The 144179-nt window shown below is 36.3% G+C and overlaps 2 protein-coding genes across 2 annotated transcripts in view; both read left to right on the top strand.

Moving 5' to 3' along the window:
* The first annotated feature begins 48537 nt into the window (after positions 1 to 48537).
* On the top strand, positions 48538 to 104836 carry ADAM28 (ADAM metallopeptidase domain 28). Its single transcript, XM_061199418.1, has 24 exons — positions 48538 to 48589; positions 55342 to 55445; positions 59344 to 59420; positions 61230 to 61308; positions 63155 to 63231; positions 64854 to 65046; positions 66799 to 66870; positions 67763 to 67834; positions 72530 to 72699; positions 75283 to 75367; positions 81701 to 81831; positions 84430 to 84607; positions 85576 to 85665; positions 88805 to 89000; positions 91696 to 91798; positions 93828 to 93987; positions 94689 to 94769; positions 95091 to 95169; positions 100850 to 100958; positions 101885 to 101963; positions 102742 to 102798; positions 103270 to 103332; positions 104206 to 104268; positions 104816 to 104836. Exons 1-24 carry the CDS (start codon positions 48538 to 48540, stop codon positions 104834 to 104836), a joined length of 2391 nt encoding a protein of 796 aa, XP_061055401.1.
* A 26664-nt stretch (positions 104837 to 131500) lies between these two features.
* The window catches only part of ADAMDEC1 (ADAM like decysin 1), a 20981-nt gene continuing 8302 nt past the window's right edge, over positions 131501 to 144179 (top strand). Inside the window, exons 1-7 of the mRNA XM_061199419.1 lie at positions 131501 to 131615; positions 131844 to 131962; positions 132526 to 132602; positions 140480 to 140558; positions 142056 to 142132; positions 143308 to 143494; positions 143684 to 143743. Of these exons, the coding sequence (XP_061055402.1) occupies positions 131528 to 131615; positions 131844 to 131962; positions 132526 to 132602; positions 140480 to 140558; positions 142056 to 142132; positions 143308 to 143494; positions 143684 to 143743 (687 nt within the window). The 5' untranslated portion in view covers positions 131501 to 131527. The remainder of the gene's footprint in view (positions 131616 to 131843; positions 131963 to 132525; positions 132603 to 140479; positions 140559 to 142055; positions 142133 to 143307; positions 143495 to 143683; positions 143744 to 144179) is intronic.

Here is a 144179-nt window from a genome sequence, read left to right on the forward strand (position 1 = left end):
TCTTGTCATTATTATTACTGTATAGAAACACAACTGATTTTTGTATACTGATTTTGTTTTCTGCAAGTTTACTGAATTTGTGTGTTAATTCTAACAGTTTTCTGGTGTCTTTATGGTTTTCTATATATATGATATCATGTCATCTGCAAATAATGACAGTTTTACTTCATCCTTTTTAGGATTAGGATGCCTCTTATTTCTTTTCCTTTCCTTGGCTAGGACTTCCAGTACTAAGTTGAGTAAAAGTGGTGAGAGTGGGTATCCTCGGCTTGTTCTGATCTTAGAGGGAAAACTTACACCTTTTCACCATAGAGCATAATTTAATTATGGGCTTGTCGTATATGGCCTTTATTATGTTGGTGTCCATTCTCTCATACCCACTTTGTTGAGAGTTTTTATCATGAATGAAAGTTGATCAACATAGTCTTATATTTTTCTTTGTACATTTGTTTTAAATCAGATAGGAGAAGAAAAGTGTTACAAACAAAAATACACTCATATAAAAGAGTAAATGGATTTCATTTTATTGCTGTTTTTTATTTCTTCAGTCAATCAAATCTTCTAGTATCCTTTAATTTCAGCCTGAAGTACTCTTTTAAGCACCTTGTAGTGCAGGTGTCTTAGCAAAAGATTCTCTCAATTTTTGTTGTCTACAAATGTTTTAATTTCACCATCTTATTTTGGAGGATAGTTTTGTTAGACATAGAATTCTTGGTTAACAGTCTATTTCTTTCAGTACTTTCAATAGATCTTTCCACTGTCTTCTGGCCTCAATAGTTTCTGATGATAAATATTCTGTTAATCTTATGAGGATTCCCTAGTATATGATGAATCAAAAGTGACCCTTGATGTTGTCAACATCCACTCTTTTTCTTGACTTTTGACAGTTTAACCATGATGTTTCTAGGTGTGAAACTCTATGAATTAATCCCAGTTAATATTTGTTGAGTTTCTCAGATGTTAGATAAATGATTTTCCTTAAGCTTGGGAAATTTTTTGGCCATTATTTCTTCAACGATTTTTTTCTACCCAATTCTTTCTCCTTTTCTTCTGGGACTCCAGTTGTGCATACTTTGGTATGATTTTTGGTCCCCACATGTCTTTGAGACTGTATTTTTCTTTATTATTATTTTTCAGGGAGAAGCCAGACAGGTCAAATAGTGACAATTTCCTGTTTGGTGTTTAATAAAAGTCTGTTATTAACAACAATAGCTAATACTTAAGTTTTATTGTATGTCATGAGAATCGATACCTGAACAATTTTGAGTCTTCCAATACATAAACATGGTTTATTTCTCAATTCATTTAGCTCCCTTTAATTTCTCTTAGCAATATTTTGTAATATTCAATGTATCAATTTTGTACATATTTAAAAAATTTTGTCCCAATTATTTCATGATTTTTGTTGCCATGGTTTATGGTATTTTTAAAATTTCACTTAAATTATTTGTTGATAATATGTAAATATACAATAATTTTTGTATATTCACCTGTTTGCTACACTCCTCTTTAGTTGTAATACTTTTACTGCAGATTATTGAAGATTTTCTACCTAAATTATTTTGTCTTCTATAAATAAAGACAATTTTACTTCTTCCTTTCCAAACTGTTAGCCTTTTATTTCTTGCCTTATTGCACTGGTTAAAACGTCTAGATAAATGTAGTGAGTAGATATTCTTGGTTTATTCCATATTTTAAGTATAATGTTATCCAGAAGTTTTTCGTAAATGTCCTTAATCATGGTTGAATTTTTTCAAATATTCTTTTTCTTCATCTATTGAGAAAATCACATGTGTTTTCTTCTTCATTCTGTTAATATGATAAATTACACTGATATTTGTGGTAAACCAACATTGCCTTCTTAGAATAAACTATGGTTAGTCATGATATATTATTCTTTTTATACGTAGCTGGATTAGATTGTTAATAGTTAAAAAAAATTATTTTTGTATTTGTGTTCTTGCGAGAGGTCACACTGAGCTTTCGTCTCCTGTGATATCTTTGTCTGACTTTAGATCAAAAGTATTCTGTTCTCATAAAGTGAATCTAGAAGTATTTGTCTCATCTATTTTCTGAAGGAGTTTGTGTAGGGTTGGTCTTATTTCTTCTTTGAACTTTTTTTTTAATTTAATAATAATGATAATGATGATGACTCTAGTTTTGACAATTAATGTATTTTTTTAAATTTATTTATTTTTGGCTGTGTTGGGCCTTCGTTTCTATGTGAGGGCTTTCTCTAGATGCGGCAAGCGGGGACACTCTTCATCACAATGCGTGGGCCTCTCACTGTCGTGGCCTCTCTTGTTGCGGAGCACAGGCTCCAGACGCGCAGGCTCAGCAGTTGTGGCTCACGGGCCTAGTTGCTCCACGGCATGTGGGATCTTCCCAGACCAGGGCTCAAACCCGTGTCCCCTGAATTGGCAGGCAGATTCTCAACCACTGCGCCACCAGGGAAGCCCTCTTTGAACGTTTTGATGGAATTCATCAGTGATATCATGTGAGTCACCTAAAATTCTGAGGATAGATACATGTATAGATTACAAATTCAATTTCTTTAGTAGTTATAGGACTACTGAAATTTTCTTTTTCTTCTTGTATCAATTTTGGTAATGTTTATCTTTCATGGAATTTGTCCATTTTATTTGAGTTTTCAGGTTTATTGGCATAAATTTTTTCTATAATACTCCCTAATTGGCCTCTTCATTTCTATGAGACCTATAGTACTGAAATCTATTTGATTCCTGATATTGGTCATTTGTACCTTCTCTCTTTTTTCTTGATCAGTTTATCTAGAAGTTTATCAATTTTATTGACCATTTCAGTAAAACAGCTTTTGGCTTCATGGATTACTTATTGTTTGTCCATTTTAAATTTTATTTATATCTACTTATTACTTTGTATGTTTCTACTTACTTGGGTTTAATCAACATTTATTTTTCTAGCTTCTTAAGATGGAGACCTAAGATCATTAATTTTATAATTATTATTTATTTTCTAATATAAAATTTAAATTTAACTGTTTCTAACACATTTTGATACACTATGCTCTCATTATCATATAGAAGGGCTTCAAAATAAAAGAAACAAAAAAACCCTGATATGAAAAGAGATAATAGAAAAATATGTAAGCTACAGCTGTTTTATTATTTGTGTTTGTATAATGCATTTTTTCCTATTTTTTTAACTTTAAACTTATTTGTTTCATTAAATTAAAAGTGAGTTTCTTAAAGACAGCATATAGTTGGGCTCACATTTTTATTCAGTCTGATAGTCTGAAAGTCTGACTTTTAATTGGAGTATTTAGTTTATTTAAATTAATGTTATTATTGATAAAGTTAGATTTAATGCACCATCTTGATATATAAACTGCCATTTTATTTTTGTCTTCAATTTTATTGTCTTTTTTTGATTAACTGGTATTAGTGCTCCATTTTATCTCCAATACTGTGTTGTTAACTAACTCATCTACTTTAAAATGTTAAGCATTTACAATATGTATTTTCAACTTTATTAAGTCTTCTTTCAAATAATGTTATTCTAATTCACATATAATTTGGGACCTCTGTAAAAATATACTTTCATTTCATCCCCACTGCTTTTGTATACAACCAATTTTTAAGCAATAAAAGTTTTTAAGGAATTTAATAATTAAGAACAAGTAAGTTACATTTCCCACATATTTCTGATGCTCTTCATTCCTTTGTTTGGACACCATTAGAAAATGAAATGCAAACCTCATTCTGAATTAATTTATTTGCGATGTATACATATGACAAGGAAGTAGGACCCTTAATAGATAAAACTCATAAGTTAATAACAAGATAAAGCAAATAAAAATGGTCAAAAGATTTGAATTGACACTTTATTAAAGACAGTCTTGAATGGCTAACATGCATGTTGAAAGATGCTCAACATCATTAGTCACCAGGAAAATATCAAGATGAGACTGTAATAGATATTATATAGCCTCTAGATAGCCTCTAGAATGGTTGTAGTCAAGAAGACTGAAAATACCAAGTGTAGGGGATCTTGTGGAAAACTGTCACTTAAACACTGCTGGTGGAAGTATAAAGTGGTAGTAATACTCGGGATACTTTTTGGATATTTCTCATAAAATTAAACATTTTGAGGATAATCATAAAATCCAGCGATTTTACTACTAGGTATTTATCCCAGATAAATAAAAATAGATGTCCATACTTGGTCGTGAACAGAAATGTTCACAGCGATTTTGTTAATAATAGCTTCAAACTGGAAAGTCAAATATATACCAACAGGTGAATGAATAAGCAAATTACAGTGCATACATGCGTTGGAATTCTACTTATCAACTAAAAGAAACAGTCCACCAATACAGGTATTAACATGGATGACTCAAAATATTTCACTAAATGAAAGAAGGCAGATGTATAATAATACATACTGTATGATTCCATTGATATGTTCTATATAAAGCAAAGCTTGATATTAACAGAAATCAGGTCACTAATTATCTGGATTGAGGAAGAGGGATCGCCAGCAAAGGGGCAGGGAGGGGCTTCCCTGGTGGCGCAGTGGTTGAGAATCTGCCTGCCAATGCAGGGGACAGGGGTTCGAGCCCTGGTCTGGGAAGATCCCACATGCCGCGGGGCAACTGGGCCCGTGAGCCACAACTACTGAGCCTGCGCGTCTGGAGCCTGTGCTCTGCAGCAAGAGAGGCCGCGATGGTGAGAGGCCCGCGCACCGCGATGAAGAGTGGCCCCCCTCTCGCCGCAACTAGAGAAAGCCCTCGCACAGAAACGAAGACCCAACACAGCCAAAATAATAAATAAATTAATTAATTAATTTAAAAAAAAAAAAGGGGCAGGGAGACTTCTTTGTATAAGGAAACATTCTATCTTGATTATGATGGCAGTTACATCAGTGTATACATTTTTCCAAACTCATTGATCAATTTAATTAAAGTAGTTGGATTTTATTGTAAGTTAGTTTTAACTCAATAATATTGACCTAAAAAACAAAGAATAGAAGTTTGTACTTTAAAGGACCACTGAGGGCTGGTCATTTTGGGAGGAGAGGATTTTAATAACTTTCACTATTTCTTCTTTGAAAATCAGTATGTTTTTAGTTCCTATGTTTTCTGTAGTCATTTGAGTATACTACATATTTTTAAAATATTTTCCATTTCATTCATATTTTCTAACTTATTTGCATAGAAAACAAAGTTGTCTTCTACGTATCTACATTTTTCTCTTTTTCTGTGGTTATTTTCCATCTTTTTAATTCTTACTTTAGGTAACTTTTCGTTCTGTGTTTTTTTTTTTTTACTAGATTTAGATGGTGATTTATTTTCTTACAGAACCATCTTTCTTTGTATTTATTAATTTTACTCTGTTTTCTAGTTGATTTTTGCTTTTATCTATCAGTTTTGCCTTTTGTTTTCCTGTAATGGATTGTTTTTCCTTTTCTACTTCGAATTTATATGCTTAATTTATTTATTTTCTTTATTTTTTCTTAATAATGCTATAATTTTTTCTGAGCTATACTTTAACTGCAGCCTACAGACTTTCCTATATACCATCATATCATTATTTTTGGAAAATGTGAAACTTTTGCTTTATTATATAATTGACCCACAAGTTATTTAAGGTAAATTAATTTTTATTTACAAGCAATAAGAGCTCTTTGTTTTCTGGTTTTCTTGGTAGTTTCCAGTCTATTGCTTGAATCCCTTTTCCCCCTAGGATGTTTTTGAAGAGATTTTGCCATCTACTCCTTTGAAGAGGCTGGAGCAGTTCTGGGAAACTTGTTGAGAATATCAATGACATTGCCAGTAATATTTATTTTAGGGTCCTCTTCATTCTCATTCACACTTTTTCAGAGAAAAAGCAAAGCATGTGAAACTAGACTTTTAAAAAGTTAGAGTCAGGGACTTCCCTGGTGGCACAGTGGATAAGACTCCACGCTCCCAGTGCAGGGGGCCCGGGTTTGATCCCTGGTCAGGGAACTAGATCCCACATGCATGCCGCAACTAAGATGCCACAACTAAGGAGCTCACGTGCTGCAACTAAGGAGCCTGCCTGCCGCAGCTAAGACCCAGTGCAAGTAAATAAATACATAAATGAATAAATGGGGGAATAAGAAATAAGAAAGATAATAATCTAAAAAAAAGGATAGACTCAAATAGGGATTACTAAATGTACTGAAATTGGTTCTAAAGTCAATTAATTTAAAAAAAAATTTCAAGATATTAGCTAAGGCAATGGAAGAATATCTTTAGAATAAGTAAAGGAGATAACTTTCAATGGTGAATACTTTGAAAGCAATAACATTCATATGGATCTGCAAACTCTGCATTGTTTTAAAAAAATATATTCTCATTGTATCAGTACAGTCTTATTCAAAATATAACAAATTTGGAGTTAGCTACCTGAGTTGGCATCCTGCCTTAATCAGTCACTAATTGTGTGATCTTGAGCAAGTTCTATAACTTCACTGAGACTCAGTTTTGTCATAGTTAAGCATATATAATAATAATAATGTCTCATAAAGTCATGATGTGAGGGTTATAAATGTAGTTTATTCAAAGCACAAAACCTGCCACAATGAAGACATCCTTCAAATGGTAGTTATTTCTGTTTGTGCTGTTATCAAAAGAACCGAAGTAAGAGCGGAAGTATAAGAATTCTCATCTCACTCACTATATTGTACTATTTTCAATTTTGTGAATCAATAGTATGCAAGCGTTTTAAGAAATAGGATTTATGCATCTTCCACAGAACCCAGATATATGACTAATGTGGAAGAGTTATCCAATAAATTTATTCATTCTGCCTTATCTTATCGAGCATTTATTATGCTCATAGAAACATAAAACTGAAAAATAAGTTGGGAGTGCTTAGATCCATCTTGTCTTGGTGTGTCACAGAAAGATTTAACCACGAGGTGGCAGCAACATATAGGGAAAGACACTGACTTTCTCTTGTAGAAGTTAGCTGGTCTGTGTCAGCATAACCAGCGCGTCAGCTTCCCAGCTGCTGGTAATGGCCTGAGTTACCTTCTAATTGTCACCATGAATCCATTCCATAGCTGATGCTAATGAAGGAAAGCCATACGTTCTCTCCTTGACCATCCCAACAGGATTCTCAGAGTGATATTTGGGGATTTCTTTTTGTTTCAAGTGAAAAAAATTACTAAATGAACAATATACTTTAAAAGTGCTCCCATTGCACTTGGTACTATCTCTACTTCAGCTCAAATCAGCTTGTCCTCTCTCTATTTCTGTAGCTGTGTCACGAGCCCCCGGTGAGGATATTTTTTTTTTACCTTTAGCATATTTAAATTTATATATTATTATCATTCTTCAAATTTAGTTATAATATTCTCTAGGGGCATTTGTTTTAACCAATTAGAACACAGATTGTAGAACTAGCTGTGATTTTTCTAAATTTTATACTTTTTTAGTTTGGAATAATTTCAGGTTTATAAGAAAGTTATAAAAATAGTACAAAGAATCCCCAACTATTCTCCCCATGAGGATATTTAACCTCTCTCTGTAACCTTGATGGCTAGTACCATTCCCCACAGTTGAGAAAGAAAATGATTCAATAATAATTTCTCCGGAAATAATCTTACTTCTGAAATGTATTGTGTAGGATGGTTTTAAGCAAATACCAGAGTCCAGATGAAACTTTCTGTATCTAGCCACCGTCCAGAGAAATCCAACATCTGATAGTTGCCTTTGTTTGTCCAAGGTTTTGAACCAAGTTGTTTCTTATTACCATTTCAAAACTCTATTCGTACCTGCCTGCTTGCATTTTATTCACAATCCTCAAAGGATTTTCATGTATTTACTCTTTACTGCAATCTTTATGAGTAGATGAAACAGGCATTACTGTGTCAACTTTACAGATTTTACAGATCATTAAAGTGACAATTAGAGAGATTAACTACATGGGAACGAAATCAGTGTAGGAATTTATACTGAAGAGTTTGACTCCCACTTTACCGTTCTTTCTTCTCTACCTTGCTGCTTTTTCCTCAGTAGAAACATCATGATGCTGTCCTGCAAATACATCTTAATAAGAGGTAAGAATGAATTAGGCTCTAAGGCTTTGAACAGCATTTAATCTGCAGGCTAGACATTTGAAGACAATCTCTCTTACTCTATAGTTTTCAGTAAAATGGCTCAAATTGTCCTGGCAAGAACTATCCCTTATAAATAACCTTTGAGGGCTTAGAGATATAAAAAATTTCTCTTCATCCGACATTCACACATACCCTTTGTAACAGTCAGGGCCCTTTGATCACAAGTGACAGAAAATCCAGCCTGCCCTGCTTTACACACCAAAGGGATTATATTGATTTCTGACTAAAAGTACAAATGTGGGTCTGACTTCAGAAGAAACTTAATCTGGACACTCCAATCATGTTTTTAAGATTCTATTTTCTCTCTCTCTTTATCCTGCCTTCTGCAGTGTCAACGTCTTCCTCAGGCTCTGTGTGTCCTTTTTCCCATCCCAATCTCCTTGTCCCCAAACAGCTCCATGAGCAAAATGACTGCTGTGGTTCCAGACCCCAGACTATACCATCTAAAGATGGAGAGAGATCCTCTTCCGGAAGATCCCAAGCAAATCCTGGGATTTATCTTTTCTCTTTGGCCTGAATAGAATATTATGACTATTCCTCAAACCATACAGAGCAGGAGATAGGATTCGCTGATTGACTTTAACTAACCAGGGTCCATTCCCATAGCTGGAATGGAGCTAATCTTCCCAAGTCCCAGGCCAGAGAATGGAGGCAGCCTCGATTCTCCAAAGTCTTTGGGCAGAAGAAGAGGGAGATGGATATTGGGTGGCAATCAGCAAATTATACTTCCTTCACTGTGCCCCTGTTTTTAGGCTTCTTCAATATATTATTTCATCAATTATTACTTCCTCATATTTCCTCACAGTTACTTCCTCTCTTTGAATTGGAATACTTGGGGTGAGATTTATAATTGAGATTTTTCTGTAGTATCAAGACCTTTTATCAGGAGTCATATCTTGCTGTTGGCTAAACGCCAAGATATTTAGCCATATTTAGATGGTTAGCTAAATTTTGCTGGATACAAAATTTACTAACCATCTAACTTAAACACATCACAAATTCTGAGTCAACAATAAAAATACTTAATTCTTGAGGGATTGAGATAGCAGAGGTTAAAGCACCTAGCAGAAAATTGGTTCCCTTTTTTCTCATGAATGACTTGAATGGCTCAACTAGACACTGACCCCTCATCTACCTGAGTTCTAATAGGGCTTGGCACTAAAATGTATGTTCCAGAAAGCCCTCCATCCACTTCATCCAGGTGTCCCCAATAATTTTGTCAACTTGGTATGGTCGTATCCTTGGGTTATATCCTTCTCCACAGGAACATTGTGTAACTGGAGGAATGAAACCATCACCAACCATCTCTCCCCCAGACAGACCAGAAAGGAGGACAGTCTCTGGTTAAGAATTCACTTGACTTCTAACAAGTGATAATTTTAGTAGTTTCAATGTGCTAAGAGAATGTCCATTAAGAGACTTTTTGGTCTGTACTAGGTTTATCTCCCGTTATCTTCAAGCCTGAGGAGGGAAATTTTGAAAACTAGAGTATGAAGAAAAATAATTAAAATTGCTATTCATAGCAAGGTAAGGTCATAAACCTAGAGCAATAGTTCTCAACGGGGACAGTTTTGTCCCTCAGGGAACAATCGGCAATGTTTGAAGATATTTTGGGGGGTCACAAGTGGAGAAAGTTGGTGGTATTGGCATCCGGTGTTTAGAGACCAGAGCAGCTGCTAAACATTCTATCAGTACAATGCACAGGGCAGCTCCTGACAACAAAGAATTATTCACCTCTGCTCAAAAGTATCATTGTAGAATATGGGACAGAAAAAATAATTTTTTCCCTTCTTAGTGGATTATATCCTACAATCTGTGAGATTCGATGTGTGTCCTTCAGGAGGTATGTGTTTGTGTGTGTGTGTGTGTGTGTGTGTGTGTGTGTAGTTTGTGTGTTTGACTGAACAGTTACTTACTGAATAACCAGGACAATAAAGACGTATGTCTAGCTGGGGCTAGATTGGACTCGATTTGGATGTCACTGCCTTCCTTGTAGAAAAAGTTGAAGATCTAAACCAATACTTTCCTGTGCTTTGCCATTCAAGAATTTCCAAATATAATTGAGACTAGGAAAAATGTACTTCTTGAGAGAGGGACAGGTACTGCGGGACAATGGTGAGCCCCAAGTGAAGGTGGAGAGTCACATAGCAGAATTTAGAAGAGACAATTTCACAGAAAAGCACGAACGGAAGAACTATGGATGGGGGCGGGGCATACATCCCGGGTTCTCAGCAGAGTTCTAATTTACCCCTATTGTCCAGATAGCTATTAATAAAGCCCCCTTTTGTCCTAATCATGGAGCAAGCTTAGCCCCCAGAATGAACGCATAGAGCCCACACAGGGAAGGATTATATTTCTTGAGTGCTTTGCCATTAGACTAACATAAAAGTACAATTTTAAGTGTTTATCCTTCTCTTATGTTGTAATTCATTTTTTAAGTTTTCCTAACCCTTCAATACAATCTGATCTAAAGTTGTGTCTGGAAAATAAAGAAACAGGCCTGTCCGTCTCACCCTCATTAGCAACCAGCAGCCAAGTACAGAGTTCAGTGACCAGAGAGGTCGTCAGAGGCAGATCTGGGAGGAGAGGCCAGTGGCGAGAAGCAACCTGGGCAAATCAGAAGGATTTAGTTCTTTTGAATTAAAAATTTTTTGACTGGGGACTTGAAAAGCTGATTTAGTTATCAAAAGTTTTTTTGGACCTTAATCACATTCTCTGCACACTGCTTGGCTCCATTTTATTTATTTATTTATTCATTCATTCACTCATTCACTCATTTATGCATTTATTATGTATTCCTCATTTCCTGTAAAACTCCTATTTATCCTGCCTGAGTATTGGATGCTACGCCTCTCCCCTCAGGCGGATCTGACTGCTTTGTTCTTGCTTGTCAACCAGACATTTCATCCACTCTTTATATAGTTCTTGGAATTAAATTTGTTCCATGACATGACTTTTAGGTCATGGAACAAATTTAATAACTTTCACGGTTATTCATCTACTCATGGTTCAACATACTCACATTACTGTTCGTGTTTCTCCTTGAGACATAGGAAAAAAATAAAAGCAGAGCCCTGGCCTTGTGTGGCTGGTATAAGAGAGAAAGTAACAATTACATTTCTCGATTGGTCCAAGGTCTGAAAAGTGGAGCTGAAAATGGAGGTCCTCCAGGCATTACAAGAAAGGAAACCAAAAATATGGAAGCCCAGAGAACAAATCTGGGGTGGAAAAGCTTAAGGCAGTATGCTCTCATACCTGGCAGGTCATCACATTACCTGTAAAATTTATAACACATAGATGGCATGCCCACCACAGATATGCTCAAAGAAAATCATCCAGATTGGGATCCAAGGATCTGTACTTTTGGAAAGCATCCCAAAAGTGATTCTGAAGAGCGATCAAGTTTAAGAAATTGGGTTCTGGGGATTTAAGGTGAAGAGCTGCCTTGCAGCTGTGACTGCACTTAGGGATCCTGCCATATCTGGGGACAGGCTTACAGAGTTTCTGAGATGCAACACGTATTGCTGGTCCCTGAGTCCTGCTTGGGCCCAGCCTAATTTGCATCATATACCCTCCCGTACTCCAGTCTGGGGGGGCCAGGTCCTCACTGCCTGTGTTCCTGGCTTTAGGTAGAGCACTGACCTAATATATAGATCCCATCAATTTGTATTGGGCCTTACTCTCTTTCCCTTGGCTTATTTATACTCATGGCACAAAAAGAGATGAGAATAATTTTTTTTAATTAGCCACAATCCCGTATATATATATTATTTTCCGTAAAATCTGTGCCACAAGGAAGGAGTGGTTTCCAAGCCTGGGAAGCCTCTTAGAGCTGGTGTGTGCCATTTTGTTACTGAGCTGCCTCTTCTGAGTGGCTTGGCTTATCTCACTGCTTGCTGCCGGAGATTTTTAAGCTACAAAATATTAATTGCATGATTTTCAGGGAATTGGCATAATTCTGTACAATGGGACCTCCTGTTTAAAAAAGACCTTGCCCCCAATCCATATATAATATGTCTCCTAATCTTGCACTCGTGATTTCTTTTAAAAATTTGAACATATTTATTTGTTTTTCTGTTTACCACACTTTCTTGTTTTTTTTTCTTAACTACCCTGTTATTAAGAACACCTTCCCATTATTAAAAAAAAAAACAAAACAGTGATTATAGTAATGTATGACTTAAAAGTACAGTATTCCCACAGGACCTTCTGATTTAGGTATATTTAATATTCTTAATTTGCGACACTGTTGTATATTAAGTGTAATGTGTACATATGTTTAAATATAAAAACACAGAGGCTCATAATTTGAAAGCATAAAAATAAAAACTAACCTGGTAAAAAGCAGGCTTGGAGTGTGTATCATTGAATGGATTCTGAGATGACATCCCTATACTAATTATATAAGTCAATGAACAAAAAGATTAGCTTACCCTCAGCATTTCAGGGTCATATCTTTGGGGTTTGGTATAAAAAATTAAAACTACATGAGGTTAAAATGAAACTCAGGGGATTCCAATAGTATTTTATACTTGGTGAATTAGTGCCTTTATAAAAGAGGCCCCAGAGAGCTTGTGAGGCCCCTTCCACCATGTGATGATACACGAAGTCTACAACCTGGAAGAGGGCCCTCACCCTACCATGCTGGTACCCTGATCTCAGACTTCCAGCCTCTAGAACTTTAAGGAATATTTTTTGTTATTTATAAGCAACTCAATCTGCTATTTTGTTATAGTAGCCAGAATGGAGTAAGACACTTAATATAGTGGTCAGTGCCTGGTCCCTATTGAATTTACGATATCATGTCCTTGCTTCACTACCATCCTTAGGTACTCATCATCCATGGCCAAAAATTAAAATTATCTAGTTTTATATCTCCAATAACTTTTATGATCTGGCTATAATCAATCCTTCAAGCCTCATTTTCACCTAGTTTTCTCTAAGAACCCTCTGTTTCACCCAGACTACACAGCTTCCTCATTCCTAGGGAAAATACCTTTGTTCAGGATTTCCCACTCTTCAGAAAGGGCAACCAAACTTTTTTCCATATATCTGAGTCCTACTTGTAATCTAACACCTAGTTTACATTGGACCCAAACCGAAAAGCCTTTCTTGACCTCCCAAGACCAAAGTGTTCTTTCCCAGAATTTCTGTATCATTGAAGGCCCATTTCATTCTTCTGGCCCTTAACATAAGCTGTCTGCACTGTCAGTGAACTTTAAAGCTATGTTTGTATCTTGTTGTCTCAGTTATGTTGAAAGTCCCTAAGGATAGAAATTTGGAGGTTTCTTCTTTGTAATCTTTCATAGCATAAAATAGTGCCTTTCATACCACACTCAAATATGTATTTAATTTTTGGTACACCCAACAGAAGTAGATATAGAGTAAGTATTACACAACTGAATATCTAACTGTTTATAACAGTAAGGTATTTTTTAATATATGAAAAAAGTTAGTATTCGTTCCAGTCACTTATTTTTTTATTTTCATATTATCTTTGGATAACATGTGAGTTTCTTTTCCAGTTGTTTTCAACAGTCCCTAATTTTAAATGTTCAAGCACAATTTTTAAAGATGTTAAATGGTAATTCTGGCTAAAAATAGTTCTTATTGAATGGCTCTGATTTGGGACTAAACTTTGAAAAGAAGACAATCAATGTTTTTCCTAGAGCTTCTTATTAAAAGCACAATAAACATTCCCAGAATTGTGGAGAAGTTATAGCACAGTTAAGTTTGTTTGTCCTGGAGCCAAAAATTCAAAGGAACATATGTTTGTCAAGTTAGTGGAGTGTGAGAAGATGGGTTTAAATAATCACAGGATAAATCTGTTGCTAAGCTGTTCAAGGATTTGAAAGTTTTAGATGAATGTGATTGAGATCAGGGGACTGAGGGAATGAGCAGAGCCTGTAATTGTGGTCATTTAGTCTATATTTCTTTACACTTACCATGATTGTGTGCTCCTTTCCCACAGCAAACAGATGTTTGCTCTGCACTATTCCATTACTCAGTTGGAAAATCAAAAGCTGCACATTTCCAGGATTGTTCAGTTACACACTGTATTAGGGCCAACCATCCTAACTCATTCTGCCTTCAGAGTTAATCATGTCCGTACGACAATTACATACATCGCTAACTTAATACCCTGACAATAACTGAGGTGGTATTTTCCAACTGCTTGTATTATAACTCACCTAAATATCCTGAGAGGACCAGACAGAAGTAAAGGGACTTGACTTTCCCATTCAAGACTTCAGAGAGTAATTTGGCATTTATTTGTTTCACTCTCAGAATTCAACTCTTTAAAAAAAGAAAAACCCATGTGGTTTTAATTAAAAACAGAGTACAGACTTATACTAGATAATTTGGAGGCAATAAACAAAGAAAAAAAAGAAAAGAAAATTTTCTCATATTTCCATCCATCTGTCATGACCCACTATTAGTATTTTGTAGTATTACTGTTTTTTCTTGGAATATATAACATATTTTTAATAAAATCTGAATCGCACAATACTATTTTATCATTTTCTTTTAAATTTAACAATACAATGTGCATGTTATACCATGTTATACATTACTTATCTTCTATAATGTCATTTAAATATATTTGTAGTATTCCATTATCTCCCTATTCTATATTTTAACTAATATTTTAGTAAGGAATGTTTATGCTTCCATTTGTAACTATCATAAATACTTCTGCAGTAAATATCTGTGCTTATTTTTTGTTACAGTCGTTGCAATTGTCTATTATATTCGTGTTGTATCAGATGAGTTCTTTGTTCCTCTTTATATGTTTTCTGTGCAAGCACTTTTCTTCTGAATCCAGGACAATTTCTCAAGCTTGTTTTCTAATTCCCTTTCTTATCCAATCTAATATATTCTCCCTCCTCTACACTTCAGTAGAGATTATATTTTTCGTCCTAGAATTTTCCTTATTTGAGCTTTTTCCCCCCTCATAAAGGCCTGGCCTAATTTCAAGATGTAATATTTTATCAGATAACTTGATGAACAAAGATTAAATATTTACAAACATTTCTTCCGTTTCACAATGTATGTGTTTCCCTGAGGGCTATTTGTTAATGTCTCAGCTCAACTCCTTTCTTTGAATAGCTGTTCTTTCATGTGCAGCTAATCCTCCCCTACACGATGATCCCATGTAATAAGCCATAAAAAGACACATGGTCTGAAAAAACTTTTTTTTTTTTAATTTATTTTATTTATTGATTTTTGGCTGCATTGGGTCTTCGTTGCGGTGCACGGGCTTCTCACTGAGGTGGCTTCTCTTGTTGTGGAGCACAGGCTCTAGGCACGCGGGCTTCAGTAGTTGTAGCGCACAGGCTTAGTTGCTCCGTGGCATGTGGGATCTTCCTGGACCAGGGCTCGAACCCGTGTCCCCTGCATTGGCAGGCGGATTCTTAACCACTGAGCCACCAGGGAAGCCCTGAAAAAACATTTTAATGCAACTTTTGGGTGACAAAAAACATGCTAAGAAGTATACCCTAAATGTTAGAATTTCTGGAGTATCTGGAAGGTATGTTCTCTACGATGGCGGCTGTCTGTCAAATAGTATTCTGATATTAATGGTTTCCTTCAAAAATGGACAGGATCAAAATTTATTTATAGATGAAATCACTGAAATTAATAAAAGGAAGACTAATTGTTAGTGCATGTTACTATTTATGTCAGCAAATTTTGTGCAGTCTTTTATTAACATGGCTTTACAGAAAGAAAGCAAGAAATCCATTTTATCACGTTAGGAGAATTTTTTCTAGTTTCAGGTCTATCTTGTTGTAATCTCAAGACAGTGCTATTTTTAAAATTCTAACTTTAGGTGTAAGGTAAAAAAATCTCTATTAATGGCTGTTTCTCATTAGCTACAAATTTCTGAGTTGTTTTATGTTTTGGAGGAAAGGGGTCAGGAGTGTGTGTGTGTGTGTGTGTGTGTGTGTGCATGCTTGCACAAGCTTAGGAGGGAGTAAGGGGGAGAGAGAGAGAAATAGAGAAATGAGGGGATTGTTAAGAGAAGCTCTAATAGAGAGGATCACTAAGAGACATTTTATACTGAAATCATCAAGAATAGTACCACCTAAAAAAAGTGAATGAATGACAACGAACACTCATCAAATTATAACCTTTGTGGGAGGGCAGGTTTGATGCTGGCAACTGGAGACGCCTGTCATGCTGAGACGCTAGATGGCTGATATAAGTTTATGGCTTAACAATGACAAAATTCTTTTCAACTTCTGTTAAAACTGAGTTGAGAAAAACTAACAGTATCTCTCTATCTTACAGTGGTATTGTGTTATAATGTTGTGAGTTGCTGGGGCAAGGAATAAGATAGTGACTTTATTTGGAAAGCCAGTAAACCGAGAAGATGGTGGATGAGTGTCCCCCAAAACCATCCTGCCTGGATTTGGGTGCTAGTTTCTTTTATAGAACAAAGAGGGGGTGATGAGACGGTAAAGTAAAAAGAGGATAAGTTGTAGCAAATATTTCCTGGTTCCTGACAGACTTTGGTGGGAATGTGTTCATTTCTTCTTTCCTCCAGCCATTGACAGGTGGGCCTGGTCAGGATGTTTCCTGTGGACTTGAAGAAAGGTGTTTTAGCTTAACATTTAGGCTTGGGAGGCAGAATTGCCAGTGATGGATTATTATGTATACTTTATGCTATGGGCAACATTCCTTCAGTGATTAACTTGTGGTTAGCAAAAGGCATAGAATACAAAAGTTAAAGTAAAAGAAACAGACCCAATATGGAGTCAGATTTGTTCTTCCCTATTACAATAATAAGAAATATATATCTTGATTCTTGTCCTTGACTCCTGGCCAGACCTCCTAAAACCCTTGTAATTTCCTAAATAATAAGAGCAAAAGGAGCATTTTTAGTTACATTCCTTTTTTGTCCCTAGTTCCTGAAAATGGCTTTGGAGCTATAAATGTGAAATTTGCATCTTTTCTTATTCATAACAGGCCCATTTCAACCTTTATTATGTTAATAAAGTGACTTTTGGAAAGCCTCTCAGGATGGGGTTGCTGGTTGCCAGGAGAAACAACCACATGATTAAAGAGGGTTAATCACCAATGACCAAAGAAATGGGCAGATGACCTGAATAGACATTTTTCAAGAGAAGACATATAAATGGCCAATGGGTGCATGAAAAAGTGTTCAACGTCACCAATCATCAAGGAAATGGAAATCGAAACCACAGTGAGATATCACTTCACACCTGTTAAGATGGGTATTATCAAAAAGACAAGAGATAAGTACTAGCAAGGGTATGAAAAAAATGGAAACCTTGTGCACTGTTGGTGGGAATGTAAACTGGTGCAGCCACTATGGAAGACAGTATGGAGGTTCTTCAAAAAATTAAAAATGAACTACCATATTATCCAGGAATCTCATTTCTGGGAATATATCCAAAGTAAATGAAATAATTATCTTGAAGAGATAGCTGTACTCCCATGTTCATTGCTGCATTATCCATAATAGCCAAGTTGTGGATGTAAGCTAAGTGATCATCAATGGATAAATGGAAAAAGAAAATTATATATATAATTTAATATATGTATGTATTATATATATCTCCAATGGAATATTATTCAGCCTTAAAAAAGAAGGAAATCTTGTCATTTGTGACAACTTGGAAGAAGCTAGAGCACATTATGCTTAGTGAAATAAGCCAGACTGAGAAAGACAGATACTACACGGCATCCCTTACAGGTGGAATCTAAACCCCCCAAAAGTGAAACTCATTGCAATAGAGAGTAGAAAAGTGGTTGTCAGGGCTTGAGGGTGGGGGAAGTAGGGAGAGGTTAGTAGAATGCTACAAACTTTCAGTTATAAGATGAATAAGGTCTGAGGGTCTAATGTATAACTTGGTGACTACAGTTGATAACACTGTATTGCATAATTGAAATTTGCTAAAACAGTAGAATTTAAATGTTCTCACCAAAAATAATAATTATAATAATAATAAGGTAAATATGTGGGGTAATGGATAGGTTAATCAACTCAGTGAGGGAAATCCTTTCATAATATATACAAATATCAAGTTGTATACCTTAAATATCTTACCATTTTATTTGTCAATTACACCTCAATAAAGCTGGGAGGAAAAAACCACTAATGTCCAATGATGTAATCAACGATGCCCATGTAATGAAGCCTTTATAAAAACCCCAACTAACGGGATTCGGAAAGCTTCTGGGTTGGTGAACACATCAAAATCATGGGGGCGGGGTGACACATTCAGAGAGAATATGGGAGCCCTGGGCTCCTTCCCCCCATGCCTTGCCCCATTCATCTCTTCCATTTGGCTGTTCCTAAGTTGTATCCTTTAAAATAGATAGGTAATAATAAGTGAAGGTCTTTCCTGAGTTCTGTGAGCCATTCCAAGAATTTTTTTGAACCTGAAGAGTTGTTTAACCCTTTTCTATTTATAGCTGGTTGGTCAAAAGTATTTGAGGCCTGGACTCGTGATTGGCATCTGAATTTGGAGCAATCTTGTGGGACTGAGCCCTAACCTGTGGGATTTGAAGCTAACTCCAGGTAGATACTGTCAGAATCGAATTGAATTGTAGGGCAACCAGCCGGTGTCAGAAAATTGGTCAGTGTCAGGAAAAAATCCACATGTGTGTGTTAGAAGTATTGAGTGACGGAGAAACTTTTTTTTCCCCTTTCCTTACGTATGTCTACCAAAATGAGATGTTAAAAAAGTTTTTTCAATTATTGAAAACACAGAGTACATTGTCTTTTCTCAGCAACAGAGAGAATCACCAAATAAAAGTCATTTTATCAGCCAACTCTGAGTCATGTATTTATTTATCACTTAGTGACCAGTTATTTGACATACTTTGCAGTAAAGAGTAGAAATTGAGTTGAATACACAGGTTGAGTTTCTGTGATACGGCCTATGGTAAATTAAACTTTAAGGATTGGAATAATCAAAGAAGACACTTTGTTAAATTAAGTATTGATGATATATGACAAACTGGAGTTTAGAAAATGTTCACCAAAGTGCCTGAAAAATGGTTTAATTTCCTATTCAAGAGTCAATAATTTGTCCTTAGACCCAAAACACCGGTGCCAATCATTACACTGGTCTCAAAGACAGAAAGATGGTAATCAACACAAGTTTTATATTAAGTATTTTGTTCTTGTTTTGGTAGTATCTTAACATGTGCTTAATTTGTAGACTGTCTTTAGCTTTCCACGGTGCAGTAAAGTCTATCTTTTCCTCTACTATCTGTGTGACAGGGAAATAATATATTATTTTCTTTTTCTTTTTTTTTTTTTTTCTTTTTTTTTGGTTGTGTCGGGCCTTCGTTTCTGTGGGAGGGCTTTCTCTAGTTGCGGCGAGCGGGGGCCACTCTTCATTGCGGTGCGCGGGCCTCTCACTGTCGCGGCCTCTCTTGTTGCGGAGCACAGGCTCCAGATGCGCAGGCTCAGTAATTGTGGCTCACGGGCCCAATTGCTCCGCGGCATGTGGGATCTTCCCAGACCAGGGCTCGAACCCGTGTCCCCTGCATTGGCAGGCAGACTCTCAACCACTGCGTCACCAGGGAAGCCCGAAATAATATATTATTATCCTCTGTTTACTAAGAAGAAATGACACTAGAGACTGGAAGTGATTTGTTGAAATCCCCCAGCAAGTCAGTGGTAATTCCTGGGTCAAAATACTGGTAGCTTGACTTCTCAGCTGCTGCTTGCTTCCCCTCCACCCATCCCTTCCACACATACCAGCAGAATCACAGCACAAGCTCGCCCTTGTGCTCAGTTCTCTTACTGCTCCTTATGACTTTGTACACTTTAAGCACATTTCTCACAGTTCAGTTTAAAGGCTATATTTGAATCTTTTGATTGGTGCTGTTTAACACATAAATACTGTACAGAGGACACATTTAAGATTTTCTCCTAATGTATGATTATATCTCATAAAGTTTCTACATTTTAATACTATTCTCTTCTTAATTTGATTTTTCTTCATTTTTCCTTTTTTATGTCATGAATTATATTCTGAACAGAAAAAGGGGAGAGGGGCCAGGCACAGGCAGAGAAAAACTTGCATTTATACCATATGTTAGGAATAAGTTGTAATAAAAGGAAGGTTTGTTTTTGTTTGTTTGTTTGCTTGTTTTTGCGTGACGTGATTTTCTAAATACATATTTGGTTTTTGGTAGAAGTTTAATTTTGTTTTTGATCTTAAGCTGGTGACAGCTGACAGAGTAATAGTTATAACATGAAAGATCAACAAGTGAACTCTCTTCTTAGTTACCTGTATTAACCAGTAACTTGCTGTGTCATTTGTTTATTATCCTTTTGCACAGGTCTATGTATTCTAGCCAAGGTCAAGGTATATACAGTTAAATGTTGTCATATCTGACATGTTGACTATAACTTGACTTTGATGAGAGACAACCATTCACCTTGAGGCTGAGCCTCACAAAGGATTGCTTCTTTTGCAATAAAAATTAGGTTTTAAAAAGGCACAAATGCATTAATCCTTCTTAGGTCCAATGATTCATATACATTGTAAATCAACAAATACGCATTCATTATCTACACTGTGATAATCTCTGGGGCATAACGTAAGCTCTTCAAGAGTGTTCAGTCTAATATACTACTACTACTATCACTGCTATGATGGCTTCTGCCAAGCACTATGTGCCAGACACTATTCTAAGAGTTTGACATACATTAACGTGTTGAATTTTCACAATAACCTAGTGAGACAGATAACATATTACATCTAAGGGGAAACTGAGGCAAAGAGAAGTTATATCACTCTAACTAGTATGTGGTGGAGCTGAAATAAGACACATACATGGAAAGATCATTGATGTTAAAAAAAAAAAAGAATTGCACTAACTGCCAAATGAGTGTTAGAGGCCGTAAGTATCATACAATAGTTGTTCATTAAAGCAAGAAATCAGTGTGGGCTGTGTATGGTCAGGGAATGTGTCTTGGTAAGTACAGGATCTTGACAGATAAAACAATCTCTTTCAAGTATACTGTGAGCTTACTGGAGCATAGTTGATTGAGATAATGTCAAGCTCCATGATTTTTACCTAACCATATATTTGCAGTGAGAGTTCAAAGATGGGGGCAGAGATGGCACTTGGTCACTGCCTGTACTTCCTAACTATTCTTCTTTTTTATAGGCAATCCTCTGTTTTGTGGGTTTAGTGATTTCAAAGAAAACAAACCATTTAAAGCAGAAATCAAGGTGAAATAGATTAGGTTTGAACATGAGAAAATGGTTTGTAAGACTCTACTGAGTTTTGTTTCCCTTCATTCTCTTCAAGGCTCTAAATAAATCTGAAATAGCTTTAGCCATGTCTTTTATGATTACTTGAGATTTTTCCTCAAAGTGACTAAGTCGACTTGGGAATATACACAGTAGGTGCCAAATAAATACTTGTTGTCTAGTAGACTAAACTGTAATATTAGCTCTTGATGTTGTAGACATATGTTGTTGATTGGATAGTGTTAGAGAAGGCAATACTTGAATCTTCCTAAATCTTTCTCCTCAAGGTGCTAGTAAACTTTTCTTGTTAAGACAGCTTATTATTTTTTTCTTTTATTGTAATATAATTGACATGTAGCGTAATATTAGTTTCAGACACACAACAAAATGATTCAATATATGCATATATTGGGAAGTGATCATCACAATAAGTTTAGTTACCATCTATCACCACACATTGTTACAATTTTTTTCTTGTGATGAGAAATTTTAAGATCTACTCTCTTAGCAATTTTCAGATATACAATACAGTATTATAGTCGCCATGCTGCGTATTATTTATTTTTTAACTGAAAGTTTATACCTTTTGATCCCCTTCGCTCATTTCACCCACCCCTGATCCCAGCCTCTGGCAACCAACAATCTGTTCTCTCTACCTATGAGTTTGGCTTTTCTTGATACATTTTTACATATAAGTGAGATCATACGGGTTTTGTCTTTCTCTGTCTGACTTATTTCACTTAGCATAATGCCACAAGAGCCATCCAAGTTGTAGCAAATGTCAAGCCTTCCTTCTTTTTTTAAGGCTGAATAATATTCCATTGTGTGTGTGTGTGTGTGTGTGTGTATCACATTTTCTTGATCTAGTCACCCTTGGATGGACACTTAGGCTGTTTCCATGTCTTGACTATTGTAAATAATGCTGCCATGAACATGGAGGTACAGATATCTTTTCAAGTTAGTGTTTTCTTTTCCTTTGGATAAATACCCAGAAATGGAATTGCTGGATCATATGGTAGTTCTTTTTTTTTTTTTTTTTGAGGACCCCCCCCCCCCCCATACTGTTTTCCATAGTGGCTGCACCAATTTACATTCCTTCCAACAGTGCACAAAGGTTTCCTTTTGTCCACATCCTCACCAACACCTGTTTTTTTCTTGTCTTTTTGCTATGGCCATTCTAACAGCTGTGAAATGCATATCATTGATATATGACATATATCACTGTGGTTCTGATATATCATTGTGATTCTGATTTGCATTTCCCTAGTGATTAGTGATGTTGAGCACATTTTCATGCACTGGTTGGCCCTCTGTATGTCTTCCTTGGAAAGATGCCTATTCAGATCCTCTGCCTATTTTTTAATAAGGTTGTTTGTTTTACTATTGAGTTGTATAAATTTTTACATGTTTTGGATATTAACCCCTTATAAACTTATGATTTGCAAATGATTTCTTCCATTCAGTAGGTTGCTTTTTCTTTTTTTTTTTTAATGGTTTCCTTTGTTGTGTTGATGCTTTTTAGCTTGATGTGGTCTCACTTGTTTATTTTTGCTTTTGTTGTCTTTGCTTTGGTGTGAAATCTAAAAAAATTCATTGCCAAGACCTATGTCAAGGAGCTTACTGCCTATGTTTTCTTCTAGGAGTTTTATGGTCTCAGGTCTTAACAAGTCTTTAACAGCTTGTTCTTTGTCTACGTTAAATCTGACATTTTAAAATTTCAATTTTCAATTTCCAGTGGATGTGTTTCTTAGACAAACTTAAAGAATAGACTTTTACTTTATTTCAAGATACATCAAAAATTAGTCACTTCCTATTATAAAACTCTTCAGCAATACTTAGGAAAGGAGTCACAATAATAAAATAGGGAAATGAGAACAATTTATTCATGGAGGAGTGAATTTTTACAAAGGGAAGTAATGAGCTAAGACAACCATCCAACCTCTTTACCCAGATATTTTAACGAAGCATATTTATGGACCAAAAGCCTGAGATTAGTGGTTCTTAAGCCTGGCTGAGCATTACAGTCATCTGGGGAGCTTTTAACAAACACCAAAGTCTGGGTCTCACCCCTGGAGTATCTGATTTAATTGGCTTTGGTGATGTCTGGGCATTGGTGCTTCTTAATAGCTCTCCAGGTGATTCTAATGTATAGCCAGTGTTGAGAACCACTGGTCTAGAAACTGTCTCTACTGCCCCTATGAAATATACAGATAATATAATCAGAAGTACGTTTCATTGGTTTTTCTACTCTACCTGTTGAACTTAATCATCTTAAACTCCTTTCAGTTTCAGGAAATATTGTAGTTAGACATTATACACACACAGGCACAACAGAACACCCGACTGGCTCAGATCTTTAGAGCAACAAAGAGGTTCAGACTTTATCATGGTCTTTAAATGCTATTGCTCAAAATCTTCAAGTGGCAATACCTGTCACAGTAATAATCACTGGTCTTTAATAAAAATAGAATTTCACAGTTTGTGCCTCTAAGATTAAACATTGAATAAAGCTCTTAACTCTAGTAGTATAGACATGAATTGACAAATTCTTTGGAAGAGGCTGTCCAGCGATCTTTTATTCATTTCCTCTTGGAGGTGAAAGTGATGACATGTGGAGAGTGAAAGTAGGGATGTGGATGGGGGTGCAGTCCTCATCAAAATTTTCTTCCACATTGAGAAACTGCTATAATTCAAAGTAGTTGGGTTGAATGTAGTCAAAGACCCCTGGGAATATGCCCATAAGCTTCACAATTGAAGAGCAAATAGATAGGTAGGAATAGAGTGGCAGGATTCAGCATGATGAGGAAGGAGGTAGGGTCTCCTTACTAGAAACATGCAAATATTTTTTTTAATAACCATTTATTATTTACTTTTATTAGATTATACTAGTAATTTAACATACTTTCAGAGATTAGTTGGAAGTCAGTGCTGGACAAGAATGAAACATTGACTAGGTAGCAGAGTTGAGGCGAAACATTTTCCATCAATATACTGGAAGCCTATATCCAAGTGTTTTCACATAGATTTCTCTTCCTCAAAGATTAACATGAGTGGACTTCCCAGTCCCCTACTCCCCAGATTCTGTTATTGCAACCTAAGCTTGCATCTTTTCCTTCTGTACTATCTGAATCCTTCTCGGCCATTGGCAGGGTGCCTATTGGAGATGCCATTAAAATTCCGGCTCATAATACTTATGTGACATTTGTCAACCTCAGTGTGTAAAATGGAAATGATATGACTTGTCCTATGATTTTTATTAGAGCAAAAATTAGATTAACGTATGGGAAAGTATACTGTAAACTTTTGCTACTCAACCTTAACCAAAGCTCAACCTAGGAAAATTCACGTTGCTTACTTTCTTTGTTTTTTACTGCCAAAGATCAATGTGGGAAGTATTGCAAATATGCTGATCCTATTAACATATTCAATGTCAGTCTGTACCTCACTGCCGTCCTATAATTCTTTTCTTTAACTTTTGTGGCCTCTCTGTTGCATTATCTAAAATGGTTGTTTCATACTTTTTTCACTTGCCTCAAATCTCTACTTCTGCCTCATTTCAGCTCCTGTGAGTAGATGGCCTTGGCTCTATTATCAAGAATGATTGGGTCCATCCAATGGGAGGTCCCTTTAATGTTTTTGCATTTTATCTGGATGTATTTTCCTGGATTGTCATCTTTCCTACCTCTCTTTGCTCCTGCCCAAAATCTCTCCTAAAGATTAGCTTGACTGAAGCCCATCTTCTCCTGCTCCTATGAAGCCTAAGTCACTATCCTCTCTCTGCTCAGCCACTTCCCTCACTCCCTACTCATTGACTTGTTGCCTTCAGACATGTTCAGGTCTCACTACCTCCATATAAACTCTCCTTCGTCCTGGTTCTATTTTATATTACCATGACATCTCCCTCTTTCCTGGATCCCAAGTCTCTTAAGTGAGTAGTCTTTCCTCATCCCCCTTTCAATATTTAACTTCTCATTCTTTCTCACACCCTATTTCCTGTGACTTTTCAGTTGTCCTTCCCATCTTTGTGGCACTAGCATCTTCTTTGGTCTCTGTGACAATGGCTCTCCTCATTTTCGTCTTACATCTCACACTCTTTCACTGACTCCCTTTTCTTTCTTGTCTTCCAAGTAGTTTTACACTAAATCCATTCCACAGCCATCTTTTCATTTTAGAATTTCTCCCTTAAGATTATTAACCATTGTCACAAATTCTAATATGTACATAACTCTCAAATTTGGTCAATGCCAGTCTTTTTGAGTTCTATTCTTGTATTTCCAATTGTTTGATGGTTACCCCCACCAAACTCATATTTAAAATTGAATTCATTGTATTTCCCTCAAGCACATTTTCTCCAGTCTCCTTATTTCTATTAATGACATTAACAACTGTATAATATTGGTGTTTCAATCTCACTCAACCACCGACTCAATCATATTTAGTCTAAATGTCTAAACGTATTAGATTCATATTTAAAATCATGTAAGCAGTCTAGTCCATGCAGTGAAAAAAACCTCTTAAATACACACACACATTTTCCCTCTTTATCATTTATTTTTGTGAATAACATGTAAATATTATGAGTATGACATTGGTTACTAAGGATAATCTGATTTGATGGCATTGTATTTATTGGAAGAAAGGAATGTATTTATAGTAATTGGACATGCAACTATTGTCCAGGAACTAACTAAATCAAATACATATTGTAGCATGAATGTCTTTTACAGTAACAAATGCATTCTGCCTTTAGTGTATTTTAAAATTTGTCTTATTTTATATCTTAGGTTGAAATGTTAAGTGATAGCAGAAATTGTATTCCATTCATCTCTATTTTATCTGTGGTCCCTAGAACTTGCTCTTGTAAAATAGGTAATCAGTAAACATTCACTAAATTTACAGAGGCATTCACAAAGTTCTTGAGGTATAATGCAAAAAGCCACCCCAAATGTGGAATGGCTAGTGGAACAATTGCTGACAACAGAGTAGAAAGGTTGCAAAGAGCAATCTTTACTTATTTATGTATTTTTTCCTAGGCCCAGACATTACTGTGGCATCTTCAGTAAGAAACAAGGACATTAATACAAGAAATGCATACATTTCTACCCATATTAACACTTTGTGTTTTTTAATTTTTATATTATTTATTTACTTATTTTTAAACTTCTTTATTGGAGTATAATTGGTTTACAATGGTGTGTTAGTTTCTGCTTTATAACAAAGTGAATCAGTTATACATATACATATGTTCCCATATCTCTTCCCTCTTGCATCTCCCTCCCTCCCACCCTCCCTATCCCACCCCTCTAGGTGGTCACAAAGCACCGAGCTGGTCTCCCCATGCTATGCGGCTGCTTCCCACTAGCTATCTATTTTACATTTGGTAGTGTATATATGTCCATGCCACTCTCTCACTTTGTCCCAGCTTACCCTTCCCCCTCCCCTCAAGGCCATTCTCTAGTAGGTCTGCACTCTGTGTTTTTTATATACCATCTTTTTCTTTGTGATTGGCAAGCCCTACATATTTAGATTAATGTTCATTCTGGGTGTCCTTCTAGAAATATCATGAGATTAGCTCACTTATGAAACTTGAGCAATTGTACTACATGATTATTACTTGTAATAATGATAATGAGTTAATAAAGAGAAACATGGATTCAACAATTCTCAAGACCAACAGAGCTCTATGGAACCATTTGAAGTCCAATTGGAGGCAGTGCTTAAAGAGACAGTGAGCAAAATTTAGACATTTTATAAAAGCAGGCTGAGCCAAGAATTATGAAAACATAAACCTTAGGGAAACTAACTTCCAACTTTATAAATTTCCTCTTTAAGTTTCAAAGTTATTTGTTTAAAAAAATTATAAAATTCCAGTACTTTCCATTTTATTTTGGAACTGGATTGTCTCAGAATCAAGCCACTGTTCTTATCTGACTTTTGGTTGGTTTCATACTGCCTTTTTATTAGTTTGGCTGGTGTTGGTTCTAAGCACCATGCCTAAAATTGTGGGCATGTCAACAGAATCCAGTTTTTTATTTTCGTTGCCAGCATGTTATATATACCCTCATAGAATACTTAGTGGGTAAGTGGAATAGTCTCCATTCTTTGTGGCAATGGGAATTATTTTCAAATGAGTCATTTGCTGTAAATGAATGTGCTGGTGTGGGCTACCGTTTATACCAGCAGTGTGTAAAGTTAGAAACATATTCTAAGAAACCTTAGAATATGAAGACATGATTTAAATCTTGGAAAGTTTTTAAATTGATAGTTTGATATTTGATTTCTTAGACTCACACATGATGTATGGAATATTTACCAGGGAAGAAATAAGGGGAAAAAAAGGAAAAGAAAGGAAAAAAAAAGCCCCACAAATACCTTTTCTTTGACTTTTATTTTTTCTTTTAGCCTACACAGATAAAACAAAGTTCAGAATTTACTGCCAAACACTTATTCATGAGTGTAAGTCAAATTAAATGAAGACAAGTTAATAACAGCACTTTGTAAAATGATAAATAGCTAAATAAAAGGAAGGCATTATTATATTGCAAATCATTTAAAGCAATATTGGACGATATGGAGTTTAGGAAAGATTTGAATTTATGATGGATTGTAAGCTCCTCAATGCCAGGAAAGAAGTTCTGTTTCATCTTTGTATCTCTTCAGAAAAGCGGTATATTTTAAGTGAAGATATAGATGTGGATGTATTAATATATAATTTTATATTTATATATAAAATATATTAACATATAATTTGCATATATTATATATAAATCTTATATATATATGAAATTTTCAAAGAAGTAGTGCAACCTTAACAAATTTTTTTTTTAATTACCTTAAGAGTCACCAGTATAAGTTTCTATTGTTTTATGGAAACATAAAGAGTTAAAATCAGAAAAGTAAGAGAAAGCAGGGGCCAGAATTCTCCAGTGTGACACACTAGAAATATTCCTACAAAACAGAAATGTCTATGGATTGATGTGTCGTATCTCAAAATATGGCCCTACAAATATAATAGGATGAAGAAAACATCTTGCTGACTCATCTATTTTCAATAGATGCTCTAATGCAGTATTGTAAATGGGAGGTATTCCTGTCCCAAAATAACACACCCAAACCTGTTAAATAAATTCAACTTCATATGTCTGTTTCTTTATAGGAAATTTTAAAGCCAGTTGTTAACACACTTTGGAGACTTAATAAAGGTTCACCAAAAACACAGAATAGACTTCCTCCCCTGTTCATTAATCCTACCAAACCCTCCAAATCCAGGTCTCACCTTCTCCTGGACACATCCACACTGCAGAAAGGAAAATTAAAAATCATCTTATCTGGCTGTTATTTCACAGGTGAGAGGATTGAGCTGTCGAGAGGTTATGTGAGTGGCCTAAAGTCACACAGTTGTTCTGAGGCCAGAACCCAGATCTTCAAGTCCAAGTCTACTTCACTTTCGCCACTTCCTCGCCATCCCTAGTGAATTTCTCAGGCTTTGAAGATGACCAATAAATGCAATTTAGGGAGGTAGTGTTCTAGGAAATGGGTGAAATGTTCCGGGACCACCTCCCTAGTAGGGTCTTCCTGACAAAGAAAATAGGTGTAAGAGGCTTCTTAGAGGTGAAACCTCACTCTTTAGTTTGAGGGGGTGATGTTGGCAGTTACAACAGAGTGGGAACAACCTCCTTGCCAACATTATTATAGCTTACCTTTGATATCAGGAATGAGTGTACGTTCTAGAACACTGGTTTTGAAAACAAATCAATAAATGGACTTCACAGGCTCAGTACTTCTCATGAAAATCTATGCAGAATTTTGTTAATTTTTTTTTTTTTTGCATTTATTGGCCAAGTCCAAAGATTTCCTCAAATTATCTAAGGGTTTTATGAACCAAAGAAGACATAAAAATCACAGATCTAGACTGTCAAAGGAAGTAAATCCTGCTCTAAAACTGCAAAGTTGATGCTTTTATGTTTAGTATTTCCAGCCTCTCCTTTCTGTAATATTTTGTCTTCATTAACAATATTCTGTTCCAGTCATTCCCTCCTATATCAATACTCTGTTCTGATGGACTTTTTCTCCCTCTTCAAAGCTTGTCTTCAAGAGAAAAAATATTCAAAACTCTTTCCTCCCCACTGAGATGGATGTGACCCATAAAGCTGTCATTCTTCTACTCTCTTCTGTTTAGTTGAGCTGGAGGTTTGAAGGTGTCCAGCCACTTCCTGCTTTGGTAATGAGAGGATGTCCTCAACATTCCTTGGCTATTTGCCATCCTCTCTTTCAGACCAACTTTAATGATTCCAGATGGGATATCATTCTTTTCCTGTGTTTATCAACTTCATGTTCTAGAGAACATGCAGTTTTTTTCGTGAAATGATTACCACAATCATACTAATTAACATATCCATCACCTCCCATAGTTATCATTTAGTGTGTGTGTGTGTGTGAGAGAGAGAGAGAGAGACCTACTATTTTGGCAAATCTAAAGTATACATCATTATTAACTCTGTTCACCATGTTTAACATGAGGGCTCCAGAATGTATTCATTTTATAACTGACAGTTTGTCCCCTTTGATCAGTATCTCCCCTTTTCCCTTACACCCCCATTCTCTGGTTACTATCATTCTACTCTCTGCTATTCTGCGTTTGACTTTTTTTTTTTTTAAGATTCCACATATACCTGAGAAAAGGACTGCTGGACTAGCCTGAAGAGAAGGGATCTGCTTTGGGAATTATAGGAAGTAAGGCTGAGCACCTACGGGAAGATAAGTTATGTAGGGTCTTCTATTCCATGGTGAATTTGAACAGTGTTATCTTTACAGATTTAGGTACAGAACATGGCCTCTTTGCGGGGACTTTTGGAAAAAAAGGATGCTCAAGAAAGTGACTTGGCTGCAAGAGGGACTCTAGAGGTGCAGATGGGTAAAGGGGACAGAATACGATTTGGTAAAGAATTCAGGTGGCCAGTGAGTCAGGTATTCAGAGCAAAATAGTAGGGAATTTAGGCAAAGGTTAGTTTTCAGATCTCAGCGGGAAGGTAAGGAAGTAGTTATTTGTGAAAATTCTTCCTGGATGGCAAGATTCTTCATACTGACTTAGGTCTAGGGCAGCGCTCAAGTCTTGAGGTGGGACTAAGACAGGTGTCGGGTTATCTCTCTGTACAAATACACACGTGCACGTTCGCACATACATTATCCCAAATCAAAGACACAGGACAGCAGGCTAGGCCACCATTTGGTTAGGCTGGAGAAGGAGTTATATCAGTTGTACAACTTGTATCCAGAACTCTTTTCTGGAAATACAAAGCTCTGGGTTAGCAAAAGGGACTCAGAGGATAAAGTAGCAACCCAACCGGTACGACTCGACCACCCCTACCCCCTTTTTTGGTAGAAATAATTCTTAATATCAAAAAAATTCCAGTGTATCACAGAGAGTGTTGAAAAAAAAACTAGAAAAGCTCTCTGTTTCTACTTGATGTTTTAGACTGTTGCTGAAACATCTCACTAGGGGCTAAATTTATGCTTTTAGGTGCATTGCTATCTTTCTAATTTTGCCAAAAAAGATTCTGTGCAACTGAATAAAAGCTTTTGCTCCAAGCCATCCAATGTCCTTTCTGGACCAGTAAAGATCTTCATTTCAAGAATGGGCTAGACAATGAAAAAGAATGAAATAATGCCATTTGCAGTAACATGGATGGACCTAGAGATTCTCATACTAAGTGAAGTAAGTCAGACAGGGAAAGACAATTATCATATGATATCACTTATATGTGGAATGTAAAAAAAATGATATAAATGAACTTATTTACAAAACAGAAACAGATTCACAGACTTAGGAAATAAACTTATGGTTACCAAAGGGGAAAGGTGTGGGGGAAGGATAAATTAGGAGGTTGTGATGAACATGCACACACTACTACATATAAAATAGAAATCAGCAAGGACCTATGTAGAGCACAGGGAACTCTACTCAATATTCTGTAATAACCTATATGGGAAAAGAATCTGAAAAAGAATAGACATATGTGTATGTATAACTGAATCACTTTGCTGGACACTTGAAACTAACACAACATTGTAAATCAACTATACTCCAATAAAATTTTAAAAAAGATGTGCTAGACAGAACTCAGGGGTGACACCCCAGTTTATTAGGCTGGAATGGAATAAAACTCAGGTTTCTGGGTAGCTTGAGCTCAGATTACCTACCCGATACCTCCTGAGTGCCTCATTCTGATCTACAAGATGTTTGCTCAAAATGCCATCTGAAGTTTCCCTGAAGTAAACACTGACAGGCCGAAACGAAGCTAGAGTGACAATAAGAGCATAGAACCATGGTTAATATGCACGTAGGGCTTTTGGAGAAGACCTGAGTGCTACACCATTTACGCTGGGATCAAGCATTAATGAGACGTGATAAAGAGAAGCAGAAAGTAATCATGACTCACTTTGTCATCTGGTACAAACCACACCCTCTGGTGTGCAAACATGTCCCTCTCTCCCATCCAGAAATGGTGGGAACAGATGGCTTTGGAAAAACTTGTTTTGTAAGATGAGCCTCTGAAGGGTCTAGTGTGTTTTTTACATGACCCTTATCTCCAAACACAAGGCCCTCAAATCCTGTATTTTTTCTCACACTGTGTGTGTAGGGGGCTGGGGGAGGGAATGCAAATTCTCTCAGTCCATGCAAATAAATCTCTTGCCCTGGCCCTGGTCCATTTCTGCCTAAATGAACTCATAAGAAATACTATAATTGGAGCCAAGGTTTGCAGCAAAAAAAAAAAAAGAACCTTTTTTTGACTGAGAGAGAGAACTGACTTTATTTCCTCCTGGGACTTTTTAAAAAGATAACTTAGCCTTGTTGACTCCAGCTTTCTTATCAGGAAAATAAGTAGGTTTGGCTAGAAGGCCCCCCTAACTAGTTATTCTGTAACTCAGATCCCTGATACATTCAGCAGCATTTCTGTTGGGGTTAATAATGGTGCATTGTGCAAAGCAAGCTTGATTTTCACAGCTCAGTCTTTCCTTTGCTTGGTTCTGTCTTCTCCCTCTCCTCCAAATTATCTTCTCGCCACACACATTATCAGTTCACTTTACGTCACATAGCATCACCAGCCTTCCTGTTCCTTCTACCTTTCATTAGTTCTAAATTCTAAATGTCCTCTCTTCATTTCCTCAATGGTTCCTCTCTCTCAGCCTTCAATCTTGTACCCACGTCATGAGCAATCATTACAACTGTTCCCTTTATGTCTTCAGCCTGCTTCTTCCTCTCTAAGTCTTGTTTATTCTTTTTTTTTTAATTGGGGTATAGTTGCTTTACAATATTGTGTTAGTTTATACTGTGCAGCAAAGTGAATCAGCTATACATATACATTTATCCCTTCTTTTTTGGATTTCCTTCTCATTTAGGTCACCACAGAGCATTGAGTTTCCCTGTGCTATACAGTAGGTCTTCATTAGTTATCTATTTTATACATAGTATCAATAGTGTATATATGTCAATCCCAATCTCCCAATTCACCCCAACCCCCCCTTTCCCCCTTTGTATCCATACATTTGTTCTCTACATCTGTGTCTCTATCTCTGTTTGTAAATAAGATTGTCTATACCAACTTTTTCAAATTCCACACATATGTGTTAATATACGATATTTGTTTTTCTCTTTCTGACTTACTTCACCCCGTATGACAGTCTCTAGGTCCATTCTTGTCTCTACAAATGACCCAATTTTGTTCCTAAGCCTAGTTTATTCTTATAAGAAGTTTTCTTGCCTGGACAGAAAGAATCAATAAAACATGACCAATGAAAATATTGCCTCTCTCCTGCCATCTTCTCCCATACGTAGTGTGTTATTTAATCATTGATTTTATGATATTCAGGTCACTGGTTCTTGATGATAAATTCTCAGAGAAGAAAAACGTTCTCTACTTGAGCAGTGGGCATGGGAGAACCCAATTCTCACGCTTATTTTGTTACTTGCTTTGTGATCTTTGGCAAAGGAATGCTGTATGATGTATGCAAATTCATGTTAGTATCTGTCGCATGATCTCAGAGTGTCATCATAGTGTAAATGAGTTGCTTTCTTCCCTTGCTCTATTTTATTTCAAAAATGCTCTGATTAGGAGCTTATGTGAGCCTCTTGCAGGTAGTTTCTTTAGTGTCTGCTCTGTGTGTGTGTGTGTGTGTGTGTGTGTGTGTGTGTATGAGAGGGAGAGGGAGAGGGAGAGAGAGAGGGAATGTGAGAATATAAAGAAGGTAATGAGTAATCACTTATGGAGTGAATGAATGAAACTGGTTAAAAGATATGAAAATCAATGGGGTGTCATTTTCTATTACTAATTAGAACAGAGAAACACATTCACCTACTAATTTATTTATACTTAAGTAAGAAAAGCCAAAGTTTTGAAAAATTCAATGAGATTTTTTTTGTAGCTCCCACTTTTCAGATTTATTTCAGAATTTTCCAAACCCCACATCTTCTTAGAAAGTGTATTTAAGGTTTTTAAATGTAAGTAAAATAAATCGTGCTTTCAGGAAAATGTCACCATGATAAGAATTAGTTGATTTCAAATTTTCAGATGACTATGCCTATTAATTCTCAGTTGATAGGGACTTTGGGAGCACACTACACTCAATAGCGTGAGATCTGCCAACAACAGGTATATTTTTGTTTCCAGTGAAAGGTGTTGCCTATTTTGGCAAGAGTGGAACTAATTTATAAATCACTAATTTACGCTGGTGTTGTGTGTATACACACACACACACACTTACACACATGTATATTTATATATGCATACACTCTCCCAGCAAACAGCCCAGCTATCCAAGACTGCATTCCAGTTTGCCAGTATCAGTAAAATTGGCTACAGTACCAAAAGATGTTCTAATAAAATTGCGTGTCTATCCCCAAATGGTGAGAATATTCACAGGCTTCTGCACGAGTATTTTCTGTAACGTTGTGACCATGAAACGTTGGAAGCAGTCCCAGCAAAAGTGCATTAGTTAAATTGTTGTGCATCCACCCAGCAGAGCACTGGGCAGCAATACAAATGCTTCAGAACTGTACCTATTAAGTTAAAAGATCTTCACAATACATTTTTAAATGTAAAGGAAAGCTATAGAACTTAATATCATGGTCTCATTTTGGAAAAAGTAACACACATATAGATGTGTTGAAAATTTTCTAAATGAATATACCCTGGTGAGAACTTGTCTCTGGTGTGGAGAAGTTAGAGCCTTTAAAAGCCTTTTTCTCTTTTTTTGCTTGTTGGTACTTTCTGTTCTTCTATACTCAACATGAGTTAATATGATAATAAGGAAAAACACTTTCAGGATGGCTATTTGGCCATATATGTTAAAGCCCAAGAATCATCATGCCCTCAGCATAAGAAAAATTTTACACTTTGGAATAAGACCCAAGAAAATGATTAGAATGTATACAACGTATCCAAAATATTGGACTAATTTCCCCTTCCTTCAGCAGTGATATCCTTGGCAATATTAAGCACTATCATTTTAAAAACCTGTGCCAATTTGATGGGTGAAGAATATGTTTATTTATATTTATATTTTATATATTAATCTTTAATTAATGTGGAATTAGTATATCAGACAGGAATTCTAAGTCGATGTTTTTCTTTTCTATATAGTTAATTAGTTAGATTTATTAATTAGTAAACCTACTAATTAATGCCATTTATTGAGGACCATAAGCTGGTATGAAAATTTAACCTTATTATACACTAAATTTATAGATATATTATGGTCCATTTCTGTACTATCTAGTCGATCTCATTTATCTGTCTGTTACTCTGCCTGGACAAGACTTTTAAATAGTGTAGCTTCATGATTTAACTCTGGTGAAAATTTGCCCCTCCTTGTCCTCACTTTAATGAAGGGGTGTTTACTAAAATGAATAGAGAATTATTAATCAAGGAACTCAAGAGCATGAATAGGACTGTTTGGGGCCCCCTGACAAAGTTTTGACAGGTAAACCTGTGATGTATTTCTCCAGGTATCTGGGTCAGTGATATCATTACGACTTGTTTGCACGCATAGACAGTGTTCACCTGCAGATCAGTATTTCTCCTAATCAGCTTTTCTACTATAAATGTTCTTACTCCTTGCCACCCAGCTTCTTTCCTAGGAACAAGAAATAACAATGTAGAAACTTCAGAAAACTCCTTGTGTTCTGTGGGTCATGTTTCATTCTGTTCATCCTGACCCCATTCACAAGGTTGTTCCTGATAAATACCTTTCCTATATATAGTAAGACATGTGCTAAGGTTTGCACCTAACAACTCTGGTAAGTCAAGCAAACTTGGCAGTGATTCATTAGAGAATTGCATACTGGAGACATCTGAGATTGCTTCTGCAAGTCTCTGTGATCTATGAAGATAGTTCAAGACAATATTTGTACATGATGCTCTCATCTCCCATTCTGCATTCTTCTTATTCTTCCAAGTATGTTCTCCTAGAGCTGTATCTTTTTCTTTTTTTAATTTAATTTTTATTTTATATTGGAGTACAGTTGATTTACAATATTATGTTAGTTTCAGGTGTACAGCAAAGTGATTCAGTTATATATATATATATATATATATCCATTCCTTTTCAGATTCTTTTCCTATATAGGTTATTACAGAGTATTGAGTAGAGTTCCCTGTGCTATATATTAGGCCCTTGTTGACTATCGAACGGTACCTTTCTCTTTCAAGTCCTGCCATTCGTGGTCATCTTCCAGATGAAAACGACTTTGGTCAATTTTTTTCTATATTCTTGTCTCGAAATTTCTCTGTGCTTCTTGTGCCACCTTGTCACCACACCACTGCTGTCTTTTCAGGCTTTCCATTGTGCCTTCCAGAATGACTGTGGCATTGTTTACAAAACCTGTGTTACTTTTGACATCGCTTCACTTCATTCATCTCTAGCAAGGATAATGTACATCTGTAGCTTTTTAGTAGACAGTCCTCATTCTATTACCTCCTAGGTATGCAGGAAGCAGTGTTCAGTTTTCCTAAGTTTCCCAGCTATTGGTATCTTTCCTCTTCTACATGTGTGCAAATCTTTTTGCCTTTGAAGCTGGGCAGCACTCTATATTTGGTTAGCCTCCGAGCTACTTCTGCGTATTCATCTACAAGTTAGCACACTTTTCACAAATTTTCCTCTTTCAAACCCTAGTTTGTACCGTCATCGAAGTGAGTACAATGTTCATGTAATCTGATAAAAAAAGCCGAGCTTATCGCTCAGTTCCTTGACATTCTGTTGCATTTATCTTCCCCTTATGTCATTCTCAGAAATAGCTTCATCCTCAACCTGTTCATCACTCTAAAATTCTCCAGTCTTGGAACATTAAAAAAAGTTTTTGATTTCTAATCTATTATATAAAATTAATAATGTTCACTTTAGAAAAATTTTAAGAGAATTTAAGTATATAAAGAACATACAACTCACCAGTAAGCCCAGGATATTGATAATTTGTAAGTTATATATCAATCTACCTCTATATCTATCTATCTATCTATCTATCTATCTATCTATCTATCCATCCATCTATCCATCCATCCATCCACCCATTTACTGTCTATAATATGCATGTTATCTAGCTAGCTAGCTATTTACCTATAATTCTCCCTCTCAAAACCCTCAGCCACACACTAACACACACGTACTAATATATAGGTATACATATATCACTTTTTCTATGTCTGCATGAAGTGGCAATTGAAACTCATTCTGGCCCAAACTGCTAGGCATAAACACGTGCCCTGGAACTACGGCTGTGTAGATGAATTCTCAAAGTTGTAATGTTGAGATCCAAGCAGATTTGAGCAAGAAACACACAGTTTCAGCCTTATTGACTCTCAGAGTCTAAACAGAACACCTCTTTAACTGCCTATTGCGCTTGAATAATCATGAATAGTGTGACCAACAGCAGTGCAGCAACTATCCTGCAAGACACCCAAGTTCCATCATGTTCTGTGTATCTCCAGGGGACTTGTAGTGTCTGGAGCAGAAAGATTAACTCCCTAGGCTCACATGGCCATCTGACACAGGTGTTCTTTCGCATGTTTTTTTCATTACAGGTAGCTCTCTTTGCACATGTAAATGTGTTTCCTTCTCATGGCTTTCTTCACCTGTTATACAGAGATTTAAAATATATGTACTTTGCAGGGGGCAACATATGACTCCTAAATTGTTTTATATACCTTTTAAAAAATTATTTTAACAAGCATGCTTTTTTTTTTTTTTGGAAACTTGAGAGCAATACTTCATTGCCTCATTTCTGCATATATTTTTATAGACTTCAAGTTGGTTATTTTATCTATATTCAGTTTGAATGGAAAGATATCATTCTAGTTCTAGTGTTTCCTAATATACACGCTGGTGGGATTGCAACAACAGATTTATGAATCCTAATGTCCAACTTGCTCCCCCAGTCCCTCACCTAGCCCCTACCCCTTACTTTTAACGCATGATTTTGCTCTTACTTTATGGAGAAAGTACTTTTCATAGTGTGTATACTTCTTCACCAACCTTCAGTAATACTTTTTAGATGTTCCTTTATCTTAACAATTTATAATCCAGAACCTTAGTTTAATCCATTTATAAACCGTCACATAAATGATCAATTAATATTTGACAAAGGAGCCAAGAATACTCAATGGAGAAAAGACAGCCTCTGCAATAAATGGTTTTGAGAAAACTGGATAATAACACACAGAAGAATGCAGTTGGACCCCTATCTTATACCATATACACAAAATAACTCAAAATGGATTACAGACTTAAACCTGAAATCACAAAACTCCTAGAATAAGACATAGGAAAAAATATTCTTGACAATGGTTCTGGCAATGATTGTTTGGATTTGATGCCAAAAGCAAAAGCAACAAAAACAAAAATAAACAAGTAAGACTACATCAAACTAAAAAAATAAAAAATAATAAAACAACAAAAAAACCAAAACTGCACAACAGGTAAACAATTGACAAAATGAAAGGGCAACCTACAGAATGAGAGAAAATATTTGCAAATTATATATCTGGTAAGGGGTTAATAACCAAAGTATATAGGAACTTATACAACTCAATAACAAAAAAATACAATCCAATTTAAAAATGGGCAAAGACCTGAAAAAACATTTTTCCAAAGAAGACATACAGATGGTCAACAGGTACATGAAATGATGTTCAACATAACTAATCATCAGGGAAATGCAGAACAAAACTACAATGAGATATCACCTCACGCCTGTTAGAATGGCCATCATCAAAAAAACAATCAATAGAAAGTGCTGGTGAGAATGTGGAGAAAAGGCAACCCTTGTGCACTATTGGTGAGAATGTTAATTGGTCCAGCAACTAAAGAAAACAGTATGATGATCCCTCAAGAAATTAAAAATAGAGCTACCATATGATCCAGAAATCCGACTTGTAGGTATTTATCAAAAACAATTGAAATCAAGATCTCGAAGAGATGTCTGTACTCCCCTGTTCAGTGCAGCATTATTCACAATAGCCAAGATATGGAAACAATGTAATGTCCATTGATGGATGAGTGGATTAAAAAATTTATATATGCATAAAATGGAATATTATTCAAGCTTAAAAAAGACGAAAATCCTACCATTTATGATAACATAAATGGACCAGGGGAAGGTTATGCTAAATGAAATAATCTAGACATGGAAAGACAAATACAGAATGATCTCATTTATATGTGGAATCTAAAATCATCAAATTCATAGAAGCAGAGAGTAGAATGGTGGTTACCAGGGGCTGGGGGGGAAGGGAAATGGGGAGTTTATGGTTAAAGGGTACAAAGTTTCAGTTTTGTGTGGTAAATAAGTTCTAGAAATCTACTGTACAGAACAGTGCCTAGATCTAACAATACTGTATTGTATACTTAAAATTTACTAAGAGGGTAGATCTTAAGTGTTTTTACCACACAAAATAATAATAATAGTAGTAATAAACAATAATTTACAAAGGAGGTGGGAGGAAACTTTAGGAGGACTTAGATATATCTATGGCCTTGATAGTGGTGACGGCTTCACAGGTGTATACTTATCCCCAGACACATCAACTTGTATACTTTGAATACGTACAGCCTTTTACATGTCAATTATACCTCAATAAAGTGGTTTTAAAAAAAGTCTGCTTATTTAAATGTTAATCTCATCAAAAAACCTTCGTAGAAAGATCCAGAATAATATTTGAACAAATATCTGGGTATCATGGCTCAGCCAAGTTGCCACATAATATTAACCATCACATATTTATAAGTTAAATTCTAAATCTTAATTTCTTCAAACTCTTCTCAGTTCCTTGGCATTCAGTTGCATTTATCTTTTCTCTTCTTAAGCCACTCTCAGAAATGGTTTTATTCTTTTTTTTTTTTTTAAGGAAAGTTTTATTCTTTTTTTTTTTTTTTTAATTTTATTTATTTTTGGCTACGTTGGGTCTTCGTTGCTGCATGCAGGCTTTCTCTAGTTGCGGCGAGTGGGGGGCTACTCTTCGTTGCGGTGCACGGGCTTCTCACTGCAGTGGCTTCTCTTGTTGTGGAGCATGGGCTCTAGGCTCATGGGCTTCAGTAGTTGTGGCACATGGGCTCCATAGTTGTGGCTCGCGGGCTCTAGAGTGCAGGCTCAGTAGTTGTGGCACACGGGCTTAGTTGCTCTGCGGCATGTGGGACCAGGGCTCGAACCTGTGACCCCTGCATTGGCAGGCAGATTCTTAACCGCTGCGCCATCAGGGAAGTCCATGGCTCTATTCTTGACCTATTAAGAAGATCTGCTCAACACAAAATTAATTTATGAATAATTGGATGGTTTTCATTCATACATATAGTGCATAAATGATCACACATTAATAAGAGCATGGGTTAGCAGCTTTGCTTGGTTAAGTCCAGAGAGAAATCAGAAAGGATCACCCAGTCCTATATTCTTATTCTATCAAGCTTACAGAGCACTTCTTATCAACCCAGAAGCATGTGACACAGAAGTAGTGTTTGTAGAATGACTAAGTTACAAATAAATAAATTTGTTGAATGTGACTCCTGGAACAATGTTCTTCTATACAGTTTGTATAAAAGTAAGGACAATGCCTTCAGCCTCATGGTTTTTGTTGGTCCTGGTTTTCATGATCCCACCAGGTCAAAAGATGAACAATTGGGTCTGAGAACCTACTCAAAAAACATTTACTCAGAACTTGCAATCAGCATCTTGCTTTCACTTCCTGGTGTGAAAGTTCAGGTGTTTAAAGTTCATTTTAATTAACCTGTCACAGCTTTGGGCATTATTACTCATGTGGGTATCCCTTCCTTTGTACAGTGGGCCCAAGATTTCTAATCCTGAGTTGATCCTCTTTGTCTGGCAAAGGATCTCTTGGAGGGCCCTCTTTGGTATGCAAATGTAGGGCTAGCAGGAACACATTTTTCTAGGATTAGAGAATTAGTGTATAACCAGTTCTTTTTTTTTCTTTTTTCAATGATGAAATAGCTGCAATGTGGAGTACATCTCTGTGGAGGGAGTGACAATTTAAATAAAAAGCCCTGGGCTTTCTGGAAGGAAAGAGTCAAATCCCAATCTATATGCCCAGTGTATGATTAATTTTCTATGTTAACTTGGCTAGACCACAGTACTAGGATATTTGGTCAAACAATATCCTGTTCCTGTTAAGATATTTTTGCAGATGACATTAACATTTAAATCAGTAGACTTCAGCAAAGGAGATTACCCACCTTAATATGTATAGGCCTCATCCAATTAGTTGAAGGCTTTAATAGAAAAAAGAATGACCTCCCCTGAGAAAGAGGGCATTCTGCCAGTAGCCTGCCTTCAGACTTGAGCTACAATCCTAACTCTTCTGGGTTTCCAGCCTGCTAGCATACCCTGCAGATTTTGGACTCGCCAGCCTCCACAATTGTGTGAGGCAACTCAGGGAATACCTCAGGATATGAGGACCAAAGACAGAGACCTCTGAATTAAATAGCATGTGGGAAAAGGGAATTTAAGCTGGAGAACGGGCTTTAGACAAGGTCTTAAGTTTGATTGAGAAGAGTTGATTTGAAGCAATATGCAGCTGCCACTTCCTTTAAATCTAGCTATCCTTCCATGAACAAGCAATGTGAACAATAGCTAACCAAGTCAATGTGAACTAAGAACCTTAGTGCCTTATTTGGAGCACCATCACTATCCAGGGAGGGTTCAGAGCCTGTAAAAATACTTCTATATTATGGACCAGTTTTTCCATCCAGTGACAAAACAGTTGCAATAATAGACCAACCAGAATCCAGTTCTCTGTCTCTGCTTAATATCTTGAAAAGGCATGACGTACTTTCAACTATGTAAATCTGTAAGAGTTTTGAATGATTTGGGGAATGGAAGGGTGTATACAGAGAAGTATAATGGGTTTCCTGTTAAGTGTGTAATGGGGGCTCAAGTAGGTTACTAAAAACTTTTCTAAAGTTAAAATATATATCAGAATTTTATGTTAATAGATAAAAGAATTTTTGCTCCCATTTTTTAATGTTTAATTTAAATTCATCCATTTAAAAAACATTAACAAATATTTATTGGGCACTTTGTCTAAAACATGCACAGTTCTAAGTGTTAGAGCTAACTTAATGAACCTTTACTTGCTTCATGGAATTTACATTCAAGGGGATGAGAGAAAGTCTTTAAAAATGAATAAATAAACACACAAACACATAATGTAGAATGTTGGTGTGTAATAAGTGCAATGGAGAAAAATAAAACAGAAAGGGTATGAGTTGTGCTAGAGAAAAGAAAAATGGAAATTTCTGATTAAGTTACATCTCATTGAGAAGGCAATCTTTGACCAAATACTTGAACTAATCATTCAGGTACATATCTGAGGGAAGAGTATTTCAGGCAGAAGGAAGAGTCAAAGCAAATGCTGAGGCAAGCCTGTGCCTGATTATTCAAGGAATATGGAGTAATCCAGTGTGGCTTGATTAGAGTGAGCAAGAAGATGAGCTCAGACCAGAAGGGACTGAGGGGTGAGTGCCGAGGGTCAGAGTACAGGTCCTGTACAGCCTTGAAAGTCATTGTAATGGATGGAGCTGAGTTTAATTAGGATGGTGAAGATTTTTCCGTCAGTCTGGATTTTCATGTGTAGGAAGACCATGAGGGGACGACCATAAGAAAACTTTCTCAACCTTTGATTGTAAATAAGAGGAATGAAATTTCCCTATGGGAGTTTAAATGTGAAATCAATACATAATGAATCAAAACAGATATAAGCAGAATGCCTCCCTGGTCCCTTTGGAAAGGATTACTGTTTGATTAGGGGACCTTATCCATAAAAATAGAGTAAGGAGGGGAATTTGTAGTTAGGCCAATCCAGGCCCTCTTTTTTTTTTTTGCCATATCAAAGCACACATATTATTGGATCTTAATTTTAGTTTTTATACCAGATGAAGGGTAGGGGAGAGTGTAGGTCAGCAATGGAGCACAGAAAAACTAGAAGAATCACAGATATAAAGATGGACAATGTTTATTCTCATTCCACCTGGAAGACAGAGTGTTCTGACAGCTCTATCTGCTTGCTAAGTACATCAGATTATGCAGATGATGCATCAGTTTGATTGGACTCAATAAATCTCTGTGATTAGCTACTGATTTTTAATTTAGATACTGTATGATGAGAGGAAAGGTCACTTCATGTTACAAAGAGCCTAATGCAATGTATCAAGTCTTAAATAATAGCTAGGAATTCAGGGTGATTCAGTGTGAGAGGAGTTATTGGCTGATTATAACAGTAAAACTTAAGCAAGAAAGTAAAATCTTATGTAAATATAGTACCTGAAAGGAGATAACAAAAACCTCTTGGCTTTCGTATGTAAAAATGTATTTACAGAGCTTAAAAGCCAATAGCTTTCTTTCTTTGTGTTACACTATCTACTTACCACAGGGGGGAACATAATAAGTTAGAAGAGGAAATCTTAAGGCTTTACCTTTGTTCTGGTTTTAAAAGACTAACAGCGCTTTTCTCTCTTTTCTTCTAAGACTCAGCTGCTCATGGCTTGTAGATCAGGGGCTCTACTTGTTTTTTGAGTGATCCTCCTTCAAATCATTAAATCAGTGTGCAAACATATATTCATTAGCTACTATTTTCTAAGCACTATGTTGGGGTCTTGAGGGTGCAATGATGACTAATATGTATCCTCAAGGAGAGCTCAGTTTAGGGGAGAATAGGTCTGTCTATAGTTTTGGAAAATATTTTGATTTTTGTGTTTACTTTATGTAATTTTTAAATTATAAAAATAATAGCAACCACTATTTAAAAATTAAGAAATACAGAAAGAAAAGAGGTAAAAACACTCATCTTGCCAGCACATACAGAAACACCTCCCTAAATATTTGGGAATTTTTTTGCTTTTTTTTTTTACTCCAAATAGGTTTTTGAAATTTTTATGTAGTTGTGATCATTTTGTATATAAATTTGTGGCTTCAGTTTTGTTCCAATATTATAATGTTAAGATTTCCCATAATATTAAATTTCATTGTAAGTGGTTTAATATTTCATTGAGTAGGTATGTAGTTGACTATATGCCCATCTTTTTATTTTTGGATATTTAGTCTTAGTTTTATTCCTTATAGATAATGTGATTAACATCTTGATGCATAAAACCCATTTTATATTTCAGACAATTTTCTTAGAGTGATTCTCAGTGGTTGAATTACTTGTTTAAAATAGAAAAAATTTTAAAATCTTGAATTTGATGACCAGTCTGTCTTCCTTTAAACTCTAAGTTTGTATTTTTGTTTGTTCTGTTATAGAGATGTGATCCAATAAATTTTCAACATGTGTATAGTATGTGTATAGAGCAGGCAGAAGGAATGTATTCAGCCGTGTTAACGCCTGAGTTCCTTATGCTCTACAACATATCCTTTAATAGCATCTCTGGAAGCTATTTAATTTACTCAGTGCCAGCTCTGTGTAGTTCACTTCTGGGCACAGGGAAAAACAAAGGTGGTGCCTCAGTATTCACTGACCCTGTAGTGTGTCTTTGGGTTGAAGGAACGGTACCTCTCTGTTCCAGAAGCAATTTGTAAGAGCATAGCAGTGTAGTAATGTTTTAATTAAATAAAAACATATTGAAGAAAGATCCTACACCCAGTGGTCCTAAGATTTGTCACACATGCTCAGAAAAGATCAATACTGGGACTTCTTTGGGGGTCCAGTGGTTAAGACTCCACACTTCTGCTGCAGGGGGTGCAGGTTCGATCCCTGGTCAGGGAACTAAGATCCCGCAAGCCGAGCGGCCAAAAAAAAAAAAAGAAAAGATCAATATCAAGTCTTTGATAATTCAATGACACTTCCTTCTCTAGGTTCTAGGTTGTGGTGAAGATGATTCATGTTACTAGAAAGCAACTGGCCCATTCTAATCACACAGTAAGCATTTGCTCCTTTCTCTCTTCCTGCTAAGAAGACTTTGCATCCCCTTGGTCTGAGTGGCATCAGGTAGGTGGTGACTGAATCATCCTTTTCTCCCAGTTCCAATACTAACATCATTTGGTCTTTTTTCTATGTGATGTTCTTTGAACTAATCAGAATGGAAAGCAGAAAGAATAGTGAGAATTCTGGGCTGAAAAGAGATTTTTGTGAAGTTCTTTTGAGGAAAAATACAGTCTTCCATGTGTGCTATTCCTCTTCGCCCTTAGTGAATAGGGACAGAGCTATAATGGTCCTGGGAGGTGAAACAGTGACAGTAAGATCTTCCTGGAGCTTCAGTGAGAACCCATCTTGGGCAGAGTTCAAGACTTGATCTCTCATTCATATGATTTGATGATTCTAAATAATTACTATTGAAGAAATTTTGAAAGCCTTGAATGACATAAACATACAGAGAACACAGCAGAACGATTATATTTATTAAATCAGATACAATCTATGAGTCTTAGTAACCTACCCATAATTGGGTCCTTTTTTTCCCATGATCCCACTCCCAGTTTTAGGTGCACCTACTCCTAAGAGGTAAAGATAAAGTGTTTTAAACCTTGAACACCTCCCCTACCCATTTATCTATATCTGTTTCTCCAGAAGTTTCTTTTTTGAGGTGTGCAGCAGGGAGGAAAATAAGAAGAGAGGGTATCCTATTGTGGTACAGATACTCTGCTCCAAGAAACACTTCCCAAAGCATCAATGAAAAGGCAGAGCTCAAGACCAGATCCTCCCGGATACATTGATCCTCATTGTCTGTCTCCTGCTTGGTGCTGTGGGGGTCCTTTCACTATCAATCTTTCCCAGCCAGCATCCCTAAAGGATTTTCTTTTTCTGATAATCATCTCCCAGTGAACTGTGGCCCTGAAGGATGGAGCAGGATCTGAGTAACTCCAACGCTACCAAAAAACAATCCTTCATAAGCTACACACTGCTGGAGTCCCTGCAAAAACTCCCTTAATACATGTGGACCTCAGTTTCTGCATATGTAACTTAGAGTTGTTGATACCTACATCGAAAAATTTTAATAGGAACTAGCGACACCACATACAATGCACTTCAAATGGCATCATGCATATATTAAAGGGAAGGGGCTTTACAAGTGTCTTATACATTACAAAGCATAGGAACTACACAATCTGGAACACCAGTTCAAAGTGGTAATGTTCTTACCTGTATCCAGATCAGATTTCATTCCTATTTTTAATCAAATGGTTCAAATGGATCATCTTGTTAGAATCCTCTTTTTAGGTGACATTTAACTAAGAGAAATTTGTGTAGAATAGAGGATAAAGTAAACATTTTACAAACGCTTTTCAAATGTATATTATCATCTGATCCTTATAAAGTCCAGTGAAGTAGAATGCTGGAAGTTATTTGCTACATGACTTTGGAACTTAACTTTGCCCATAATCAAGATTTAAGAGAAAGTTATATTCCCAGTGTAATAAAGCAAGTGGCAGAGTAAGAACTTGAACCTGTATTTTCCCACTCAAGATCCTGTGCTGATATCACAACAACATCTTCCCATTCCCCCAGGCACTCTTTGCTCCAAAAACACCAAAACATTACCAGCCATAAACTAATGTGTTACGAGGCATCCTCCTCACTTCTTCTCACAGTTGGTTCTTCATTGATCTCATTGTTCTTGCCTACAGGAAGCCTTCCCTGCCCTGCTAGGATTTTGGCATAGAGGTCACCTCTGACCTCTGACCTCTATGCCTAAATCTATCATAGCACTAAACACAAGGTACTGTGATATACGGATAGTACTCACTTTGCACAACTTCATGGTAACCGTTCTTGCCTATCTGCCTCACCAGACTGTAAGCATCTCAAAGAAAATGATTGTGTTTTCAGTCATGACCTCAGTGTCCTACGCATAAGATACTAATGAATGTGTACAGAATTAATGGAGAAAAACCATGTAATCATTTAAAAGCAGATGTATTCTTTCTGTTCCCTGAAAAAAAAAACCAGTAGAACTTGGATGGAAGAGACAAGACACCTGTGAGATTCCCAATCCTGATGGCTGAAATGTTCAATAACTAGATTAAAAAAATTCCCTTATGCTTGTTGGCCAATATGTGTATTATCATTTAGAGATATCCCTTTTCATTGCAATCACTAGTATAAGAATGTGCTTCAGAATCCATAAAATGATGCATAATTTTAGTGGACCAGGAATGGGTTTTGTAATAATACTTCAGGGTTTTTTAGTAGGAATTGTATATTTATTTCTCAACAGAAATATAACTGGGTGTATAAATCAACTCCATAAGTAGGAAGCATTAGAGTCTGTGAGTAGGAGATCAGACAACACCAGGTCCAAATTCCACTCCTACCACTTAACTAACTAGGTAACTTTGGGCAAGTTGCTTACTCTTTGTATTCTATAAAATGAGGAAAACAGTCTTAATCTTCTGAATTTTTTATCTTTTTAAACCCCAATTTTTTTCATATACAAAGTATGGGTAAGATGATATTTATCACACAGGAGTATCATAAGAATCAATATGATAATAAGTATAAAGGACCTGGAACTTAGTAAGCAGCTCTAATTAATATTAGCTATTTAATTAGCTATACTGTGTGATATCTGGGCATGCCAACTTAGACTCACTACCACCTGTGACAACTCCTGAAATTTTCCTGGAAATTACATTTTTTGAGGCTTAGAGGCTTGCCCCAACCCCCTTCTCTTGGTTGTTATTGATGATACGAATACCCTTGGGGAGCTAAAAAACCTTGAGCTTATAGAGTCCTACATTCTTATTTCATGATAGTTCAAGCTCCCTGAGATCACCATTGTGGAAGAACAGGCTAAGGATACAAAATAATTGGAAAAGAGAATTTTATATAATAATGGGATTGGATCAGAAATTGCTTCACTGAACCACATGTATGTGTGAGAGGATAACCTTCTCAATACATTTTTGCCAACATAGCAAATACATATATAAATACATATACATGTATTTATTTATTTTGCTTTTTATTTTTAAAATTTTTATTTATTCATTTTTTTATTGAAGTATAGTTGATTTACAGTGTTGTGTTAGTTTTAGGGGTCTGCAAAGTGATTCAGCTACATATATATATATATACTTTTATATATACATGTATATATGTGTATATATGTATATACTTTTATATATACATGTATATATGTGTATATATATATATACACAAATATATATACTTTTTCAGATTCTTTTCCTTTATAGGTCATTACAAAATACTGAGTATAGTTCCCTGTGCTATACAGTAGGTCCTTGCTGGTTATCTATTTTATATATAGTAGTGTGTACATACACATATATTTATTATACACATAATAAACACACACATTTATCAAGCTACATTGAAGCCACTATTGCAGTGGCTTATTGGAATATAGTATTTTATTGGAAATGTACTACTTCTGAGTGGGGAATATGGGGAAGAAAGAAAGAGAAACAATAGCGTAGGATCAAGGGATCTTAGAGCCAGACTGTGGCCAGAACTTCCGCCTGCTGTGCCATTGTCACAGGACCATAGCTCTGAGGTTGTGCAACACCTTTAGTAAACACTTCCTGAAGCAGAGACAAGAATGAGCCCTGAGGTTTCATTCTGTCTCACTTGAGAGGAAGGTTCAGACCCAGCAGCGCACGTCTGCTTGAGACAGAAGGACAGACACCAGGCTCCTGGGATCCCCCAGCATGTGGCGAGGGCTCCTTTTGACAACCACTTTCCTCCTTTCTCCACTTCCGGGTAGGTGTTTAACTCCTTTTCAGGTTCTGTTAAATACCCAGGGAACTGACTGCTTTTCATCTTCTCCCAGTATTTTTTTTTAACCAATTTTACTACCCAGTTGAGCCGGTTTAATTTGTTGTTTTGGGGGGCTCTGACTGATTTAAACACTCAGTGTAAAGGAGAGGCAAGCAGACTTCTTGAATCAATATTTACACGTCTGATTTGAGAACACTTAGAAATCAAAGGGGAAATTTCATTCAGCATCATTTAAACAATGAATGTGATCTTTGCATCAAAGAATGGAATGCACCAAAATCAACCTTGTCAGTTTTTAGAGCAGTTAAGATGAGGCAGATTTGACTGGTTATTGCGGTACAGAAGGCTTCAGAAAGTATCTGTTATTATTGGGGCCAGTTTGATTCGTCCTATTCCTTTCAATCACATTTTTATATTTAGTCCTTTCATTATTGGTGATGATAAATTAGAAATAAGTAGTGGACCCATTTCATGTTTATAAAGCACTGTGATATTACTTGATCAAAACAATGTTGCCGTTGAACTTATGTTGATCATTCACTTCCATTTTGCTGGTTAGAGCAAACATTTGTCGACCAAAAAAAAAAAAAAAGCACAATGTGAGAGTTGTGAGTGAAGTTTTATTTGGGGCAAAATGAGGACTATAGCCTGGGAGACAACCTCTCAGATAACTCTGAGGAACTGTTCAGAAGAAGTAGGGTAGGGAGATCAGTATTATGTGTTTTGTTGAAGGGGGATCCATGGAATCAAGCATACATTTTGGCAGGAGGTTTCTGCTAGTCACAGTGAGTGGATGTCTCCATTAATAATTTTAGAGCTTTTCTAGATATGAGAAAATGCAAGAAATTGGGTTCATAACATCTTCTCCTAAAAGTATCTAATTATCTGAAGGTCTGTTCTGCCAGTTTTTCCCAGAGTACAGAGTGTCTCATTTCTGATCTTTGCTGGCCCTGAACTCCTGTTTCAGGCTGTGTGTTGAAGGTCAACTACTGCAGTGGCTAGTGACTTCATTCTTGAAGTACCATATGGCGAGCAGCAATTTTTAGTTTAAGAATTCAAAAGTAGAGTAATATTACTTCCTAATAATCAATTATATCTAGCATGTCTCTCCATCGCTGATGAATTCTCCAATTAGATTTTGGTTAAATTAGATTGGCTAACACATTTCCTTTGTTTATTTCTACTTCGAGAGCTTATTGAAGTCAGCACGTTAGCTTCAGTGCGTGAGACTCCTTCCCTGGTAAACCTTTTCCTGGGCTTTAGAATGTTTGCCGGGACCTAGAAATGGGAACAAATTATCAACAAGAAGGATGGGGTTAGGTAGGGAAATATTCTCCTACCCCTTTTGCCCACTCAGTACTTTGTCACTAAAAGCGACTTTCCTTTTACGCTGGTTTCTGATTTGTTTTTCAGACCTGGGAAAGTTTTACTTAATATCTTTTGGTATAGAACTGTGCTAGGAATTTAAATTATTGACTTAAAATTCCTATTTTTTGAGTCAAAGTTAATAGAAATCTTCTTTCCCTACATTCTCCAAAAGTAGGATCACTGAACACTCTCTGGGACACTTTGCTTAGTTGAAACATATGAATTGTTTGTGTACTAGCCATACACAACAGCATAAAGATCAAGCTGGATCTGTTAACAGAATAACATAGCTACCAGTGGGGTCGACCCACATTATAGCCTTTTCGGTGAATTTGGGCATACCAACTGGTTCTGTTCTCCTGTCTTTGCATTCACATCATTTGCCCCAAGAGACAAAACAGTTTTAGAGGTTGTCTCAAAGTGTGACATCTCTGAATACTTGGTGAGAAGGGGACAGAGGTTCTGAAGTGGCTTTTGAGAGGACGGGGGGACGAACAGAAAGCTGCCTTTCTGTTGAACTTAAGTCCAACTTATCTTCCATCTGGAACAGAAAGCTGCCCCCTCTCTTTTATTTTCCATCGTGTATTTTCAAGAATGTCTCCATGAATCCGTCTGCCAATTCAGGGGACACGGGTTCGAGCCCTGGTCTGGTAGATCCCACATGCCGCAGAGCAACTAAGCCTGTGAGCCACAACTACTGAGCCCACGTGCCACAACTACTGAAGCCCACGCGCTTAGAGCCCATGCTCTGCAACAAGAGAAGCCACGGCAATAAGAAGGCCACGCACCACAACGAAGACTAGCCCCTGCTCACCACAACTAGAGAAAGCCCGCATGCAGCAACCAAGACCCAACACAGCCAAAAAAACAAAGGAATGTCTACATGATCACTGAAATAACCCCGAAATGAAATACCCACTGAAATGTAAGACGTAAAGCAATTTCCATTTTCCCATCTCCTCCTTATTTTGTTTCTCTGACCCCATCATCCAGAGAATAAGTATGTGCCCCTCCAACCATGACTTCTGCCCAGTTCTTACATACAGGAAATTAAAAAATGAGGTCAAATCAGGCCAACTGTTTGTAATGAGCTTTACAATCCCCTGAGAAAAATAACTTATAAGATTTCATTGTAGGAAAGGGAAAAAAATTTAAAGAATGTGACAGGTGCTTGGGGGTGAAGAAGTAAGGAGAAATTTCTTTACTTCAGCAGAATATCCAGGCGGTACAGTACTTTTTGAAATTATTTTATTTCAAATTGCTATTTCTTCCTGTCTTCATAACCCCAAAGAGTATATGTAATTTGATCTTTAGAGCCAAAGTGATAGACGTAATTAGGATGTGTTTTTTCCCTTAGTGTTTGTACTCACTTTTACTGCATGAAGTTTAAAATCACCAGATAGTTTGATGGGGTACAGAGAATCCCAGAACTTAAGTCCATGTCATTGCATAAACCCTGATTCAGGGCTTAACATCATGTGTTTAGCTTGAAAAGACATTGCTTTCAACAGTTTTGAACAGATTTGAGGAAAAATGGAAATATCAGTATTACGTACAAAGGAGCTAAACTCTAAAATGGCTCCAAACACATTAAAAAATAAAGTAGCCATCCAGACTAATGTCTGGTATATTAATCTTGTCAACAAGATTTAACTTTTCTAAAGACAGAGGGAGGAAGGCAGAGAGAGAAAGAGAGATAGAGGAAGGAAGAAAGAGAAAGAAAGAAAGAGAACGGTTGGAAGGAAGGATGAAGGGAGGGAGGAAGGAAGGAGAGAAGTTTCCAGATTAAAAGAGAGTAAAGAGACATGAAAACTAGATAAAATACCTGACCCTAGAGTGGACCCTGCACTGGAATGGGGAAAATGCTATAAAGGATATTATTTGGTCAATTGACAAAACTGGAATACAGATGGTAGATTAGATAAAAGTACTGGCTCCGTGTTAAATTTCTTAAATTTGAGAGCTGTGCTATGATTGTGTAAGAGAATATTCTTATACTTAGGAAATACTCAAGTTTGTAGGGGTAAAGGACCATGACGTATGTAGTGTAACTCATCCTCAAATGGTTAGAAAAAATTGTGTGTATATGTATGTATATTTATATACATATGTATGTGTATATACACATATGTATATATGTGAGAGACTGAGAATATTCAAAATCTCAGTGACAACAAACTCAAAATTTCGGTGGCTTACAAGAATACTTTATTTGTCACTCATGAACATGTTGGCAAAAGGGTAAATCTGTGAATTAGGTAAATCTGGGTGAAGGATATAAAGGCGTTATTTGTACTATTCCTATTCTTGCAATTCTTGTATACATTTGAAATTATTGCCAAATAAAAAGTGTTTAAAAGTACTGCCCCCCCAAAGATTTAACTTTTCTAAAACTAATAAACAGTGAAAATAATTATCTAACCCAAAGCCAAATAACAGTTTTCTTTTTCTTGATCTGGTTTTGCTAGTCAAAACTAATCCATCCTGTGAGTTCTGTGGGAGAGAGAAAAGCAAGTATTAAAATGAATTAGTAGAAACATATTGTGTTTCATCTCAGATTTGTGTAATCCCTGGATGACAGTAAGTTGTGTTTGTTCCACAGGCCTCAAAATAATTAGTCTGCTGTTATTCAGCTGGGAGGAGACTGCACCATCACACTTTAGGATGAATGAGCCAAACAACACTTAGGTCTATTGCCTCTCTTTAACTGCTGTATAGTTTGTTGTATCTCAAATCTCATTCTTTCAGGGCCTTCTTGGTTTCAGAAAAAGAAGGGTCATTAAGGGAAATTCTATCTGTTATCTTTAGAGAATGTACCCTGTTGCAAGAATGTGAAAAGCTGGAAATCTGTTCACTTCAAACTGAAGAAAGTGAGAGGTTGCTGGAGGCCTTTTCAAAAATATTCTGGTTTAGTTTATTCATTGATTTGTTTTGGTTGCCATTTGGAAGTGCTTGGCCATCAAAGAGTTGGAAAGAAATTTCTCCACTGATTTACATGTTTAGACTCCATATTTCATAGTCAATTGGGAAACATTAGCATTTAGGTACTAACTAGAGGCATGGAGATCAATGTGTATATCAGAGAAAACTTGTGTTGGTTGGATTGGCCTGTCCCCTTCTCACCACTTCTGATGGGGAACATGTGAGTGTTATCCCTTTCTGCTTTTATAAAAAGAATTAGTTGGGTAGTTATTATTTTATGAACTGAGGGCAGCTTGGACTAATATTTCCCATCAGAATAATGTGTGTTTCATGCAGCATTTTAAGAAGAGTTACTCTGGTTGCAGTGTTGGTGAATATATGGCTTCATGAGCTCCATATTAATGGGACTAATTGCATTGATTGAGCACAGTCCTACAGACAGCATGTGGGTGCCTTATGGTGTACTTAGAGAGCAACAGGAGACTGTACGGAATTGTGTTGCTACCATCAGTTAATTTCTGGCAAGAGTAATTTTCTTACTCTTGGCATCCTATTATTTTGAAATAATTATGATAATTAGGACAATTTTCACTCGATGGAAAGAAAATGACTGATTTACTGTTCCTTTAGGCTTTTGAACCTCGTTTATTGTTTTAAAACTAACGTTATTATTTTTCTCTACCAAAAATTAATTAAATAGAAATAAAAGATGCCCAGTGATTAGCTCTATAACAGCAAGAAGTAAGTGACTGAGGGAACTTGTGATGTAATTCTTGAAGTGTGACTGTGTAATGCGACATTTTATCACAAGGTTCTGATTAGAACATTATTGAAATGATCGTCACCTATTCAAAGAGATCACTGGAGATTCTGTATTTATTTGCATAAAATTGTAGACTACTTGAATTGTTCTTCAAGATCATTTAATCTGCCCCCTCTTTTCACAATTAAAAAACCCAAACTAAACCCAGAGTTAATGTAGTCTAGTGTTGATGCCATGGCTTTAAGTGTTTTTGAATTATTTTTAACAGTAAATCTTGAGCCAGTGAAAGAAACGCCATTTCATCACTTTAACACTCCATTTTTGACCCAGTGAGCTTTTAGCAAATTAAATCACTTTTTCTATTCTTCAAAGTTAGATGCAAATGGCTCTTGAATGGTCAGATGAATGAAAGCCATCCTAAAATGATAAAAGAAAATCGATATCACTAGGAATTTTGAAAAGTTTCTACTTTAGTTTCGGAAGAAACTTTGAAAAAATAAGCATTTATTCTCTGGGGCATCACTGGGATAAGTGTACATTCATGCAAGGTGACTAATGAAAAATACTGTTTTATTTGCTAAAAGATCAACCCCAGTCACATATATTTATATTACCATAGAATTTAGGTTTGCCTATTTTAATGAGCTAGAATTACTCTCTAGTCATTTAAAGCCTTTCCAGTTCCAGTTAGGACACCGCTGGGTTGGGGCCATACTGTGGATCCCTGTTCCCCTGTACCTACATTCTCTGTGGATCTGCAGCCCCTTAACCTCTAAAGAGCTGGTCTGTTGACATTTCCTCAGGCACTTCTTTATACAGAGCAGGGACTGGACCATGTGGGCAAATAAAAAAGCAAATAGAAAATTCAGCGTCAGCTTTGGGAAAACTGAATTTCTCTAAAAAAAATAACTTCTAGAAACAGCATTGAAATGAGAATTCAAGATGCCAATAGTAGGTTGAATCTTTCCAATTCTCTTTCAATATAACTGCAGGTTCAGAAGTTTTCCTTCCAGGCCAGTCCTAGTGTTCTAATTGTCTGCTTCTCCAAGTTTCATACTTTTCATGTTTTGTATTCAAAAAATGAAGGTATGTCTGTACTGCAAAAGTCAGCCCACTCTATGGTGCTGATTTTAGAGCCTTTTCTTACTGATTTTGTTTCTTTCATTAGTGTAAAATATTGCTGTTGGAAAACCCAAGAAAAATATATTAGAATCTGAAATGACATCCATTAGTTATTTCATTTTTATGACACTGTGTAGCTTCAGAGTGCTTCAACTTGATTATTCTGACACTGATTAGCTTCTTAGAGGATTAGTTTGGCTTCTGTTCTCCTGTCCTGGCTTTTGCCTGTACCGTTTGCTACCTTCCCCTAGGGGACACAAAGTGGTAAAGAGAAGCGGGAAAATTCCAAAGAAATATGTTCACTAAGCTGAGAAACACCGGTAAACTTTCAATGGGAAAACATCTGAAGATATAGATTAAAGATCTGAGAGGAAGAGTGGGTTTCTGATTTTGTTGATCTTTTCTGGTGTCTGCACTTTTATAACTCTCTCACATAACTCAGTTAAAGCCCCTGCGTGTGGCATCATTCATCAGAAATACAATCAAGGTGACCACTACCGAACAGCCTATGTTAGTTCTGCTTAGTTGAATCTTCTCTAACTTTTTTTTTTTTGCTCAGTAAATTCTATAAAAGAACTCCCTGGAGTGAAAAACTATGAAGTGGTTTATCCCAGAAGACTTCATCCACTACATAAAAGAGAGGTCAAGGATCCAGGTCAACAGGTACAGCCTTTGACTTAATAAAGAATTTTGAATACACGCACACACACACACACACACACACACACACATATATATATATTTATATACACACACACATATGCATATATATAACTATATTTAATATGTAGATATATATACATATTTTTGTATATATACATACACACATTTGTGTATGTTTTTTAACCTATCTTATCTTTCTTAATCTTCACGATAACCCAACATTCTATTATTAGCTTTATTTTGATTTTAGAGTTCTGGCAGTTGAAATAAACTAACTGTCCAAGGTCACACAGAGGGTAAACTTTAAATATTTATGGTAATTTATAACTTATTCTGTTACTTCTAAAGAATTTGATGCAACTTCTTTTATCTATCTCTTTATATATCTCTATCTATCTATCATCTATACATACACACATACAAACAAAACCGTGAACACTAAAATTGAAGTAAAAAATAAAATAGTGTGGGTGAATAAATGCATATATGTGTAGTAAATTAGGATTAATTACTGTAATTGAACATAAAATTTACCTCTGTTTTTTCAAAAGAGTCGGCTATTAAAGTTTGTAGAATTCTTACCACTTGACAAAACACACATTCTCAATCAAAAGAGGAAAGCTAAAACATGATGATTCATTCCACAGCAATTTTCTAATTACCTACACCTGGAAGTCTTCTGCTGGGAACCAGGAAAATACAAATAAATGAGACATAAATGACAACTTTTACATCTACCTATTGTAAAATGAAACTCACTGGAAGCTCATATTCCCCAACTGGACAAAGTTCCTCACAAATTATTTTTTCTAAAGCAAACACATGTATAGCAACAGAACCCAGAGTAGACTCTGTTTCCCAAAATAATTGTCTCTCAACAAAATGTTTCTGCTAAATTTATATAGGACCCATATGCATTGGATTCCCTGTCAATATGGCTTTCTTCAAATGCTTTCTGGCAGTCTCTTAAAAATACCAGCTACATTTTTCACTGAATATTTTGAGGTGAAAGCCAAGTTCCTAGAAATTAACTTTGTGGTTTCTGTGTTGAGACTCTTGGTCTTCCTTGTGCAAATAATTGATTAGCAATTACTTGAAACATTTAGAATTTAGAGTGCATGGGACAGAGGGGATCTCTGTATCTACATAGATCTCAGTCTGGATTGATCACTTCTCAAGGCAGTGAAGAGGAGGGCTCTTATACTTATTATTATACCACTGTGCCCTCTGCTGGACCAGAGAACTAAGGCACCAACATTACCTGTCAGGTATGCCAAGAGCATGGCCCATCTTTCTGACTTCATCACATCTGGCCACATTACTTAAGATTTGAGCTAGAATGAAGTAATCCTCTGAAAAATTTTCTGGAGGAGGCACTAACAGCCAAGGCAGAATCTTAAAGATTTGATTCATGATTGTATTCTTGATTGTATTTTACATACATGGCATAAAGAGACCTGAATAAGTGTTTGTTGAATAAGTGAGCAAATGAGTAAGTAAACAAATAGACAAATGAATGAGTGTAAGTGGAATACATTTCCTATAAACCTGCATAGATGTATAGTCAACACATTCTCAGTCAAGGTCCCTGATGTTGAAACTTACATTCCAAAGGTGGTCACTATTCTTCCCAGGATTCAGTCTTCAGATCACATGCTTCCTTAGAGGCCAAAATCATCTTGCTGTTGGTCCATGCCTTAAAACAGAATATCTGGCATCACAATGCTTCCCCTATTGGGAACAATGTCAGGCCTTAGCTAGGTCCACCAGGGCTTTCAGAGGCCTCAGATTACTGTATGTTATCACAATAGTTGGGCTACAGGGTTTCCTTTGTGTACTCACAGGCATCATGTTGACTTTACAGTTCTGTTTCCATCTCAGAACCATACAGGAATCTAACCGTCCCAATCCACCCACTAGACCTTACCCATGGTGTTTCCTGGAGGAAATTTTTATTTATATGTCCCTGTGCCCAGCTAATCTTACTCAGTGGGCTCCAAATCATTTCCTTCTAGTGGAAGCTCTCCAAATCAAGGTGCCTATTTCCTCTCCCAACCCATAGCTCAGAACCTAGATAGAATACAAATAAGACACACTTCTTATTAGCAGGCATTGTTCTCCACCATGAGCTTCTACTTGAGAAGTACAGTTATAACATTACCCAGTGCACCCTCTTTCGTATAGTCTCTGGTTTTCTTCTTTGCTGTTTTCTTTCATCCATACCCTCTATGATAGTATTGGCTAAAACTCCCATTACCCAATTATCTTTTCTGAAACAACCTCCAAATAATATTTTATCTGAAAATCTACTAAAATCCATTGCTGACAGAAAACAGATATCTGGAAGGCTCTTCTGTATGGAAGGTCATATCTGGTATCCTCCTAATATTTTCATTTTATCTGGCCTTTCTTAAGCCTGAACAAGAAGTGGTGACAACAATTCTCCATGACGTTTGTTTTCAACCCTCAGGCTTTTTTCCAGCTCTTGTTATTCATGAAAGTGAACTGAATTATAGCAGCTTCCCCTCATCTAGACCCACAATGTAGGATATTTATAGTCTGAGATTTTTGACACCAGAGAAGACTTCAATAACTGAAAACTTAAAGGAAATTTTAGCTGAAATAACTGACCTTGGAGATGGCAAATCCCTGCACAATATTCTGACCAGATGGCTCTAACTTTCTTTTTTTTATCAACAATTTTATTTTATTTTAAAAAATTTTTATTGGAGTATAGTTGCTTTATAATATTGTGTTAGTTTATACTGTGCAGCAAAATGAATCAGCTATATGTATACATATATCCCCTCTTATTTGAATTTCCTTCTCACTTGGCTCAAATTTCTATTGTCCCTGGATGAGCTCAGGTCCTTTTCTCTCCTTCAGGAGAGGGAGGAGACAAGAAAGCTTGACCTTAGGTGTAACACAGCAGCGGAAGCATCACTGAGTCCATAATAACTGGTGCTCTGTCACGTTTGTTCTGCCATATTGGATCTCTTTAATAACGACAATGTCCTGGTACTTCCCAGTGAATTGGTAGATATTACGTGTCACCATGGCTAATAACCCTGTTTTATAGAACAAAGTCAGAATTCAGTACCTGATAACATCTTCTTTAAAATTCTTCTGTATAGACCTCTCTATCTCCTCCTGTATATATAAATCTAAACTTAAAATAGTTCTCCTTTTTCACACAGTTTACTAGAAGTGACATTTTTTTCTCTTTCTGAACACCCGAGACTATGTTTTCTTCCTGATGACTTCTTCCTGCCTTGGGGTACAGATTCCTGTTATTTTGTCCATATTCTGCCCTCCATGTAGCCTTGAGAAGACCTCTAGACCAAAAATCATCAGTTGAGAGGCTTGCAGGTCTTTGGGTCTGTGTGCATAGCAGTACTTCCCCACCCTGTGTCACCTGGCTAATTCATATCTCAGATTACATGTTCCTTCCTCAAGAAAGCCTTTCCCTGCCCTTAAGATGTTAGACATCCCACCCTGCTTCCAGATTCACATCCCTTATCATATAACTCATGTTTATTGCCTGTCTTTCCACAATATTATAAGCTTTCTGACAGTCAGCACCAATTTTTCCTGCTCAGAGGCCAGTTTCCAGAACTTAACAGTGCCTGGCATATAACCCGCACTCACATCGTCTTTGTAGAATGTGAGGCTGGCTGGCTGGATAGATGGGTTTGTATAAAGGTCTCAGATAATTTGTCTATTCAGTTGGCAGTTGTTTGACTTGTTAAAAGAGGCAGAAGCAGACATTTGGAACTATAGAGACCACTGTTAAAGAAAAGCAGGCATTGCTTTCTAATGATGAGACAGATGGACATAGCCAAATGAATCTGTGTGTGTATGTTTTTAATCACCAGTAAGTGTTTGTGCATTTTTGCAGGAAAAATTTGAAACTGAATTGAAGTATGAAATGACAGTTAATGGAAAAATCGCAGTGCTTTACTTGAAGAAAAACAAGTAAGAGTCTTTACTTCTGATACTATCCTCACCAACAGCCAGTTAGCATGTGGCAAGTGTGATAATTGAGTCTGTTACTACTTATGACTCCCACAAACCTTGGTTAATCATCTTTTACTCTCAACTGACCCAAGGGCTTCCACGAGTATTTGTTCGTACTGAAGTAGTAGAGACACTGAGTAAGGTAACAGTTTACTAGTGTTCTGCTAGTTGAAGTCATAAAACACAATGAATGAGGTGCGAGCAGACGTATATTTTATCAACTTCTATGAAGCAGCACATAGATTTTTAAGTCTCCCCCATGCATCACTGCATTTTGTTATTTTAACACTGAAAGATTAGATATTAAAAAAATTTGCAACTATTTTCATCAGAAAAACAAGACATACATAAGTTAAATAAACTCTAGGGCCAAAAAACAAGTCAGTGGTAAAAACTGAATCAGGGTCCCCTGATTGCAACGCCAATGCTGTTTCTACCCAGCCAACCACTAACCCTCCATTTTCTTATACATTACATTTTCCTGTATTCCTTCATTCTCTTCATTCAGTTCATTGAAATTCAACATTCTTTTTCAAATTTCACTACCTCAGCTCTCACCCAGATCTTGATCACTAGACTATATCCAAAGTGGTTTTTCCCTAATTCTATGCATTCAAGCTTTTTTAATCCCTAAATTGTTCAATATAGGGCAACGAGATTTTTTTTTCCCCTCAAATAGACTATCACCTTTTGCAAAAAGTCACAACTGTCGAGAGTTTGGAAACAGTGTGGTACAATGGAAATAGTACAGGCTTTGAATTCAGGCAAATCTGGATAGGATTCTTTGCCACTTGAACTGTTTAATCTCATCTGAAAAATAAGGAGAGTAATATTTATCTGGTAGGATTGTTGAAATGATTAAATGATATGTGTAATAGGTCTATCCCAGCGGCCAGGATAGAGATGGTATAGAATACATATTAGTTACTTCCTTTTCTCCTTGCCCTGCCTCTTTTAAAAATATATTCAGGGGCTTCCCTGGTGGCGCAGTGGTTGAGAATCTGCCTGCCGATGCAGGGGACACGGGTTCGAGCCCTGGTCCGGGAAGATCCCACATGCCGCGGAGCAACCGGGCCCCTGAGCCACAATTACTGAGCCTGCGCGTCTGGAGCCTGTGCTCCGCAACAAGAGAGGCCGCGATAGTGAGAGGCCCGCGCACCGCGATGAAGAGTGGTCCCCACTTGCCACAACTAGAGAAAGCCCTCGCACAGAAACGAAGACCCAACACAACCATAAATAAATTAAAAATAAATAAATAAAAAATTAAAATATATATATATATATTCAGACTCCTATTTGCTGGTGGATAATTGAAAGAACTTTAAGAAGCTCAGTGAGAATGCTGAAAGAGCCCAAACTACCAAGTGCAAATCAATTTTCAATACACTTTCCACTGCTGCAACTGTTAACAGTTACTGGTAACTGACAAGGACTGGGTGAAAAAGGCAGTCATCCTTAGCTGTGGGGAAGAACATTGCTCTTTTCAGTCATTTTTATCAACTTTGCCCTACTCAGTTCTATTTCTTCCTCAAATCTCTCCTCAGACAAACGTACAGAGTCTGATGAGGAAACAGACATTGTTCCACACTACTCAGGAATGTCCCTGCCCTTCCCGCTCTCTCCAGTTTAAACATCCCTTTCACCCTTGGATTTGTCCTGAGGGGCTAAGAGGTAAAACTTTTCTCCACACCCAGGGAAAGCTCTCGCTTTGATCACTGGACTTTGCAATTAGCATGAGTAAACATGACATTTTCCCCCCACCCCCAGGGGTCTCCTTGCACCAGGCTACACGGAAACATATTATAATTCCACTGGAAAGGAGGTCACCACGAGCCCACAGATCATGGTAAGACAGAGTATCCTAAATTCATTGCTAATTGACATGTGACCCACACACTCAAGGCAGTGTCATTGCTAATTAGTGAAAGTGAAATGGTGTTATAGCAACGATGTTTTTTTCAGCAGTAGTAATTTCTTTTTTTTAATTTTTATTTTATATCGGAGTATAGTTGATTTACAATATTGTGTCAGTTTCAGGTGTACAGCAAAGTGATTCAGTTATACATATACATATATCTGTTCTTTTCCAGATTCTTTTCCCATATAGCTTATTATGGAATACTGAGTAGAGTTCCCTGTGCTATACAGTAGGTCCTTGTTGATTGATTATCTATTTTATATATAGCAGTGTATATAAGATGTGGTACCTATATACTATGGAATATTACTCAGTCATAAAAAAGAATGAAAAAATCCCATTTGCAGCAACATGGATGGACCTAGATTATCATACTAAGTGAAGTAAGTCAGACAGAGAAAGATAAATACCATAAGATATCACTTACATGTGGAATCTAAAAAAAAATGATACAAATGAACTTATTTACAAAACAGAAACAGTAGTAATTTCTTAATAGATCCTCTAACATTTTTACAGTTTGACAAGAACAAATGTATTCCTTGACCACCATGGTAACCCTTTCCAGCCTTTAAGGACTCCTTATAGGAGAGTGGGCAGAAAGAGCTTCTTATTTTCATTTGAAAAGTAAAGAATTAAATGTATCTGGTGTTCTTACTCAGTGCCAATCACCTCTCAGGATCATGTAGTCTCTCAAACTCAAGACTATTTCCTCAGTGGTAGAATTGTAGAATTCTATGTTTTCCCTAAATAATTTCCACTCTGGACTCTTATTCAGAGAAGAAGACAGGATGAAGTGGTATGACGAGTGTTTTATCCTTGCCATCTATTCCGAGGAAGTTTTTCAAACATTTTCTTCCATAGCAATGCACAGAGGTTTATGTGGGCCAATACCTCACCTGTTCGAAAGTAGAAAGGTGAATTTGACTGAAGTTCATCCATGTGAAAAAGTGCTAAGATTGAGCATTTTGCTTCGAGTGGATACAGGGATGTTAAACTAATCTAGTTAGTCTGGTGGCACTCTTTGGATAAATCAAGAAATAACAACACAAACTGAATAATCCATTCATTGGAAAGAGCTCATCAGTGTTAGGAAAATTTAATGAGCAATTAGCCAAGGGAAAGAATGAATGTCTGGTGTTTTGGGGGCTCAGGTTTTAAACTTATACCTGTGAGTTGGTTTTTTCCCAGACTGTATTCATCCCTGTTATCCTTCTTCTGCAACAACAAAATTTACAACAGTGTTTAGTTAATGCCCCCTAAGCATTTGGTATCATTAGCTAAATAGTAAAGATTTTAACCACAAAAGGCTGCTTTAAAAAAAATTTTTTTTAGGGAGATTTCCCTGGTCGTCCAGTGGTAAAGAATCCACCTTCCAATGCAGGGGATGAGGGTTTGATCCCTGGTCGGGGGACTAAGATCCCACATGCCGTGTGGCAACTAATCCTGCATGCCACAACTACTGAGCTCGCATGCCTCAACTAGAGAGCCCACACACCACAACTAGAGAGAAGCCAGCACACCGCAACGAAAGATCCTGCATGCCTCAACGATGATCCTGCGTGCTGCAACTAAGACCCGATGCAGCCAAAAAGGAAAGAAAGAAAATAAATTTAAAAAAAATTTTTTTACATCTCGAATTGACTGTTGTTCAGCATAAAATGATTTGAAAACATTACAGATCTTGTTTCAAGATTTCAAATTCAAAATTAGTAGCGGGTCTAAAATACATGCACACTTTTCCTTTGTCAAACCCCTTTTCCCTTTTCTCTAGGATGACTGTTATTACCAAGGACACATCATTAATGAAAAAGTTTCTGATGCTAGTATCAGCACATGTAGGGGTCTAAGGTAAGGCTTCATAATGGTTTGTATGTACCTGTGATGATGGGTGTGTGTGTGTGTGTTAATTACCTAAAGAATCTCAAATATAATAAATTATACTATAGTTGAGTATGAATTCTAAGGGTTCAAAAATTTTGAAATTTGAAGGAAACATGGCTTTTCTTGGTAGTAGTTTGTAAATTACCCCTCTGAATTGCTTGCAGAGTTGTTTTTGTTTGTTTGCTTGTTTTCAAAATATAGGTTTTCGAGTCCCAGTTTTAGAGTCAGAACCTTTAGGGAATGGGAGCACCTCTCTTCACTCAAAACTCTCTCTAGTGTGCCCAATCCATGTCTATGACATCCATTTCTTTCGGGATGTTAATGACTTGTCATGTATTTGTCTACAGTAAGATATCTCTTCTGATGCCCAGACTTCATTATCTCACTTCCTCTTCCATATCTCCATATCTCTCCGTATCTGGATATCTTAAGGAAATCTCAATCTTAATATACTCCAAATCAAACTAATGATATTCTCCCTAATGTGGTGTTTTCCCAGTGTTTGCTAACTCAATAAAAGATAGAGTCAACCAACCACCTAATCCAGAAACCTAGGTTCCTTGATGACTTCTTGCCTTTCAAATACGCATTTTCAATCCATTTAACAAACCCTATTGATTATATGTTCTAAATATTCCCTGAGATTATTCACTACATTCTCTCTCTACTGCCACATCCTAGTCCAAACTGCCATGATCCTTTAGGCAGTCTATTGCAATAAATCACCTAACTTATTTCCCCAATCCACTCTTCTACTTCCATGTATGCTTAGTTCAGTCTCCCTGCTATATATTCTCAGACTTTTTCTTCCTAGCAACTATCTGCCATAATTGCATGTATTACGTATACATCATATAATTGTATATATTTGTGGATCAAATGTGATTATTCGATCCACATCCATCTTCCTCATTTGAATATAAGCTCCATGAGATGAGAGACCACGACTCTTTTCCTTTTACCTTATGCCCTTGCTCCAATGTCTAATGAATAATGGTGCTCCCTAATTCATGGTTAAATGAATCTTAGCTCAGGGCTTCAGCAGACAGAATCGAGAAGAAATTGATAATATTCATTGATTATGTGCCTTACGTATCATCTCCTTCAATCTTTACAACTATCCTATTAGGTAGGTATTATTATTCCCATTTTAGAGGTGGAGAACTGAGGCTATGTGAGTTTAAGTCATTTTCCCATGGTATCACGGATAATAAGTGATAGACCCAGAAGTTTAACCCTATTTATAAGACTTCAAAGTCTCTTTTATTGTCGGTGTATCTTTAGAGCAGACCAGGCATGAGAATCGGAAGGACACTTGACTGAGAGTCAGGAATTTTCCATTCTAGCACCAGTTCTGACACAGGTTAGCTATATGACTGCAGTAGTTACTTCTCGCCAACTAGTCCAATTTCCTCATAGAGAAAATAAGTTTAGGTAATCTCTAAGGGTCTCTTCGTCTATAATGTTATACTATATTTTACTGCCATGAGCTTGGAATGCTTTGGCATTGGTCATTTTTTGAAGTCGACAAGTCTTTAGTGCTCAGAACTGGAATATTTTTAGGAAGCTTAGATTCTTGTGTTTTTCAGGGGTTACTTCAGTCAGGGAGATCAAAAGTACTTCATTGAACCTTTAAGCCCCACAAATCAGGATGAACAGGAACATGCACTCTTCAAGCACGATCCTGATGAACAGAAGACTAACAGCAACTGTGGGATGGATGACATGTTATGGGTACCTGAAATTCATCAGAATGCAGTCCCATCGGCCACCAGACTTGTTGTATGCCTACTTTTATTTTTTATTTGCAGTGCTCTCATGTATCTCATCCTGGCTGCTCTGGGTTCCAGTCTTAGTAGTTCCAACTGACTGAAACTTTACAGTCATTGTTGAAACTAGTAGGTTACAGAGACATTAAAACCTTACTGTACATTGATGATTTATTTAATGAGTGTGTAAGGATCAACTATTATTAACAACATGTTGTGTGCAAGGGTTAAAAAGATGCATAGATATAATGCTGGCCTCCTAGAAGCAGACAACTATCACGATGCTACAACATACAACAAAGGTGTAAAGTATTATTACTGCTTTGAGATAAAATACCCTGCTGTCTCCATGAATGAATTTATTCAATAAATCTTTCTTAAAGTACTGCCATAGGTGCTGGGGATATAGCAGTGAGCAAAATAAATATCAGATCTTCCCACAGGAACTTAGAATATTCTTTCATACCTGGAATTCAACTTCTGGTCACAGAAGGAAAATGAATATTGCTTGTGTTTGAAACTATAAAATACATACACAAAAACTTTGTCATTATTACCTTCATTTTCTTTAGGATACACTTCACATCCAATCATCTCTTCTATTGATACATGTTCTCAGAATGCATAAGCACTGGACAGAATAGGTTTGAATAAAATAGAATCTCTGCTGGGTTCAATTTGCTATGGGTTTAAATTCTACCAGCGGTATGATATCTAAGGGTCCAGGAGAATCACTCAGAGCTATATGTTCCTATGAATGTTGATCTCCTGGTTTAGCTTGGTCCAGGCCTCTAGTCTTTCTGTCTCAATTCCTTGGTAACTGTGTGCAAATAACCTCGCTCTCATGACATCTTATTGTTTGGTTTTGCTACTCCTTCTCCGTTCCTCTCACTGTTATCCCACCTCTGATGGACCACTAAATATTAGAGGCCTCATGTAACTCAATACTAGGTCCCATTCTTTACTTTATCTACACATTCTTCCTAGGTAATCTCATCCAGTGCTATGTCTTATTTAAATAGGAACTCTGCACTAATTACCATCAAATGTATATCTCCAGCCTTTGCCTTTAGAGGCCAGACCGTTACAAGTAGCTACCTATTTCATGCATCTAACCCTTGTCTGAATTTCTCGTCTGGCCTCTTATCAATTTCTATTATTAAAGAGTTCAAGAACCCAGGTCAGTAAAAAATCTACTGTGAAACATGGTTTTTGTTTTTGTTTCGTTTTGTGGAGAGAAAGAAACTGAAAATAGGGAGGCTTGGAATGTGGGAAGGAGATCAAGCACTAGCTGAGAAGAAAAGGACAGACTGGGTGCCGTGGTGGCTCTGGGCTTTGCACCATTGGTAAAGGAGGGTGTATTCACTGGGAAAGGAATAAAAGGCAAGCAAAACAAAACAAAACCCTAGGAAGATGCTGAAGTTAACGTGCCTCTATTTCACAGCAGGCTAGTGGAGAAAGTCTACCGTTCAAAAAATATGAAGACTTTGGTTTTATTTTTAGCACTCAGTTGTGTAATCCTTTACACTCTTTGGTAAAAATGAAGGGGCCAGACTAGAATATCACCAATGTCTCTTCTACCTCTGACATTCTGAGCGTTGTCTATAGATGATTCTGGATGGTTAGTTAGAGTCAAAATGGTAATATTGTCTTCCTTCATTCCCAGACCAACCAACTCTTACAAAATTACACATTTAAAATTTAAGAATGACTCTTGCAGAGAAAGATGTTGTCTTAGTAATCTTCTTTTTTATGTTTATTATAGAAATCCAAAGACCAGAAGGCTTGGGAACAAAATAAATACATAGAATATTTTTTGGTCCTGGATAGTGGTGAGGTAATTATATCAGATAAATGTGTCTTTTAAAATGCTATACTACATAAATTTATTATGCAAGATATTAAATAATGGATAAGTTTTTAAAAATAATGAGTATGAGCTATTCTTTTTTACAAATTGTTTTGAACCTAGGAAATATGACATATAATTAGACTGATACGATCTTACCTTTTAAGGAATGTACATCTAATTTGATATGCATAAACTGATTTTTTTGCACTATAATGCTCCTTTCTCATTGTCTTAAGAGCCCCAAACTTATTTTCCAATTAAATTCCTTTGTCACTTTGTCTTCTGTTAAGTAGCTAAATCATTGGTAAATTAAAGTTTATGCTCATCAGGGAGTGGTAAATAAAAAAAAAACAAAACTAATGGATAGAATTTTCTGCAAAAGATGATTTTTTGGTAATATTCATGGTTAATCTTCTTTTATAAGAATGCATTTTATATATTGATTGTTCTAAACCTGAAGTCCACATGTGTGCTCTCAAAAGGAAAAATTTTGTGTTATGATAAGTTAGTTCAGACCCTAAAATTTTGACCTCTCTTATTATACTAAATTCACTTACTGCTCATATTTTTTGAAATAAGTAAACTATTCCTTGCACTAGTGCTCCACAGCTTAGGAAACCATGGTATTTAACTGAAAATATGTCTGCAATAGCTCCTTAGAGCTTTACACTGAGCTAGTACTTCAGGGGACAAAACATCATCTCTTCTCCCAAACTGCTTTAATTTAGGTAGAGAAATAAGGAAGTGCTTTGTTTTTAATGTTTAAATGTTAATTTTATAACTGATCATTAATTATAATAAGTAAAATAAAGTGAAATTGCTTTTTCTTACCTTCCAATTATATTCATTTCTGTCAATGTCTATATTTTGTCTGTAGTTTAAAAAGTACAATCAAGATCAAGAGGAAATAAGAAAGAGGGTGTTTGAGATGGTCAATTACATCAACATGGTATGATGTATTTTATTAAGTGTAATTTTAACAATTTGCTAGGTGGTGTCATTGGGTGTTTCTATGAATGCTCATGAAGCAGGGAAGAAAAGCCAATAGTCCTAAGACTAATACTGCTTACTGGCTCTTGAAGGGTGACCACAACTTTGGCAACTTAATTGAATATTAATATTACATGATAGAGAAGTATCTCACATACTCACCACACTATTCTCAGGTCCATGAAGGTATAGGAGGTGGTTTTGTTTCATGGTTTTTGTTTTTCTAAAACCCAGTAAGAAAATGCTGACATACAAATCCCAATAGAAAACCAATCTAAGGAAGAAAACGGAAAACCAACCAACCAACCAACCAAAAAACAAAATAAGCCAAGCTCTGGTACAGTAGCAGCTTTCAATACCTAATCTCATTTAATCCTTGAACAACACTAACATATTATTAAACGTAATTTATAGCTAAGAAATTAGTTTCTAAGATACAAAATAACTTGCCTAAAATCACAAAGTTAGGAAATAGTAGAGAGACGATTTGAACTTAGATTGGTTAGATTTCCAAGCTTATTTCCATTGTACAACAGTTGATTCAGTTCTTTAAACATGATTTTATTATCTAATTTCTAAAAACTTTTAAAAAATGATTTTTATATCCCTTCTATTTAAATCTTGTTAGTTTCCTATTAGTTGAACATATGGTTACCTACTTAGTTGAAATGGCTGAGTCACTTGTGGTCCTGCAAATCTTCTGAGGATAGAAATAAAACAAAGGTGGATACAATGACCAAGGTCATATCTCATCTTCTCACCACAACGAGTATGCTGACTCCTCTTAAGGAGCCCCAAGAACTGACCATATTTATTGAGCACCTACTTTGTGTCAGGTACTCTTCTAGATAACGGAAATAAAATGGGGGACAAAACTGGCAAATATCCCTTTTTTCAAGGAGTTATCCTTCCCTTCAGGAAGTTAGCATCCTTGTTCAAGGAGGCAAACAAACAAGTCAAATAAAGGGTATGTAAAAAAATAAAATTAAAAAAATAAAATTAAAAAAAGAAGGGTATGTAAGATGGTGATAAGTGCTATAAAGAAAAATAAAGCAGAGTTTTTAAAAAGAGAGAGAGAAAGGGAGAGAGAGAGAGAGGAGAAAGATTGAGATATCTTGGGTGCTGTGTTAGACAGGGAAGTCATTTCTAGTAGGGTAACATTTGAGTAGAGACTTGAAGGAAGGGAGAGAAGTCTGACCCTAGGCAGAGCAAAGGACCGGAGGGCAGAACCTAGATTGCCTTGTTTGAGGAATAAGGGGAAGGCCATTGTGGCTGGTTGTAATAAGCCAGGGCTAGGGTGGGAGATGACATCTAAAGGTAGCAGTGGCCAGAACCTGAAGGCCCTGTGGGTCTGCATAAGGACTTTGTTATTCTTTTTTTTTTTTTAATTGAAGTATAGTTGATTTACAATGTTATGTTAATTTCTGCTGTACAGCAAAGTGATTCAGTTATCCACATATATATATATACATTATTTTTCATATTCTTTTCCATTACGGTTTATCACAGGATACTGAGTATAGTTCCCTGTGCTAAAAGTAGGACCTTGTTGTTTATCCATCCTATATATAATAGTTTTCATCTGTTGATCTCAAACTCCAAATCCTTCTCTCTCCCACCCCCCTCTCCCTTGGCAACCACAAGTCTGTTCTCTATGTGTGTGAGTCTGTTTCAGTTTTGTGGATAGGTTCATTTGTGTCATATTTTAGATTCACATATAAGTGATATCAGATGGTATTTAGCACTTCGTTATTCTTAATGAATGAGGAAGACATTGGAAAGCCTGAGCTGAGGTGTGACATGTTCAGATCTGTGTTCTTAAAAGATTACGTTGGCCATTCTGTTGAAAATAAACTGAAGGAAAGCAAGGGCAGAAACAAGACCAGGTAGGGGAATCGTGTCATAATTCAGGGCAAGAGAAGATGGTGGCTTGAGAAAAGACAGTGATGGGGGACCTATTGAGAAGATCTGATGTCTGGATAGAGTCAACTGGGTTTATGAGGTGGGTGGAAGATGAGAAGCATAAGAAAAAGAGTGGAGTCAGGTGACATCAAGGGTTTTGACCTAAGCAACTTCAAGAATGGGGAACAATGGTGGGGGATAATGGAAATCTATCAGAGGAAAGATTAGGATTTCCATTTTGGGCACATCAACTCATCAACTTTGAGATATCTCTTTGTATAAAAATTTCTAGGTGGAAATGCTGGAGATACAAGATTGAAGTTCAGGGCAAGAGATGGCAGGTCCAGGTCCATAGATATAAATCTATGTCTTTAGCACACATAGATGGCATAAGACACAGGTTAGCAAACTGTAGCCTGTGGACCAACTCTGGCCTGTTGCCTTTTTATAAAATAAAGTTTTATTCAAACACAGTCATGTCCATTTGTTTACATTGTTTATGGTTGCTTTCCTGCTACAATGTCAAAGGTGGTGAGTAATTGCAACCAAGACCACATGGCCTCAAAGCCTTAAATATTTTCTACCTAGACCTTTGCAGAAAATGTTTGTAAAATCACCAAGGGAATGGGTGTAGATAAGTAGGAAAAGGACACAAAGATGTATACTTGAAGTACTTCTCTAAGGAGGAGTAAGAGGGGAGGAGGTGAGATTGGAGGTGAGACCAAGGAGTAGACAGCGAGATAGGAGGAAATCCAGGAGAGATTGTTATTCTGGAAGCTACTTGAAACAAAAATCTATCAAAGGAAGACATGATCAATGATGTGAGATGCTTCTGAGGACCAGGGACTGGCCACTGGATTTAACAAAGTAGAAGTTATTGGTCTCGTGGATGAAGCAAGTTTCTGTGGAGTGTAAAGCCATGATTCCAGGGAGTCCAGGAGACAATGAGAGAAGTGGAATTAGAAACAGCAAATACAGAAGTTTTGTTATAAATGGGAGCAGAGAAATGGGGCGTAAGTCATTGAAGGAAGAATCATAAGGAGAAATTCCGGTCTCGCCATGATGAGGCATCCTTTTTATGCTGATGAGAACCATTGCACGAAAGGCTAAACACTGACAATGCAAAAAAGATGGAATAATTGTTGGAGGAATCTCTTTGATCCGGGGAGAGATGGCAGGTCCAGTGCATGCATGGAGAAGTTGGCCTTGGGCTCAGAGTTCATTCATATAGTGAGGAAGGGGAAGCACAGGTTGTTTGAACAGGTGTAGACCAGTCGGTGGTCTGGGTGGGAGCTTGTGGAAATTCTCTTCTGGTTGCATCTATGCTCTTCGATGAATTTGGCAGCAGGGACATCTGCTCAAAGTGAGGATTTAAAAGAAAGTGCCAGAATTTTTGAGAAAGAAGAGCAAGCATGAAAAAATGTATAGAAGGTTGTGAGAGTGAATGGGTTTTGGAAATGCAGCAGGTTTGCTGGAGGGTGGTTCAGACCACTTGAGGTTAGTGCTCATGGCTTCTAAGTGAAAGCAGCCAACATCATTTGTTTTCCCCTGTCTGTGTTCCGGGCTTGATGGAGGAGAGACAGAAGGGAGAGTTTGTTTTAACTGGGATTGGAGTTTTGTCAGGTGAGTAAAATAAAGAAGAGAGGAATAAGGAAGTTGGGAAAAAAATCAAAGGCAAGATTTTAATCTGATTAGATTTTTACTTTGCTTTTGATGATAATTGCATTCCTCAACACTTTTCTTCTTTTCTCGTTTTTTTAAAAAAAATATCTCCTCAGGTTTCTCAGCAGAAAGTTGCCCCAGGAGAAAGCCTGTAACTGTGTAGTTTTTTCCCCCAGCTTTATTGAGATATAATTGGCATATTACATTGGGCAAATGTAAGGTGTTCATTGTGTTGATCTGATATACTTATATATTGCAAAATGATTAGGTTCGCTCACCTAATAGGTTGGCTAACACCTCTATCACGTCACAGGATTCCACCATTTCTTTTTTATGATGAGAACATTAAAGATCTACTCTCTTAGCAATTTTGAAGCATAGAATACAGTATTATTAACTTTAATCACCATGTTGTACATTAGATCCCCAGAACTTATTCATCTTATAACTGGAAGCTTGTACTCTTTGACCAACACTGTGCAGTTTTATAAACTATAGTAGTAATTTAAGTTTTTATCTTTAGAGTAAGTGTATTGTCTCATAAGCTTAACTAGTTATTTCTAAAGGTTATTCTATATGCATTGTAGATTATTTGGTTCAGTCCAGTTTCAAGTATTAGAGGTCCCTTACTTTATTGTAACTCACATATGCAGGACTTTTTCATGTAGCCTGTTCCTTTTCTGATGTCCAAATCAGCACCGAGTCAAGCTTGCTAATTCTGAAAAATTATGACTCTGAGGAAGTTACATAGCATTTGAGGAAATATATTTATAGTAAAGTCATAGTCATGAACTACTAGCAGGAAATTATAATATTTTTTGAGGTTGCAAGCAGGAAAAGTTTTAGACCCTTTGTCCCAAAAAAGGGAGTTTATAGACCTGAAATATCTAAGGGTGTCTGTCTTGCCTACAAATGGGGATGCTAGTGTCTGCCAAAAGAGATGGTAACTTCCATTTCACAAGTATGTTTGGAAAGAAGGTTTTTACAGTGCTGTTGTAAATAAGTTTCAAAATCTAAAGTACATTGAAAATATTAAAAGATAATAACACCATTATGTGTTGTTACTTTGCCATTTATTCTCTTTCAACAGCTTTATAAAAAGCTCAATACTCATGTTGCCTTAATTGGGATGGAAATCTGGAATGACAAGGATAAGATAAAGATATCCCCCAATGCAAGCCTCACCTTGGAAAATTTTGCCAAATGGAGGGGGGGTGTCCTCCTAAGAAGAAAGCGTCATGATGTTGCTCAGTTAATCACGTATGTATAGATTTTTCCCTTTGTATGTTCTGTGGTATTTGCCATAGACATTTTTCAAAGCCTTGGCAAAGCAAATGGTATCTCAGGTTACAGGTTTACACATAGAGCGTTAAAGTTTAAAAAGTATTCATTTGGATCGTATGTTGCACGTACTCTTACTTTTGTTCCCACTATTTCTTTTTCCTTTTTTCTTTTTTTTTAAGAGAGAGGCTAGTAAGTGAGCAATGATTCATAACAAGCGTGTTTGTTTTGATTGTGTATAACAGAAAGGAAAGGCAGGTTTAGATAATGGCAAGAAGGATTTAGATTCCATGTTTTAAAAGAATGGATTAGCTTTATGCACCAGTCAGGACAAACTTCTAGGACAGAAGGAAAATTGAACATGATATTCTAATCCCATACTTCTACCATCCTGCCAAAATGACTAATTAGTGACTAATTTAAAAAATAGGGGAAATAAATCCAACAGCTATACATGACACAAGACTGCTAAGCATATGCCTCAAGACAGTCTGCTGGATGGTTTGCAGCTGGAATCAGATTGCAACAAAGAGTGACTTAAAATTACTTGAGTTTCACTACCTAAGAAAACAGTGGGTGTCATGGGAAATAAGTGGACTAGGTCCTGTCAGAATTAATTGATATTCTGTGCTGGGTATCTATGACCGCATGATGCATCAGCCCGCAACTTCCAGACTTAAAATAAGTCTTCTTCATTTATATGTCTAGTGCCTTGCCTGGGGTGCTGGCTGGTCATCTCTTTGCATATACAGCTTTTCATGTGGCTAACTTGGACTTCCTCCAATATGGCAGTCTCAGGTTTCTGGACATCTTAACAAGGCGACTAGCTTTCCCCAGAAGAAGCATTCTAAGAGGCCCAGGAGAAAACTTCAAGGCTTGTTATGACTCAGTCTTAGAAATCACACATCACTTCTGGTGTATTCTGTTGGTCAAGAATAAGTCATAGACCTATCCAGTTTTAGGGAAGGTGCTACACAGGATATGAATACCAAAAGGCTGGCTCATTGAGTTATCTTTGAAGGTTAGCTGCCACAGTTCCTTAATTTGGAAAGATGAGTTCCAGACTCAGGGGCCCACCACAAGACATAGCTCATTTTGGGGAGCGGTTTGGTGATTTTCCAGGGTCTTGAAGGTAGTGAGTAGTAAGGGAATTCAACTCTTACCAGACTGGTCCCAGGACAAAGCTAAAATTGTAGTTGAATCCAGTATTGTGAAGTAATAGGGTAGAGAAATATAAATTATAGACAAGATGACAGATGTATAGATAAAAAATAGTAATCCAGTATCAAGAGTAGATTTCCTGAATAGACCAGAATAAACAGAATAAAAGAACTAAAAAGATAAGGATGGAAGGAAATAATTGTCCTTTCATGTGTAAATTGAAAGCCTTACCATTTACCTGACAAATTAACAAAATATACCTATACCTGGGCATAACCAGGTATGAATCTTAGAGTCCAAATATACTCTATCCACTGAAAAGAGAAACCAAAATAGTTAATCCCATAATGGAGGAAGATTTTATTTTTTTATAAATGAGCTAGTAGTAAGAATTAAATCCACAAAAATGTAGACTTAAGTATAAATAATTTTACAATATAATTTTAAAAGAGAATATAAATGCCATAAATCTTTAAAATATCATATATGATACAAAATATCATTTCAGAATAACAGATATTGAAAACTCCATAGGGAATGGAAAGTGGCAGGAAGTTCTCTAATTTCCTCATTTTTCATGGCAAAATGTGTACTTGCCATTCTTTATGTTGATAAGTGGGAAAATATAGGTTCAACTTTTTATGTAAATGCACTTACTAAGGGAATTTTAAAAATGATGCATACTTGCAAATTTCTAGATGCAAACCAGGGTCAGATTCTTAACAGACAATAATAACAGAATAATAATAACAAAAAAAGCACATGGATTTATTAAAAGTTGAAAGAAAAAATGAAACAAAACCAAAATAGAAATTAAAATTACTAAAGACCAAATATATCATCTATGTAAATAAATGCAAGTGGTTCAAATGTCTCTCCAATAGGACAAATATTGCAAATGCATAAATGCTTCAATAACACAAATACTTATAGAATGAGCCCAAACTTAAATCAAGCTACAGCTAAAACAGTGCTAAAATAAAAGTAAACATATATAAAAATACATGAGGGGAATATAAATTAAAGCGAAACATGTTTCATCTTAATTTATGTATTTATATAAATTTATACATACATATGTATATATAAAGCAAAACATTTGTTAGAAAAAAAATCCCCCTTTATTTCCTGACAAAAGATGAATTCCACAATGAAAAATATAAGAATCATGAGTAAGAGATATAAAATATTAAAGTGATTACTCCCAGATGCTTGGATTTAGGTGGTATGAAAGCCATCATATTTTAAAAAATGCCTTCTGCAAACTCAAACGCTGAAGGAAATATTGAGTGATGATTTGCGATGTGAGTTTCTCTGTTAATTAGTTAGGGTTCTGGATGAATTGTCTATAGGAAGTATACTTAGAGTCATAAGCTTTATCAATTTCTCTCTTTTTCGCAGGGCAAGTGAATTTTCTGGAACAACTGTGGGCCTTGCTTTCACGTCTACAATGTGCTCTCCGTATCATTCTGTTGGCATTGTTCAGGTTTGTTTAAACTGTTGGTTCTACAGCTCAAGCCTGTCAAATGCTGTTCTGCTGCATCTATTGAGAAGGTCATGTAGTTTTTCTCCTTTGGTCCTTTGGCATGGTAAAAAACAGTGACTGAATTTCAAATGTTGAATCAATCTTGCATATCCAGTATAACCCCAACATGGTCATAATGTATTATTTGTATATATTGCTGGAGTCAAAATGATAACATATGTTGAGGATTTTTGCATCTATATTCATGAGGGATATTAGTCTGTAGTTATCTTATCCTGTAATGTGTTTTTCAGGTTTTGTTATTAGAGCAAATATCAGGGTAAAGCTGGCCACATAAAATGATGTGCTCCCAACTCTTCGATTTTCTGGAATATTTGAGTAAAATTAGTATTATTCCTTCCTGAAATGTTTGGTATAATTCACCAGTAAAACCATATGGGTCTGGCATTTTTTTGTGGAAAATTTTTAAACTACATTTTCAATTTCTTCAATAGATATTGGACTTCTCAGGTTATTTATCTCTTCTTGAGTGAGCCTTGGTAGTTTGTGTCTTCAAGGAAAGTTGTCCATTTCATTTAAGTTGGCATATATTTGTCGATGATATTCCTTTACTATCCTTTTAATATCTGTAGGATTTGTAGTGATTTTCCCTCTATCATTCATGATATTAGTAATTTTGGGGGGTTTTTTCCCCATGATCAGTCTGGCCAAAGGTATATCAATTTAATTGATCTCAAGGAAACAGTTTTTGCTTTACTGAGGCTTTCCTAGTTTCAATTTCATTGATTTCCGCTCTTGTCTTGATTATTGATTTTTTTCTGCATTCTCTGCATTTAATTTGTTACTCTTTTTCTAGTTACTTAAGGAAGAATTTTAGATTGTGAATTTAAGGGTTTTCTTCTTTTCATATATAATCATTTAGGAGTTAGCAGTTAGGAGTTAGGGCTTCAACATATGAATTAGTGGGCAGGACACAATTTAGTTCATAAGAGTCTGGGAATATACTTTGTAGAATTTTGATATTTTAAATTTTTTTGAGGTTTGTTCTTGGTCATTACCCCATATGAACTTCAAAAAGAATGTGTCCTGCTGTTGTTGGAGTGTTCTGTAATTGTCAATTATGTCAAGTTGACTTATAGTGTTGTTCAGTTCTTTTGAATCGTTTATGGAGAGAGTGTTTAAGTATCCAAGCAGAACTGTAGATGGGTCTGTTTCTTCTTTCAATTCTATAAGTTTCACTTCATGTATTTTGAAGCTCTGTTGTAAAGTGAATACACAGAGTTGTCATGTCTTGTTGGAGAACTGATCCATTTATCATATTATGTCCCTCTATTTCCCTGAAATATTCCTATTCTGAAGTCTACTTTGTTCAAATTCAGTATAATCACTCCAATACTTTGTGGCTATAGTGTACTTGATACAACCTCTTCCTTACTTTTATTTTTAGCATCTGTATTTCTTTACATTTAAAGAAGGTTTCTACTAGACAGTATATACTTGGATTTTATTTTTTATCTAATCTGACAATCTCTGCCTTTTATTTGGTATGTTTAAATAATTTATATGTAATATCATTATTGATATTGTTGGATTAAAATCTTTCATTTTGCTAGATGTTTCCTATGCCATCTCTTCTATTTTTTTCTGCCTTTTTAGGATTGAGTATGTAAAAAAAAATTCATTTATCTCCATTATTAGCTTTTTATTGATTTGTTTCTTTTTAATGGTTACCCTGGGGTTTATTATACATCTCTGCTTGTATGTTTTACCTTGAAATGGTATTAACTGGTTCACATATAGTATAAGGACTTTACAAGGGAGCACCTCTAATTACGCCCTTCCATCCTTTGTGCTATTTTTATCAAATGTTTAACTTCACATATACTATAAATACAATATACATTGTTACTAATTTTTCTTTAAAAGTCATCTTGCCGTGCAATTTAAAATGAGAAAAAATTAGTTTTCCATTTATCTTATCTTTACTGGTGCTTATTTTGGTTACATTACCAACATTCTTCATTTCTTTGCAGAGAGAAAATTTCTATCTGGCATAATATATTTTTTCTTCCATAAGAATTTTTTAAAAATATTTCTTATAATACAAGTCTCCTGTCCATGAATTCTTTGCATTTTTTTAAGAAGATGACCTTATCTCTCTTTCATTTTCGTATATATATTTCACTGGGCTTACAATGCTGGGTGGATAGTGTTTTTCTTTCAGCACTTTTAGTGATTTCACTGTCTGCTGGAGTTCCTAACGAGAAACCTGCTGTAAACTTTATCTTTGTTCCTCTCTAATGTGTGTGGGTTTTTTTTTTTTTCTGATTTTAAGATTTTTCCTTTGTCCTTAATTTCTTCAATTTGATTATAATTATAATTATGTTATAACTAAGGGGTTTTTGTGGGGAGAGGTAATTTATCCTACTTAGTGTTCCTTTGTCCTGGGGCTTGGTATTTGTGATTAATTTTGGAAAATTTTAGGCCATTATGTCTTCAAATATTTCTTCTACTCCATTCTCATCCTTTTTACTTTCTGGGATTTCAATTACATATAAGTAATTGAACATATATGTACGATCATTCTATATTACCCCACAAAACTTGTATCTCCATTGTTTGTTTCATTTTGTTTGGTTTTTCCTTTGTATCATTTTTTTCACTTCGTGTTACCATTTGGGTAATTTCTGTTGAAATATTAAATCCACTGATTCTTTCCTCAGCTATTCCGGATCTACTGTTAAGCCTATGGAAGGCATTATTCATCTCTGTTAATGTCTTTTTCAATTCTAGTATTTCCATTTGATTCTCTCTTATGGTGTCCAACTCTCTGCTGAAATTTTCCATCCAGTCTTATATGATATTCATCTTTTCCACTGGAGCTTTTAACATATTAATCATAGTTATTTTAAAGTGCCTCTCCGATAGCACTAATAATCTGAGTCTGGTTCTGTTGATTGGCAGGGTATTGTTTTTTCTTTTTGTTTTTTGGATGCCTTATTATTTTTTGTTGAAAGTTAGGCATCTCGTGAAAGGCAATAGTCTGAGGTAAATAATTTTTTTTTTTTTTTTGGCCTGGAAATGATCACTTCTTTCCTTCTTCTAGGACTTCAGTGTGAGGATTTGACTCAATCTAGCAGGAGTTGAGCTGGGTTCGGGATTTTTTGGTTGGTATGGCCATCCTCAGTACATCACAGATGTTACATTCCTTTCACATTATTTTGTGTTTAGAATGAAGCATGGTTTGCCAGATTTTTTCTCACTGTGTGTTCCACATTCGTCTTTAGGGCTTTACTGCACCTCCCAGGGAGTCTCTTTAAGCTGTTATCCGTCTCCCGTCAATAGGTTGTTGTTACTTGTTACTGGATGATTGTTGGGCTTTTGGTGGGAGGAGGGCATTCCTTTCTGTTCTCATTAAGCTGCGTCTTAGGCAAGTCCTGCATCTCTTAGTTTCTGGCGTGGGTCCTTCTAGTGATCCTGTCCCACTGCCAGATGGTAGAGACGGCTAGTGATGTAAACCCAGCAGGCATTCCTGCCCCTTCTGCCCCTCCCCTCCAGTGGTAGAGGTTTTCTGGTTTGGGGGTTTTTTTTTTCCCCTTTCTTTTTCTTTTTCACAGTTGCATTGAGACTTCACCAGTGCCTTAAGGGTGACAAGATTTGTTGCCCTTCTCTCAGAAGTTTAAGACTTTAGTTAGGGCTAGGACTAGAGTAAGCCAAGTGAGGCACTTAGCTCACCCTGGTGCTGGTCATGTTTGCTCCATTACAAGGATAAGGGAGAAGGATCATGAAGGGGTTTCATGCCTTTGCTACTGCTGTTCTGCTCCCCCAGGTCAATACCATGATGGAGGATTTCCCAGAACTCTCACTTAGTGACGTCATGTGGAGAAAAATCTGTGAATAGGTGGGAATTCCTCTTATGTCTGAATTCCTCACATTTTGCATATTCTCTTGCTATTCCACAATCAACATTTATCAGTTTTTTGGGGTTTTTTTTTGATGTTTTCACCACACTTTTTTTTTTAAATAGATCTTTACTGGAGTATAACTGCTTCACAATACTGCACTAGCCTCTGTCACACAACAAAGTGAATCAGCCACATGCACACATACATCCCCATATCCCCTCCCTCTTGAGTCTCCCTCCCACACTCCCTATCCCACCCCTCTAGGTCATCGCAAAGCACCGAGCTCATCTCCCTGTGCTATGCGGCTGCTTCCCACTAGGTGACAATTTTACATTTGGTAGTGTATATATGTCCATGCTACTCTCACTTCGCATCAGTTTTTAATGTTTTGTATGAGTTATTACTGGCATCTGGTAGTGTCTGCCCCAGGTAAACAGAAGTTCATGTCCATCTCTCCCACTAGGTGCCAGCCTGTCTTTCTTTAGATTTCAGCCTTGTTGCCTTGTGACCTCAGCTCTAGGATTGGTTCTAGAAAATTGTGAATCTGACTACAATAAATTTGGGTGTGATGCTCTGTCCAGCTTTCTATTATCTGGTGATGGGAAACAGGGGTCAGGGAATTCTCATCTGACTTTGTCTAATTTCAGTTTTCAGCAGGCCCTGGGTCTCAGCAGTTAGGCTTTCTCAGTGATCCTCCATCCTTTCAATGGCAGCAAAACTCTGCTTTCTGACTTTTGCAGATCATTCCTGGAAAAGAGTTTCCTGGCCCTCCTGCGATGGCAGAAAACCTCAATTGATATCAATATAGGATCCTAGGCTCAGGATTTTTGTCTGCCCCTCTCTCTTAGGAGCAGAGGTTTTTGTAGTTTTGCGTGGGGTGTGCGTGTGTGTGTGTGTGTGTGTGTGTGTGTTAAACTCGTGCCCTATCTGTAATAGGTCTTCAGTTCTGCTATAGGTTGTTGCTACTTCTCCCGTCAGTGAATATGTATATATCTCTCCAATATATCTTATGAGTCTGGGTTTATGATAGGCTTCCTATCACAAACAGAGGAAGTACAATATGTATTTTAAAACTTGAAAGTGCCTACCATAAAATTGGAAGAGAAACTAGCCTACTTAAAGCAATAGTTAATAATATATGATAGTAACATCCATAAGATGTTATGGAAAAAACCTGAACAAACTTTTTGGCCAACCCAATAGACTTAAAACTGCAGTAGGAATCCAGAGGAGAGGACTGTTGATGAAGAGTAATGTGGTCAGGAAAAGTTGCATTAAGATGAACCTCAAAGCATGGATTGGATTTAAGGGGAAGAGAGGATGGAGGTAATTCCAGTAGAAAAAACCATTTAAGTGATGAAAATAATTATTTAAAGGAAGGTACCCTAAATTTGAAGGAACCTCAAATAAGGCAATCTGGAAAGTGTCTATTTAAACACATTTCTTTTTTTCTTAAATTGGTTGGTTTGTTTTTGTCCCCACTGAAGACACTCCATCTTAATAGATAGTAAGGTTACCAGGTTCATCTCAACAATATTGTGAGTGGTAGGTATTAACTTCCTGTCTCACGTAAGTGTTCCTTGTTTGCCAGCCTTGTACTGTGCCTGATGGACTTCTCTATTTTGTTCTTTGAATGAAGTACATAAGGGAATCAGTTTTCTGTGGGTGGGCTTTATTGGCAGATTCCTGTATCCCTACTGGGAAATTACAACCAGCAATGATTCTTTAGTGTTGTTTTATTGCTTCTGGATAACTTGGAGGTCCTGGTCCAACACCTTTAATCAGAAACAATCTGGTAATGAAGTTGGCTACTAGCTGAACTTCATGCAATAAGGCAAGTCTGGAGTTGACTGATGTCTAGTCTTGGCAGTAGTAGATTTGAAAAAGATACCAGTGGTTCTAAAGTTCTAGGTTCATGAGCACTTCTAGATCCCTATGAACTAAATACATTAAAGACCTCCAATTATTGATAAATTGGAAAGAATTTGAAAAACAATCCGAATGTGAGGGGGGAGGTAAATCAGTTTTAAAAAATTCTAACTTCTTATTATTGTTGAAAAAAAGGTTGTCATTATCCGTCATGGCAGGAAATAACAAAAATTTTCATTATAGGGACCCATTGACAAGAACAGAGAGTAGGCTGTATGCCTTGTGATGGGGATTCAGTACCAAAGGGGTGTGTGTGTGTGGGGGGGGGAGAGACAGCAAGAGATACAGAGACAGAGAGACAAAAAGGCAGAGAAAGTCAGGGTGAGAGGCAGGAGAGAAGGGAAGAGAAGGAGAGAGGAGAAGAGATGGGTAAGGTGAGGAGACTGAAGCTAAAATCAGACTCTCTACTCCACTTGACTACAGTGAAAATACTTATTATGTCCTGAGTGATAAGTCAATTTGCAAACCAGAGGATCTGTCTCCCTATTCTCATCCTCAGGACCACAGTCACAACATGCTTAGCGTTGCAGGGACCATGGCCCATGAAATGGGCCATAACTTTGGAATGTTTCATGACACCTATGCTTGCAAGTGCCCTTCTACAGTATGTGTGATGGACAGAGCACTAAGGTGAGCCTTTCTGGGAAGATGCTATTTATCCATGTTTTGGGTTCACTCTGGGCTGTCATCTTCAGTGACATGTTCAAACTTTCAAATTATTAAGTAACAGTATCAGGACAAAATCATGGATGTGTATCTATACCAAACTACCTTGTACCTCATCTATGTGTAATGTTTTTCATTAACTGAGACATAGTTTAAACATACTGTCTCTTTGCTGTTGGGGTGATGTGTCACTTTATCCTCATCTTAGCTACACAAGATCTGGGTTCAGAAAATCATTAGCATTTATCACATTTTCAGTGAATTCAGGTTGGGTGGTGGTAATGGAGAAGTTTTAGAAGAAAAATGTAATTAAAGAAGAATGAAATTAGAACACTTCCTAACACCATACACAAAAGTAAACTCAAAATGGATTAAAGACCTAAAGGTAAGGCTGGATACTATAAAACTCTTAGAGGAAAACATAGGCAGAACACTCTTTGACATAAACCACAGCAAGATCTTTTTCAATCCACCTCCTAGAGTAATGAAAATAAAAACAAAAATAAACAAATGGGACCTAATTAAACTTAAAAGTTTTTGCACAGCGAAGGAAACCATAAACAAAACAAAAATACAACCCTCAGAATGGGAGAATATATTTGCAAACGAAGCAACCAACAAGGGATTAATCTCCAAAAATATACAAACAGCTCATGCAGCTCAATATCAAAAAAACAAACAAACCAATCAAAAAATGAGAAGATCTAATTAGACATTTTTCCAAAGAAGACACACAGATGACTAAAAAGCACATGAAAAGATGCTAAACATCATTAATTATTAGAGAAATGCAAATCAAAACTACAATGAGGTATCAACTCACATGGGTCAGAATGGCCATCATCACAAAATCTACAAACAATAAATGCTGGAGAGGGTGTGGAGAAAAGGGAACCCGCGTACACTGTTGGTGGGAATGTAAATTGGTACAGCCACTACGGAGAACAGTATGGAGGTTCCTTAAAACACTAAAAATAGAGTTACCATACAATCCCACTCCTGGGCATATATCCAGAGAAAACCATAATTCCAAAAGATACATGCACCCCAATGTTTATTGCAGCATTATTTATGATAGCCAGGACATGGAAGCAACCTAAATGTCCATCAACAGAGGAATGGATAAAGAAGATGTGGTACATATATACAAAGGAATATTACTCAGCCATAAGAAAGAATGAAATAATGCCATTTGCAGCAACATGGATGGACCTAGAGATTGTCATACAGAGTGAACTAAGTCAGACAGAGAAAGACAAATATATGATACCACTTATATGTGGAATCTAAAAAAAGGGTACAAATGAACTTAGCTACAAAACAGAAATAGAGTTACAGATGTAGAAAACAAGCTAATGGTTACCAGGGGGTAAAGGGGGGGCAGATAAATTGGGACACTGGGATTGACATATACACACTACTAGATATAAAATAGATAACTAATAAGGACCTACTGTATTACGCAAGGAACTCTACTAAATACTCTGTAATGGCCTATATGGGAAAATAATCTAAAAAGAGTGGATTTATGTATATGTATAACTGATTCACTTTGCTGTATACGCGAAACGAACACAACATTGTAAAGCAACTATACTCTAATAAAAATTTTTTTAAAAAAAGAAGAATGTTCTCACAGGAAGATGACGAGAGTCTTTGAAAAGAGATTACACATTCCTGACACACCTTAGGCAAAACTGCCCTGGAATTTTGTTTTTAAGAACCCCACAATCCCTTTTATGTGTTCATTTCCTCTCCCAGCTCATTCAAGCTAGGGTTAGTCTCCCATGCCCTTCCACAAAATAGCATATGGCTGCAGGCCAGTTACATATCTTATGCTATCTCCCACAGATATTACTGCATTTTAAAATTTTTTTAAAATTTTATTTAAGTATAGTTGATTTACAATGTTGTATTAATTTCTTCTGTACAGCAAAGTGACTCAGATAGATAGACATATATATTCTTTTTCATATTCTTTTCCATTATGGTTTGTCACAGGATATTGAATATAGTTCCCTGTGCTATACAGTATGACCTTGCTGTTTATCCATCCTATGTATAATAGTTTGCCTCTGCTAATCCCAAACTCCCATTCCTTCCCTCCCCCCTACTCCCCTTGGCTACTGCTTTTTTAACCTCATTGTTATTTGTGGAATGAAAAGAGGCTGTCAATAGAAATCCCTCTGAAGGAAAACGAATTCTTAAACATGTAAATAAATATAATTTTAGTGCCTTTAGGACTTCAAAACCAAAATGACCGAAGGCTGAATGAGATTATCTGGATAAATTAGAAGGGTTTTTAGTTTATTAAACAGCAGCCTGGATGCTCTATTTTGAGATGTGACCATACTTGCCTTGCTCATTAAGCCGGAGGTGTTTATACCTGCCCGGGTGGGCTAATTCAGGCGCAAAAATAAGAGCTCATGATTTAGCAGTTGGTGAGTGTATTCCCTTTGATCTTTTGGGTCACGTTTTGAGCATATCACACCCAATGTCTGATATGTCTCCCTATCTGCTCAGCGTGACTGTATTCCATTTTCTTCTTCCTTACCTTTACAGCTTCTACATACCTACGGACTTCAGTTCCTGCAGCCGTGTCAGCTACGAAAAATTCTTGGAAGATAAATTATCCAATTGCCTCCTTAACGTTCCGCTGCCTACAGATATCATATCCACCCCGATCTGTGGGAACCAGTTGATAGAAATGGGAGAAGACTGTGACTGTGGGACCCCCGAGGTACCACCAAGTTCTTTCTAAAATGATCTACTTTGTTTTTCAATTGCTGAGAGATAAACTATCAAAGAATGTGCGGTTCACTAAAAAAAATCACACTTCTTGTCATTTTGTAAATGTTTGTTTGTAGACATTTGTCAGGCCAACTTTGGGACTCAGGACTTGTTACCATTCGAAGTGCCTGGCTTGGTCCCATGCTCTTGACAGGGCAGCCAGGATTCTGAATGGGACCTTTGCCCCCATCTTATTAACACCTAATGCGAGTACCAGGCCAAGCTCTCAGGGGGTCAGCTTTTCAGTAACTTCAAAATAGGATTACACATTTATCTCTTCTGTGAGAAAAAGGAATCTTTCCCAGATGATGTTTGTTTGAATAAGGGCAAGAGTTTTAACCCTAAAAATTGGTAACTGAAAATATCTCACTCTGAGGTTCCCAAAGTAGGAGTTTCTCCAAAGCCTTGTGTGGATGCCTGATTTCTCAGAAGCAAGGTGGGGAGAACAAGACAAAGTATACTGCTTTACAGAGAGCTGAATTAAATGTCAAACTTGAATAAAGAACTATATTTTTAGATTTTCAGTACATGCTCTAGAGATTAAGTTTACTGCTAGATAGATACAAAATTGATGAGCTGAACTAATTATGTTCTATAACTATTCAGAGGAATTTGATTTTCAAAAACTGTCCCTTTCTTTTGTTTTCTCTCATATTTCACCAAAAATAGACCATGTTCAGTATTACTATGGGAGATTGGGGGAACTAGAAAAGATATTCAAATAAAAAAACAATATAAGTAGAATTCAGATAAACTCAGTATTTCTAATGTTAAACTTTGTGTTTTTAATTTCCCCCCAAATCATTTTCAGACTGTATCAAAGAAAGGTCTGTGTGATGAATAAATTGTATTATGAATTGTGCCGAAATGAGACCAAAAGGTAATCTTGCATTTGCATTTGTTTCTGGTATTTCTTAGGAATGTACCAACATTTGCTGTGATGCAAAAACATGTAAAATCAAAGCAAATTTTCAATGTGCAGTAGGGAAATGCTGTGAAAAATGCCTGGTAAGATTATTATTTTATTCTATCTTAATAATTATGATTACTCTTTGTTTTTTCTGTATTAAAATCTTAGGGATTATGTTAAATGAAATAGGCAAAGTAATATTTTTCTGTCTATAAAATAATGTTACCTACCATCTATCAAGTCCTCACTGAGTACTTTGCGAAGATGGGCTCTTTAATCTTCCAACAGCCCTTTGAAGTGTATATTATTATTTAATTTTGTTTTCGAGGGGACAGAGTCTCAGAACAGATAATGTACAAAATAATACAGCCACTAAATGGCAAAATCCAAGTATGATCAGTTCCAAAGCCAATGCTTTGTTACTCCCACCTGCTATTTCTTCTGATGCCGTGTGACCCTCTTGGACCAAATCCAGTAATTGCTTGCATATCCCTTTTGTCGACAAAAAATTAATCAGTCGATCTAAGAAAGAAATGGAAAATTTTATTCTAGCCAAATTGAGGATTATAACCGGGGAAGAGCATCTCAGAAAGCTCCGAAAACTGTTGAGCCAGTTAGAAGTCAAAGCACAGTTGTGTAAGTTTTTTGAGACAGAGGGCTGTATGTTAAATGGCATATGATTGATAATTTACACAATCCATATCTAAGCGTCACCATGGCCCCTTACAAGATCAAGAAGGAATGTTATCTTTTAAGGCGTTATCTTGTTGGTGCTGGGAGTATGTTGGTCTTTATGGTTGAGCAGGTATTTCTGCTGATGGGGAGGTCTGGTCAATGCCTAATGCAGATACGCAGTGCACGGTGTGGGGAGAGAGGAGGCCAGAGGGCAGAGACAATTTCTTATGTTTAAATTTTCCGTGTCTTGCCATAAAATATGAATTTTATTTCACACTTTAATATGGTGTAGTGGAAAAGCTTTTAATTTTAATAATATAGGGGCTCCTCTATCTTCAACCTTTGAAGTCACTTCCGGGTGAAATTCTTTTTTTTTTTTAATTATTCGCACCTTTAATTATTATTTATTTATTTATTTATTTATTTATTTGGCTGTGTTGGGTCTTCGTTTCTGTGCGAGGGCTTTCTCCAGCTGCGGCGAGCGGGGGCCACTCTTCATCGCGGTGCGCGGGCCTCTCACTATTGCGGCCTGTCTTGTTGCGGAGCACAGGCTCCAGACGCGCAGGCTCAGTAGTTGTGGCTCACGGGCCCAGTTGCTCCGCGGCATGTGGGATCTTCCCAAACCAGGGCTCGAACCCGTGTCCCCTGCATTAGCAGGCACATTCTCAACCACTGTGCCACCAGGGAAGCCGCCGGGTGAAATTCTTAGAAAAAAGACATAAGATGAGGACGCCGTGTCATTTTCTCTGTGGGGCTTTTTTGACTTTCTCTTCCAGCTAGAGTTCAGCATGTTACATTCTACTGTTGCAGAGAATTCTCTGTTATGATTATTTGTTTATGTGTCTTCTTAGTTAGACTGATTCTTAATGTCTGGAGTCTGATTCATGCTCACCTAACACAGAATTGCGTTCATTTTAAAAGCCCAATAACCATCTGTAAAAGGAATGTGCAGATGGCATGCCAGGTTATAGGCAGTGTTTGAGATAGGTTTTTGTTTGTTTGTTTCTTTTTTCTTTTTTTTTTTTTTTTTAATGTTGGAGGAAGAGGAAAGAAATAAAGGAGGCCAAAATGAAGAAAATTTGAGAACTTAAGCAGTATTCAACAAGTGTTTATTAAGTCTTGTTTGTTAGAGATTATGGGTGATAAAGAAAACTAGTATTTGACTTCAAAAAACTTGCTATTTCTTTAGGGTGATGATATACGTAACTAAAACAGACGAAAATATAATACGTGATTAAATGCTCAGGTAGATATTATAATGACAGATGGCCATTATATGGGTAATAGTTTCCACATATATTTTCACTTAATGTTCATAATGACCTTATAAAGTTAGTATTGGATCGGGAAATGGATTTTCAGAGAGATTAAATCCATTTGCTAAGGGTACACATCTAGCCACTGGCAGAGCCAAGATTCAAACCTGTATCTTTCAAATCCAAATTCAGGGCTCTTTTCCTACCACATGTAGAAAAGAGGAACAGTGATTTGCATTGAAGAGGTCAGAGGAGACTTCATGGAAAATGAGGCTTTCAATTAGTCTGGAAAGTAGTGAGTAGATTTTAGATAAATAGAAAGAAAAAATTCCAAGTGAGCAGGCAAGGAGAAAGAAGAAAGAAAAGAAGATATAAGCATGGTTTGTGTGACATCTGGTAAGAAAGCTAGTCTGACTGGAGTAGGGGGGGCTTGAATTTGGAGGGTCTCATATGCTCTGATGAAAATTTGGATTTTTAAAAAAATATTTATTTATTTATTTGGCTGTGCCGGATCTTAGTTTTGGCACATTCTTTCACCAGCGTAAAGATATGGAAAGCCTTTTGATGATATGAGAGCATGCCTTCCCACTTCAACTAGAGAAGGTATGCTTCCAATATCCACAGAGGCCTCTTCAGATTTGTACGAATGGCAGAATTTCTTTTCCTAAGGTTTCTCTGAGCTCATAAGAGCAAGACTCGCAATAATAGATTGCAATGGAATTAACACATGAAATGAATATTTGGTTGTTTCCTCCTTCTGACAAATCATTCCATAGAAACACGTGAGTTGAAAAGAAATATCTGACCATACAATAAAAGGAATTAAGGATTAGGAAACTCTATGCCTGGGAAAGTCTCAGAGCATGCTGATCTGGGCTTGTAAACTTATCTTCCTTACTATGGAAGATTTACTTCACCAATAAATCTCTGAAGCTGCAGATTTAAATCTCCTTGAAAAGCTTGTCAAAGATGCATTCAACAAAGGGAGAAATAACTTCCTTCTTTCCATCTAAGATATTGCTCAGTTTTCTTCTGTATTTTTTCATTGTTATTTCTATAAAGTTTGCTCTACAAATTCAGAAATATTGATTGCTTAAAGACTCAGGGCTTGGCCAAAGTCAATAGAAGTGACATTATAGGAGATGGTTTTAGCTTATACAATGAAAACGTGAACTAAAATAGAATGATGCCTCTAACTACGTTGCCAAAAAAAGGCCACAGGGAAAATATTATTTGAATCAATTTGAGATATTAGGGTTAAGTCAGGTGGAAAAAAAGCCTTCTCTCCAATTTTATTTCCCTACAGTTTAAAAAGGCTGGTGAGGTGTGCCGACCAGCAAAAGATGAGTGTGACCTGCTCGAAATGTGTGATGGCAAATCTGGTCTTTGCCCCGATGATCGATTCCAAGTCAATGGCTTCCCTTGCCAAAATGGGAAGGGTTACTGCTTGATGGGGATGTGCCCCACCCTGGAGGAGCAGTGCACCGAGCTATGGGGACCAGGTAGGAGGACAAACGCCAGTGATGCTGGCACTGCCTTTGTACATACAAAGGAAAATCGTATCACTCCAAGTGACAGTGTTTAATCATGGCCAAAGTAGCATTCTGTCCCTTTCTTCCATCTTAGAAACTGTGCCACTGCTCAAAATCCTGGGTAAGTGGAGAATTTTGGTGTTGCTAGATTTAGCAAATAAAAATAAGGACAGTCCAGTTAAATTTGAATTTCAGATTAACATTTTTTTTTTTAAGTGTCAGTATGTCTCATGCAATATTTGAGTTAGACTTATGCTGAAAAAAAGTCTTTGTTTATCTGGAATTTAAATTTAACTGGATGTCCTGTACTTTACCTGGCAACTCTAACCAAAATCCTTCCCAGTTAAGCAGACCCTTGGAATTGTGTGTGTGTGTGTGTGTGTGTGTGTGTGTGTGTGTGTGTGTAGGGGTGGAATGCAAAGGAGCAGTGAGGAAAACTGAAAGTTCTTAAAATGTTTATTTTGTCCATAATACCAGAATTTTAGAGGTCATATTCTCTGATTACACCATAAAAAAGAAATTAAAAATAAAAGCATAACTTAAGAATCTTCAAAAACTTTAAACCCAAATTTAAATTATGCTAAATAACTTGATTAGAAGAGCAATTTTTAAAATATCAATTCTTTGGACTTCCTGGATATGATGTATATTATGTACATATATTTAATTTTCATACCATTTTCTGCTACATTTCCAGATTCCTACTTAAATGGCTGAAGGACTATTTTTAATAGGGAAAATACATATTCCTAAAAATATTTGAAGAAGGTTATCATATGCTGGAAACTTTCCATAATTCCTGAAAATATACATAAGACAAGATGAAAGAAAGCAACAAAAATCACTGATTGACAATACACCCAGAAAAAAAGAAACCTGGGAAATAAATGAACAGGAACCTAGAAAAACCCCTGAATGAAAGCCTCTGTATCAGACTAGGGTGAGCTGAGACACAATTTGAGGAGAAAGCGTGATACCATTGGTGCATCAGGAAGTGCTCTGATGGTCTGGAATTTGGTTCTGGCTCTCCTCCAGTTGATAGGTAATGCAGATGGGTGTGCTAAGTTACAGGTGCAAGCAAAGATGGCTTTGCTGGTTAAAGACCTTGTACTTCCTTGGCTAACTTCAGTATATGGCAGAAACCTGGGGAAAGGAAATTTTCAGCACAGAGATGAAGCTCTGAACATCTCCTTTGTTACTTGGCTATAAATCACTGCGATAAAAACTATTACTTTCTTCTTTTTGCCTGACCCTTCAATATCACCTCCCTTACAAATCTGTAAATTTTCTAGTACCTAGACACTGTTTTGTTCATAGTTGTTATTCCCAGTGTATCCTAGCACAGTGCCTGACTTCAGTAAATGTTCCCAGTGATCTATTGAATTAATGTTGAATATATTTATCCGATATTGGAATAGAGAAGAACTTTTAAATCATATATTTAAAGGTGGCCTTTATAAAAGACCAGAAAAATAGATTTGCCTAAATAAAATTTCAAATTTTACAATTCACAAGGATCACACATTTATTTTAAATTAGTCTTCAAAGTTTGAAAAGTCTTATAACACATATAAGGGGGAAAAATCACTGTCTTTAACCTCCTATAAATCATTTGGAATTCCAAATATTGAAAATGTGACCAAGAAATAAACAGGCAATTCATCATAAAGAAGTACAAGTGTTTAATAAACAAAATCATTTTAACTCACTAGCAAGAAGTATGAAATACTATTAATACATCAGCACATGCAATATATGGTAAGAAATATAAATGAAGACAAGTTAATCTTCTACACTTGTTAAATTGCAAAGCTTTCTTACAGTTAATGCTTAGTGTTGGTGAGGATGTGACAAAACACTTAGTTTAATATGCTCTGGTAAGAGTATGAATTAGTACAATCTTTTCACAGAGAATTTGGAAAAATGTATGTGCAACCTAAAAAGAAAATGTGCTCCTTTCCTTAGCAATAGTACCCAGGAATATTTATTTACAAAGGATTTTCAGCCAGCATTTTCTTTCTGAACCATGTACTACAGACCAGGCATTCTTCTCAGTGGCTCACATATATTAACTCATTTAATTCTCATAATAACGCTATGGGGGAGGTACTATTATAGAATCCTCATTTTTACACAGACCAAGCCAAGAGGTTAAGGCACTTGCCAAAGATCACACAGCTCTTACTTAATGCCTGAGCTCTTAACCACTGTGTTCTGTTGCCCCAGTTGATGGGGATCTGAGGAAGATTACATGAGAAATTAAACATGCGATGCTCATCTCTGTGCCTGTCAGAGTAGAAGTTTGACTAAGCACAGCATGTACCTGTCACAGCTGCACCCTCCAGCAGGATAACATTCCAGTATCTGTCTGTGGGCTGCTACTACGATAACTACGGCTCTTCCAGCTAAGTCTTCAATCATCCAGATGTTGCCAAATATTTAGATAGCCATTATTCAAAAATAGGCTATCTAAAAGGTTGTTTTAACTCCAGCCATCTCTCTTGATATCAAATTAGTGCAACCTATATTTCCAAGAAGGGTCAAGGGGATGATGCTAAAATCGTATTCCTCATGCTGGTTTTCTGTTTCATGAATCCTTTATGGCACTGAACTATTTATCTCTTTTCTTTTCAACTGTGTGCCTACTGACTATGCCTGGTCCCAGGAACCCAGGTTGCAGATAAGTCATGTTTTAGCAGGAATGAAGGTGGGTCAAGTTACGGGTACTGTCGAAAAGTGGATGACACACGCATCCCCTGTAAAGCAAAGTAAGTGGCCTTGTTATTTGAACCTTCCTGCTCATTTTGACACATTCTGATTATCCCATTTAAAGAGAAAGTGAATTTGGACATCATTCATTTGATAAACATTCATTGAGTGACTATTATATGCTATATTTTAGGCTAGGCACTGAGTTAAAAAGACAAATAGGGAATGATCCCCCTTTTCCAGTCTCTCATAATGGATGCTTCAAAGGACACCAAGTACAGCTGTTGTTAAATAGAATGAATGTTTGAGACCGAGCATGCAATAGTTAAATGGGCCTGGTTGGAAATTTGCACACTGATTCTCCAGTATACTTTAGATGCTCTTCCATCTAGTGTCTTTCATTATGATTCTAGTAGATATTATTATCTACTCAGAGGAATAAGCAATATGATGATTGTACAGTTTTATTTAAACTTGCCATGGCACTCCATAAAGAAAAAATACAGTAAGGGAAAGATTGAAAATTTACCTAAAGAATTTGTTTTCCTTTTTGTATTGATAGTCTGAAAAAAATGATAGAACACCATAAGCAATGAACTTGAGATTTTTCTATATATTTTCCTTCGATTCTGAAATTTTAAGATGACTTTTAAAGTTCAAATGATAATAGATTAAACTTTATACCTGTTCCAAATTTTACACATACAAACTAATGTGTAACCAGAGACTGAATGAAAAAAATCAGCATTTCTCAAAGTTTTTCTATTTAAATAGCACTAATTTTTCTCAGTGATAGATATTACCAAACAAACTATACTTTGGACAGAAGGTCATCTCTTGGGGAGTCTGAGCCTCAAAGATAATCATACCCTGTGGGCTCTTCTTTACAGGAAATCAGGGGAAATTATGTAAAAGGCAATATGTGTGGGAGAGTGGGGTGGGAGTGTGGCAATATTTAGTCTGAGAGGTCGTGACAGGGAAAAGAGACTAGGGTAACTCCATCTTTCCTCTGTAGAGTGTATACACCCTTGTCCTGTATAACTTTGCGTGAACACTGGATAATTTCTGCAACCAGAGGCACAAGCATTTCATTTCTTCCCACAGGCTGACCTCCTGGTCACTTCTTGATAGTCTTTGGCTGTAGTGGGAAGTAAGCCTGAAAGTCCCTGTGTCCTAGAGCCTTCCTCATAAAGCTCTACCCAAATGATTCAAGAAAAACACCCTCTCAAGTCTGGAGAGAATGCGTGCCTTTCTCCACTCCTCAATGGTATTTTCTAAAAGCCTCAGAGACATCAGAAGAATCTGATTCTACCACTCTCAGAAGAGGTTTTCACAGCATTCCTCTAAATTCTGCATAAAGCAATTGATTCCAATTTTGTTGGCGATGACTTTTTTCCCCTTGCTAGTGAAGGCAAGGCTTTAGTGAGCACTGAGCAGTTTCATCTGAATTTGCAGGGGTTCTTTCAGTAACACACACGATGCCTTGGAGTGACAACCAAGGCTCGGCCTTATACTGATACAACTATAGTCGAGAGAATTATTCTGCTGCCCTTCATGGCAATAAATAACCTTAGCTGAAACAAGACAGAAACTGATTTCCTAGGTGCCCTCCATGATGTTAGACATCCATCCTCCTTATAGCTTCTTTCTCCATCATACATATGACCTCCTTTCCCAAATGTTTCTCTCGGTCTGTGATGGCTTCTCCAACTCCAACTGTCATATTCCAATAAGCAAAAAGGAGAAAATATTGAGGAGAGGACATATACCCTCACGTAAGGCCACCCTCAAGAATCTGCAGTTAAGATTCTGCTTCCTTCCCATTGGCTAGAATTTAGGCAACTGGCCAAAATTTGGGAATATGGGAGACATGGGATTTTTCTCTTGAGCAACGTTGTGTCTTGCTAATATTCAATGGTTCTATTACTGAAGAATAAGGGGGAAATTGGTATAAAGGAGAACTAGAAGTCTCTGCCGTAGGAGGAAATACCATTAGTTAAATATCGATAGGGAGCTGATTTACATTTGTATAAAACTGCATTTTGGATCCTGCTGTTTCAAAGGCAGCAAATTTTGGCTTTTCTTCAGTGATGCCATGTGTGGGAAGTTGTTCTGTAATGGTGGGTCAGATTATCTGCTCTGGAAAGGACGTATAATAACGTTCCTGACGTGTAAAACATTTGAACCTGAAGACAGCAGTCAAGAAATCAGCATAGTAGCCAATGGAACCAAGTGTGGAGAGAATAAGGTACGTTGAAATGGTGGCTTTTACTCAAAATGTTCTGGTTGTTTGTTCGTTTTGTTTGCTTGCTTCTCAAGGCCTCCTTGTGTTTCATGGAGCACAGTTTTCAAAGCAATGTTTATGCCATTCATGTATACATGACTGCATTCTTCCCTGCAATGTTATTTAATAAGTACCTATTACGTGCTTAGCACTAGCTTGTTAAATTTAGGTAAATTTTATTTCCCCCAAATTGGTAGGTTCTCAATAAATGATAGCCATTCTGATGATAATAATGAAAAAAATCATAACAATACTATTTTTACATAAATCATAATTATCTTAATATTGGAGATGATGTGATATTACCATGTTTTCCATAGTATTTTTGTTTAGGATGGGTACCTTGTATCATGTGCAATGCTTAGCTCAGTGCTCTCAGTCTTCAGAGTTGGACTAAAAGGTGCATTAAAGATGACCCATGAGGAATGACGTGAAGTAAGGAAATCTTCTTTAAAGAGGACTTCCTAAATATTTTATTATAAAAATTATCTAGATTCCATATTCCTATTTTCAAAAGGATTTGGTGATTTCCCTAATGAAAAGGCAAGTTTGATAACAATAAGAGTAGCTAAAAATACAAGGCTAAATACCAAAGAGTCGACAGTTTGCAGAACTGAAACCACTGGACATTCATGTCTACTTTGTGTTTTTCATATCACTTTCAGGTTTGCATTAATGCAGAATGTATGGATGTCAAAAGAGCTTACCAATCGGCCAATTGCTCCTCTAAGTGCAAAGAACATGCTGTAAGTCTTGACAACGTTTCCCCAAGCTTGCTGAATCTTGTGTCATTTTAGGTCAGACAGTTTGGATGATGTTAAAATAATGTTTCAGCGTTGAATGATTAAAATTATTATCTAACTCCTCACTAGTTTGATTCAATGAAAAATTCCTTCAAAGAACCTGGTACTGAAATTCCTATTACTGATTCATACATTACATAGACAGTTGAAAGGCTACAGAGCAGAGGTTATTCTTTTTTTGGAATGGACTTAATTATGGATGAATCGGCCCTCGGGTTGGGGATTAGTCCAGTGAGAAAACTAACAGGATCATTGCTCCTCTAGGTGTGTGACCACGAGCTCCAATGTCAGTGTAAAGAAGGATGGGCCCCTCCTGATTGCGATGGTTCTTCCATGGTCTTCAGTAAGTAATATTGCACATCTAACGTGAGAAAATTTCTCTCCTCTTCCAAGCTTTTATTTCCTGCTACGTAAGATTTCATTGCCTTTTTTCCGCTCCTCTTGGAATTCCTATTCTGTAGATATTGAATCCACAATATTAATCCCCAAAGTCTCTCCAGCAACTTTTTAATCATATTTTCCACATTCTTATGTTTTTATGCTACATACAAAAAGATTTCTTGAAATTTTATATTTGTCATTTTATTTTAATTTTCCAAATTTTCTTGCTTTATGATTGTTCCATTTTCATAGCAGACTTGACTGAATGTATACTAGATATAATATCCTCATAAAACTCTAAGAATATGACATTATTTTTGTAGGTTCACTTTGTTCTCGAGATTATCTCTATTTCTTTTGAGTTGAGTTGTTTTGTTTTTTCACCCTGTCTCTTGTATTTCACTGCGCTGTTTTTCTTCAGGATGTATGATCCTTCTTTGAATGTGGGATTAGGTTGACTTGCTCTTTATAACTAATAATAATAATAATAATAAAATATTTTCTTATTTTTTTGGCCATTTGGATTTTGTCTTTCGCAAAACGTTTGTTCAAGCCATTTTGTTTATTCTTCTATTGGGTGTCTCCCTGACCCCTTAATAACTTGTGTAAGTTTTAATATATTCTTGATATAAGCTATTTTTTCATTTATATATGCTGCAAATAACTCCATTCTGTCTTTTCTCACTCTCTTCGTGATGTCATGTGATTAAAGAAGCTTATTTTATTATTATTATTATTATTTTTAATCTATTTTTGGCTGCGTTGGGTCCTTGTTGCTGCTAGCGGACTTTCTCTAGTTGCAGCGAGCGGGGGCTACTCTTCGTTGCGGTGCACGGGCTTCTCATTGCGGTGGCTTCTTTTGTTGCGGAGCACGGGCTCTAGGCGTGCGGGCTTCAGTAGTTGTGGCTCGTGGACTCTAGAGCGCAGGCTCAGTAGTTGTGGCGCACAGGCTTAGTTGCTCCGCGGTATGTGGGAATCTTCCCAGACCAGGGCTTGAACCCGTGTCCCCTGCATTGGCAGGCGGATTCTTAACCACTGCACCACCAGGGAAGCCCTAAAGAAGCTTTTAATTGTAATGCAGTCAGTTTCTTAATCATTTCCTTGATGATTAGTATTTTTTCTTTTTGTGTCCTTTTTAAGGAAATTTCTCCTATCCTGAAGTTATGAATGTATACCCATATATTATCTTCTAAAAAGGATTTTTGTACTGCCTTTTCAAATTTAAGTCTATAACGTATCTGGAATTATTTTGTGTGTGATGCAAGTGTTCAATTTCGTTTTTGTCTCGGATAGATGCCCAGTTGTCACACCATTATTCATGTAATAGATCATCCTTCCTTAATGCTCTGTAGTGCCAGTTTTCTAATAAAGCACGTGTGTCCATGAACGTGGGTTGTTCTGGGATATCTATTCTTTTCTGGTGGTCCTATTTGGCTATCCTTATGCCAGTATAACACTCTTTTATTATTGTATCTTTAAAAAAATTTTGTTATCGTATAGGAGGTCCTTTAACTTTGTTCTTCAAGAACGTTTTGGCTATTAGCTTTTGTATTTCCACATATATTTTATAATCAGATTCTCAAGTTACACACACAATTCCTGTTGGGATTTTAATTTAGTGTAAACTACAACTATAGATTTACTTGCAGAAAATGAGCATATTTAAAATATTGAATTCCAAACCTATTGACATGAAATATCTATCCATTTACTTAGTCTTCTTTAGTTTTGACCAATAATAGTTAATGGTTTTCACCATAGAAATTTTACATATATTTTGTTTGATTTGTTTTATAAGAAATTAATTTTTATTGTATTTTTAAATGGTATTTTTTGAAAAAATATTTTTCAACTATTACTAGAATATAGAAGGTCAACTAATTTTTGTATATTTATTTTTATATCAAGCACCTCTGCTAACCTCTCTTAATAATTTTAGTAATTTATTTGTAGATTCTGTTAGATTTTCTACATATTCAATCATTCTGTTTCAGAAAAATGACGGTTTTGTTTCTTCTCTAATCTTCACAATTTTAATTTCTCGTACTTGTTTCCCTTCACTGAGTAGTACTCTTGTGCAATGCTGAATAGAAATAGAGATAGCAAGCCTCTTTATTTCTTTCCCAATCTTAGGAAAGACTTTCAGTATTTTGCCCTGTTATCTGAAGGTATTCTGTACATATTGGATCCTCTTCATTTGATCAAGAAAATTCACTTCTATTCCTAGTTTGCTAAGAATTTTATCAAATACTTTTTATTTATTGGTTAAGATTTTTACCTCTTTACTCTGTTGGTATTGCAAAATAAATTGATTGATATTTGAACATTTATCTAACTGTTCATACTTTGGATAAACCCAACATGGAAATAGCTCTTACGGATACTGATGGATGATGTTTGCTATTATTTTATGTTCATGAGTGGTGCCTGTACTTGCTAAATTTGAGTATCATGGTTATGCTAGACATATTAAATGAAGTGGAGCATTTTCATTCATTTAAATTCTCTGGAAGAGTTTGTAGAAGAATGGAAGACTCTTTCCTTAAATATCTGGTAGAACTTGTCAGTAAGCCATGTAGGCCTAGAATTCTGGATAATATTTTAGTTAAAGATTCAGTGTCTTTAGTAGCTATAAGACCCTTCAGGTATTTAATTTCTTCTTATGCAAGTTTTAGTATGTTATATTTTTCCTAGACATTTTCCCACTTCACCTAAATTTCAATGTTTTGGTTTAAGATTGCTCATAATACTCACTTATCTTTTCAGTATCAATAGTATCTGTAGCATTGTTTTTTCTCTTTTTTTATATTATCCTAACAAAATTTTAAAACTTATTATTGTTTATGATTTATTTTTTTAACATTTTTTTTGCTATTTCAATTTCTACTTTATACAATTCCATTTCCTTAAGTTTATTTCATCTTTAAAAAAAAAATCTTGAAAGGAATCTTTGGCTCATTAATTTTCAGTTTGTAGACCATATCATAATTGGTATTTTCATTATCATTTGGTTCAAATTGTTTTCTATTTGCCATTTGCTTTCTTCTTTGGGCCTTGAACAGTTTAGACATATATTTCTTAACATACATGCATATGGAGATTTTCTAGCTTTTGTTAAATTAATACTTAGCATAATTCCATAGGGATCAGAAAACCTACTGTGTTGAGAATATGCTGAAATTTGTTGACACTTGCTTTATGACCCAGCATATTCCCATATTGTAAGTGTTCTGTCTATGCACACAAAAATGTGTGTTCTGCACTTATGTGCAGTGTTTTCCATATGTTTTTAATGCCATGTTTGTTAATTGTGTGTAATATATTAACCCTTACTGATATCTTGTTTGTTTGTTGTACCAATTACTGAGTCAAGAGTGTTAAAATCCCCCACTATAACTGTGAATTTGGCTATTACTTCTGGTTCTATCAATACCTGTATATTTTGAGACCATGCTGTTATCTACAATAAAGTTTAGAATTGTATGTCTTCCCAGTGAATTAACACTTTTGTCATTATGAAATGCTTTTGTGTATCTTCAGTCTTCTTGCCTTTTAAAGTCCACAGTTCCTGGAGAAAAATATAGCTGTACCATATTTCTCTTGGTCTCTTTTGCTTTGGTATAACTTTTTCTTCATACTTTTACTTTCATCCTTTCTGAATCCTCATGTTTTATTTCTGTCTCTCATTAAAAAAAATACAGATATATTTTAAAATTTTAGTCTCAATCGTTTTGTAAAAACTTAGTCCATTCGAATTAAATGTAATTACTGATATAGTTGGGTGTAATCTACAATCTTATTATATGCTTTTTATTTGTCCTGCCTGGTTCCTCTTCCTTTTTCTCTCCTTTCTTGTTTTCTTATGGACTTACTGAGGATTTTAATCACTTCATTTTTATTTTTATTAATTTGGAGATTATACATTTATTTTATATTCTTTTAGTGGCCAGCATAAAAATTTCCATTTTATTATTTTTAATAGAGACTTTACTTTTTAGAGCAGTCTTAGGTTCACAGCAAAACTGAGCAGAAAGTACAGAGATTTCCCCTATATCCCTGCCCCACACGTGCACAGTCTCCCACGGCTAACATCCCCCAACCAGAGTGGAACGTTTGTTACAATTAATGAACCTTCATTGACATGTGATTATCATCCAAAGTCCACAGTTTACATTAAGGTTCACTCTTGGTTTATTTACTTTTCATTCCTTTCTGCATTTCTGAGCTTCCTTTTATGATCATTTTCCTTCCTGTGTTTCTGAGTTCCTGCTTTCTCACTCCAAAGTAATTTTCTCTCACTCCAAAATAATTTTCCCCTATTTCTTCAGCACTTCTGTGCTTTTAGGAAGATTCTTTTTTTAATTCATTAGTTGTTTTTAGTGAGAGAGCTAGTCCAAATTTCCTAGACCACCATTTCCAGAAACAGAAAGGGCTGTATTTTTTGTTCAATCACTGACATCTTCAGCTGTAAACCTGCTTCCTGTTATAATACTCTCCATCTGCCTTATGCCCCGGCTTTACCTCTAGACCACATCCTTTCAAACTATGGGTGTCTGTGAAGTACTGCCAAGTTCCTCTTTATTTCCTCTGGACCGTGTCACTCTTTTGAAAATAGCTACAATTCTGTTGTTAGTGCAAGTACACTTTTAAAATTCTGAACACATCTATACTGTTTCTAACACAGATGCCTCAGAACTTTATTTCCTTTGACTTTTTGGGTAGGAATTTTTATGGAGGGTAGAGAGTATTAGGTATTTGAACTGTTACTATCTTACCTAGAATTCTACTTCTGAGGTCTCTATCTTTCTGCATGTATGTGTGCTCACACTTGTGAACTTTATGCAAAAATCATTCTTATTATTGATTTACTGATCTCCACCATCTCTGTAATAAGAGAGCAGTAGCTGTTTGCATTGCTCTTCAAATTTGTACCTCCTGGTCTTTGTGCTTTCAGATTATTATAAGAGAAATGAATATATGAGATAGCAAAAGATTGAAGTTGCATTCATTAATTAGATTAGTAGGTAAAAAACACCCTATAAACCAAAAAACTTTGTTAAAACCATTCCCCAATTCACAAGGTCACATAATTTTTTTGTCCATAATAATTCCACTATAGAGCAAACATCAGCAGGACACTCACTTGTGTCCTATCTGTCTATCACTTATCAGTTATCCATCAATTCTCTTTTTCACGTCTCAGCTTCTTACTTGCTACTAAGAGGAATATGATTTCAAGTCTTCAGATTCTTTTCACTGGTTTTATTCCAAGGCTGAATTTTAATGTTTCCCTCTTCTCCCGCATCCTCCTTACTTCATATTCTTTCTGATCTCCCAGCCTTTTGTTTTCAATTTATTACAAACATCACCCCTTCTAAGAATTCCCAGTAGTATGATGCTTTACCTATCTCATGTAAAATGTTTTCCCTAGACATCCTCTTAATTTCTTCTATCTAAATAATATTATAATAATTATCAAAATATATTTTCATTTTACTGGCTATGAGAGATTTTCCAGGGACTGCATGTTCTTTGGGGAAAAGGTAGGTGGAGTTTGTGATAAATAAAGAAATAAGGACCAGTGTGATGTATATTTGTGAATTTCCCATATTCTCACGAGGCCCTCGTTCTCTTGGTTGCAGATTTCTCCATTGTGGTTGGGGTGCTGTTCCCTGTGGCCGTCATATTTGTGGTGGTTGCTATAGTAACCCGATACCAAAGCACCAGAGGAAAGCAGAAGGAAGTCCAGAGGTAGGCATTATCTTGCCTTGGGGACTTTTTTGGCCTCTAACTCACTTTAAATGTAAGGACCCAAATTATCCAATTTAATTTTAGTTTACTTCAAATACACAGAAATAAGTACAGATACATTTTTCTTGGACCAGAGGCTGGTTATTCTTTTTATTGGGAAATTCTTCACAGTAAGATCTCTTTTTTTTCTTCTGTTAATCACCATTTATAATTAATAATAAGAATAACTCTCATTATTAAAGATTTTTATGCTCATTATCCAAATACAGTATCTAAAATGTATTGATCATAGCTTTATGACAAGCACTCTGCTTAGCCCTTTTACATATATTATGTCATTTAATCTTCATAAGGAAATAATAGTTACTATTATTTCCATTTTATAGATGAAAAGGAGTTATAGATTGATCCTCACAACAATCCTGCAAGGTCAGGCAGTTCTTTTTTTTACTGATGTGAATACAGAAGCTCAGGGAGATAAACTAACATGTTCAAAGTCTTACAAAGTAAGTAATGGAGTCTAGGTTTGCACATAGATCAGTCAGTCTTTCAAAGATAATCTTGACACTACAGTCTCTTTCTAGCATTTTTAAAAATTGATTTATTCACCCAGAATGGGCTTTTAATAAATATTGAATGAATAAAGCAAATCTTTAATTAAATGGCATAATTTAGATAAAAGTTGGATTCAGCACCATCATTATTAGGTTTCAGGGATTGGTGGAGAATGGAAAAGAAAATTAGTGGTAATGATTATTAATTACAGGACAAGGAAACCTGCAGGATGTCCTAGGGAGCAGATGAAAACCCAGTCAATTACCAAGTATGAAACAATGGGCAAAGGAAACTAGCAGACTTCTCTTGAATCTCCCTCTCACGGGGAAGGAATTTCTAAGTCAGTTTATATGATATGCTTTCCCATACAGGCCACTGTCTACCACTGACGCCGGGCCACACAAGCAGAAGAGGAAACCACAGATGGCGAAGGCTGTTCAATCCCAAGAGGTGAACCATAGTCTGTACTGTGTTTGCCCTGGGTCCCAGTTTGTGATTCTCTCACTCTCTTGTCCTGACCAGCTGGCTGTTATTTCTACCCAGCAGTGTTTTACAAATCCATCTCACTAGTTAGTATGTAGCAAGGACTGTGGGCTCTGTAACTACACATTCAGAAAGTTCACCTTTGCCTTTTGTTCAATGCAAAAGAGTCTCTCTACAATTCAGAGGCTGCTTTGCTGGGGTTCACAAAATGCAAAGAGAATAAAGAGAAAGGGGAGGGCAGATGCCAGCTCTCTCTCTCTCTTTCTCTCTCTCTCTCTGTGATTCTAGGTTGATTCCTTATTCCTTTTGCAATATCCCAATAATGGCAATAACATGTATACTTGTATGACAATACCTGTAATATGTATAATCCTTAATGCCCTAGTTGTATCCTGCAAGTTTAAAAATTTAAGTGGCAGTTGCCTAATGACAGTGACTTTGGTAATAATGTTTTTGATGGAAACTTACCCATCTCTGATAGCTCTGTACACAGCAGAATGCAGCAGCTGGGCCACTGTGATTTTCCATCCAATCTCTTAGTGTCATCTTAGTTCTGAGCTCACATGATCAGAAAGGGGTGCTTATTTGGAAGCTGAAATTAGGACACCAATCGTTTCATTTTTTTTAAATTTATTTTTATTGAATGAAACATTCTTTAAATTCTATAGTGCTTTACAATTTTCAAAATTTTCACACACATGATTTCATATAAACCCATTTTAAAATTTTATTTTGTTCTTTTTAGATGAAGCTTGACACACCTGACCTTCCGGCAGAGGAGGATGCGCCTCCAGCTTCTGTTGTGAGTTGCTAACTTCTCTTAAAACTCCCTTCCAATCTAACCTCAAGGGAATACTAGTGAAAGACATAAGCCACAATGCCCAATTATTTCTTCAGGAGAATGTTCAGATCTGTGTGAATATTCATAGAAAATATGGATTCTTCTGCAAAACTTTTTGAAAAGACAAAATATGAGCTTGCCTTTCCATTATACTACTAAATTTAACCCTTCAACCTGAATTACCGGGTCTGAAAAGCTAATTCATTAAAGAAGAGAACCGATCTGCTTCATAGAATGCTATCTTCATCATATGTCTGTTGGCATTGAGCTTATTCCTGAACACTGCATGTGCGCACCTAAGTGAAAGCAATTAAATGTACAGGTTTAGAAGATTCCTAGTTCTCCATTTCTGAAAGTGATTTAAGCCTTTCCGTTAAGAACACCTGTTTTCGAGGCCCCGTTTTTTAATTTTTTTTTTTACCTTCTTACTAGCTAATTACGAAGCCAGATTTTTCTCCACCGCCGATTCCTACATCTGTGTCATTCTCTTTCCTTGTAAGTATCAGATGGTCACTGGCGGTGTTTTAAATGTCTCTTGTGCCCAATGTGAAGGGTGTCTTCAGATTTCTGGGTTCCCTTTCAGGGTACGCTAAGCTAACCTGAGATGTCATAGCCCATAGGAATATCTGAGAAAGAAGGCCTACTCACTATCTACAAATTAGAATGGCTATTAATTTTTTACTGTTAAAAATAGTTCTACTGTTACATAATTGTTAAGAAATGATAAATGGTTCTGCTGTAGAAGTTGAGTTGTCTCCTTCACAGGTTAGTTTCTAGATGCTTATTTTGGAGGATACAAAATTGTATTATAAATTAGACTGCACTTGTTTATTCTAGATAGAATAAGGCCTATATTATTCACAGTTTTCTAGAGCAGGAAGGGTATGAAAAACGGAGCACATGAAGGCAAACCCAGAATAAAAGCCAAGCACTCATGAAGTAACAGGTAGAGTCATTCGCTCAAGTGAATCCGGAACATATTCCCCTCATACTAGGTACTTTGTTGTGAGTAAATGAGAAGGAATTAAAACTTAAGGTCATTTTTTTCAATAATTTTTACATTTTTGGTGGGAAAACAAGTCATATGCATATGGAGCACTTAACTCCTCATATATTACGCGTGCCAAAGCAGGCAATACTACTGAGAGAAGTATGGTGAGGGGACAATGAATGGGGGAGGAATGGGAAAGTAAGAGGAAGGTCCATTGACTAAGTGGTTGGAATTTGTACTGGACCCTTAGAGTTGGGTAGAATTTAAAATAAGTGACAAGGAGGTAAGGAAGGATTTAAATAAGGAAATAAGTATAGCAAAGATGGGAATTGCACAGCATTCCTAATGCCCTACCATTATTTTTGTCCCTAATATAGCATAAAGACACAAAAAGACTTTCCTCTACTGTTTTCAAGGATAAGCCAATGTCTACACTTAAGGTCAGAGATCTATAACCAGACTATTCTAATCTTGTAGCCCTCCTAAAATCAAGGACAGAAGTTCTAACCATGTCTTCCTAGAAGATGTTCACTAAGGACAGTGTTTATATGAGTATATTTTGGGTTCTAGTATATGTCTTCCTTCTGAGCTTGGACAAAAACCGAGAGAAAGAAGATGTAAGGGTCTTTGCTAGAAAGTGATGATGACCCCCAATATTCTTTGTTTTCTCAGAAAAATTACCCAGGGATAGTGAGATGGAGAAAATTCTCCACAGAAAAATTACTCAGTGTGGCATAATTCTTCTCCCGATGCCCCACCCTCTACATTTGATAAGTGGCCAGGTGGATAGTTGAATCCCAGTGTGATGTTTTTCTCTCCTTTCTCTACCCTCTTATGTTTCCACTCCTTCACTGTGAAGTATCAAATAAGCTACAGAATAGGAAGTGTGACTACAGAGAAATCATTTTAATTTCTTAATAGTTCAAAGTAATGTAATATCTAAATTTTTAGAAAAGTTCATTATTTAAGAGTTCTGTCTTTTTTTAGGGCTCCAATCCAAAAGTCTGAAGTAACAGTTAAGCAAGGATTGGTGGGTAAATGATCAACTTAGAAGACTGGACAATCTGGATGGAAGAGAAATGTACTAATATTGCTGTTGACACTCAAGGAGGTTACTATTTCTTGATTATACTTTGAAGACATAAAACTTTCAAGAGAGACATACTCTTGATAATCTTTGTATGAATTAAAATTTTCTGTTCTCTGTACTCATGGGAAAGAGGATGGCTCTAAAAAAAGAGCTATAAAGCTGAAATCTCTAATTAGGTGAATTTCCTAGCCTTCCCCACACACACCCCCCCCCCCATTTTTTACTGTGATGTTGACTAATATTTGTTAAAGGGTTTTGAGCACCTTGATTTTCTCATTCAGTAGGAATTAATTCACCCTCTAATGAAAGCAAAAAAACAAGAAATCACAGGAAACTGGGAAGGATGGGAGAAAATTGTATACTCCTCATTCCATGACTAGCAATAGCTTAATTGTTTTAACCCTGAAACTGTCAAATTAGAACCCTCAGTTACAAAGAAAATTATACAAACATTCTCTGGTTTATATCATGTCTTTTTCCTACCCTACATTATCTTCTGGAATTCTTATTAGCTGTGTCATTGGAAGTTCACTACAATTGATTAAGACTTTATTAATTAAATTGTTTTTTCATAGAAATTTGTATAATTCAGTTACTGGCAAGCTTAAAGTGAACATTACATTCTAAGTAGAAAAAGTTTTAGTTAAATAAATTAATAACGTAAACCAGAGGTTGTAAACTGCTGGCCAGCAGGATGTGTCTGGACTGCAGATTTATTTTATTTGGCCTCAATGATTTTGGCCAAAAAGTATTTTTTAATGTTTTGAATGTATTGCCAATATTTAAAACTTGGGAGATCTTGCGTAAACATCCAGATCTCCAGCATTTAAAAAGTAATCAAATGGTTTGTCAACACTGGAATCACATTGCCCACAGCAACCATCAGCTTAGTTGACTGGTGATGAAACAAACATTGTAGGTTACCTACCAAAAACTCCTTTCTTGCTTTTCAGAACCCAAATTTTGTTCCGTTTTCCATATGCATTTCCATTTTCATGCATGCATGAAAGGATAATCTCTATAATAACCTATATGGGAAAAGAATCTGAAAAAGAATAGATAAATGAATATGTATAACTAAATCACTTTGCTGTACACCTGAAACTAACACAACATTGTAAATCAACTATACTCCAATATAAAATAAAAAATTAAACAAAAAAGATAATCCTAACTCCATCTCCTGGATACATTTCTATCACTCTAAGTCAATCATAATAATCTCATTTCCCTTACCAGTGCTTGACTGATTTGGAGGTAAGTGTATTAACCCACCCTACCCCCATCCCCACCCCCCTTGTTTGCCAATGGGACAAGACAGGAGATATGCTGGGGAATTTCTAGGAAAGATATCCTTGTCCCTTCTGGCTATTTGGATATCCCATCTGGTATTGTTGCAGCCATGTTGTGATTATGAGGGCATGGCTGATATACTGAATAAGATAGAGCAGAAAAATGAAAAGAATAAAACCTGGTCTTTTAATGATGTCATGAACTAGTAGATTAATAACTGCCTGAGTCACCGTGTACTTTCTTGGGACTTCTGTTGCATGACCAATAAAATTTTCTTATTGTTTAAGCCATTTCAAGTTAAATTTGCTCTTATTTGTGACAGAAGCCATCCTGACTAATAAAGTAGCTGCTCCTATTATTAGGGCACATGCTTTCCAATTCATCATCACCGCTATATATTGCTTCCAGAAAAAGACCTTCCCTTGCCAATGACAACTTTAGACATTGCTTAGCAATTAGTCCTGGACAGTCTGCTATTCTGCTCAACACTAATACAATATTACGATTCTGAATCTGCTAAGTAAGTAATATTGTTATGGAAACTAAATCCCTAAGCAGAAGAAAATTATGGTATGCAGTTTACTTTGAAAGTATCTCCTTGTTAAAATTTAACTCTTTTCTCTCTCACACCTGGTGTTGAAGTCCATACTCTTTTTTGTAAAATAAATTTTTTAAAATGTATTGTGGTAAGAACATTTGACATGACATCTGTCCTCTTAACAGATACTTAAATGTACATCAAAGTATTGTTACCTGTAAGTACAATATTAGACAGCAGCTCTCCAGTTTTTATTCATCTTGCATAATTGAAATTTTATACCCATTGATTGGCAACTCCCCATTTTCCCCTCCCAGCCTCTGGCAACCACAATTCTGTTCTTTGCTTCCAAGAGTTTGCCTATTTCAGACATCTCATATAAATGGAATCATGCAATATTTGTCCTTCTGTAATTTGCTTATTTCATTTAGCATAATGTCCTGCAGGTTCACCCATGTTGTTGCATATGACAGGATTTCCTCCCTTTTTTAAGGCCAAATAAATTCCTTTTTACATATATAACACATTTTAAAAACCCATTCATTCATTGATGTTACATTGCTTCCACATTTGGGGTATTATGAAGAGTGCTGCAATGAACATGGGATTGCAGATAACTCTCTGAGAACCTGATTTTAATTATTTTATATAAATACCCAGAGGTGGAATTGTTGAATCATATGGTAGTTCCATTTTAAATTTTTTGGAGGAATCTTCTTACTGTTTTCCATAGCAGTTGTACCAATTAACACTCCCACGAACAGTGCACAAAGTTTCCCTTTTCTCCACACCCTCGCCAACTCTTCTGATCTCTGGCCTCTTTGATACCAGCCATCCTAACAAGTGTGAGGTGATATCTCATTGTGGTTTTGATTTGCATTTCCCTGATGATCAATGAGGTTGAGCACATTTTTATATACCTGTTGTCTGTCTTCTTTGGAAAAATGTCTGTTAGACTCCTTTGCCCATTTTTTTTAAACCTGGTTGTTTTTTTGAAAATATATATAAAAATTTTACCATTTTAACCAATTTTAAGTTTACAATTCAGTGGCATAAGTACATTCACAATGCTGTGTACCCATCACCACTATCCACTTTCAGAACTTGTTCATCATCCCAAACAGAAAGTCTGTACCCATTAAATACTTCCCATTACTACTTCCCCCAAGCCTGATAACCTTTCTTCACCTTCTGTCCATATGAATTTGCCGATTCTAGGTACCCTAATAAGTGGGATTATACAGTATTTTTTTTCTTTCACGTAACTGGTTTATTTCACTTAGCACCATGTTTTCAAGGTTCATCCATGTTGTAGAATATATCAGAATGTCATTCCTTTAAAAGGCTTAAGAGCCTAATATCATTTTAATATGTTTATTTTCTCCTTAAAACAGCTGGAGGCAATTTCTGGGGTTCCACATCCTCACGCACATTACCACTGTTTTCAGACTTGCTCATTTCCTAACCCACTAATTCTTTTTACACGTTGCTTCTTGGTGAACATATTTTTGAGTTGATCACTTTACTCACTTTATTCTTAGTATTTTAGAACCTTGTTTTAAAGCAAGGGTCTTGCTAGCCTCTTCTTAGCAAGAACCATGTCTTACGTTGCTTTCCTAGCCTTACCAAGCATCTGCATGAGCTGAGTGTTGAAATCCTTAGTGTACAACCCTGATGGGGACCTAAAGGAAGCTGGTAAGTTTGTCTAAGTGAAAAACAGGGTGATAACAATCTGACTATAGATAATGGGCTCCTCCTGATGTCCCAGTAACTTCTGATGAAGGTGATGGCAGCCTCTGACTGCAAAAATTGTTGCATTTGAGAAAGCCCCTGATTCAGAGGCCAAGTACATAATGACTCAGTATATAACATTTTCCCTTCTAAGTCAATGTGTGTCACCTGTTTGGCTTTCTAAACTCCAACTGCTGTGAAGTAGCCTGCTGAGGTTTGTGTGTCTTTGGGGACATCTTATAACTATAATTAGAATGGCCAGTTCTAGGCAGACTCCTTTAGTCCTACTTGCCAATAGCAGGCCGAGCAGACCCAGCGAAAAGCTGAAGTGTCAGATGGGGACCCAGAGAAAGTCAAGAGCAAATTTAATGGAAATGTTCAGAAAAGAATCAGGAAAAGTTTTAAAAAAATGTTATGTGTGGGGGATATACAATACACAGGGATAAAAGCAGAGACAGTTCTCCCAGCTCTTCCATTAACTAGCCTTTTAGACTTAGTAAATAATTTGAACTCTGTGGGCATCTTTAAATTTCCTATGAAATGCAATTAACAATTCACGAATTGCCAATATCTAAAGAGGGTTTTCTAAGAAATGTGTAAAGGTAGTATGAAAAACATAAAAAGAAAAAGAGAAAGGAAGAGAGATGTCCATAGTCTAGAAGGGCAGATAATGTCCATCTGTCAAGGATCTACCCATAAGATGCTTCCATTCTTGGATTTGTCAAAGGTGGAGCCCTTCTCTGTACAGGCTACTGTTTCACGCATCTCTGAGCAGGAAGTAGGGCAAAGTTACTTATTATGTGTAGATATTTCACTGGTGAGCCTCTATTTTTCTTAGTGTTTTGTTGCGTCTATGAAGTGCTTTTAGAATTTGTCTCCATACCCTTACTCCTCCTCTTCCATTAAGTCTAAATCTCAGCCAGAACTTCTGGGTTAAATCAAACACTGTCCTAGATTTGGGGCTGCCATGTAAAATGACCTGGAATTGATATTTGAGGGAAATCAACAAGCACTGGATCCATAAAACTATTAGAAAAAATGAAATCACAACTGATTGTAAATTTGGTGATTTTTTAAAAAGTTAGAATATCATAGGGTAATGATAAAAGTTTACAACTGTAGAGTACAATATGATTTATACAAGCCTGTGTGTATGTGTGTGCATGTATGTCTTCGCTTAATCCTTACAACATTGTCCTCATTTTACAGATGAGAAAACAGAGATAAAAATGAGAGTAGGTTATTCTTCTCTACTCAGCTAGGATGTGTTGAAATAGGGTCTCAAACCCAAGTATTCTGACTCCAAGTTTTTAGTTCCTTCTACACAACCATACTGTCTGCAGCAAAACTATTTTGAACAGAAAGGCACATTTAACGTTATAGTACTAAGTAGAGAAATTCCCCTTTATCTCCAGCTATAATTTCCTTTCTACAGTGTTACCAGTGAAAATTTATCTGTTGCTGGAGTCAAATTTTATGCTCCTTGGCTGTACACTCCTTCTGAAAATAACTTTTAATTTTTCTCCCCATTCTTGCCGCTATTGATAGCACAGAGCCTGGAAAATGGTAAGTACTCAAAAAGTCCTTAACAAAAGTCTTTGGTCAAGACTCTGGATTTAGCATTATGCAACTTACACTTAACCTGGTTGTTTTCTTTCGTTCTTTAATGCAAACATTTACAAAAATGTCAATTTACTATGTTGACCTTTGGGATAGAAAGATTAACCTCTTTCCCTGCTGTCCTGGGACATACAGCCTCATTCTAAAGACTGACATAAATAAATATAGAAATAAATTTATTGCTAAAATAACAGCACAAGGGAGCACGGGGGAAATATTTCTCAAAGGAGGGCATGAGAACTTTCTCAGGGAGGTGCCATTTAAACCTTAAAATAGCAGGTTTGTCAGGCCTATAAAGGAAACAAGAAGAAAAGGGCATTCTAGGGAGATAATGAGATTCAACAATAGCATGTATGAAGTTATGGTTCATCAGGTTTATCGAGGTTAGCCTGAAATAAAGCGTTTTATTTATTTATTTTTTAAGGAGTCTCTTTATATATTTACATACACCACCCTTCATTAAACATACACACACATTGTGCACACACAAATTGTGGAGGTTTCAAAAAGTATAACAAAAGGGAGAGAAGCAGTTAAGAGAATTAGAAAACAAGAAAGCAAGAAAGTTCCAGAAACCATAAAGCCATGGGTAAGATGAGACCAGTGAAATATAAAACATACAGCCCTACAAGTTTGATAAGTATGAGCTCTAAGTTTTACTCCAAACTATCTGAAGACAAAAAAGTAAACAAACAAGAGAAGTAAACAGGATTGATAGGAGATGGATAGCACCCATAAAATAAAAACAAACATACTATCAACAAGGATAATAAAACTACATAAACAGAGCAAAGCCAACCAAACAAATACATAAAAATCAGGAGCACAGCTCTTCCTGTTTCTGAGAGTTTTCATGGTGGTATCGTTATTGGATCAAACTTGAAAACCTGACTTTGCCTTTTTCCTGGGCTCTCACACTGGTATCCCCCAGGTATTTCACAGATACAGATTCTCGACTACTTGCCCTAACCCACGCTATACTCACACCCAGTAGGAAAAGAACCCCAAAAGGGAGGAATGTGTAGGCTCAATTCAGCTCGTTGGCCCAACCTTTTCACCAGTGACTTTAATCCATTACTTGTCACAGTAATGGAGTAATTATTTCTAACTAAGCTGTAAACCATGAATTGAGAAACCGGATAATTGATCTTTCTCATGCTAATATCTCATATCATCGTTGAACAAATGAAATAGGTATTTTAACCTGTTTTAAGAGTACTTGCAGCAATAGGGATGGACCTAGAGATTATCATATTAGGTGAAGTAAGTCAGACAGAGAAAGACAAATATCATATGATATCACTTATATGTGGAATCTAAAAAAATGATACAAATGAATTTATTTACAAAATAGAAACAGACTCACAGACCTAGAAAACAAAGGGTTTTCCAAAGTGGAAAAGCAGGGAGAGGGATAAATTAGGAGTTTGGGATTAAAATATACATATTATATTTTATATATATATATATATATATATATATATATATATATATATATATATATACACATATTGTTACATATAAAATAGATAACCAACAAGGTCCTACTGTGTAGCACAGGGAACTATACTCAATATCTTGCAATAACCTATAATGGAAAAGAATATATATATATGTATACACATATGAAACTGAATCACTTTGTTGTACACCTGAAACTACCACAACATTGTAAATCAACTATATTTCAATAAAAAATTTTTAAAAATTAGAAAAAGTACTCAAATTTTTTAAAATGTGCATTCATAGCATATTTAAATTTGCCACTGAGAAAATTTAATATCTGAAAACTGGATGGCTTTACACCAAGTGACACTGGTTACATTTTATATCATTTTACAATCATTAGCTATAAATGTTTCTATTTCAATTGATTATTTGGAAACCTGAATCTATTGTTTTTCTATAAAATCATTTCTAGACTCATTGGATTGATAGTTTTTGGTCACTAAAATATTTAGAGAGAGTATTACAATATTCTCTCTCCTGCAATAATGAGTCTTGACGAAAGGTGAGCACTGAAATCATCTATATTACTTTAAAATAATAAGGGCCCCACTTTATACCAACAGAATCTGAACAGAGGAGGAAGGAATCAAAACATCAGATTTTTAATAAATTCTAGAGGTGATCTCGATGTGTACTCTTCACTAAGAACCAAAGATTTAATGGGAATATATCAGCCATCATTTGCTACCTATATCCCATTCCTATATCCTAACTGATCTTGTTTGTTCATGGAAATTAGCATCAGGAACAGGAAAAGTTATTTGATTACAAAAATATTTTAAAATATATATGTTTTTCAGCAGTCACAACCTCTTATCCAATACAGTGTAATTAAATTATAAACATAGGATATTTTATTGGTATTGATATTTCATTCCAACTGATAAAAAACTTTGGGGCTTTAACTGAAGTAAAAGGAAGCCAAAGTTAAGTATTAGAAACAAAGGCTACAGACAATATTGAAAATTTAACTTGTAAAGAATCAAGAACGAGCAATATTTATATTTGAAGCTATCATTTTCTCTCTTGGTGGTTGCTGAATAAGAAAGTTGTATAAGGATATCAAGTGTAAACAACAAAATATATGCAACTGTAGCAGAACCCAAAGCAACTGGGATAATCTGATTAGTTGCTGCACACATTCATGGTTCACTAAATTTTTGAGGTTCATTCCCATGATTGAAGAGAAAAGAGAAAGCTTTTATTTTCTAGAGCAGTTTTAGGTTCACAGTAAAACTGAGTGGAAGGTACAGAGAGTTCCCACCTACCTCCTGCCTCCCTCACATGCACACAGCCTCCCCCACTATCAACATTGCCCACCAGATGGTACATTTGTCATAATCAATGAAACTACATTGACACATTGTTATCATTCAAAGTACATAGTTTACATTAGTGTCCACTTTTAGTGTTGTCTATTCTAGGGGTTGGACAAACATACAATGCCATATATCCACCATTATAGTACCATATAAAGTATCTTCTTTACTCTGCGCATTCATTCTTCCCACCCACCCAGCCCCTGATAATCACTGATCCTTTTATTGTCTCCAAAGTTTTCCCTTTTCCAGAATGTCATAGAGTTGGAATCATAAAGTATGTAACATTTTTCAGATTGGCTTCTGTCATGTGGCAATATGCATTTAAGTTTCTTCCATGTCTTTTCATTCTTGATAGTTCATTTCTTTTCAGTGCTGAATAAAACTGCATTTCTGGATGTACTACAGTCTATTTATCCATTCACTTGCTAAAGGATATCTTAGTTGCTTCCAATTTCTGGCAATTATGAAAAAGCTTCTATAATTATCCATATTCAGGTATTTGTGTGAACATAAGTTTCATGCATTTGGCTAAATACCAAGGAAAGAGATTGCTGGATTGTATGGTTACTCCAAATTGTCTTCCAAAGTGGCTGAAACATTTTGCTTTCCCACCAGCAAAGAATGAGAGTTCCTGTTGCTCTGCATCCTCCCCAGCATTTGATACTGTCAGTGCTCTGGATTTTGGCCTTTCCAATAGGTGTGTAGTGGTATCTTATTGTTGTCTTAATTTGCAGTTCCTCATGATATATGATGTTGAGTGTTTTCATATGCTTATTTGCCAAACATAGCCTTTTGAACTGATCCAGGCACCTTTTACTTTGTTGCAACTGAAGATAATGTCATAATAAAATTTGTATTTGAGTCCTTCTAATATCTCTTGAGATGGTAAATCTTCCATGCAGTGACTCAGATGGCCTCAAATAATACCTCCATTAGCAATAGGTGGGTCTTACAACTAAAGATACATGAGCTGTTTGGTTTAGACTTCTGCTTTCTTCTTAGAACACAAAATGGAGAAGTAAAGAGGGAAAAAGGAAGCTAGGCTGATACAAATAGGTTTTATAATTAGAAAGGGATTTTAAAGGACCCATTCAGCTGAATGATCTAATTCTAGGTAAATTTATTTAGGAAAGAAAACATGCATATCTTGTTTACATTTAAAAATCATCCAGTCATTTCAAGGAAATAAGCTGATGTGGCACATCTGGCTATTTCTTTAGTCCCAGGAGAACTTAAGGAAGCTGGAAGACTTCCCCAGATAATGTGGGAGTGGGGGTGGATTTGTGTTTAGATTTCTGTGTGTGGCTTTGGCTTGGAACAGGAGGCAGCTTGGAAATCTGTGAGAGGGTAAAAGAGGAACAGAAGGTATTGAGCTTCTCTGGCTGTTTGCCAGCTTTGCCTTGAATACACAGTGTTGTGTATTATATCTGCTCCAACTGGGATTAGTCCTGGTGGACTCACTCAGGGATAAAATCAGGGCAATAGAGAAACGCTGAGCAGTATGATTCCAGAGGAAATGAGACTAACTAATCCTTGACAGTTGCTTTCTCACCTCACCCGCTCTAAACTGACAAAGGAAGTAACATCTAAGGAGTTTACCTTACTAATGCTATTTCTCTAGGGGCAAACGATGCAGGTCTGAGAGCTGTCTGTGGGTGGGGAGTAATTGACTTGTTTCCTTGTATTTGAGGTTTTCCACCCTGTGGGAGATGCATCAACTTCCCACTTTCTAGCTTCTCTAGCTGACAATATCTGAAGCTGTCCTTCTCTATATACATTTCTTAGTAGAGTAAGCAATAGTGTTGTGTAAAAATGAGGCAGCTGACCCAAAAATAACACATTAGGGAAACAAACATTTCCAAAGACAAGCAATATGTTGGATTACAGATTCCAACCTAGGCAGAAATATTAGAAGAGAGGAGACAAAAATAATAATAAACATACTAATAAGAGTAAAGGAAGATAGTTCAAATATGAAACTAGAACAAGAAAACATAAAGAAAGGAACCAAGGGAAAATATGAGACATAAGAAAACGTAATAGTTGAAATATACAGAATAAAATAGATAGAATAAATAATAGAATGGATAGAATTGAGGAACAAATCAGTAAACTGCAGAGACCAAATAAAAAGTTTTTTCCAGAAAGAACAAAAAAAAACAAGAAATTTTTTTTTAAAAAAAGGAGAGCCAAAAATTATGGAGGGTAGAAGTAAAAGTGCTAAAGTCCAAATAATAGAAATCCCAGAAAAATGATATCTCAAAAAAGGGGAGATAAGTAAATACTTGAATAATGGAGATGAATTTTCCAGACTTAAAAAAGAGAAAAGAGCACCGTATGAGAAAAGCCATGGAGAGTCAAAGGGGGAAGGGAAACAAAACATAAAAAAAAAAAATCTTGCCCCTAGCAAATGTATGGCAAATTTAGGAATATCAAAACAAAGAAAAAAATCCAATGATTCCAAGAGAAATAGCATATCAAATAGAAAAAAACACAAGATTTTCATTGACCTCACATTTTCCAACAGCTGTAATAGATTCATGAAGGAAATAAAATAGCAATTTTAAAGTTTTGAAGGAAAAAACTTAGAACTAGGATTTTATACCCAACCAAACTCTATTTAATTATAAGGGTTTGATTCAACAATATTCTCAAGCATCAGGGGTTACAGAAATTAAATACACAAAGACCCACTTGAAAAGCCTTCTGGATAAATTCATAAATAAGACAAAAAAAATCCAGAGTACACCACAAGAAATATATGAAGCAGAGATGATTAAACGCCTTGATAAAATGTATGTATCCTAAAACAAAATAGTTATAGCTCCCTCCCCCAAAGTATATCCATAATTTCCCTGATTTGAAAGTCTGGATCAATTCTATTCAAGAAAACTTTCTGTTATGATGGAAGTATTCTACATCTTCACCCTGTAAATGGTAGCCACTAGCCACATAACTATTGAATGTTTGAGATATGGCTTCTATGACTTAGGGACTGAATGTTTAAATTGTATTTAATTTTAATTAATGTTAATCTTAATAGCCACATGTGGCTAGTGACTACTTTTTGAACAGTATAAGTCTAGATGATATCAATAAAATGTAAGACTTGGGAAAGAGCAAGGAATATGAAAGTCAGGTGAATTCTCGTCTTATTTGGGGAGAGAAATAGTTATTAATTATTTAAAAAGTAAGAAAGAATTTGTAAAGATGAAAACAAGGACAAAATATACCAATAGTAACAATAAATATAATTAAACTAAACTTACAAGTTAAGAAACAAAGATTGATGAACTAAATAAAAATAAAATACAGATATGCATAGTTTACAAGTGAAACATCTAAAATATAATTTCATGTAAAGTGAAAAGATAGGAATAGAAATATCAGGCAAATATAAATAAAAAGAAACCTGGGGTATCTAATTATCAGAGAATATATACTTTATGGTAAAAAAGCATTATTAGGGATGGAGAGGGTAGGGAACAAAGAGAGTTATTGTATAATTTTAAAAGGTACAAAGTAAAATGTAGTATTTTATGCATCTGTACACCTAATAAATTTCTAGAACCACAAGGGGAAAGTGATAAACTTGCCTTCATTGTAAGAGATCTCAACATCTTCCTTTTGATTATGAATAGTTCAAACAGACAAAAAATTAGGAAGAACATATAGGTGATGTGGACAATATAATTAACAAGCTAGGACTAATGTAATTATATAGATGTCTGCATCAAACAACAAGAAAAAAATCTAAAAAAAGTATTACAAAGAGATATAGCCAAAAATCCAAATACAGGGATTAAAATGTGACACTAAAAAAATATTTGAATACCCAAAAGAAGGCAAGAAGGGAAAAACAAGAGAATAAAAAGCAAATGCATACAGACTCTGGAGGGGCTCATGCCAGGGAGTGCTTCCTGGGGCTTCTGCTGCTGGTGTCCTTGTCCTCACGGTGGGACAGGGCCACCCCCTGCCTCTGCAGGAGGCCCTCCAACACTAGCAGGCTTTTAAAAGGCTACTGCCAAAAGTTGTTTACATAAAAACTCAAAAGAGAAGAGGAATCAAGATGGTGGAGTAGAAGGACGTGCTCTCACTCCCTCTTGTGAGAACACCAGAATCACAACTAGCTGCTGGACAATCATCGACAGGAAGACACTGGAACTCACCAAAAAAGATACGCCACATCCAAAGACAAAGGAGAAGCCACAATGAGATGGTAGGAGGGGCACAATCACAGTAAAATCAAATTCCATAACTGCTGGGTGGGTGACTCACAGACTGGAGAACACTTATACCACAGAAGTCCACCCACTGGAGTGAAGGTTCTGAGCCCCACGTCAGGCTTCCCAACCTGGGGGTCCGGCAATGGGAGGAGGAATTCCTAGAGAATCAGACTTTAAAGCCTAGTGGGATTTGATTGCAGGACTTCGACAGGACTGGGGGAAACAGAGACTCCACTCTTGGAGGGCACACACAAAGTAGTGTGCACATCAGGACCCAGGGGAAGGAGCAGTGATCCCAGGGGAGACTGAACCAGACCTACCTGCTGGTGTTGGAGGGTCTCCTGTGGAGGTGGGGGGTGGCTGTGGCTCACCGTGGGGATGGGGACAGTGGCGGCGGAGGTTCTGGGAAGTGCTCCTTGGCGTGAGCCCTCCCAGAGTCTGTCATTAGCCCCACCAAAGAGCCCAGGTAGGCTCCAGTGTAGGGTTACCTCAGGCCAAACAACCAACAGGGAGGGAACTCAGCCCCACCCATCAACAGTCAAGCGGATTAAAGTTTTACTGAGCTCTGCCCACCAGAGCAACAGTCAGCTCTACCCACAACAAGTCCCTCCCATCAGGAAACTTGCACAAGCCTTAGATAGCCTCATCCATCAGAGGGCAGACAGCAGAAGCAAGAAGAACTACAATCCTGCAGCCTGTGGAACAAAAACCACATTCACAGAAAGATAGACAGGATGAAAAGGCAGAGGGCTATGTGCCAGATGAAGGAACAAGATGAAACCCCAGAAAAACAACTAAATGAAGTGGAGATAGGCAACCTTCCAGAAAAAGAATTCAGAAAAATGATAGTGAATATGATCCAGGACCTCGGAAAAAGAATGGAGGCAAAGATCGAGAAGATGCAAGACATGTTTAACAAAGACCTAGAAGAATTAAAGAACAAACAAACAGAGATGAACAATACAATAACTGAAATGAAAACTACACTAGAAGGAATCAATAGCAGAATAACTGAGGCAGAAGAACGGATAAGGGAACTGGAAGACAGAATGCTGGAATTCACTGCTGCGGAACAGAATAAAGAAAAAAGAATGAAAAGAAATGAAGACAACATTCATTTCTGGGACAACATTCACATTATAGGGGTCTCAGAAGGAGAAGAGAGAGAGAAAGGACCAGAGAAAATATTTGAACAGATTATAGTCGAAAACTTCCCTAACATAGGAAAGGAAATAGCCACCCAAGTCCAGGAAGTGCAGCGAGTCCCATACAGGATAAACCCAAGGAGAAACATGCCGAGACACATAGTAATCAAATTGGCAAAAAATAAAGACAAAGAAAAATTATTGAAAGCAGCAAGGGAAAAACGACAAATAACATACAAGGGAACTCCCATAAGGTTAACAGCTGATTTCTCAGCAGAAACTCTACAAGCCAGAAGGGAGTGGCATGATATACTTAAAGTGATGAAAGGGAAGAACCTACAACCAAGATTACACTACCCGGCAAGGATCTCATTCAGATTTGATGGAGAAATCAAAAGCTTTACAGACAAGCAAAAGCTAAGAGAATTCAGCACCACCAAACCAGCTCTACAACAAATGCTAAAGGAACTTCTCTAAGTGGGAAACACAAGAGAAGAAAAGGACCTACGAAAACAAACCCAAAACAATTAAGAAAATGGTCATAGGAACATACATATCGATAATTACCTTCAACGTGAATGGATTAAAAGCTCCAACCAAAAGACACAGCCTTGCTGAATGGATACAAAAACAAGACCCATATATATGCTGTCTACAAGAGACCCACTTCACACGTAGGGACACATACAGACTGAAAGTGAGGGGATGGAAGAAGATATTCCATGCAAATGGAAATCAAAAGAAAGCTGGAGTATCAATACTCATATCAGATAAAATAGACTTTAAAATAAAGAATGTTACAAGAGACAAGGAAGGACACTACATAATGATCAAGGGATCAATCCAAGAAGAAGATATAACAATTAAAAATATATATGCACCTAACATAGGAGCATCTCAATACATAAGGCAACTGCTAACAGCTATAAAAGAGGAAATCGACAGTAACACAATAATAGTGGGGGACTTTAACACCTCACTTACACCAATGGACAGATCATCCAAAATGAAAATAAGTAAGTAAACAGAAGTTTTAAATGACAGAATAGACAGATTTCACTGATATTTATAGGACATTCCATCCAAAAACAGCAGATTACACTTTCTTCTCAAGTGTGCATGGAACATTCTCCAGGAGAGATCACACCTTGGGTCACAAATCTAGCCTCAGTAAATTTAAGAAAATTGAAGTCATATCAAGCATCTTTTCTAACCACAACGCTGTGAGATTCGAAATGAATTACAGGGAAAAAAAACGTAAAAAAACACAAACACATGGAGGCTAAACAATACGTTACTAAATAACCAAGAGATCACTGAAGAAATCAAAGAGGAAATCAGAAAATACCTAGAGACAAATGACAATGAAAACACGATGATCCAAAACCTATGGGATGCAGCAAAAGCAGTTCTAAGAGGGAATTTTACAGCTATACAAGCCTACCTCAAGAAACAAGAATAATCTCAAATAAACAATCTAACCTTACATGTAAAGGAACTAGAGAAGAAAAACAAACAAAACCCAAAGTTAGCAGAAGGAAAGAAATCATAAAGATCAGAGCAGAAATAAATGAAATAGAAACAAAGAAAACAATAGCAAGGATCAATAAAACTAAACGCTGGTTCTTTGAGAAGATAAACAAAGTTGATAAACCATTAGCCAGACTCATCAAGAAAAAGAGGGAAAGGACTCAAATCAATGAAATTAGAAATGAAAAAGGAGAAGTTACAACAGACACTGCAGAAATACAAAGCATCCTAAGAGACTACTACAAGCAACTCTATACCAATAAAATGGACAACCTGGAAGAAATGGACAAATTCTTAGAAAGGTATAACCTTCCAAGACTGAACCAGGAAGAAATAGAAAATATGAATAGACCAATCACAAGTAATGAAATTGAAACTGCAATTAAAAATCTTCCAACAAACAAAAGTCCAGGACCAGATGGCTTCACAGGTGAATTCTATCAAACATTTAGGGAAGAGCTAACATCCATCCTTCTCAAGCTCTTCCAAAAATTTGCAGAGGGCAGAACACTCCCAAACTCATTCTATGAGGCCACCACCACCCTGATACCAAAACCAGACAAAGATACTACAAAAAAAAGAAAATTACAGACCACTATCACTGCTGAATATAGATGCAAAAATCCTCAACAAAATACTAGCAAACAGAATCCAACAACACATTAAAAGGATCATACACCATGATCAAGTGGGATTTATCCCAGGGACGCAAGGATTCTTAAATATACGCAAATCAATCAATGTGATACACCATATTAACAAATTGAAGAATAAAAACCATATGATGATCTCAATAGATGCAGAAAAAGCTTTTGACAAAATTCAACACCCATTTATGATAAAAACTCTCCAGAAAGTGGGCATAGAGGGAACCTACCTCAACATGATACAGGCCATATACGACAAACCCACAGCACACATCATTCTCAATGGTGAAAAACTGAAAGCATTTCCTCTAAGATCAGGAACAAGACAAGGATGTCCACTCTCACCACTATCATTCAACATAGTTTTGGAAGTCCTAGCCATGGCAATCAGAGAAGAAAAAGAAATAAAAGGAATACAAATTGGAAAAGAAGAAGTAAAACTGTCACTGTTCGCAGATGACGTGATACTATACATAGAGGATCCTAAAAATGCCACCAGTAAACTACTACAGCTAATCAATGAATTTGGTAAAGTTGCAGGATACAAAATTAATGCACAGAAATCTCTTGCATTCCTATACACTAATGATGAAAAATCTGAAAGAGAAATTAAGGAAACACTCCCATTTACCATTGCAACAGAAAGAATAAAATACCTAGGAATAAACCTACCTAAGGAGACAAAAGACCTGTATGCAGAAAAGTATAAGACACTTTTGAAAGAAATTAAAGATGATAGCAACAGATGGAGAGATATACCATGTTCTTGGATTGGAAGAATCAATATTGTGAAAATGACTACACTACCCAAAGCAATCTACAGATTCAATGCAATCCCTATCAAATTACCAATGGCGTTTTTTACAGAACTAGAACAAATCATCTTAAAATTTGTATGGAGACACAAAAGACCCCGAATAGCCAAAGCAGTCTTGAGGGAAAAAAACAGAGCTGAAGGAATCAGACTCCCTGACTTCAGACTGTACTACAAAGCTACAGTAATCAAGACAACATGGTACTGGCACAAAAACAGAAACACAGATCAATGGAACAAGATAGAAAGCCCAGAGATAAATCCACGCATCTATGGTTAACTAATCTATGACAAAGGAGGCAAGGATATACAATGGAGAAAATACAGTCTCTTCAATAAGTGGTGCTGGGAAAACTGGACAGCTACATGTAAAAGAATGAAATTAGAACACTCCCTAACACCATACACAAAAATAAACTCAAAATGGATTCGAGACCTAAATGTAAGACTGGACACTATAGAACCCTTAGAGGAAAACATAGGAAGAACACTCTTTGACATAAATCACAGCAAGATCTTTTTTGATCCACCTCCTAGAGTAATGGAAATAAAAACAAAAATAAGCAAATGGGACCTAATGAAACGTAAAAGCTTTTGCATAGCAAAGGAAACCATAAACAAGACGAAAGACAGCCCTCAGAATGGGAGAAAATATTTGCAAACGAATCAATGGACAAAGGATTAATCTCCAAAATATATAAACAGCTCATGCAGCTCAATATTAAAGAAACAAACAACCCAATCCAAAAATGGGCAGAAGACCTAAATAGACATTTCTCCAACGAAGACATACAGATGGCCAAGAAGCACATGAAAATCTGCTCAACATCACTAATTATTAGAGAAATGCAAATCTAAACTACAACGAGGTATCACCTCACACCAGTTAGAATGGTCATCATAAGAAAATCTACAAACGACAAATGCTGGAGAGGGTGTGGAGAAAAGGGAACCCTCTTGCACTGTTGGTGGGAATATAAATTGATACAGCCACTATGGAGAACAGTATTGTGGTTCCTTAAAAAACTAAAAATAGAATATCCATATGATCCAGCAATCCCACTACTGGACATATACCCAGAGAAAACCATAATTCAAAAAGACACATGCACCCCAATGTTCATTGCAGCACTATTTACAATAGCCAGGTCCTGGGAGCAACCTAAATGCCCATCGACAGATGAATGGATAAAGAAGATGTGGTACATATATATGATGGAATATTACTCAGCCATAAAAAGAACGATATTGGGTCATTTGTTAAGACGTGGATGGATCTAGAGACTGTCATACAGAGTGAAGTAAGTCAGAAAAAGAAAAACAAATATCGTATATTAACACATGTATGTGGAACCTAGAAAAATGGTACAGATGAACCGGTTTGCAGGGCAGAAGTTGAGACACAGATGTAGAGAACAAACGTATGGACACCAAGGGGGGAAAGCTGTGGCGGGGGGCGGATGGTGGTGTGATGAATTGGGCGATTGGGATTGACATGGATACACTGATGTGTATAAAATTGATGACTAATAAGAACCTACTGTATAAAAATATGAATAAAATAAAATTAAAAAATTTTAAAGAAAAGCAAATGCATAAAAGAGAAAGAAAACAGCAAAATAACATATTCTCCCCACCATAATAAAAATACCTAAAATGAAAATGGGCAAAACACCTAAAATAAAACAGCCTAAGCAGATATATTAGAAGAGAGGGTCCAAAAATAACAATAAACATATTAATAGGCATAAGAGAAGTTACTCCAAATATAAAACAAGAAAACATTAAAAAATATAAGGAAAAATATTAGGCATGAAAAACTTCACAGTTGAAATACAGAATAAAATAGAATAAATTGTGGAATGTATGGAATTGAAGAACAAATCAGTAAATTAAAGAAATCAAGTAGAGAAAATATTTCCAGAAAAAAGTTTAAAATTTGATTTACATCCAGAGAGACATATACTCAATAGTACTGTAAAATAGAATTGACTATAAAAACACATATCATGTAAACACTCTTTAAGAAAGCTAGTGTGGCTATATAAATACAAGAAAAAATAGATTTTATACAAGAAATACAGCTGGAAATAAAAAGGGACATTCTTCATGAACATATAATAATCTCAAATGTTGTGCACCAAGTAATAAAGCTTAAAAATACATGAAACACAAACTAAAAAGCATTAAAGGAGAAACAGGTAAATCCACAATTACGGTAGGTGATTTAAAATACCTCTTTCAGGCATTGATGGAACAACCTGGAAAATTTTAACAGTACAGTTATAGAAGACTTGAACAGCACTACCAACTAGGCAACTAGTATGACCTAATTAATAATGAGTACAGTATTATAGTCATAACCACAGAAAATATATGATTTTTAAGAGAACATGGATTTTTCACTAATATGTTGATGAATGTCTCATATATTTCAAAAGACTGTAATGTTACAAAAATTTTCTCAGAACACAACAGTAATATATTAGAATTTCATTTAAGTGAGATATATTGGAAAGCTCCAAATATTTTGCAATTAGGCAGCATGCTTCAAAATCTCATAAATTAATAACAAAAATAAAATTAGGAGATATTTTTAACTGATATTTTTATCTCTTTTAAATAAAAGAAATAGTGGATAGTGCTGAGAAATATATAGCTTCCCATGTTTATGTTAGAAATTTAAAATCAATGATTCAAATAATAAAAAATTAAAAAGAAAATAAATTAATTAAAATTAAACTTATAAAAAATAAGAAAAAATGAGGGACTTCCCTGGTGGTCCAATGGTTAAGACTTCGCCTTCCAATGTAGGGGGTGTGGGTTCAATCCCTGGTTGGGGAGCTAAGATCCCACATGCCTCATGGCCAAAAAATCAAAACATAGAACAGAAGCAATATTGTAACAAATTCAATAAAGACTTTAAAAATAGTCCACATCAAAAAAATCTTTAAAAAAATAAGAAAAAATGAAATGGCACACAAAAAATAATAAAGGAATGAACAAAGTAATAATTTGATTTGAAAAGAGAAATTTGGTAAATGTTTGATAAACTTTTACCAAACATATCAAGTATAAAGAGAAAGCAGAAATTACTAATATCAAGAATCAGAGTGATGCCATCACAACAGACCCTTTAGACATTAAAAGGATAATAACAAAGTAGTATGAAAACTTTACAGTTAAAATTCAGCAGCTTAGATAAAACAGAAAAATTCCTTTAAAAACAATTTAATCAGGAAGACAGAGTAGGTGTACTTTTCCCTATTTCTCACATGAAGTATAACTAAAAACTGTACGTGGAATATATATAAAATAAACATAATAAGACTCAAAGGTGGAGAGAAGACAGAACATCTAGGACCTTGGGCTGCTAGGAAGGACATAATGGTGAGTTCCCTGGGTTTTCTTTCACCCAGACTGTATCTGAAGAAGCCATCAACTTGGAAATGTCAATGGACACAGACAAGAAAATCCTCAACAGAAGTCTGTTCATTTTAGTCAAAGAACCAGGAACAAGACAGGTTAGCAACACAGAAAACTTCAAATGCTCTACTCCAGCCAAACACTACACAAATATTTATGGCTACACTCCAACTACATCAGCAAAAGCTGAATGAACCTTTTGACCCCCATACTGGGGTGATGTCAGACAAGGCTAAGTGGAGGCCTGAGCTTTTTTATTCTCACCAGGCGGTAATGATCATGACAGACCCCTCCCCTTGGTCTCAGTGGAAAAGAGGTAGAGAGCCTCGACTTCTACTCCTACCTGGGGATAATGAAGGGCTCCCTCCCCACTCACTGCTGCAGGGTTGTCAGAGGAAGCTTAATGGAGAGTCAAGATTTTCATCACCTCCCGGGTGTAACAAGGCCACTTTCCCTAACTGAGGTGTCAATGGAGACCATGTGGGGAGCAGTAACAAGGTGCTCCTACCTCTCCAGAGAGGGAAGTGTCAGTGGAAACCTAGTGGGGAGCCAGAACCTCCACTCCTACCCAGGAGTGATAAGAAGCATTCCCACCTTTAGGTGTCAGTTGAGTTAGAGAGGAGAATGTGGATTTCTACCTGCTGTAGGAAGTAATGAGGCAGTGTCCCCCTTCTCCTGCCAGAGAGGTGTTAGAAGAAGCCAGCTAAAACAGAAAGTTTAAGTAATATTTAGTGTTTCAAAGCATAATATCTCCAAAGCCCAAGTTTTAATAAGAAATTACTCATTATACCAAGAACAGTGGGTATCTCATACTAAATGATAAAAAAACAAAAACAAAAAAACACCCAGTATAGATGACAACACTGAGATGACAGAGATTATAGAATCATCTGACAAAGATTTTAAACCAGTCTTTATAAAGATGCATGAAAGAGCAACTATTAACATGCTAGAAACAAAAGCCAGTATTTAAAAATCAATCACATTAATAGACTAAAGAAGAAACATCAAATGATCATATCAATCAATGAAGAAAAAATTTAACAAAATTCAACTGTAGTGCATGATTAAACCCTCAGAAAAAAGGAATAGAAGGGAATTTCCTTAATTTGTTAAAGAACTTCTAACAATTTTTTATATTTAATTATATAATATTATATTTAATTATATTTAATGATGAAAAACTCAGTGTTTTCTCCTAAAACTGGGAACAAGGTGAGGATATCTCCTCTCGTCACTCTTATTCATCAGTGTAATAGAAGTGCTAGCCAGTGCTACAAGCAAGTAAGGGGGAAAAAATCAGATCAGAAAAGATAAAATAAAACTTTATTTGCAGATGACATGATGGTCTATATAGAAAATCTCAAGGAATCTACAAAATAATCCTAGAATAAGTAAGTTCCACAAGGTTGCAGGATACAAGATAAACATATAAAAATAAGTTTTATTTCTCTATATTACTAATGAAAACAAGGAAGCTTAAACTAAAACTACAATCCCATTTGCAGTTTTTTAAAAAATTAAACATGCGTGTAAATCTAACAAACATATATAGGATTTATATGCTGAACAATAAAAAATGCTGATGAAGTATTTCAAAGAAGATTTAAATAAATGGGGAGACCTACCATATTCATGGTTAGGGAGACTTAGTATAGTTACATGTCAATTCTTTGCAAACTGATACATGGCTTCAACACAATTCCTATCAAAATCTCATGAAGATTTTTTCTATATACAGACAATATAACTCTGAAATTTATAGGGAAAGCCATAGAAATTAGTATAGCTAAAACAATATTGAAAAGGAGGAAGTGAAAAGATCAATTTACCTAATTCCAAGACATATTATATAGCTATTCTCAAACTCATTTTAATATGTTTTATACATTTTTTTTCTCTAGCTCATGAACATATTACCAGTGGAGGACTGGTCTGATACAACCTAGTCCACAATAGCTGGGAGTTTTCTTTGGTTGATACCCAAAATACTCTTCTCTTACCCAATTCTGTATTTTCTTTTCCCTCATGCACCGTTCCACTTACTGTTCAGTGTAATTTTCCTCACAATTATACTATTGAATCTCACCTCCCAAAACCCTTATACAAAGCCTGGAACATAAGCAATTCTAAATATTTGTTGAACGAATGAGCAAACCTAACTGAACCCTCTCTCATTCCTTTTACTTTATTCACCTGAAAATATACTTACCCCTCATCTTCAATCTCTTTACCATCTGTCATAACTGAAATCCCATTCTCCATTCAATGACCTTGTTACCTTGCATGCATTTTAGGGATATTTCCAACATACTCCACTTACTGCCCACATTAATTGGGAAAACTGCTAGTTCACCAAAGATGGCTTTAAAACTATTGCATTTTCACTTTTACTTCCATTAAGTTTCATGTTGCTCAGCTATCACCTTCTATTTTTACTTATCTTTGATATCTAACAACTTGACGATAGCTAACAAATACACATTAAAGCTGTGTGATGTAGCTGTTCACCAAACCCATTTCCCTTTCCTCTGGAATCATGTAGCTGGACTATTGTCCCAGCCTCCCTTACAATTAAAATGTGACCCTGTAAGTTCTGGCCAATGGAGTTCCAAAGATGTGATGTTACTTCCAAGCCTAGCTCCATAAATGCTCCACTCTTTCTCTTCCTCCATCTTTCAGATGGATGTTGATGTCCATGGTAACACTGAAAGTTACGTGTTGAAAACGGCGGGGCCTCCATCATCCGGTGTCTCCGAATGGCTGTGTGGAGCAGAGCCCCTTGCTGCTGATTGGATTTTAAGTGAACTATATGTTGTGTATAGCCACTGAGATTTAAGATTTACATGTTACTACCCTTAGAATTCCCTTTAATGGTGCACCGTGGTACTTCTCTGTATCCATAAAGTCTTCTATAACTTTAGAACTTTTAATATTTAAAGACCCGGAAGCATACTAACATTACAGTTCTTGGATCTTACTGCAAGACAAAACTTTAACTCTAGTGGTATCAAGCCTTACTATCATTTCAGATAACTTAGGTACATAATCTATTGTCTAATATGAAACTCTTGTACATCTACCTCTTTCTGTGATTTATAACCTTAGCTGTTTCATTAATACTAACTAAACAATCTTTTTACCTTTCCTTAGTCAGCTCCCCTTCCATTGTTTTGAGTAATTATTCTGAGTACTTATTCATTTTCTTATTAAAGTATAGTTGATTTACAATGTTGTGTTAATTTCTGTTGTACAGCAAAGTGATTCCTTTATACATATATATACATTTAATTATTCTAAACCCTCTCTTCTCATCTCAAACATCTCACCCAACCCACTAATTCCTATCCTCTCATATTCTTAAAATAGGCTTCTTCCTTGAAGCAATTGAAGCCATCATGGATCTCTCCCACAATAAGATATTTGAAATACTTTAGTTCTCGTATCAAGCAACTCTTCTCCTATGTCAGTGACTTAGGAGACATATATTACAGACCTTCTGGATGATTTGAAGTCTCTTTGAGTCATCTATAAAATTGGAATCATAATCTTTGAACTGACTACTTAGATCTATTATGATTACCAAATAAAAGAATGTATGTAAAATATTCACACTTTAAAGGATTATTGTAATTTTTATCCATGTTGCTGTTCTATTTTCATTTCTAGTTAGACACTGTTTAAACATCTTTTCCAGTCATCAAGTATACTTTATTATGAAACATTTCAGAATGTTAAGTTGTTAAGTTTTATGGGAACAAATTCTCTGTGGACAAGACGTTGGTCATGATTTCTTAGTTTTATGATCATAAATTAAGTCCTATGTTTAGTAAATACTTGGATAATGTGTTCATAAGGATACATGTATATGTCATTCCTCATTCCCTCCAGATGCATCAAGTAAACAATCTCTTCACTATTATTTCCACAGTTTTAATTTATAGACTGATATTCAACTATTTAACAAACAGCATTAGTATCTCAGGCAGATAGTTCAGTTTCCAAACTTCTTTCATTGAATATGACTATTTTTGAACATCTATTATCTTCAAGGTGCTGTGCTCTTGAAAGACACACCAGGAGATATATATCCTGCCTTTAATGGTTATAACTAAACAGTCTGATCAACTGACCAAATGGGAAGATGTCATCTATAAGATTCATACAGTTGCTCAAGCTGCACCTTAGAACTCATTCCAGATTCTTCTATCTTCCTTAGTTGTTACATCCAATCAATTAACAAGTGTGACAATTTTATGAGCTAAATATTTCTCAGATAGGTACCATTTTCTTTAAGCCCTTTAGCATTTGTCTCTCCATAACTTGGCCCCCTGCATATCTCAAAAGCTTTATGCCATATACCTATTACTTTTTCTGTTATGTTCAATCATGGAGAATATATTGTAGTTCTACACACATATTATGTTTTCTACATATCCATGGCTTTTCTCACATAGTTTTCTCTCACAGGATACTCATTCCCCTATTTCCTTTCCAGCTAATATTATCTGACTCTCTCTGCCCATCAAATGATGTATTCTAAAATCTACCTGAATGTAGTGCACAAGCCTCAATCATAATGTTTACCATTTGTATAAACTGACCTATTTGTAAATTAATCTCTAATCTTATTAGACTTTGTTATGGGACTATCACAATACTAAGGGTAGTATCAGGGTTATCTTGAAATGCCCAGAAATGTAGTATTAATTTAATATAAACTCAAATTTAACATGATCTCAATAAATATTTAACTTATCTTGAAATACTAGCTGTATAAGTAACCAAAAATTAATGTGGTGTTTAATAGTCTGAAAGCAGACTTTTCAACAGCAACACTAGTTGTCAAAAAAACAAAAACAAAAAACAAACAAACCCAGTAAAATAGCTCACAAATGCTGAGACACTGTCATTCTAAAACTGTACTCCCAGCTGAACCACCATTAAAGAATAGGGTGAAATAAGTACTCTCAGAAAAAAAATTTTAAAAAAACAGTAGTGTTTACTCTAAGAAATGATTTGTCAGAGAATATGTTTTATAAAGACTTTAAAAAAATAAAATACTAATGCTAAAAGGATCTATAAGCAAAGAAGGTGGTATGATTGTGAGTAATTTCGAATAGTATTATCTGTATAAAACACAAACTAATGATAATGACTAACTTAGGGGTGAAAATCATGGTAGAACTAAAATACCTGACAACAATATGTAAGATGGCAAGGGGTGGGATGTTGATAAGAGTTACACCATTCCAAGGTCTTGTATTATTTGATGGTAGAGATGTTAATTAAGATTATATTTTGTGAAATTTTAATGGTTAACTACTATAGGATATATGTAGACTGTTGATCTTCTGGACCAGCAAAATATATATATATATATATATATATATATATAAAGTTATAGAGAAAGCTTAAATGACTCAACAGAATGTAGAAGAACAAAAAGAAGCATAAACATGGAGAGGTAACTATAAAACTTACAATCCGATGCTAGCAAACTCCCAAATGTATCAGTGAAAACTAAGCTCAGTAGTTAAAGAGCATAGATTTTTAGATTGGGAAAACTCTGCAAATGGGAGTGTAATTTGGAGCTAATTCTCTGAGAATTACCAGGTCAATGTATACCAAGAATCTCAAATTGTTCTACCTTTTTAACTAAATAATACCATTTCTAGTAATTTATCGAAAAGAACTAATCAGAAATTCAATCATAGAAATATACACATATAGTGACATATAAAACATTACACGCAAGGCAATATTCTTAAGTCATTAAAATAACACATTAATATATAATAGGATGACAATGTTTATGCTATAATGCTATGCAAAAAATAACAGGTTCCCCAAACCTTTTCTACAGTAAGAACTATAGTTTATAAAGTTTAATTTTCTTTTCTTTTCCTTTCCTTTCTTTTACTAGTGCATGGAAGAGAGATGAAAATAAGTTGTCAAAATGTTAACAGAATTCACTTCTTGATGTTGGGCTGTTGGGTGACCAACTTCTTTTCCTCAATATACTGTTTTGATGCTTATGACCATGAAAATGTGTTATTTTTGTAATCAGAAAAATAGTTATTTTCCTTCAGTAGAACTCATAGTGCGTTTCAAAAATACTTTACATGCAGTATAATTTGAGGCTAACACTGTCAAGAGAATTTACATTTGCACATTTCCTTATAGTTTCACGTGTGTGTGTGCATGTATGTGTGTGTGTTGTATGAACTTTATAAGAACTTGTATGAACTTGTATGAACTTTATAAGAAACTTAGGGTAGGTATCGTTATCATCATCCCCTTTTCACAGATAAGGAAAGTGAGGGTCAGAGAAATTATAATATCCTAGCTTGTAAAATTTTGTCTGGTGCTTGTTTTACAGATTGTTTTCTCTGTGCCAATTTTTCAAAATATGTACAGACTACTGAAATATTTTCTAAATGTATGGATCAATTTCTATAACATTACCGAACAGCATGAGCAATGGCTGAATTTAATGAATATGCAAATATATGCACACACATCTCAGTCTCAGTTGGTACTTTCCCACTACTATAGGAGCACCAGGGCCAAGCAGCTGTCCAGATGTGACTCCTTAAGCTGTAACCACAGACATAAACACCTCTCATAAATGAAGAACATTCTCACGATCTTGACACTGCAATCTCTTAGCAACTTCCCAGTGTCATTAGGAAACATTCCTCAATCTCCCAAAGAAGGTCTGAGGTTTTTAACTTTATTATTTTTTTCAATTTGTAAAGAGAAGTAGGGGAAGATAAAACTGGACAGCTGGGGGGACCAAATCTTCATGTTGTGTGGGACGTCTCAGCTACCTACAGTAGCCAGCATGTCTTTGGTCCTGCTTTCCACCCTCTGGCTCATCGTTCAAGCTCAAGGTAAGTACTAATATATTGACAGTTCCAAAGAATTGTTTCATCATTGTCACATCTTTCCAGAATAGGGAGAGAAAACTAAAGAAAAAGTTTTTGTTATCAAAGCTGAACTGGAGGAGTAACTTGTTCTTCTCAATGTTTCCCTTCTCAATGGAAATTGTCTTCCACTCAGTTTCAAGAAACCAACCAACAAAAACCTTAATTTTGTCAGTATTACCTCTCTTTCTCTAGCAATAGCCATAAAGCCGACTCCTGAACTAGAGCCCTATGAAGTAGTTCGTCCTAAAAAACTACACATTTTACACAAAAGAGAGATACAGAACAACCAGACAGAGAAGCATGGCAAAGAGGTAAGCAATGGGATGACCGTGGGATTTTGCTGTCATCTAAAGAGACAGTAAAGGACCTTTTCACTAGTAGAAGTCATGTCACAGTCAACATCTAGTAGTTTAGTCTTGAAGCCCATTTACACAAATGCTCCCCTTTGCCCAGGAGAGGGCATAGGATTTCTCTAAATGCTTTTACAATTAAGCAGCAGGAAGGGAGTTAACTCCCACACTGGCTCAGAAAAAATAAAAGTTTGGGTGTTTCTCCAAGTCTGTGGGGGGAACAAAAAATAAAGGAGGACAGAACGGCAGTATATCTAGGAGGAGATGTTCCTTGCCAAGCCCACCAAACCCATGTCTCCTCCCTACCCTCACCCCCTGGCCCCACTGAATTGCCTTTTGTCTATAATAGAGAAATCATATTATCTCATTAAATAACAAGATTTTAAAAATGTATTATAGATATTAACTTTCTGACTATTACATTTGTAATTATTATTCTATACAGCTACCTATATCATTATATTATAATTATTTTAGATAGACTCATAAATATAAATTATCATTATATTATTAAATATTTTTAGGAAAGATATGAACCTGAACTTCAGTATCAGATGATATTAAATGGAGAAGAAGTCATTCTTTGCCTACAAAAAGCCAAGTAAGTTGTATTTCCTGCAAGTCTAACCACTGGATTATACCTAAGAGAATGTGGAAAAAATAAATCTTCTTGAGACTCTGTATACTGTAATTTGACATAGAAGACATGAAGCATATTGAGCATTAGATTCTAATAGTTGGTGTTAATATTATCTAAGAAGTTTGATGTTTCCCTAGGAAATTATATGCAAAGAGTAAAACAAAGAGAGCTGCACGAATGACTTTCTTCCCTGCTGCTTTTGGAATTTACTGAAAATATTTTCCACCCAGATAAACTGAAACCTTTGATGTGACTTTCCATTACTTTTTGTTGTTGTTGTTCTGTAAAGCATTTTTATTTTTTTAAACATCTTTATTGGAGTATAACTGCTTTACAATGGTGTGTTAGTTCCTGCTTTATAACAAAGTGAATCAGCTATACATATACATATATCCCCATATCTCCTCCCTCTTGCGTCTCCCTCCCACCCTCCCTATCCCACCCCTCTAGGTGGTCACAAAGCCCCGAGCTGATCTCCCTGTGCTATGCGGCTGCTTCCCACTAGCTATCTATTTCACATTTGGTAGAGTATATATGTCAATACCACTCTCTCACTTCGTCCCATCTTACCCTTCCCCCTCCCCGTGTCCTCAAGTCCATTCTCTACGTCTGCGTCTTTGTTCCTGTCCTGCCCCTAGGATCCTCAGAACTATTATTATTATTATTATTATTTTTAGATTCCATATACATGTGTTAGCATACGGTATTTGTTTTTCTCTTTCTGACTTACTTCACTCTGTATGACAGACTCTATGTCCATCCACCTCAGTACAAATAACTCAATTTCATTTCTTCTTATGGCTGAGTAATATTCCATTGTATATATGTGCCACATCTTCTTTATCCATTCATCTGTCGATGGACACTTAGGTTGTTTCTGTGTCCTGGCTATTGTAAATAGTGCTGCAAAGAATATTGTGGTACATGATACTTTTTGAATTATGGTTTTCTAGGGTATATGCCCAGTAGTGGGATTGCGGGGTCGTATGGTAGTACTATTTTTAGTTTTTTAAGGAACTTCCATACTGTTCTCCATAGTGGCGGTACCAATTTACATTCCCACCAACAGTGCAAGAGGGTTCCCTTTTCTCCACACCCTCTCCAGCATTTATTGTTTGCAGATTTTTTGATGATGGCCATTCAGACCGGTGTAAGGTGATACCTTATTGTAGTTTTGATTTGCATTTATCTAATGATTAGTGATGTTGAGCATCCTTTCATGTGTTGTTGGCAATCTGTATATCTTCATTGGACAAATGTCTATTTAGGTCTTCTGCCCATTTTTGGATTGGGTTGTTTGTTTTTTTGATGTTGAGCTGCATGAGCTGCTTGTATATCTTGGAGATTAACGCTTTGTCAGTTGCTTCGTTTGTAAATATTTTCTCCCATTCTGAGGGTTGTCTTTTCGTCTTGTTTATGGTTTCCTTTGGTGTGCAAAAGCTTTTAAGTTTCATTAGGTCCCATTTGTTTATTTTTGTTTTTATTTCCATTTCTCTAGTAGGTGGGTCAAAAAGGATCTTGCTGTGATTTATGTCATAGAGGGTTCTGCCTATGTTTTCCTCTAAGAGTTTGATAGTGTCTGGCCTTAGATTTAGGTCTTTAATCCATTTTGAGTTTATTTTTGTGTATGGTGTTAGGGAGTGTTCTAATTTCCTTCTTTTACATGTAGCTGTCCAGTTTTCCCAGCACCACTTATTGAAGAGGCTGTCTTTTCTCCATTGTATATTCTTGCCTCCTTTACCAAAGATAAGGTGACCATATATGCATGGATTTATCTCTGGGCTTTCTATCCTGTTCCATTGATCTATATTTCTGTTTTTGTGCCAGTCCCATACTGTCTTGATTATTGTAGATTTGTAGTATAGTCTGAAGATAGGGAGCCTGATTCCTCCAGCTCTGTTTTTGTTTCTCAAGATTGCTTTGGCTACTCAGGGACTTTTGTGTTTCCACACTAATTGTGAAATTTTTTGTTCTAGTTCTGTGAAAAATGCCGTTGGTAATTTGATAGGGATTGCATTGAATCTGTAGATTGCTTTGGGTAGTAGAGTCATTTTCACAATATTGATTCTTCCAATCCAAGAACATGGTATATCTCTCCATTTGCTGTTATCATCTTTAATTTCTTTCATCAGTGTCTTATACTTTTCTGCATACAGGTCTTTTGTCTCCTTAGGTAGGTTTATTCCTAGGTATTTTATTCTTTTTGTTGCAGTGGTAAATGGGAGTGTTTCCTTAATTTCGCTTTCAGATTTGTCATCATTAGTGTATAGGAAGTAAAGATTTCTGTGCATTAATTTTGTATCCTGCAACTTTACCAAATTCATTGATTAGCTCTAGTAGATTTCTGGTGGCATCTTTAGGATTCTCGTTGTATAGTACCATGTAATCTGCAAAGAGTGACAGTTTTACTTCTTCTTTTCCGATTTGGATTCCTTTTATTTCTTTTTCTTCTCTGATTGCTGTGGCTAAAACTTCCAAAACTATGTTGAATAATAGCAGTGGGAGTGGGCAACCTTGTCTTGTTCCTGATCTTAGTGGAAATGGTTTCAGTTTTTCACCATTGAGAACGATGTTGGCTGTGGGTTTGTCATATATGACCTTTATTAGGTTGAGGTAAGTTCCCTATATGCCTACTTTCTGGAGGGTTCTTTTCATAAATAGGTGTTGAATTTTGTTGAAAGCTGTTTCTACATCTATTGAGAATATCATATGGTTTTTATCCTTCAATTTTTTAATGTGGTGGATCACATTGATTGATTTGCGTATATTGAAGAATCCTTGGATTCCTGGGATAAACCCCACCTGATCATGGTGTATGATCCTTTTAATGTGCTGTTGGATTCTGTTTGCTAGTATTTTCTTGAGGATTTTTGCATCTATGTTCATCAGTGATATTGGCCTCTAGTTTTCTTTTTTTGTGACATCTTTGTCTGGTTCTGGTATCAGGGTGATGGTGGCCTCGTAGAATGAGTTTGGGAGTGTTCCTTCCTCTGCAATTTTTTGGAAGAGTTTGAGAAGGATGGGAGTTAGCTCTTCTCTAAATGTTTGATAGAATTCACCTGTGAAGCCATCTGGTCCTTGGCTTTTGTTTTTGGAAGATTTTTAATCACAGTCTCAATTTCTATGCTTGTGATTGGTGTTTATTTTTTCTATTTCTTCCTGGTTCAGTCTCGGAAGGTTGTGCTTTTCTAAGAATTTGTCCATTTCTTCCAAGTTGTCCATTTTATTGGCATATAGTTGCTTATAGTAATCCTTCATGCTTCTTTGTATTTCTGCAGGGTCAGTTGTTACTTCTCCTTTTTCATTTCTAATTCTGTTGATTTGAGTCTTCTCCCTTTTTTTCTTGATGAGTCTGGCTAGTGGTTTATCTATTTTGTTTATCTTCTCAAAGAACCAGCTTTTAGTTTTATTGAACTTTGCTGTTGTTTCCTTCTTTCTTTTTCATTTATTTCTCATCTGATCTTTATGATTTCTTTCCTTCTGCTAACTTTGGGGTTTTTTGTTCTTCTTTCTCTAATTGCTTTAGGTGTAACGTTAGGTTGTTTGAGATTTTTCTTGTTTCTTGAAGTAGGATTGTATTGCTATAAATTTCCCTCTTAGAACTGCTTCTGCCACATCCCATAGGTTTTGGGTGGTCGTCTCTTCACTGTCATTTGTTTCTAGGTATTTTTTGATTTCCTCTTTGATTTCTTCAGTGATCTGTTGGATATTTAGTAGTGCATTGCTTAGCCTCCATGTGTTTGTACTTTTTACAGTTTTTTTTTTCCTGTAATTGGTATCTAGTCTCATAGCATTGTGGTAGGAAAACATACTTGATACGATTTCAATTTTCTTAAATTTACCAAGGCTTGATTTGTGACCCAAGATATGATCTATCCTGGAGAATGTTCCATGAGCACTTGAGAAGAATGTGTATTCTGTTGTTTTTGGATGGAATGTCCTATAAATATCAATTAAATCTATCTGGTCTATTGTGTCATTTAAAGCTTGTGTTTCCTTATTTATTTTCATTTTGGATGATCTGTCCATTGGTGAAAGTGGGGTGTTAAATTCCCCTACTGTGATTGTGTTACTGTCTATTTCCTCTTTTATGGCTGTTAGCATTTGCCTTATGTTGAGTTGCTCCTATGTTGCGTGCAAAAATATATACAACTGTTAGGTCTTCTTTCTTGGATTGATCCCTTGATTATTATGTAGTGTCCTTCTTTGTCTCTTGTAATAGTCTTTATTTTAAAGTCTATTTTGTCTCATATGAGAATTGCTACTCCAGCTTTCTTTTGATTTCCATTTACATGGAATATCTTTTTCCATCCCCTCACTTTCAGTCTGTATGTGTCCCTAGGTCTGAAGTGGGTCTCTTGTAGACAGCATATATATGGGTCTTGTTTTTGTATCCATTCAGCCAGTCGATGTCTTTTGGTTGTAGCATTTAATCCATTTACATTTAAGGTAATTATCGATATGTATATTCCTTTTACCATATTCTTAATTGTTTTGGGTTTGTTTTTGTAGGTCTTTTCATTCTCTTGTGTTTCCTGCCTAGAGAAGTTCCTTTAGCATTTGCTGTAAAGCTGGTTTGGTGGTGCTGAATTCTCTTAGCTTTTGCTTGCTTGTAAAGATTTTAATTTCTCCATTGAATCTGAATGAGATCCTTCCTGGGTAGAGTAATCTTGGTTATAGACTTTTCCCTTTCATCACTTCAAATATCTCCTGCCATTCCCTTCTGGCTTGCAGAGTTTCTGTTGAAAGATCAGCTGTTAACCTTATGGGGATTCCCATCTATGTTATTTATTGCTTCTCCCTTGCTGCTTTTAACATTTTTTCTTTGTATTTAATTTTTGATAGTTTGATTAATATGTGTCTTGGTGTCTTTCTCCTTGCATTTATCCTGTATGGGTCTCTGTACTTCCTGGACTTGATTAACTATTTCCTTTCCTATATTAGGGAAGTTTTCAACTATAATCTCTTCAAATATTTTCTCAGTCTCTTTCTTTTTCTCTTTTTCTTCTGGGATCCCTATAATTTGAATGTTGTGTTTAATGTTGTCCCAGAAGTCTCTGAGACTGTCCTCAATTCTTTTCATTCTTTTTTCTTTATTCAGCTCTGTGGCAGTTATTTCCACTATTTTACTTCCACCTCACTTATTCGTACTTCTGCCTTAGTTATTCTGCTATTGATTCCTTCTAGAGAATTTTTAATTCCATTTATTCTGTTGCTCATCATTGTTTGTTTGCTCTTTAGTTCTTCTAGGTCCTTGTTAAACGTTTCTTGTATTTCTCCATTCTATTTCCAATATTTTGGATCATCTTTACTATCATTACTCTGAATTCTTTTCCAGGTAGACTGCCTATTTTCTCTTCATTTGTTTGGTGTGGTGGGTTTTTACTTTGCTCCTTCATCTGCTGTGTATTTCTCTGTCTTCTCATTTTGCTTAACTTACTGTGTTTGGGGTCTCCTTTTCACAGTCTACAGGTTTGTAGTTCCCGTTGTTTTTGGTGTCTGCCCCCAGTGGCTAAGGTTGTTTCAGTGGCTTGTGTAGGCTCCTGGTGTAGGGGACTGGTGCCTGTGCTCTGGTGTATAAGGCTGGATCTTGTCTTTCTGGTGGGCAGGACCGCATCCAGTGGTGTGTTTTTGGGGTGTCTGTGAACTTATTATTATTTTAGGCAGCCTCTCTGCTAATGGGTGGGGTTGTGTTCCTGTCTTGCCAGTTGTTTGGCATGGGGTGTCCAGTGCTGGAGCTTGCTGGTTGTTGAGTGGAGCTGGGTCTTAGTGTTGAGACAGAGATCTTGGGAGAGCTCTCACCAATTAATATTATGAGGGGCCGGGAGGTCTCTGGTGGTCCAATGTCTTGAACTTGTGTCTCCCAACTCAAGTCTGAGACCCAACTGGAGCACCAAGACCCTCTCAGCCACATGGCTCAGAAGAAAAGGGAGAAAAGAAAGAAAGAAAGAAAAGAATAAATAAAATAAAGTTATTAAAAAAAATAAAAAGATATTATTAAATTAAAAAAATTTTTAATTAAAAAAAAAAGACGAGAGCAACCAAACCAATAAACAAATCCACCAATGATAAGAAGCACTAAAAATGATACTAAGATAAACATAAAAATCAGAAACTAGTCAGTCGCATACAGCAAACCCCAAGTCTACAGTTGCTCCTAAAGACCACCACCTCAATTTTGGAATGATCTGTTGTGTATTCAGGTATTCCACAGATGCAGGGTACATCAAGTTGATTGCAGAGATTTAATACGCTGCCCCTGAGGCTGCACAGAGAAATTTCCCTTTCTCTTCTTTGTTCGCACAGCTCCTGGGGTTCAGCTTTGGATTTGGTCCCGCCTCTGCATGTAGGTCACCCTCTGGCAACTCTCCTTCGTCCAGACAGGAGGGGGTTAAAGAGCTGCTGATTAGGGGGCTCTGGCTCACTTAGGCCAGGGGGAGGGAGAGGTATGGAATGCAGGGCGAGCCTGCAGCAGTAGAGGCCGGTGTGACATTGTACCAGCCTGAGGTGCACCATATGTTCTCCCGGGGAAATTGTCTCTGGATCACGGGACCCTGGCAGGGGCGGGCTGCACAGGCTCCCAGGAGGGGAGGTGTGGATAGTGACCTGTGCTTGCACACAGGCTTCTTGGTGGCAGCAGCAGCAGCCTTAGCATCTCATGCCCATCTCTGGGGCCTGCGCTGATAGCTGCGGCTTGTGCCCATCTCTGAAGGTCATTTAGGTGGTGTTCTGAATCTCCTCTCCTCGTGCACCCCGAAAACAGTGGTCTCTTGACTCTTAGGCAGCTCCAGACTTTTTCCTGGACTCCCTCCCGGCTAGCTGTGGCGCACTAGCCCCCTTCCGGCTGTGTTCATGCAGCCAACCCCAGTCCTCTCCCTGGGATCTGACCTCCAAAGGTGGAGCCTCAGCTCCCAGCCCCCACCCACCCCGGCGGGTGAGCAGAGAAGCATCTCAGGCTGGTGAATGCTGGTTGGAGCCGGTCCTCTGTGCGGGACTCTCTCCACTTTGCCCTCTGCACCCCTGTTCCTGCACTGTTCTCCGTGGTTCTGAAGCTTCCCCCCTCTGCCACCCACAATCTCCGCCCGCAAAGGGACTTCCTAGTGTGTGGAAACTTTTCCTCCTTCACAGCTCCCTCCCAGAAGTGCAGGTCCCATCCCTATTCTTTTGTCTCAGTTTTTTCTTTTTTCTTTTGCTCTACCCAGGTACGTGGGGAGTTTCTTGCCTTTTGGGAAGTCTGAGGTCTTCTGCCAGCGTTCAGTAGGTGTTCTGTAGGAGTTGTTCCACATGTAGATGTATTTTTTATGTATTTTTGGGGAGGAAGGTGATCTCCCCGTCTTACTCCTCTGCCATCTTGAAGGTCCTCTCTTCCATTACTTTTATAATAACATATACCTAATGCTCATTCAGGGCACACAAGTTTGAGATAGATCCCAGGGGATGGGGCTCCACCAAGTTCTATAACAGTCAGTAAACTTCTCCCTGAATGCAATGGTCCTTCATGTGTATTTATGACCCAACACCCTACAGAGATCCTTTGGAGGCTATATCCTTGGTTCAAAGAATCCCAAAATAATCCATTTGAAGGTAGAAAAATTCCTATGTGATTTTTCTATCAGTAAAGTATTTCAGGGTATTTCTTTCCTCAGATCTAAGAGGTATAACTAATGCTTTGATTTGCTTCAGGAGCAGACTTCTGATGTTGGAAAAGGACCAGTGGGTCAGAATGCCAGCTCTTTCTCACTGTAGACATTATCATTCCTTTAGTACTGATGATCATACAGGAACATTAGCCTTTATTACCACCATGAGAGTATCATGCAACTTTCTGCTCTCTACAGGCATCTCCTGGGGCCAGACTACACTGAAACATATTACTCACCCAGAGGAGAGAAAATCACAACAAGCCCTCAGAACATGGTAGGTTCCAAATGCTTTCTGGGACTCTTACTTGGATCTGCTGCTTACATCATAAGATTCATAGGTTCAAGGACACCTTAAAAAAAATTAAAGGACTTGAAAACAGGGTGCTCATCTAAGACCAATGAGATAACAGATGAAAAAAATTGTATCTTTTTTAAAAGATAGAAGTAGTAGGAGGCTTCCAAGTGTTGCATTTTTAGAAGCAACCAAAACTCTGCTTTCCCCTAAACCATCTTATCAATAGGTTAGAAATATTCTCCCCTAGGTACTTGAAAGGTCAGGTCACTGTTTACTGTTTTCTAATGATATATGCATTTATCCTGAGATCAGCAAAGGTATATCAATTATTTAATTAACATAATTTTTTATCTGGTTAAACCACCATCATATGAATAATGCCAAGGTATAGATATCAGACATAGAGAATCAAGGCCAAGGAAAAACAGGAAGAGAATATAAAAAGACTCATTCATAGAGTATTACCAAGCTAAGCGAGTTTCTCAGAGCCACCCTCCACAGTGCCCCAAACATCTATGTTTCTATAAAAAAACAGACAAGACTTATGCCACAGAATGACTGTCCATTCCCTTCTCAAATCAAGACTCTCATTTCATGGACGTCTGGATTGTTGCTAACATTGACCTCTGGGGAAAATATCTGATAAATTAATTCATGCTCAAGTGTGAATGGCCAGTGATATCTTAATGTGGTACCTTTTCCAAGTCGTCTATAAGAAAATGTTTATGATGACAAGGTTTCTTACAAAGGAAAGAAAGACACAGATGGATTTTCAGACCCTGAGGCAAGTCAGTTTATTTTGAGCAAGAGTTTATTCATTAGCTTTCTTGGATCATTCTACATAAGTGACCCACTACTTTGCTTCTACGAAGCGCCAAACATGTGTGAATCTCTAGTTGTAGATAAATTCTCTGGGCTTTGGATGCTGGTAAAGGGTTGCCACTAACACACTAGTTAAAATAATGAGTTGGACCCGTTAGTCTGAGGAGCTCAGGAGTGGTGGTGTGGCCCCTTGAGGACTCTAGAATCTGGAAAAATGAATACCTCATTTTATTGATATGTGATGCACAGTGGAGCTTGCACAAGGGAACTAAATTCTCAAAAGTTGGAGCTCAAACCTGAGAGCTCTTGGGGAGTGCTTTAGATCCCATGGGGGAACTGGCTACTTCTCAAATGCAGCATCCACTCTTGCCATGAGTCTATTTAGATTCAAATTCCCCGGACTTTTCTTTAGTGTGAATTAGTATCAGAAAGACAGCTCAGCCACCAAATATGGAGAGTTTCCAGGGTCAGTGGTGGAGTAGTTCGTGAAACCGCTGAGGTTCTCCATGTTTTTGTTTCTGGGAACTGGTCTGGCCACAGTCACTACTTGAAGAACTTTCCTACATATTCAAGATAAGAGCTTTCAACACAACTGTGATATGTTTATTTTTGTAGTTAAAAAAAAAAAAACAAACACATTTTTTCCAACCTTAGGAACACTGCTACTATAAAGGACACGTCCTAAATGAAAAGGATTCTGTTGCCAGTATTTGTACTTGTGATGGGTTGAGGTGAGTGTCACTTGCAAAAATGTTAAACATCAAGCACCATTTTGTTACACAAAATTGAGTCTTTCTGAACACCATATCTTCGTACTATCTTGGTAAAATTGTCTCCAATAATAAAATGTTGAATATATGTGGTTAAAGTGAAGAATAATGTATCATCCTTGCACTCATTTCATTATCTGTGGTTCTAGTAAAAGTTAAAGTTAGCAATTTTTAAACAAGTACTACATTCTGGAGCATGATGATATCTGGATCCATTTTCATGTTTATCACCCACTCTACCACTCACTCCCCAAAACCACCTGTTTCATTTTCTTAAAGATTCTACCCTGCAATTGTCATGGTTGAACATAATTTTTAGAAGTTTGTGTGTATGGGTGTGTGTGTGTCTGTGCGGTATTTCTGTTTACTAAAGTAATTCTTGCCAATTAGGGAAAATTTGTAAAGTGTGAGAAAGCACAAATACAAAAATATCCACCATAAAATTTTACCTCTGTGTATCGCTATTATTAATATTTTGTCATGGTTGCTGCCTTTTATGCATATAGACAAATATATCTTTTACATGATTGAAATATGAAATAAAATATACATGATTCTTCTGCCAACCTGGGACATACCACATGACATCATAAGCCTTTTCCCAGATCATAAAATACCTTCATAGATGTAATTTTTAACAGCTGTGTTGGCTTTCTAATATTCCATCATATGGATTTACTTTGTATTTCTGAACTAATTTTCCTTCTACGAAGAGAAAATCTTTAAGTTAATACTAATTACAAACTGTTCCTCTGGCTGATCTGCTCATCATTCTTTCTCTCTTCTGGGGTTCTTGGTATCTAAACATGCCTTTACTGCATTTTCCATTATATGTCTGGGACCTGCCAAGAAATATTTGCTAAATGTGAAAATAAACTATGGTGTAAATTCCAAATTCTTTGGGATAGCTTCATCTTAGTACTTCTTGTTCAGAATTCTCTGGGTAATTAAAATAGGCTCTATTTTAGTATTGACAAATACTGAGTATAACTTAAGTTAGCAAATGTTAGCTGCAAGGCCTACGAATGAAAACTCTGTGTGTGAGCTTGGGATTGAGGGAGAGGTATCCCTCCACTCTGGTCAGTGGATGTGACTCTGGCAGACAATCTTGAAATATGAGCCTCTGTATCTCACAGGGGATACTTCACACATCACAATCAGAGATACATGATAAAGCCTCTGAAAATCACAGACCAAGAAGAACATGCTGTCCTCATATACAACCAGGAGGAGCTAGACCCAGCTAATCACACCTGTGGTGTAAGAAATGTTGGCAGGAAACAGGGCCTTATTCGAACCTCAAGGTCACTCAAAAGGCCAGAGGTGAGTGCAGCTTTCCGACCAACATTCATTTCAACTGTCTCAGCAATGATGTGTGAAATACTGGTGCACCCAGCAATGACTCGTATGAGTAAAGCCCAACCCTTATTTCCTTATTTAAATCTCTTTGTAAGCTTTTTAATCTCTTAGGTTGAAGACATTATTAACAATGTTCTTTCACTCTTTGTAAAGAAAGACTTTCTTCAGGCTGAGAAATACATCGATCTCTTTTTGGTGCTGGATAATGCCTTTGTGAGTATGAAATATAAGTACTTCTTGGCCAGTTAAGTCAATTTTTAAGTTTTCTTATCAAGCGGACACAAGCAAAAAACTATTCTAGCTGAAAATACAAAGCCTGTCCACCTGATTGTCTTGTCTGTTCTACCTGCTTTGTCAGAAATAGTTTTCATTCATTCCCCCCTTCAAAATCTTCTGCCAAAATATTCAGATATTGGAAATATACTTAATGCCAGATAGCAACAGTAAAACAACCACAATAACTAGAAACATAAAAGAATGGGTTATTAATATCTTTTTAAAGTTCTCACTATAATACGTAAATATAGACATAAAACTATATATACTTTACAAATTATATTCATATGGTCAAAAATACTAGAATCTGTGCTTCTAACTCTCAAATACTGCTTTATAACCAAATTTTAATAATATTAAATTGGTTTAAAAA

This window comes from Eubalaena glacialis, chromosome 9 (genome assembly GCF_028564815.1).
Source record: "Eubalaena glacialis isolate mEubGla1 chromosome 9, mEubGla1.1.hap2.+ XY, whole genome shotgun sequence".
Classification (NCBI taxonomy): Eukaryota; Metazoa; Chordata; class Mammalia; order Artiodactyla; family Balaenidae; genus Eubalaena; species Eubalaena glacialis.

Coding starts and splice junctions, on each gene's coding strand:
- ADAM28 (XM_061199418.1), top strand. CDS start 48,538: ATGTGGCGAGGGCTCCTTTTGACAACCACTTTCCTCCTTTCTCCACTT. Junction 55,446..59,343: donor TCAAGGATCCAGGTCAACAG/GTACAGCCTTTG, acceptor GCATTTTTGCAG/GAAAAATTTGAAACTGAATT. Junction 91,799..93,827: donor CGCATCCCCTGTAAAGCAAA/GTAAGTGGCCTT, acceptor GCTTTTCTTCAG/TGATGCCATGTGTGGGAAGT.